A 144,179-nucleotide genomic window follows, 5' to 3' on the forward strand; every position below is an offset into this window, starting at 1 on the left:
CAAACTTGCTGCTGTAACTGAAGAACTTGATGCTTTGAAAATAAAGTGTGGAAAAACAGATGTTAGTTTCAAAAATTATACTGCATCAAGTAAGACAGTCGAGTACTTAGTAGAAAATCAATTGAGTTTTAAAGATAATTAAACCAATGGTCTAGGGTATCACAGTGTGCCACCTCCTTTTAATCACAATTATAACCCAATCCTTGAGACCAATAAGGAAGAAATGCCTGCTCAGTATGGCCAAAACCCTGCTCCAGCTTCAGTTAAGACTGAACAATCAGGGCCAACTGAGGATGTTGAGCTGAACGATACTAATGCTTCTACTTCATGTGCAGGTAAAGTAGCAGAGGATGAGAACAAGGAGAAAACAATTGAACAATCCAATCACTCCTTGAACTCTGAATCTGTTGCTTCTAACTCAGTTACTTCTGATCAACCTGCTGTTAGTAAATACAGGCCACCAATTCATGCAAAACAGCCAACTTGCTGCAAGTGTGCTTATGGGAACAATCAGAAACAAGGCAAGGTTACGCCACCAGGGGCAGGAAGAAACAACTCTACAGTGAAGAAAAAGACATGTTTTCACTGTGGAACACCTGGACACATTTCCAGAAATTGTCCAAATAGCGCATACGTTCCCTACTACGCACATGGCTGGCAGAAAACACCAAGAGGGAGATACTCCAAAAGAAACCCCTCAAGGCCACATTCAGAAAATAGCGATTGGAATGCCACGAAGGCCAAAAATCAACCCCACAAGGCAAAGAAATCAACTCCCAAGGTCAAGAAGGGAATGTCAGCCAAGAAGCCAAATCCAAGAGATGCTCCCGTGAAGCAAAAATCAAAGTCATCTCGACGATCGGCTTCAAGTTCAAAATCAAGTGCCGAGGCACCCATCCGCTCGAAAAAGAAATGGGTTAAACCTAACTACAGATGGGTACCAAAGGTGCAATCTCCCAAATCATCTAATGCTTCTAATATTTCTACATTTTCTGTTTGTGATAAACAGGATATGTCATGGGAGAGAGTACCGTGCAAGGATGACGAAGGTCAACCCAGTTTCAAAATGGACTGGGTTCCAAAGACCAACTAATCCTGCTATGTGTCGGAGCAGGTATGGAGGCATATCATCAGACTTCGGTTTGTTGGTAGTAGCTGTTCCAGGCACATGATAGGAGACAGCTCTCAATTGTACAGTACTCATAACATTATTTGAGAGTATGTGTCCTTGGCGGGAAAGGAAGAAAGGAAGAGATCACAAACAGGGTTTGTGCTTAATGACATGAAGAATTTTCGGATCTCTTCTGAGTTTACGCGTGCTGTTCTCAGACCTTCTGGATGCAAATTCAATCGGTGACTTACGGTTTGCGTTTTCTTCTCTATACTCCTGAGTTTTTCTTAACCTGATTCGCTTTAAAGACTAATTTTTGTTTTAGGATAGTTTAAATTTGCGCATTTACTTTCGTTTCTCTCTTATGCACAAATTTAGGGGGAGAAATAAAAACAAAACAAAAATTAGAAAATTCAAAAAATCCAAAAACATTAGAAAATCAGATAATCAAAAAAAAATTGTTGGTTATGAAATGTGCTGCTTAAGGGAGATGTTCTGGGAAGTGATATTATCAAGTGATAACAGGCAATCTAAGTCTACGTAACGTACCCAAAGTTGAAGGGTCTATGCTCTGGTTTGATGCATCGGTAGGCACGAAAAATTTGAAAATGGACATGACTAGGCAGAGTTGAACTTAGAAAATTTATAGACCTGACAATACGACGCTTGGATAGGTTGAGCAGGGAGATATATGTGGGAATCTACTCGTCACATTAATTGAACCCGTACTTGGAACCGTGGTTTAACTTTTCCTCGATGTGCGGATTTTGTCCTTAATTCCGGTTGGATGGGGCGACTGGTAAATTCTGATAAATTAGGTCTGTAGAATATCATTTTCTTTCTTTCCTGTTTTCTCCTTTGCGTTATTTCCAATCCGACCTGGTACACAACATATGCAACTCTACTTCTCTGCAGGATATATATGTGAAAGACTTCTTATCTGTTAGCCATATGCTGTCTCCTCTGCGCGACTTCTAATCCGACCTGGTACACAGCATATGCAACCTTCTACCTCTCAACCCCTCTGAAATTATAAGTAATAAGTAATAGAATTTTGAGTCTCTTCTCTCTCTGAATGGTTGTCTGCTCACCTGGTGTAAGGAGTACTCTGGAAGTTCTTGATGGCTGGGGCATATCAGGAAGCAGGAAACACGTTCTAGTACACTTAAAATTGAACACATACGGATTGTCTATAGATCTCGTTGCTCAATTTAGGTGGATAACAATATCCCTGGTCGTCGTCAGATGAATGGTCCTTAAGATATAGTATGTAAGAAATTAGGATCAGATATAATTTTTAGGAACTTAAGTTCACCTGTCTTGTAACAAATAGTGTGTCCTAAATTTGTCACAATTTTTTGTGTTTAAGTGGACAACAATACCGACGATCGACCAGACAAAGATGTGAATATGAAAGGTACCGATAAGTGGATAAAGGTTGTCTAAAAACTTTGATCCCAAATCTCTCTTAAAGTTAGATATCATTTTTATTTTTGTTAAATTTGTCATAGTTTCTTCTAATTTAAATTTTAGGAGGAGAATTAAAAATAATTCAAAAATAAAAAAAATCAAAAAATTTTAAAAAATCCAAAAATAGTGTTATTTCTGTTTTATTTCTTGTTCAGAAAAATCAAAAATCCAAAAATATTTTTTGTTTCTATTTTCATTTGTGTGCTAAGTTTTCTTTTAGTTTTGTTTTGTCTTGAAAAGTGATTTCAGGTATAGATAAGACTCATGGAGTTTGTGTTGAAGATTTTTGAGCCAAAGCCTCGTCCGTGAGCATCGAAGAATTCACATTCGAAGGAGCAAGAAATGAAGATTATTCTTTCGACATTCAATCTGTCAACCCCAGAAGCATGGTGAAGCTGTACTTGAAGATTATGTCACAGATTGCATTGAAGCCTCCTCAATCAATCTGCTGCTATCTTTGTACCTGCTGAAGTAATCCAAAAGATTTGCTCTCTCTGTAGATTCTCAAGCTGAAGCGCTATCTTTCAAGAATCTGTACCTCAAGCCTCCTCACCCAATGTGCGTTTAGAGTCAAATCTTGAAGAAAATCCCAACCGCTCGAGATGAAGTCATTCATGAAGATTCATCAAGTTCATCTTGAAGCTGTGAAGAAATCAAAAATTAATGCTGAAGCCAAGCTCCCAATGAAGATTAACAAGAAAAAGCCAGCTACTTTTTAGGGGGAGCTTATTGGGTCAATTAGAAAACAAAGTTATAAACCAAGGGGGAGATTGTTGGGTCAAAAATATGGTTTATACTTTGCTTTTCTAGGAAAATATATTTTTATGTAATGTTGTATGTGTTTGCGGTTTGTGTGTACGGCCGTACACAAGGTGTGCGGCTGTACACATGTGTATGGCCGAAGGTCCATATAAATAGAGGAGTGCATGTGACTGTACGGTTGAAAAAAAGGAAAAGAAAAGAGAGAAGGCTAGAGAAGAGAGAGAAAGTTAGAGAGAAGAAGTGTGTGTGAAAGAGAATCTATTGTAAGGGGCATCAATCATATCATCAATATATTATATTCAAGTTATTCTTCTTCTCCTTCTCTTCTATATTTGATCTGACATCATCCAATTGATTGGGATTCCGCACCATCAATTGGATCTGATTGATACACAAGCAATTTTGGGGACTTACATATATATATATATATATATATATATATATATATATATAGTATATATATATGTATACATATATATATATATATATATATATATATATATATATATATAATTAAACTTATAATACTATAAAGTATAATGGTTGAATTTTAAACTTTTAAAATTCTAGGGTTTGCAATTAAAGTATCTTAAGTGAATTTACAAATTCCAAAATTTGAGGACAAGTTATGGAGTCCATTAAAAGGCATTTAGATCAAAAATCAAACTAATAAGAAATGTCAAATAATATCTATGATCTAGACAAACTCATAAGCAAAGATAATTCACATCAACAATTTTCAAAAAATCATATAAACTAATATAAATCTTGAAACATTGACAATTATATTTTAATTGGAGAACCTTGATCATTACCTTATGAATAATAGGTTTCATGGTTCACAAAACAGTTTGGAGTAATGATCTTAATCCAATTTTAGGCCAAAAGTCGAAAATCTGCTCACTAGAGCACCAACTCGGCGAGTACATGAACTGGACTCGTCGAGTTGGCCATTTAACAAAGGGACTCGGCGAGTCACCCAGTGGACTCAGCGAGTTCACTGGCCAGAAGGCAGCAATTCAATTTTTTACACTTTGAAAATCAGTATAATAGAAAACAAGCCTGGGCCCTGATACCACTGAAGGGTTTTGAGCATCCTAACAACCTTAAGGTACACATACAACCCTAAATGCTTTGGATCTATGTTTTCTCTAATTATACATGCAAAATGATTTTCCAAATCATTACCCTAACTAACATACAATCATCGGTACTTGTATAACAAAAATCTACTTAGAACACATACCTTTTCTTGTAGCTTGATTCTTTGGACCTTTAAGAGCCTACCACCCCAAATATGATGCCTCAAATGCTTTACACAACACCACCAAGAATGGAGGACTTGAGAGCGGATTACTTGCTTCACAAATTCAGATAGCACTCTTCTAAGCTCACTTAGGTGCCGATTTTAGGAGCCAAGGGGGTTCTTATACAGTGTGGCAAAACTAGGGTTAAACCATGTAAACCCTAATGTGCATGACCTTCCGTATTCCTTATGTTCCATGGGTTTAAACCTCCATGGATCATCCATGGGTTGTCACATGGGTTTTTCCCAAAATAAGGAATCTTGGATCATTGGCCCACACCATAAGAAAGAATAATTTACCAAATCAACCCCTTATATTTAATTAATCTCTTTTGATCACAAAATTAATTCCAAATTAATTCTTGATCAATACTAATTAAATAATATGATTTCATATTAATATATTAGAAATTATAATATATTAATAAATCATGAATATCCTCTTCTCAAAAGTCCATCCTTACAAATTGTTCTGGTGCCATGCAACCCAAATGGACCATGCTACTCTCGGGTCAAGTACATACCAGTTATAGTTATGGGTTAGACACGAAGTCCAACAGGAACATTCATAGAAACAAGAATATGTCAACTTTATAGGTTATGAACCTCAAGTCGTGTGCTAGTGATTAACAATAGGTTTACTCTTGATTAGTCCCTGAAACTTTTCAAGATCTTTAAGACTCCCGCTAACTTCTAGATATTTCTCTTGTCAATAAACACTCCTTGACAAACAAATATTCAAGAGGTAGTGCGGATTCTTATCAAGGAAAACTTTTCATATAATTGGTCTTAGTTGGTCTTTGTCTTAAAGAGATCATAACTACCAATTCTAAATGTGTTATAAACCTACTTAAGATATGTCACTCAAGAAACAATCCTGGAGAATGACTCTAGGAATCGATTTTGGAACGACGTATGACTCATCTTCTTGATTTAACCATTTCAACAATTCCCAATTCCTCAACTCATCCATACAAGTGCACTAAGGTGTCCTTAGAGGATCAATTGTGATATGGTTTTCATATTCATTAAGATGATCATAACACATGATACTAAAGTACTTTCATTTCCTTTCAAATTAGAGAAACTTTTATCTTTCTGCCTAATTGATTCTTCTTATTTGTTCTGCTATACATTGAAACTTTTTCAATGATTCGGAATTACACTTAATCTTGTAAGTATAACCATATTTACTAAAGTTAGTAAATCATGATGAATAGTGTTATCGTTCTTTTCGGTGGACCTGGACCAGTACACAACAATTTGGACTAGATTCCCTAGTCATTCACTTGACTCACATCTATATGTGAACAAGGAATTAGTCTTAATTTCCCAAAGATGAAGGTTCTCATTCATCATACAATACAAGTTGCATGATTCCAAGTTTCTGGCCAATTGAAACTTTAGTAATGGGAATCTTTCCTTATTTGGTAAATTTAGACACTACCACAAACGAAAGAATCGAATCCATATTGCTAAAAAAATTGAAACACACAAACATCAGTTTCACAAATTCCATTGCAAGGTAATATAAAATAAGATAAATTTCAAAAAAAATTATTTATAAAAAATTGTGGACAATGTTGTCCTACAATGCAATTACAAATGAAAACTATGTTTCTAAATATTTCTAATCAATCTATCATAACTCCTAAGTAGTAGCTCAAAAATCCGATCATCGAATCATGCGATAGAAATCTATCTTTTCGCGATCAGATTCAGCTTACTCTTCCTTTAAGCTTCTTTCTTTTCTTCGATCCTACAAAACATCAAAATGTAATTACATTACATCATGTATTGAGAATCTCCAAATAGGAACTTAATAGAGTTAGATAGTGGACATACCTCAAGCAGATTCATACACTCTGACTTTACCATCCTTATGATCCTTCAGGTAGAGACGGTAACTCCACATCCAATGCCCCTTCTCTTGGCAATAGAAACAAACAAACTCTTTCAGAATGGCACAGGGGACAATCTAAGACTTAGCATTTCTCTTTACCATTTGTTCAAACGACTTGACCATGGTCGATCCCTTTCTATTGGTAAGAGAAGACTTTTCTGGACTTCCAATGCTTCCATTTTCAATGTCCATGGAAGTTTGGGAAGAAGATATTCCAACCAAATTTGCCTTACCAGTGCGCCAAATCATTTCTGATTCAATAGCAATTAGCAAATAGGTAAGATCGATAAGGGTCACGTCGCGGTCTGTCATATAGTAATCATTAATGAACTCACTATATGACTTAGGAAGTGATTGAAGAAACAAGTCAACAGCCAACTTCCTTAACACAATGACTCCTAACATTCATAGCCTGTTAATGTGTGAATTCATCTCCAAGACATGTGCACACACAAACCTTCCATCTTGGTGTTTTTTTGCTAATAGGGCTTGAGTGACCTTGAACTTTTCAAGTCGACGAACATGTAGGTTACGGAGAACTATTGGAGGAGATGGAGGAAGTGAAGTATGATTTCCATTTCCATGATCCTATCGTGGATAATCATCTTCATGAGGAAATCTTTTCCAAAAGATTTAGGAAGACCATAACTGTCTGAACTAGACATCTACAAGGGAGTAATTCAAGTTGGGTTTTAGGCCAAGGGGTTACATATATATATATATATATATATATATATATATATATATATATATATATATATATGTAGTGTAGAATCCATGAGTCATATGTTACCCTAATTCTTACACTTAGTCTCATGATCCATAATCCATATGGACTAACTCTTCATGGATTCTTAAATAAACTTTGCCCATCATGGATCAATACCCCAAACCATATGTATCACTAATTTACATAATCAGTCCTGTTAATTTAATTAGTCTCTTTTGATCACTAAATTAATTCCATATTAATTCTTGATCAATACTAATTAAATACTATGATTTCACAATTAATATATTATATTAATAATATATTAATAAATCACAAAGAACCTCTTTCCACCTGAAAACCCTAGTAGTCACAGCTATTTTAGGACCTCCTGACCTCCCAATTTCGGTCACTGCTTCCAAGAGAAACCCTAGCCGAAATTTTGCCCTCTCTCTCACTCATCCTTTGCTTTTGGTGTTTGTGACTCAATTAGAGGTGCAACACTTGGGGCACTCATGCTTTCAACTGTCAAGATCATTCGTGGATTACTTGTTATTACGAGATAACAAGAAAGGTAACATTCTAACCCTAGTTTCATTTAGATTTCCTGAAATTGTATGCTAGTATTAAGGTTATTGCTTTGGAAGATCTATTTATCTATTTGTATGTATAACTAGAGAAAAACTTAGATCCAAAGCAATTAGGGTTGCATGAACACATAGGAATGTTGTTATGCTCAAATCCTATCTTTGGTATCAGAGCCTAGGATGTTTTTCTGTTATATTTGATGCAATAGTGATCTGTATAAATCGAAAAGTCAATCAGAATCGCAATCTGGTTGATGAACCCAACGAGTTCATTGAGGAACTCGATGAGTCCATGCCCTGACTCGACGAGTTGGCTTGTTTGTTAGCTGATTTTCTGAAGTTTCAATCTATTTTGGATTAGGATAATTACCATAACTCGTTTTTATCTCCATAAATTGATTTTATTGAATCGTAATCTAATTTCCTTATCAAAATAGATGGATTTGGTCAAATTTCTAAGATAATGTCTAATTATATGATTAATTAATTATTTAAAATTTGATCTAGTAATTTTGAAAAGTTTCACATTGCACCCTTAATGTTTTGGAATTTAAAATTTAATTAAAATTTTGATTTTTGAAATATTAAATTCTAAAACCCTTGTATTTTAAAAGTCTAAAATACACCCTTATATTATTATAATATTAAAAGTTTAAATTATATATATGTATAAGATGAGTCGGTCTTACCGTTAGTAGGCCTCATTCACGAAGCTAGTCTATAAGGGTGTTTAAGGAAGCAACCAATAAAATGACCGCTGTTGGGTATCCACTCTTACCCACCGCACTCTTGACTAGTGGGGGGTCGTTAGCCGAATGGGTAGGATAGGGCATTAATTATCTCATTAGTAAGTTTAATGATAAGTATAAAGTAACTAAATGTTTTTATAAATTCCCAATCTTAGTTACTTTAGGAAAATGTGAATTTGATGGTAATCCATGAAATTGCACACTGCACTTTGCCAAGTCGTTAATGGAGCGTGTTTGGTTAACCGGCACACTAACTTGGACTATCATAGTGTGGCAATGTGTAGCTCGTAAAGTATCATTGATCAATGGAGCGTGTGTAGTTAACCGGCACATTGATTAGGTGGTAAAATGACAACAAGAGTACGAAGCTAATTTGCATGGTTATTCACACCTTGTTTGTGATCCTCGGTATCCCAATCACAAATTTGAAGGGCATAATCGAGATTAAACATGCCATTGAAAGGTTCAGTGGATCTCAAAAGATCTAGTAATTTCATTTAATAAAACCTAATTTACTTAAATTTCGTTTTTGTGGTGGAATTTTTAAATCGTCATCTACCTACCTTAAAATAATTTACAATTGGATTACAACATCCCTCTTCCGAATTTTGAATTATTGTGCTGGGTCCTAGCCTTGATATTTCATTTGGGTGTTATATTGAGGATTTCCAAATCTAATCAAAACTTGTCCTTCTTTTTTTTTTAAATGTCTTCTTCAAACAACATTTCCGGCTCCTCAAACGACAACAACTCCTCCAACTCATTCTCTCTATTGAGCATCTACACGGAAGTGACATTTGATGGGTCCAACTATAATGATTGGATCCTCAACATCCAAATGGCCTTGTGATTCGAAGAAAAATAGTATGTCCTCGATAAGGAGCTGAACGAGATTGATGAGTCCAAGTCAAATCCCGAAGAAATTGTTGAGCATAAGGCCCATGTCATGGACGCGACCAAAGTGTCGTGTATCACGGTTGCCATTATGACTCCGGAACTGTAGCGGTTATATGAAGACTATTGTCCTTACGAGATGTGCCGAGACTTGATGGAAAAGTACCATCAAAGAGCGTGTCTAGAGAGGTACGAGATAGTCATGCAATTCATCACGACCAAGATGAAGGATGGAGAGTCCATCACGATCCACCTACAACGTATGCAGAGATACATGGATCGTCTACCTAAGTTGAACGTGAACTTTGATGAAGACTTAGCTATTGACATAGTCGTACACTCTTTTCCTCCCAGCTATGATCAATTCAATATGACTTATCATTTGAGCAAGGACAAATTCACCTTGAGCAAACTTCAAGGTCTGCTGAGAGCCACTAAAAGTGGTCTAAAAGGGAAAAGTGTCATTCCCACTCAAACTGCTGCTACTCCTGTCCTGGCCATTGGATAAGGAAAAGGGAAGAAGATGAAAGCTCCCTCTAAATCAAGTTGGAAGGGAAAGTCCCATGAAGGGTCCTCTAGCGGATCCAAAGCTAAGACCGGTTCTACTCCTCCCTCTTCCGATCTGAAGGAAGCAACGTGCTTCTATTGCCAAGACAAGGGGCATTGGAAGAAAAGGTGCTCGAAGTACTTGCAAGACATCAAGTATGGGAAGATAAATCCCGCCTTTGGGTCCTTGATACAGGATGTGGTTTTCACATTTGTTCTGATTTGCAGCGACTAAAAAGAAGTAGGGATGTGGAGCATGGGAAGATGAACCTGATAATGGGGAATAGGAAATCGTCACCTTCACCAAGATCGGAGTTTATTCTTTAGTGCTTAGTAGTGGGTTAGGATTAGAATTGAACGATTGTTGCTATAGTCAGAAATGACGAGGAATATTATTTCTTTTCATGGTTTGTACAGACAAGGTCTTAGATTTTCATTTAATAATGAAATTTGGTTCTATTAATGCTTATTATAATGGTTTATTTTATTTTGAAGCATTGCCTTGTAATGGTGTATGTGAAACCGTGTTCATAGTAGATAACTTAGGAAATAATGTGTTGCATATTGATTCGTCTAATGGTTTAGACAAGGCATGCTTGTAGCATTCTCGTCTCGGACATGGCCCAACTCCAGAAAGATGAAGTGTTGGAGTCATTTGACCTAAATTTAGATGACACTTGTGAATCTTCTTTACCTGGAAAGGTGACTAAGTCATCTTTCACTGGTACTGGTGAAAGAGGTGAGGGATTGTTGGATTTCATATACACAGATGTGTGTGGGCCCTTCAGATCCACCACAAAGGATGCAAACCGCTTCTATGTGAATTTTACCAATGATTATCGTAGATATGGATATATCTACTTAATCAACCATAAGTTAGAAACTTTTGAAAAGCTCAAAGAGTTTAATCAAGAAGTGGAGAATCAATTGGGCATGAACATAAAGATGCTCAGATCTGATAGGGGTCGTGAGTATCATAGTATTAAGTTCCATGACTATCTTAAGGAATGTGGAATTGTTTCACAATTGACACCTCCTAGGACACCACAGCTGAATGGTGTGGCTGAGAGGCACAATCGAACCTTGTTGGACATGGATCGTTCCATGATGAGTCGAGCTTCGCTTCCAATATCGTTCTGGGGGTATGCCTTAGAGACCGTCGGTCATATCCTTAATCTAGTCCCAACCAAGAAGGTTGCCAAAACACCTCACAAGATGTGGATAGGGAAGGTTCCCTAATTGGCACATATCAAGGTTTGGGTTTGTGAAGTTTTCGTAAGACGAGAGAATCACGACAAGCTTGAACCTCAAAGTGAGCAGTGTATTTTCATTGGTTACCCACAAAAATCCTTTGGATATGTTTTCTACAAACCTAGTGACAAACGTGATCTTCGTAGCAAGGAGATGGGTTTTCCGCAAGAGAGAACTCATATGCCAACATGACAGTGGGAGACAAATTGATCTTGAAGAGCTTCAAGAGTTGAACGATGAAGGAACCTCTAACACTAGTGTTCAACCCGAGGAAGAGATTCATGTTTAACGGATTCATGAGTCATTACCTCTTAAACATTCCACTCGAGTTAGAATGGCACTGGAGTTTTATGGTTTCCACATTACTACGGAAGGTGATACGTTTATCAAGGATAGTACACTGATAAATTTGGATGAGCCTACTAACTACAAGGAAGCCGTGGCGGGTCCTGAGTCTGCGAAATGGAAAGAGGAAATGGACAGCGAGATTCAGTCCACATATGACAATCAAGTTTGGAACTTGGTTGACAATGTACCAGGTCGAAAGACATTTGGGTGCAAGTGGATCTTCAAGAAGAAGACCCACATGGATGGAAAGGTGCACATGTTTAAGGCACGACTAGTTGCAAAGGTCTTTACTCTAACCCCAGAGGTTGATTATGATGAGACCTTCTCACCAGTGGACAAGATCAAGTCTATTAGGGTTATGTTAGCCATCACTACGTTTCATGATTATGAAATCTGGCAGATGGATGTCAAAACCGCTTTCCTTAATAGGAAGTTGGCTGAAGATGTTTACATGTGTCAGCCAGAAGGTTTTGTGAATACTAAATACCGCAATAGAGTGTGCAAGCTTGAGAAATCCATTTATGGATTAAAGCAAGCGTCTCGCAGATGGACTCTTTGCTTCAATGAGAAAGTCAAAGAGTTTCATTTCTCTAGGAGTGAGGATGAGTCTTGTGTGTATGTCAAAGCTAGTGGGAGTATAGTTAGCTTTCTAGTATTGCATGTCGATGACATACTACTCAAAGGAAATGATGTTCCGACCTTGCAGGAAGTTAAGTCCCGGCTTGGAAAGTCTTTCTCTATGAAGGATCTAGGGGAAGCTGCTTATATTCTAAGGATAAGGATCTTGAGAAATAGGAGTAAAAGACTAATAGGACTTAGTCGAAGTATTTACTTGAACAAGGTGCTAAAACGTTTTAGCATGGAGAATTCCAAGAAAGGGGAGTTACTAATCCATATCAATACCAAGCTGAGTAAGACTCAGAATCCTAGTACCGATTTCGAGATAGCGGAAATGAGTCGAGTGCCATATGCTTCCGCCGTTGGCTCGATCATGTACGTTATGACTGTTGGGTTTTGAGCATTCTAACACTTCCTAAGTGTACATGCAACCCTAAATACCTTGGATCTATGTTTTCTCTATTATACATGCAAATAAGAACATCCAAGGTATTATCCTAATCTAGCATACAAAAACTATGAATGTAACAAGATAGAATACATACCTCTTGATGTAGCTTGATGTCTTCAAGCTTTAAGAGCTTAGCCCCAATAGTATGGAAGCCTCAAGTGGAATCACAAATCACCAAGAAACCTTGGAATACTTTAGAGAATATGATTACTTGGTTCTCTCTAGTGAAATTGGCTAGCCCTTCTTTAGTGTATCAACACTAGTGCCAATTTCACCAACCAAAGACATCTTTATATAGTATGGAGGATTAGGGTTAAAACCTAATACCCATGACCTTTCATTTCCTAGGATCCATGGGTTAAACACTCCATGGACTATCCATGAAAGCTTAGCCCAACCTAAATGAACTTGGCCCATTCCATATATATAAGAGTCCATATTTAATTAGTTCCTTTTGATCACTTAATTAATTATAAATTAATTCTTGATCAATACTAATTAAATAATATGATTCCATATTAATATATTAGAACTTATAATATATTAATATTAATCATAAACATACTATTCTCAAAAGATTATCCATATAAATTGTGTCGGTGAAGTGCAACCCAAATGGACCATGCCGGGTCGGGTCAAGTACATACCAAATATAGTTATGGACTTAGACATTAATCCAACAGTCTCCCACTTGGATAAGTCTAAAACTATTATTGCGTATGACTTCAAACCTAACTGGCAATCGTAGCTCTTAAAGCTGCTGTCGAACTCTGATCTTGTCAACGAACTTGTCCATTAGATAAGGGATCATATATTCCTCCATTCTAGATATCATATGGACTGAGACATGGATTATAATCATTCTCTCTGTCCATTTGTTGTTTCCCAATTTCCGATTTATGACGACTGACTAATTGAACGAATCAAATCAGTCCTAGCTCGGCCGAGCACTTCCATTTGTCATCATCAAATCATCGAGGGGCCCACAGATATTGCTTTTATCCCGAAGGTAAAAGGAATGGATAAACTTCGACTCATATGGCTTGTTCTACTACTTGTTGAATCATACACAAAGGCACGTTTTATAGCACCGAGTTACCAAATGCGTTTTCGTGCAATCAATGTACAACCAACTCATAGTAACAACTCATATCTCTAGGTTTGAAGAATATAAGATATTATCGTCTCATGATCACTCGTGATAAAATCCATGAAGTGATTCCAATGAGCGCGGGTTGAATCCAATACTCAGAACTTATGAGCACTCATGAGTGTTGTAGCCCTTTGTCCAACACCTTAGACCTCTACAAGCCAACCCATGACAATCTTAATTCATATCTACTTCCAACATATGACCGACTGTGGATGGTTTGAATAACTTAGTCATTCCGGAAGAATAACCTAGTTTATTCGGGAAGTCAAAACATGCAAAGTGAAACACAATAATAATTGAATCCAATATGGTATCAACTCTTTGAACATAAATAAAACACCTTTTATTTATCACCATATGATTACACATTATTCATTGTATATTGTTTCAGCTATCAACTTTATTCTTGAATTTAAAACAATAGTTGTCCCATGCTCCAAGCATGTACACTATGTTTTCTTAAACACTTGTCATGCCACACACCAAGTATGCATACTATGTTTGTCTATGATCCTTACTTTGTGAACTAGATCAATTGAACATAACTTCAATGATTCTCTTTTCACACTCCCAAATCCTTACCGCAAATGCAAGAATTCCAAATTCATGCCATTTACTGAAATCTGTTAGATTCTAAACTTATATGCATTGATCCTCTCGTAATGATTATGCACAAAGTCATAAAGACTTGGCAAAAATCATTACAGAGTATTCCAAAGGAGATCAACTCCTTGGAAATATCCTTCTTGCATTAAGTTTCCTAATCTTAAACAGATTGAAAATTCTAACTTTGAAACATTTCCAGATTCCATTTTGACTATCACTTCTGAACAAGAGTTAATTATCACTATACTTCCAACTGTCCTTGAGCAACCAATCTTTGGTAAACCTTAGATTGTCCTCGACAATTGTTTAATCCTTTTAGTCATATCCAATTCTAAACCTTTTCCCTTCTTAATGCCCTAGGCATCTGGAAAATTTTAGAATGGATGAATATAGCACATGTAATCGATCCTATATCCGAAGCATATGGGACACGATTCATGATGTCTCACATAAAGACTAAACCAGTCTTTTGCTATAACATTTCCATTTCTATTTGCCAAGTTCTCATAATTCAGATTATGAAAAGGGATGTCGTAATCATAATCGAATTTTAGAACGCAAATAATGGACCCATATACAGAATTTCCTTATGTTGAGCCATTCCAACATGAAATTCATATATATATATATATATATATATATATATATATATATATATATATATATATATATATATATATATCCTTGACTAAATGATTAAAACCTCACGATCTAAGCTTATAGATTTGAGATGAAGTATAATTTCCTCTCCCTTAATTATAGCAAAACAACTTTTTCCCAATTGAAACTTTTGTTTTCTATAATTAACATTGCTAACTTGCAATACTTATCATAATTATCATGCTCCCACTAACATGATGATTATTAGCATAACACTTATGCTCCCACTAGCTTTGACATGTACTCAGAAATCAGCTGGACAGTCTGAAATTTAGATTCATACACCCTTTCCGTAGATAGCTCACCTGTGTGTCTAAGCAATTTCAAGAACCATGAAAAGGGATACCGTAATCATAGTCTCAATTGCTTAGGCATTTGCCATTTCTCACAAGTCCATGTTAGTGTGCCGGTTAACCACACGCACTCCACTAACGACTTTTGAAAATGCAAATAACACAATTGATATCTACGTAAAATCTACTTAGTGAAAGCGTTTCCTCACCATCATTTTCATGAATCGGAGAGAAACCTTATGACACTTAGATTTATATGGTGTATGAGTTCCTACCCATATGAATTTGTCAAAACCATAATCACAAGACAAGGATAATGACAAACCCAAACTCATATGGACTGAACACAATCTTAATTTCTTGCCACCTGGCAGCTCAAGGGCCTACCATTGCTTCCAAGTTGTTGTGCAACAAATTGAGAACTCTAAGAACTCATATTCAAAGCCAACTTTAACTGGAATGGGCACAGAATATGTCAACACGATAGGTTATGAACCTCAAGTTGTGTGCTAGTGAAAAACTTCAGGTTCCATTCTTGATTAGTTCTTGAGACTTTCAAGACCTTTCAGACTCCCACTGTCCTCTTGACATATAAGACTCCTTTGTCAAACATCCAAGAGATAGTGCGGATTCTAATCAAGAAAAACACTTTACCCAATTGGCCTAAGTTGGTCTTTGTTTTATCCAAAACATCACAACTTACCAATTTCAAATGTACAAGAGTAGAAAACTTTTACTCTTACATTTGACAAGTGTTTTAAACCTTCTTTAAGACATGTCACTCAAATGACAATCTTGGAGTATGACTCTAAGACTTGTATTGGAACGAAGTATGACTCATCTTCTTGATTTAACCATTTCAACAATTCAAGTTCCTCTTCTTAGTCATAAGAATGCACTAAGATTTCCTTAGAGAACTAACTTTGATATGGTTTCTTAATCATTAAGATGATCACAAAAACTGATACTAAAGTACTCTCCCATCTTTTCAGATTTGAGAAACTTTTATCCTTCTGCCTAATTTGATTCTTCTTATTCGCTCTGCCTTACATTGGAACCTTTTCCAATGTCTCAGAGTTACACTTAAGCATGTAAGTATAATCATATTTACTGAGCTTTAGTAAACTATGACGAATAATCTTATCGATCTTTTGTGGTGGACTTAATCAGTGCACAAGACTGTGTACTCGATCCTTTAGTCCTTCACTTGACTCACACATCCATGTGAACCAGTAATTAGTCTTAATTTTTCCAAAACTTGAAAGTTCTCATTCATCATGCTATATAACTTGCATGATTCCAAGTCCCGGTCCAATTGAAACTTGGGTGATGAGAATCTTTCCTTATTTGGTAAATCTAGACATTACCCCAAATGAAAGAATCAATTTCATATTTCCACTCTTGCTCTTAATGGAATCATATAAGCAACAATTTTTCCTTAAATGCCATTGTAAGGATATTTTAAAAAAAAAATTTCTTTTATTTTAAAACTTTGCGGAAAAACTTATCCTTACAATCCATATGAAAACTTGTTGTTATCTATTCCTAAGCAATATCTCATAACTCCTAAGAAGTAGCTGAAGAATCCGATTTTTCAAACTATGCGATAGAAATCCATCTATGCGATCAGATTCAGCATATTCTTTCTTTATGTTTCTTCACTTTTCTTTGATTCTTAAAACATCACCATGTGACCCAGTCACATCATGTATCAAGAATTTCAGAATAGAAACTTAACAGAGTTAGATAGTGGACTTTACCTGAAGTAGAGTCAAACTTATTGACTTTAACATCCTTAGGTAAATCTGGCAGCTTCGCAACCAATGCCCCTTCCTTTGGCAATATAAACATATGGACCCTTTGATAAAGGTACACGGGACTATCACAGACTTAGCTTTTCTCTTTACCATTTGGTCAACCGAGTTGACTATGGCCGATCCCTTTCCACTGGGAAGAGAGAGCTTTACTAGATATCCAATGTCATCATTGTCAATGTCCATAAAGATTTAGGAAGTTGATCTTAGCAAATAGATAAGATCATTAAGGGTCTTGTCATAGTCTGTTTCATAGGTGTCCCAAAGGAACTCACTATGTGACTTAGAAAGTGATTGAACCACCAACTTTCTCAAGACTTTGACACCCAACTCTCCCGGCTTGTCAATATGTGACTACATCTCCAAGATGTGATCACACCTAGACCTTGCCTTGCCAATAGGGCTTGAGTGACCTTAAACTTTTCAAGAACTTGTGGGTTAGGGAGAATAGTTGGAGGAGGAGAAAGAAGTATAATATCCATGGGGCATCATCTTTATTAGGAAACCTTGTTTCAAAAGATTTGGGAAGATCATATATGTCTAAACCAGACATCTTTTGGGAGATATTCAAGATAGTTGATTTTAAAGTCCTTAATATGACACCCAATATGAAATATTAAGGCTAGGACCCAACAAACTATTTTATAACTCAGAAGAGGGATGCCGTAATCCAAGCTATAAAATATTTGAAGGTAGGTGAATGACGATTCACCAATTTCCACCAAGATAAACGAAATGTATTATTAGGTTTTAATTGGTTTTGAAACTCCTAGATCTTTGAGATTCATTGAACTGTTCAAAGGCATGTTTCAATCTCGAGTGTGCCCTTCAGGTTTTGTGACTGGGATGCCGAGGATCACAAAACAAGGTGTGAAGTAACCATGCAAATCACTTGGTACCCTTAATAAATTACCCCTCAATCGATGTGCCGGTTAACCACACACGCTCCATCGATACTATGATAAATATTAAGTCACCCTTTACCTACCCTGTTAAGTCCAAGTTAGTGTGCCGGTTAACCACACACGCTCCACTAACGACTTAGACAAAGTGTAAAGTGTAATTTCATGGGTTAGCACCTTATTCACATTTTTCCTAAGTAACTAATATTGTGTATAGGAGTGTTTAAGGTCACTTTTGGACTCCATTGTTGAGGCTTCTTGCATCATAATGATTTCAAACCATAAAAGCTATCCTTTTGGGCTCTTAGAGGCACTAAGAGTCATAAAAATAGGACCTTGATGATTAAGCCACAACCATGCAAATGTTTGATGATCTTAATGTTGGGTTTTGAGCATTCTAACACTTCCTAAGTGTACATGCAACCCTAAATACCTTGGATCTATGTTTTCTCTATTATACATGCAAATAAGAACATCCAAGGTATTATCCTAATCTAGCATACAAAAACTATGAATGTAACAAGATAGAATACATACCTCTTGATGTAGCTTGATGTCTTCAAGCTTTAAGAGCTTAGCCCCAATAGTATGGAAGCCTCAAGTGGAATCACAAATCACCAAGACACCTTGGAATACTTTAGAGAATATGATTACTTGGTTCTCTCTAGTGAAATTGGCTAGCCCTTCTTTAGTGTATCCACACTAGTGCCAATTTCACCAACCAAAGACATCTTTATATAGTATGGAGGATTAGGGTTAAACCCTAATACCCATGACCTTTCATTTCCTAGGATCCATGGGTTAAACACTCCATGGACTATCCATGAAAGCTTAGCCCAACCTAAATGAACTTGGCCCATTCCATATATATAAGAGTCCATATTTAATTAGTTCCTTTTGATCACTTAATTAATTATAAATTAATTCTTGATCAATACTAATTAAATAATATGATTCCATATTAATATATTAGAACTTATAATATATTAATATTAATCATAAACATACTATTCTCAAAAGATTATCCATATAAATTGTGTCGGTGAAGTGCAACCCAAATGGACCATGTCGGGTCGGGTCAAGTACATACCAAATATAGTTATGGACTTAGACATTAATCCAACAATGACATGTACTCTCCCTGATGTGGCTTTTGCTTTGAGCATGGTCAGTCGATATCAAGGGAAACCGGGTAAAGCTCACTGGACAACAGTCAATAACATTCTTAAGTATCTACGAAGGACTAAGGACTGGGTCCTTGTACTTAGTGGAAGAGATAACTTGAGAGTGACAGGGTATAGTGACGACATCTTTCTGATGGACCGAGACAACTTCCGTTCTTAGTCAGGAGGGGTGTTTACCCTTAATGGAGGAGAAGTTACTTAGAAAAGTTCCAAGCAGGAGACCACGGCTGATTCAACATGCGAATCAGAGTACATAGTTGCGAGTGAAGCGTCAAAGGAGGCTATATGGTTGAAGAACTTCATTGGAAACCTTGGAGTTGTACCAGCCATAAAGGAGCCTATGGAGATTTTCTGTGATAACGAAGGAGCGGTTTCCATAACCAAGGAACCAAGGGATTATGGCATATCCAGATATATCGACAGAAAATATCATTTCATCAAACATTGTGTAGAAGGACTCCTCGTGGTCAATAGGGTATTGTTAGAAGAGAATCATGTAGATCCCCTCATAAAGGGTCTGAGTAGGATTAAGCACGTTCAGCATGCGAGGAGCATTGTTCTGAAGGATGTTATTAGTTTTAGCGATTAGATAGATAGTTAGAAACTTATAACAATATAAATGTAATTGACATTTGATGATTAATTAATGGAAGATTTGTTTATAAGTAAAGTTTACTATCTTTTGTCAATTGTCTATTTTAGGTTTTACTTTTGCATGTTTTACTTCCTGAATAATTAGATTGTTCAAATTATCCACATTCGTTCATACTTTGGAAGTAAGTTATGAAGTAAGGTTGTCATGAATTGGCTTGTAGATTGTCTAACAGCTTAGATATAACAAAGGTTTGCTACAACATTCATGCGTACTCCGAAAATAGGATTTGAGTATTGGATTAAACCCACACTCATTTGAATTACTTCATGGAATTTATCATGAGTGATTGTGAGACGATAACATCGTATAATCTTTAAACCAAGATATATGAGTTGTTGTTTATGATTTGGTTGTGCATTGATAACGCATAAACGCATCAGTAAATTGGTGTTATAAAACGTATTGTTGTGTACGATTTGATCAGTAAATAGTACAAGCATATAAGTCAAAGTTTATTTGTTCCTTTTATTCCTGGGGTTAAAAGCGATATCTTGGGCCCCTCGATGATTTTGTGTTGACTTATGTGCCTAGCCCGGTCAGGACTGAATTAATGTGTTCAATTAAGTTCTATGTCAGACAAATCAGAAATCAGGAAACAAACTATTGGACATTGAGAATGATTTTGTTCCATGTCTTTTTCCACACGATATCATGCAAAACGGAGGATTATATGATCCGTTATCTTAAAGGACACGTCATTGACTAGGTCAGAGTTCGACAACGGTTTTTGAAAGCTACGATTGCTAATGGTATTCTGAAGTCATACTTGTAGTTATAGTTATTAGACTTATCCGAGTGGGAGACTGTTGGATTAGGTGTCTAAGCCCATAACTATAGTTGGTATGTACTTGATCTAATAGTAGCATGGTCCTTTTGGGTTGCCTTCACCATAACAACTTGACATGATGACTTTTAGAGAGAGAGGTTATTTGTTGATTTGTTAATATATTATAAGAATAATATATTAATTAGAAATCTTATTATTAAATTAGTATTTAGTCAAAAATTAATTTGGTATGAATTTTGGGATTAAAGGAACTGATTAAAAGTGTGGAGACTGATATTGCAAATCAATGATAGTTGCAGTATTGGGCTGATGGACTCCCTTTGAAAGGGTTGGACGAAATCTATAGGAGGCCCTATAGAATCGTCCAAAGCCTTCTAAAAGGTGGGTTCATGGGCTGCTTGGAGCCTAAGAAAGGATTATGGTTTCCACCTGAAAACCCTAGCAGCCACAACTATTTAAGGACCCGCTGACCTCCAATTTCGTCCACTGCTTCCAAGAGAATCCCTAGTTGAACTTGTGCCCTCTCTCTCTCTCTCACCCATCCTTTGATTTTCGTTTTTGTGACTCCGTTAGAGGTGCACCACTTGGGTCACTCAAGCTTTCAAGAGTCAAGATCATCCATGGATTACTTGTTATTACGAGATATCAAGAAAGGTAACATTCTAACCCTAGTTTCATATTGATTTCCTGAAATTGTATGCTAGTATTAGGGTTATTGCTTTGGAAGATCTATTTGTATGTATAACTAAAGAAAAACTTGGATCCAACGTAATTAGGGTTACATGAACACATAGGAATGTTGCTATGCTGAACACCCATCAGGTACCACCCATCTTCACCCCCCATTATAGGGTCCGACGTCCCTGTCGAACACATCGACCCATGCCCCGACTGTGATACCATTTACTCCTGGGCCAACCTCTCACGCTCCACCAGCGACACATATCTAGAATAGAACATCTCCGAGAACTGCTCCTAATACACAACAGCTCTCTACTTAGAAGAATATGAACCAGTAGCAAGTCCCCACCTATCCTTCGCTCCGGACATCAGAAGGTTCATAGCGACACATATCTAAGCTGCCTATGGTCTCTTGGCCTTTAGAATTCACTGGTCTGCCTCACCCCAACCACACATAACATGTCAACATAACAGATAAACAAATATAACCAGTCAACAAACAAACAAACAAACAGAAAGATCTTTCAAATCACTAAGCATAACATCATACTATATACCCGGATACCGATCTAGCAAATCACTACAACACAAAATCATACTATCACATAACAGGATATCTAATCCAATGGTCCAGCCTTGGTGCCTTCAACCCGAAAGTACAGTAAGGAAAATTCACCACGCAAATTCATACAGGTAGCATAAAAGAATATCGCTCCACAAGTCAACTCTATAAATCACCTGAAGAAAAGGAGAGACCTAGACCTTATGCTTCATAACAAAATACCCAAAATGCCCCTAAGGTCAATCTAGATCAAAAGTCAACAGAAAGTCAATGGTTAACAAAAGTCAACCGAACTGAGTACGCCCCGCGTACTCTGCCCTTGACCAAAAATGAGCAGTTGACCACATATGCCCAACGTACACAACGGCCATTCAAAACCTCCATTAAGTTCTTAATTCAACAAGTCTAAATTTTCCATTCCAGATCTATGCCTATAAAGGTGCTCCAAACCATAAGGTTTCCAACTTTTTGGTTATGAAAGCCTTACTAAGCCCTAATACCATAACCCTAGTTTTTCTGAACCACTAAAGACTCTATAACTAGCATGCAAGCACCAAGATATCATTTTTACGAATTAATGCACCTCAAATTTTTTGAAAAGGACAGGTCCTTTGGTCTTAGAGTAACTCATACTCATCAAGTCCAAGAAAAGAAGCTAAAAACTCATAAAACTTCTCATGGAAAGGTCTTAAGGAAATACAAGTTAAGATCAAAGCTTTATACCTTCTGAAGCTTCCCAAGGAGGCAAGATCCCAAATCCACAAGATTTCTTCCACACCAAGGCTCCTCGATATATCTTCTTTCTTCCTTTAACACACCAAAAACATGCACTTAATCTTAAAACACACACTCAAAGGATTAGGGTTTGCAAAAACGTCTCAAGGAGAGTGAAGGATGAAGAGGTGAGGGAAATGAGGCTATAAGGATGGTTCTATAGGGGCTCAACCCTAAAATTTAGGGTTTCCAAACCTGAAAAGAACACCCCGCGTACGCTGATGTACGCCCAGCGTACTAGGGTGCATCCTAGTATGCTAAGCGTACGTACATATGCATGGCGTACTCACATCCTTCTCAAATTAGAAATTTTCCACTAGGGCTTCCAATGGGCACATTCTTGTACTGAGGGACTGGATTGTAGCATAAAGAAATTATAGGGTTGAATTTAGGAGTACCTCACCATCAAGATGTTAAATAGGGGTTGTGACTTCCTTGTTACGCATACGACTCATGTGCTTTCAATAGTACGGGCCCATACTACCTTCCACACCTACCCATACTTGTCTCAAGGATCGTCAAAACAACCCTAACAATAAATACTAGCATACGCATGCACGAAATCCTCACACCCTAGAGGAAGACTAAACATCTCGAGACTGGCCAGCTGACCCCTCACAACTCATCGATGAAACTTCCATCAACCATGCAGCACGCGTATATGCTAATCATACATAACAATGGACCCTGTAGACAGTCGAATATCTAATCCTACCCTAAGCACTTCATCAGACAAGAATAGGAAATAAGGCCAAACCAAACATTCTCATGTTATAGAATCTTAGTTATGCATAACCATGATGCATACACTAAGCAACTACAGTAATGATGTCAATTTCATATGAAGAAGAACCCTAGGCTATCAGGCATCATATAATGAGGCAACTATATCACACAAATTCTTGAAGATCCCTAGCCTATCACTAGCATGTTGTTCTAACATATCACAATATCAAATAACAGTGTGGTAATTTGGAGTCTACTTACTGGTTCCAGTTGATCGTACACATTGCATCCTTTTTGAAAACAATTTGAAAATCATTTTTTAAATATCTTTTTCTTTAGTGTGAGACTGGATGCACACGAGTATTCCTCTTATTCACTAAAACCAAGGCTCTGATACCAACTTGTAATATCCATAAAAATCATGAAAAATCTAAACTTTTAAAACCAACCAAAAATCATAAATTGTTTACAACATAGTTTTCAAAACATATTCAATATCAGAGTTTCCGAGAATCATAAGTCAAACACGAGGATGTGTAGGGTTATGCCTTCGCCTTCCCGCAATCATCTGAAGTACCTGAAACATAACAAAAACCGTAAGGCCAAAGCTTACTGAGATCCCCCAAAGTACCACCACATAACCAAATAACATATATATATATATATATATATATATATATATATATATATATATATATATATATATATAATAAACATGCAATGGGTATACAGTTAAAAGATTGGATTACCCCTGAGCCCACAACATAAGTTTGGCTTACCCTCGGGGGCCACAAATTATGTCTGGCTTGCTCCCAACCAGATTAGTCCTCGGACTGAACACCACCAAGGCCTTAGTACTAGTCTGGCATGCCCTACCCAACCCTCAACTCGTATTTGGAATGATCATGAGCCCTCAGTATGAGTCTGGCATGCCCTACCCGACCCTCATCTCATATTTGGATTGCTCCAGGTTTTGTTGGCTACCGCACAGAGCAGTACAACCTCAACCCAACCTACATAATATGTCAACATATATCTAATAATAACATATACATATAATCATGCAGACAGTATCACAAGTAGTCCTATAGATCTACAAGACTAGAATATCAAAACTAGCATGCATATCTATTCCATGCTCAACATATCAACGAATACCAGGTTATCAAACCAATGGGTCGGCCTTGGTGACTTCGATCGGTAAGTACAGTGATGAAAACTCACCTCACCATCTGGACAAAAGCTGAAGGACTCTCAACTCCAAATCTCAGCTCCGACTGCCTCCTATTCCAACCAAATGACCAAACTCAATTAGAATTCCTAAAATACCCAAAATATCCTTAAGGTTAAACTTGGTCAAAGTCAACTGGTCAAAGCCACTAAGTCAACTGGGTCAACCCAGCCGAGTCAACCTAACCGAATCACCCAACCAATGTGACCCAATACGAGTACGTGGGGTATACTTCAGAGGTATGTTGGGCATACTCCAACCCTCGTATTCGACCACCATTAAGGTGGTTGACCTCGTACGTGGGGCGTACCCTTGCAAACTCTAAAACCTCATTAAGAGCTTAATTGCTTAAGCTCTTACGTCCCAACTTCAGATCCATGACCAAAATACACTCTAGAGTCATAAAGTTTCCAACATTATGACTTTACATGCCTAATATGAGCTTAACTCAAGGTATTGATCCATTAATACCTCTACAATATGCATGGAGCAATTCTAACCAATAGGAATTCATTTTTATGGCTAAGGACCCCTCCTAGGGTCTGAAAGAGCAACTCAACACGTCCAGAACATGCCATGCTCATGATGAGACTTTTGGGACCAAAAAGGGACACAAAAATACCCATAAACAAGATCTAGTAAACTAGCCATCAAGGTATTAGCTTTATGCCTTGAAATGATGGAGAATGGTGCAAAAATTCTAGATCCAAGATGCTTCTTCCCTCCAAGATGAGCTTAGTTCCTTCCTTCTTCTTCTAAGCACACGAACACACACTTTAATTATTGAAATGGCTTCACAAGGTGGTTCTAGGGTTGCAATCACGAAAGAAAGGGTGGAGGCTATTAAGGTGAAGGGAAATAAGGCCATAAGGATGCTTAAATACCAGCCAAACCCAAAAAATTAAGGTTTCCTCATTTAGCAAGTATGTCCTGCGTACATAGATGTACGCCGAATATACTAGGGTGTGCCCTAGTACACTCAACGCACACACTAGTACGTATTGTGTACTCCTCCCTACTAAAATTATGAAAATGCCACTAGGTCTCCAATGCACATTTTCTTGGACTTAAGGACTAAAACGCAATACAATAAAATTAAAGGGTTGAAATTTGAAGTACCTTAACATCGGGATGTTAGCCCAAAGCGAACAATATTGTGATACGTGCTATAGGGGGATGTTAAATATGGTATCAGAGCTGGGTCACGGTTCAATGTGTTCGATAGGGACGTCGAACCATATATTGGAGGGGAGGGGTGAAGGTGGATAGTACTGCACTTGATCCTACATCGGCTGAGAATTAGAACGAGACATTTCCTTATAAGGGGTTTGGATATCTTCCTAGTCAAAATGTGTTATAAAGTCATGAGGATGTCAAATCCCATAAGAACCTTTCAGTTAAGGGTGCCCAGGCGAGAGCAATTCAGGGATGTGTGACCCCCTAGGAACGTTTTCGTGCCGAGAGCCCAAAGCGAACAATATTGTGATATGTGCCAGAGGGGGATGTTACATGGAGAGTCATGGATTTGTTTTTTATCAAGACTCAAATAATGTATTGGCCAGCTGGCATCTTTGGCTATCATATCAGATAGAGTCAATTCAACTAAAAGGGCCATTCAAGCCGTGTTCCCGAATGCATATCATTGACTCTGTTGTCGTCATTAGTTGATGAATTTGAGTGCAAAGATCGGAAAGAAATAGAGAACATATATTTTGTTTTGGGAGGCTGCAAAGGCTTACCGAGAGTCATATTTCAAAGAAAGCTTGAGTAGGCTATGTCGTGCACTAAACGATGATTTTTAAACATGGCTAGACAGAATTGGTAACAAAAGATGGGCAAGGTTGTGTTTCCTTGTAGTTAGGTACAATATTATGACATCAAACAGTGCCAAGTGTGTCAATGCATTATCAAGAGACACACGAAAACTACCGATAACAATGTTGATTGATTTCTATTGAGCAACTATGCAACAATGGTGATGCCAGCAATGTTATGTTGGAGGTAAGTGTTATCCTATATTGTAATAGTTCAATCATAAGTGTAGTTTAATTACTGTGCTTGACAATGTGTACGTAAATGTTTGTTATAGCTGAAAGAAAAAAATATGTTACTGCTATGTTGAGAAGGTCATCAATAGGAGGATCAACAAATCCTATGCTTTTCCGGTATACCAAATTGTTGAAATCAGATATGAGGTGACCGACCAAATGAAAAATTGGCATAGTAAACTTGGAAAGTCATTACTGCACGTGTGGGAAATGATAATTGTCGGGTATACCTTGTAATCATGTTATGACGGTATTTAAGGAACCGATATATCAACACTGCAGTGCATGGGTGTCATCATACTTCACAATGGAAAAATATCGATGAACATATGTAGAGGTTGTGTCTCCTGCCACTTCCAGAAGAATACGAAGAAACGGATGAAGTCATGGCCGTTTTGTCACCGTTGATGGACAAAACGACAAGCCGAACAACCTAAAAACCATAACCGTATCCCATCCCAGGGTGAAGGTTCGATTTAGAGAAAATGTAGTCGTTGCCAAAGGATCAGTCACGCAAGAATAAACTATGACGCTACGTTTCATGCAGATTCAACAAACAGTGAATCTTCAAGTAGGACCAAGTCAAGTGGAAAAAATAATGTTCAATCTAGGAGTAGACATACTAGTCAAAAAGGTGGCCAACAGTATGATATTGTTGATTTAAAAAAACTTGTAGTGATGTTTGTATGATATCATAATATTCTACAAAAAATTGTTCGGAAGGATACACATGTTTTTACTACATCTTCAAAAGGAAATTGTTTTAAAAAATTAACAAAAGAAAACGATAAATAAAACATTAGCACAATATGCATCATTTATCGACTTGACACTCTCAATCCACCACCTGGTAGCACACTCTTGTGCAGTAGGTTGTAAAAACTCGTTAGGGGGACACTTGTAACGCCCGCAGATCCAGGCTACACAATTTAGAGGAAATAAGTGTCAAAAATGACTTTTTGACAAATGACTATTTTGTGACAACCCGAAATTTCTATTATGTACAACCCTTCACTTCAATAGAAGTCAGAACAGTTTCTGCTAACTTTCAAGCTTTTTGGAATAAGTTTGAGTATTTTAGGATTAGCAATCTAGGAGAAATCAGGAGATAGGATGCCCTAGGATTTATTGTGCAACAATAAAGTTCCAAAACTCCAAGATTTTAGAGTTTACGGCCCAAATGGCTTTTGGACCGTAAACCCCAAGAGTATACATATGGCACTTAGCCATTTAAATCACTTTTTCACTTTTCAAGATCCGGACTCAATTCTCTCTCAAGTAGCTTCGAATTTTCCTTCTAGATCTTCAACCTAGTAAGTGTTTCTAACCCTTTTAAGTTGGTATATCACTTAATCTAGTGTTTTAACACACTTCTATCCGAAAATTTTGTCCAAAAGGCTTAATCTTCAAGTTTCACCAAGAACACACACTAGTGTTCTCGGATTTTTGGCTCATTTCAAGTTTCTATTTTGTAGGTACTTCTATCCTAGCGTATCATAGAGCTTATTATACTTCCATATATCAAGAAAACAAAAAGAAACACCAAGATCAAAGGTGTTTACGGTCCAAGAACTCCTTGAACCGTAAACCCTTCTTAAGGGGCCAAAGTGGCCCTAGTCCCTTCCTTCCCTTTGGAAACTAGTCTAGACTCCCTCCTTAATGTGTATAGGACTTTAAAACATCAAAATACCATGATCCATGAGGGTTTACGACCGTAAAACCAAAGGGGAATGGTCTTAGGGCCGTAAACTCCTCGAAGGAGGGAAATGGTGCCCTAACTTCTTCCTTAGGCTTATACATCAAGTAGAAATGCTTCTAGGGACTTATAAACCTTCAAATCAACAAAGGGTCAAAGGAGTATGAGTTTACAGCCATAAAATCATGGGTTGACGAACATAAACTCAACTTGTTGAGGTCAGAAAACCGTAAACTCAAGAAAGGGGTTCGTTTGAACCCTAAACCTAATAGCTTTGTCCTACAACACTTAGATGCAATCTTTGGGACTTATAACACTTATATAAGATGTTTATCATGCCCTAGGATGTCTTAAATTTGTTATTTAGTTGTTTAATTAATAATTGGTTGCATATATGTGATATTATATGTTAACTAGGATCTTAGAGAGTGTACAAGTCTTCACTTGACACTTAGCATCCTATACAGTCCGTTCATCCCAACCACTTGCTACAGGTGAGTTCATACCCCTTAATTAGCCTTTTAAACTTTTTGTAAATGTTTATAAATGCTTTATGGGGGGGGGGAATACAAGTTGAATCATGTTTAGTTATTATATCAATCACATGTGATTAATAAGTAGCATGCATATGGATTTACTATATGTTAACTATTTTACCAGACAGATTTCTTCAAATGCCTTTCTTAAACGTTTATATATATTTAAACCTCTTTATTAAACTATCTTACATACTATATGTTTCCTTTTAAACTCTTTTACAACTGAGTTTCAAACAAAGGTCTTCCTTATACTTAAACTGTCTTAGCAAACAAAATATTTTCAAATCGTTTTATGAACTTACATCAAGTCATCGTTTCTTAGTATTAAACTTTTCAAAGGTTTTACAAAACTTCTTTTATGCTTTTATATTATCAAATTCATGCCCATATATGTATAGTTATATAAGTAATGTTTAAAGGACTTAGGAAGGCTAGTTCACTTTATTTCCTTTTCCTCGTTTGGATGTGGCTTTAGGGTATCGGTTAGTTGTCTGAATTTCATCTAAATATTAGTTATATATCATGTATACATATATAGACATAAAATTTTCCTCAGTCAGTTCAGTACCTTTGGGTAGAAAAGGCATACTTTCAGTTATACACGTACATTATTAGTAACTATTATAGGTATAGTTAGGAGATACTACTTACCATTCCAAGTACAAGGAATCGCACAAGAGTCAGTTCATTCATGAGTCTATACTAGTACATTACATGTTACATGAATACATTTACATAGATACGCTTACATGAATACGTTCACATAGATACGCTTACATAGATACACTTACATGAATACGTTTACATAGATACGCTTACATAGATACGCTTACATGAATACGCTTACATAAATACAATTACAATACACGATAACAGAACAGACATAACAAAGTGCTATAGCATGGAAAAATTTCAGGATCTAACTATACCAATGAATCACAATGCATTGTGATAGTTATATTGGGTATACGTGATCATAATAATGTGGATGTTCACGGCTTGCAATCCTTGCAGGGGTCACATTTGGTTCCCATAGCTCTTGACAGGGTGTGTTTAGCATGGGATCTAGCCATCACATTATGCCTTAACCCTTAATTAAGGCAAAAATAGTACAAAAGTAGTCACTTATTACAAATACTACAGTACTTACGATAATTACGAAAGGATATAAAACTCCAGTTAATATATTATTAATACATTTACTATGTGGTATATTCACATGATCGATGAGGTAGATTAGAATAATAATAATAGTCGTACAGTCGGGTCTTGGTAGAAGGCTACTTTCAAAACAGTCGGGTCTTGGTAGAAGGCTACTTTCAAAACAATCGGGTCTTGGTAGAAGACTACTTTCAAAACAGTCAGGTTTTGGTAGAAGATTACTTTTTATACTAGTAGAAATCATAAGGATGTTCTAGGGTTTTCAACCGTTATTCGACTAATTACAAACATTTTTCATACTTATAGAAACTTTTCTCCAAATGTTTACAAGTCTTTACATTCCTGTTTTACAAATTAAAGACACATTAATACTTATGAATTCACCAGCTTTAAAGTTGATACTCTCTTTCAAAATAACTTGTATCCTGAGGTCAACAGTAAACAGGTACCGATGCACGGTTTAGAGAAGATGAAGCTCGTTCAAGACTCATCTTTCATTTTGATTTATACTTTAGTGTCTATTAAACATGTCAGAACAAACTTGTATTAAAATTATATTATTAATACAATGGATGATGTTGTTGCTTGTTTACTACTATTCATTATTGTGATACTGTACATGACGTCCTCCGCTCCAGAACGTTTCCGCCGTTCTTGGTTTTGGGGTGTGAAATATTTAGAATAAATAATCTTAACCAAGTTGTAGAATATATCACAAGTGTTCCGTACATATAAAGAACGCTGAAATCCTAGTTATAACGAAGATGTTATGACCCGTCGAAGTTTTTCGGCAAAACCAGGAGACGTAAATAGTGAATTTACGATAGGGGAATTTTTAGCCTTAGTGATCTAAAAAGAATTTGTATTATACGTTAAACCGAGAAGATACAAAAAAATAACGCCCAAATCTGACTTCGTATGAGGAACTTATGAATTTTCTAAGATTTGGAATAGAAGTGTACGACCCGAAACTCGAATTTTAGTTCGAGCAGTTTTTGGCTTACGCAGCCTAAATGAGAGTTGAAGATCTCATTAATAGGAACTCAATGGTAAAAATATAAACAAAAACGGAGTTTGTATGAAGGAGTTACGAATTTTTTGCGGTCATTTGACAGTCTAATCTTCTCGTATTGTTAAATTTAAGATCGGTAGAGAATTAGCCGACGGAGTCAAAATGAAAGTTGTAGATCTTAGTTTTACCTACGCGTGGATGTAAAGAACGTCAAAAAGGAGCTTGTATCTGAAAGTTATGGATTTTAGAAGTCGGAAGTGTGTTGTGCGAAAATGTGTGATGTGACATAATCTTGGCCATTGCTTTCTCCCCAAGTCTTGCCACCAGATGGTGACATGTGGCACCAAGTTCATCCATATTTCACCCTATAAATAGAACCTCTCCCACCCTCATTTTCTTCACACTTTTGCCATTCTTTCTTCTCTTTACTCTCTCTAGCCCCGAAACCCCCCGAAAAGCCTAGGGAACCTCCCTAGCACGCGGCAGAAGCCCCGGAGTGCTTGAAGGCTCCGAGAAGAAGAGCTTTTTGGATCGGGGACGCTGCTCCAAGCAAAGCTTAGTTTTCTATAAAACTCGTTGTAAGTGAGCTACGCCTTTGCTATTTTTCGTATAGCTTTTATTTAATTATAGTAACGTTATTATGAACTTATAATAAGTACTTGGGCTATTATTATGGGTTATATAAGTATAGTTTAACGCTTATATAATAGTAATAATAGCTAAACTATTAATTAGTCTCGGCGAATAATAGACTAAACTCTAGTGGTAATAATACTAGGTTTCGTCAAAGGAAATTATTTTTAAGAAGCGAAGCGCTGTCTGAGTTCGGAATCACCACCTTTTCAAGTGAGTGCATGGTCACTTTCATCTTACACATATATATGAAGTATTTTATATAAACTACGTGTTATGTGTGCATATTATCTGTATACTTGCTATCTATTCTGGATGAACGATTTTATACAAGTTTTATATGACTTAAATTGTATATGTATTTATATCTACACAATATGTTGGGTAAAACATGGGTAGATGAAATATTAGTTGGATGATGAGTTGAGAGGTGATATAGACCATGAGGTAAGGGTGAGAGGTGAACGATGTGAGAAGCCTTGTTCCTAAATGTTGGCTCCGCCATCTAGTAGAGTATAGATGACCACCACGGACTATTCTAGACAGTTTTGTTGAACACTAGATGGCTCGCAACCTGTAGGTGTTGTGAACGATGTGTTCATCGGTGTACTCTAAAAAAACCCATTGACATGTATTATGTGTGGATTCTCAAAAACAATACTGTCAATAAACGAGATAACCCTAGCAGTTGTGCACGAAGGACAATACTGGCAGCTACGCCTCATATAGAATGTCAGAAATCTGGCAGTTGTACCTAAGTGATAAAACTAGCAGTTGTGCTTGACAGATGTGTCAATGACAATGATGGACTTTCGAATCCATTCCTTAGGATAATCCTTAGGAATGAATGAATGAGAAATAGCTGATTCTTATGGTAGATCCTTAAAAGTAAAGAAGATAATGGGGATGGGTAATTGGGTTAACTGTTTGATGATTAAACATAATAATTATATTATTGTGGGTTGAAAACCCTATGTACTCACCAGGTTTCCCAACCTGACCCACTCAGTTTATTTATACCACAGGTGTTGATATGAAGTCACATTATACTGAGAGATTAAGGAGATATAAATCACTAGTGATAATAAATGTAAGTTCTGTTTATGCTTATGTTTCTGTATTGACGATGACATCCCAAATTTTTTAAATAATAAAAAGACTTTTCTTTGGAAATGCTTTGATAACGTATTTATCATGTTTTACTGGGAACAAATTCCGCAACATTTTTATTAAAAGAGGTACTCTGATTTTTATAAAGAATAAATAAAATCGGTCTTTTCTGGACGTGAAAATGGGGATGTCACAGTTGGTATCAGAGCATTAGTTTAAGCGAACTAGGAATATGGATTTATTTCTAGAGTTAAACTTAGAATGCTAAGCAATGATTGTGTGGAGTGTGTCTTAGTTAATACACCCGAATAAACACAAGCACTAGCTTATTTAGGGAAAATGCTTAACATGCTTTTATCTGCTAAATGATTTGTGATGCTAAATGTATGATCGGATCGATGGTATGTTGCCGACCAGATCTGGAAACTTTACGTGTTCAGACTTCTAAATGATTAATTACGGTATTAGAACTAGCATGTAACTTTTCGGAGTAATAGGGAGATTTACAGGTCGATCGTAAATAAAATCTTTCCTATCTTAATTCTCGTCATTACACACAGAATGTCTGAATTGGTGTATAGATCGAAATGGCAAGAACCCGAAATGGAGTCGGGAACGCAAATGGAAATAGGAATCAACAGCCCCTAGTGATTGAACAAATACATGTTGTAGTAGAAGCTGCACCTAAACCAATCACCATGGCTGGAGTACAAGCCATGATTCAGGCTATGTTAGCTGAACAAAGGGAAGAAATGAGGAGGATATTGCATGAAAATAGGGACGAACCTACCATGCCCATTAAGCAACTTGAGCTAATTCCAGAGCAATTGCAAGAGCATTCCATATGATCATCGACGAAGCAAAGAACAACGTGAGGAATCAAGGATGAGGAGTTCATACCCAAAGATCGAGTTAGGAAGTAGCCAAGGGGATATAATCATATGATGTAGCCTATTAGAGGCATAGTGTATGGTGAACTTGAACACCTATGTAATAGTTTCAAGAAATAATAAAACCTTCGTTTTGTTATCTGGCGTGTTAAACTGTTATGTGATTTTCTTGTATGGTGACATGGAAAACTGCGAGAGAATATTTGGGACGAGTATGAGTAGGTGTCAATGAGAGTAGAGGCCTATACTACCGGAAGCACAGGACTCACACTTACATCAGGGAAAGTCACAAGGTTACCAAGAAGCTAGTAATTGATACCATTTTATTCAAGTATGTCATTACCATTGTTTCGGTAATGACTAAGAAGATTGTTGTTATTCCGACCCTAGTGGTCATACCAAATTGAGTCTGACTACGATGAGTATGTTACGTGGTTCCGAGAAACAATATGAGATTAGAACATGAAGGAAAGTATAGTCTGTTTTGGAAGAGTCTAAGCATTGCGACATACAATGATAGGTCATTAGAATATGACATATCATTCCATTGTAGTAATAAAAGAACTTATCTTAAGTTCGTATCCAGTGAGGATCAAGATTGTGACTTGAAGGGTCATAATTTGGAGTCTAACGTGAGATAAGGAGCAAGTGCAACATCAAGTACCGCTTGTAGTCAAGAAGACCAAGAGTTAGATACGTATTCGAAGAAACATAGAAGTTACAATTATTACCTAGGATGAAGAGATAACTTATGGAGTCATTATACAACCCTGTTTTGTCGATGATTCTGGGACGTAATCATCCTAAGGGGGAGATAATCTTAACGCCCGCAGATCCGGGCTAGACAGTTTAGAGGAAATAAGTGTCGAAAATGACTTTTCGAAAAATGACAATTTAGACTAAATAATGTTAACCAAGTTGTAGAATGTATCTCAAGGGTTCCGTACATATAAAGAACGCCGAAATCCAAGTTATAACGAAGAAATTATGACCTGTCGAAGTTTTTCGGCAAAACCGGCACGGCACCGGGAGAGGTAAATAGTGAATTTACGATCGAGGACTTTTTTTGCCTTAGTGATCTAAACAAAATTTATAATATACGTTAAACCAAGAACATATAAAAAAAATAATGCCTAAATCTGACTTCGTATAAGGAACTTATGAATTTTCTATGATTTGGCATAGTAGTGCACGACCCAAAACTCGAATTTTAGTTCGAGCAGTTTTTGACTTACACGACCTAAATGAGAGTTGAATATCTCATTAATAGGAACTCAACGGTAAAAAGACAGACGAAAACGGAGTCTGTATGAAGGAGTAACGAATTTTTTGCGGCCATTTAACAATTTAATCTTCTCGTATTGTTAAATTTAAGATCAGTCAAGAATTAGCCGACGGAGTCAAAATGAAAGTTGTAGATCTTAGTTTTACCTACGTGGGATATAAAGAACGTCAAAAAGGAGCTCGTATGTGAAAGTTATGGATTTTAGAAGTCGAAAGTGTGCGGTGCGAAAATGGGTGACGTGGCACAATCTTGGCCATTGCTTTCTCCCCAAGTCTTGCCACCGGATGGTGACATGTGGCACCAAGTTCAGCCAGATTTAACCTATAAATAAAACCTCTCCCACCCTCATTTTCTTCACACCTTTCCCATTCTTTTTTCTCTTTACTCTCTCTCTAGAACCTCTCTCTAGCCCCGAAACCCCCCGAAAAGCCTAGGGAACCTCCCTAGCACGCGGCAGAAGCCCCGGAGTGCTTGAAGGCTCCGAGAAGAAGAGCTTTTCGGCTCGGGGATGCTGCTCCAAGCAAAGCTTGGTTTTCCATAAAACCCGTTGTAAGTGAGCTATGCTTACGCTATTTTTAATATAGTTTTTATCTAATTATAGTAACGTTATTAGGAACTTATAATAAGTACTTAGGCTATTATTATGGGTTATATAAGTATTGTTTAATGGTTATATAATAGTAATAATAGCTAGACTATTATAGTAACGTTATTAGGAGCTTATAATAAGTACTTGGGCTATTATTATGGGTTATATAAGTATTGTTTAATGGTTATATAATAGTAATAATAGCTAGACTATTAATAAGTCTCGGCGAATAATAGACTAAACTCTAGTGGTAATATTACTAGGTTTCGTCGAAGGAAATTATGTTTAAGAAGCGAAGCGTTGTCTGAGTTCGGAATCACCACCTTTTCAAGTGAGTGCATGGTCCCTTTCATCTTACACATAGATATGAAGTATTTTATATAAACTACGCGTTATGTGTGCATATTATCGGTATACTTGCTATCTATGCTGGATGAACGATTTTATACAAGTTTTATATGATTTAAATTGTATATGTATTTATATCTACACAATATGTTGGGTAAAACATGGGTAGATGAAATATTAGTTGGATGATGAGTTGAGAGGTGATATAGACCATGAGGTAAGGGTGAGAGGTGAACGATGTGAGAAGCCTTGTTCCTAAATGTTGGCCCCGTCATCTAGCAGAGTATGGATGACCACCACAGACTATTCTAGGCAGTCCAGTGGAACACTAGCAGGCTCGCAACCTGTAGGTGTTGTGAACGATGTGTTCACCAGTGTACTCTAAAAAAACCCATTGACATGTATTGCGAGTGGATTCTCTAAAACGATATTGTCAATAAACGAGATAACCCTAGCAGTTGTGCTCGAAGGACAATACTGGCAACTGCGCCTCATATAGAATGTCACGATTCTGGCAGCTGCGCCTAAGTAATAGAACTAGCAGTTGTGCTTGACTGCTATGTCCAGTGTTGCAAAACTCGGCCTACTCGGCCGATTACTCGGAATTGGCCCTCCACCGAGGTGAGTAATGTCAACTCGGCCAAAAAACTTGGATTTAGTCAAAATCAGCCAAAAATCGGTCAAACTCGGTCAAAAATCGGACAAACTCGGCCTACTCGGTCTTACTCGGGCCTACTCGGTCAAACTCGGCCAACTCGGTTAAAATCGGTCAAAGGGTCAAAATTATCATAAAAAGAGAAAAAAATCAAGAATTTCAAGATTAATATGTATAATGCACTTAATGATTTAATATTTAACACAAACATGTGATTATTACTACATATATATATATATATATATATATATATATATATATATATATATATATATATATATATATATATCTTAAATTTTCAATAATTATCCACGTAGTTAGACAATTATGTGTATTTCAGTTTTTATGTATTCACATGTCTCTAATTTTGGTTATATATTTCAATCAAATTATGATTTTAACTTATGATTTTGACATATATAATTTTCCAAAAAATATTTCTACATGAATTACCAAATCCGAGTACTCCCCGAGTACTCACTACTCCCTAGTCGGCCAAGCAGGTACCGAGTAGCGAGTTCTACAACCTTGGTTGTGTCATTGACAACGATGGACTCTGTATCCATTCCTTAGGATAATCCTTAGGAATCAATGAATGAGAAATAGTTGATTCTTAGGGTAGATCCTTCAGAGTAAAGAAGATAATGGGGATTGGTTATTAGGTTAACTGTTTGATGATTAAACATAATAATTATATTATTGTGGGTTGAAAACCCTATGTACTCACCAGGTTTCCCAACCTGACCCACTCAGTTTATTTATACCACATGTGTTGATATGAAGTCACGTTACACTGAGAGATTAAAGAGATATAAATCACTAGTGATAATGAATGTAAGTTCTGTTTATGCTTATGTTTCTGTATTGACGATGACATCCCAAATGTTTTAAAATGAATAAAAATACTTTTCTTCGGAAATGCTTTGATAACGTATTTATCATGTTTTACTGGAAATAAATTCTGCAAGATTTTTGTTAAAAGATGTACTCTGATTTTATAAAGTATAAACAAAATCGGACTTTTCTGGCCGTGAAAATGGGGATGTAACAACACTGCATAAAAAACAATATATAAAGGTTAATCATAAGTTATTTATGTAATATCAACATATAAATTATAATGTGGACTATACTATATACGTTAGTAAGATCGAGAATACATTGACAATCAGGTGCATGCAAATGCCTCATCCTAGTGTATGCAATTGACCGAGGGATAACACCCGATATAGGGGAACCATCAATACTACTGTTGGAAAATGTCTCTAAGACCCAAATCTACAAAAATAAGATGACAAACAACTTACAAAGTTAACAAAGATATAATAATTGGTGTTTAAAAACTCCTATTAAGCATAGTGTACATACCTTAAATGCATAGACAAATCCCTACAGAATATATATGTGTCTACTGTCGATTCTAGGCGCATTTGGGCTCAAATGGTCCTCAATGTTATCAAACATAGTACACATATGTTTGTAAGTGAAATCTCATATCAATCTGCCCCATGGGTACATATGTCAAAAAATTACACTTAATAAGTATATGTATCATTTTGATATAATGTGAGTAGAAAAACTGTATACTTTTTAAACTCCTGTAAATTAGAGACGGGTGTCATTCATTCATTAGTAACTGGCTGTCAAGGGTATTTCCCCAAAAATCCATGCTCTAGCATATACAACAGGGAGACTCTCACCACATCTTCATCGCATAATTGATGAAATAAGTTATTGAGCACATTCGTAAGGTCGGCCATACTCATCGAACGTAAAAGCGGCTCAAATGGAAACACACATTTTTTGATTGCTGCAAAAACCAGAACTGGGTTGGAAATAATCCCTGAACTACAAACCGGTGACCAAGCAGAATTATTTCCTGTCAAAGCAAACCCGATAGTTGCCAATCGGAAATAAAAGCTCCTCTAGGTCAACTAGATCAAAAGTATTAGCTTCCTTGAACATAATATAATGATATAGTAAAGGGTGACGTTCGACACCCATTGGCATGTTAACGTAATCACCAAAACATGATTGTCTAAACATCGCCCCACAAATTGGTCGGTTTTGTAAGAGCGCCATGATTTCGCGCCCAAGTTCAGGTTTGCAGGTTGTGGTAGCAACTGCTTCGCATGTTCTATCGTGCTACAAACAAAAGAATTATTAGTTAAGGATTTTTGTATGTATATTTTGGAACAGATTTATGGTTTTTGATTGTATTCCGGAATTAGGGTTTTTGATTGTATAGAAATTAGGACTTTTTGTATGTATGTTCCAGAATCCGAAAATTGGGTACAGTATTCTTGTCACACCCCCAAACCTGAACGGCGGAAACGTTCGGGGGCGGATGACTTCATGTGGTAACGTAACAAATGAATACATAGTAAAGAAAGCAATACAACCATCATATATATAATTGAAAGTTTACATTTGTCAAAAGTTACATGTTCAAAACTCAATTACAATATGATGTCAAAAACACGAGATTAAACTGGCGCCGCAGCATCCCTTCATCAAAAGCGTAATGAATACCTGAAATTACTGATTTCCTGGGACATACAAGTAATTTTGAAAGAGTAGATCAGCATTTAAGCTGGTGAATTTCATAAGTATTTAAGTGACAATGTTTGAATGAAATGAAATGTTTTATCTTTGTTTGTTTGTGTTTAGAAAATCCTATATTTTCTACTAGTATAAAAGTAGCCTTCACTCAAGACCAATGTTTGTCTCCAAAATGTATGTAAGTGTGAAATAACCAATGAGTTTGAAAACCTTGTAAATCAATGCATTTTTAATACCCCTTGTGAGTTTTATAACCATACTATTGACTCGGAATGCCTATACACAACGTTCTTCAGGCGTTGGAATGTTATGACGTTTGTCACCCCAAACGGTGGACTGCAGCTAACAGTCAGGGCGCGGGTTTGTCAAGCCCGTATAGATCTATACACAAAGACCATGCTCCCCCTCCAAGGGATTCTGGTATATAATACAGGACTTGAAATGTGTACTCGAACGTACATGAAGTTAGTGTCTCACAAAAACCGTGGTATAAAAACAGATCTACTTGTTAAAATGTTACGTTTGTTCTTGTATACGAAAGTAAACTTCTTGAAATTCATGTTTCTAGTACATAAGAGTTAGAAATTTGTTCGTAAAACTATACCTATTATAGTTTTCTAAAAGTGTGTCTTGTTTGTTTAGAAATACCTAGAAAAAGAAACACTTGTTTATGAAAGCATAGATTTTTGGTGTAGAGTCTAAGATAGACAAGAATAATCTAAGAAAAGTTTAGTTTATACATGCATTACAACAAATTTATATTTCAAAAGATAGAATGCTATTTTAACATATGTTATATACATATAAAAGTTCCTTAAAGGTTTATAAATCGCATGTGATTTGAATATATAACAGCATATAAAAGAGTTTCTTTATGTAACACATGATAATACTCGTGTGTTTTACTTGTAATCCCCCCCCTTGAAAGCATATAAAAGCATTTAGAATATTTAAAAAGGTTGATTAAGGGGTATGAAACTCACTTGAAAGTTTGAAGATAGCGAGATGGAAAACCGGGCAGAGTTTCGTCTCGGGAAACAGATTTTCCTCGGGATTCTCGGGAATCTCGGGAGTAAAATCGACCCTCTGGACTTGAGCCAAAAGACCAGAGCTTCGGGTTTGAACGGGCACGGAAAACAAGACAAGATCGTGAGAGAGAGGAGAGAAATGAGCCCTTTTCTCAGAAGCCCTCGCATCCTATTTATAGGAAGGCTGAACCGCCTCGGTACGCGGGGCGTACGCTCGTACGCAGCGCGTATGCGTACGTCATGCATGACCGAAGCCTCGACTGCCTCGGCTTCGGATGGGACGGGTTGCTGGGGAGACGAGTCGGATGGGACAGCGGGTCGGACGGGACAGCGGGTCGGACGGGTCGGATACTTCGGACGGGTCGGATAGGGCGACGTGGACGATCAGAGGCCAAGTCTCTCGGGTACGCAGGGCGTACATGGGTACGCAGCGCGTACCTCGGATGAGGACGCTGACCCCTCTTCGGATAAGGTCCGATTTTTGAATTAAATAAATATATAATTTATTTAATAAACTTCGAAAATTCATATCTTCTTCATACGAACTCCGTTTTCGATGGTCTTTATATCCATGCGTAGGTGAGACTACGCTCTACAACTTTCGTTTAGACTCCATCGGCACATTCCGAAATTATTTTATTTTTTTATTATTTATTTTAAACTCATCGTGTTTAAGGAATTTTTTTGAAAATTCATAACTTCTTTATCTGATGTCGGTTTTTGCCAGACTTTTTACCGCTGGAATACCATTGTCGAGACCTTCGATTCTCGTTTAGGTCATTCCGGCCAAAAGTCGCTCGATCTCCGATTCGAGTTTTTAGATGTCTGTTGCTAAGCCGAACTTGGAAAAATCATAACTTCGCTATATGAAGTCGGATTTGGGCGTTCTTTTCATGTACGATCATGGTTCAAAGACATTTAAACATAGAAGGAAATTAAATAGAACTATTTGTACATTTTATTATGAAAGTAAATTTTATTACTCAAAAGTGGTTACAATACTTGACCCTTTTTGGTCATTACAAAGAGTTGAAATATCGGGTTGTCACAATTCCAGACCGAAATTCCGAACCCAGTTCATTGTATTTCAAACATGATTTTCGGATTTCGGACATGATTTTCGGATTGTAACATCCCAAAATTCAAGATCAAAATTTCGTTTTAATTAAGTTATTATAAAACCAATAGTATAAGAAAACATCCATAATAACACATCATGTCCAAATCAAAGTAGAAATCATCAAAACATGTTATCATATAACAATATAAGAGTGTAATCACAAAGATCTCATGTGCGGAAAACCATAGTGTGATGTGCTACGATCGAACCGGCTCCTTTCCTTTGAAAACGTAGTACCTGAAACCAAAACTGAAACCCGTAAGCACCAAGCTTAGTGAGTCCCCCCCCCCCCCCATCATACTACATACCACATAATGCCTAACCCTTGGTATCTTTCAACTGTTATCTGTCTGGCACATCTGGGAGTTGGGCCCCCTTCGGTATCTTTTAACTGGTAACCGAGAACTAACCTCCCCTTCAGTCTCTTTCAACTGGTAACCGGGAGCTAACCTCCCCTTCAGTATCTTTCAACCGGTATCTGGGGACTATTTCACCCCCCCCCCCCACTATCACATAATAACATGTCATAAACATACTGATTTCTTGATAACATAACATAAACATGTTGATCACATAATAGCATATCATAACCATATTGGTCACATAATAACATATCATAAACATACAGCTAGGCATGCATGGGTTCTATCTACCCCTTCGGTATCTTTCAACTGGTAACTGTCTTCGGTATCTTTCAACTGGTAACTAGGGACTATTTCACCCCTACTACTACTAACACATATCTCATAACATCCCAGCACATAAATCATATCAAATAGTGGCAGTCATATCAAACATACTCACCTACTGGTGGGCCGGCATTAGTGCCTTAGACCCACCCCTACTAGAAGGTAACCCACCTCACACTGTTGAAGCCCCGTAGACACAACCCCTAGCTGTTGGCTGACAGATTTCCAAACTGTCAATATCAAAACATCGCCTAATTAATATTTGGGTTCCAACACATAACCATAAATACATACTTGGGGTAAATACTACTTTACCACTAGCTTGGCTTTATTCAAGCCCAAGGCCTTATCTAAAGGTCAAAAATTCAACTATGAGTCAAAGCCCAACATATGGCCCAATTTTCCAAATTGGGCCCAAACCTTTACAAGGTCTTACCATAAGGCCCAACCATTTAGTCTAGTCCAATATTCGACATTCTAATGGCCCAATATCGCATAATCATGAAGGCCCAATTATGGCCCATATATGGCCTAATTTTCCAAAATGGACCCAAACCCTCACATATGGGCCCTTATCCTAAAGCCCATTAAATTATTCTAGTCCATATGATTATTCTTGGATGGCCCACCAATAACCCAATCATCAAGGCCCAATAGAAAGGCCCAACAATAAACCCAAGTGAAATTAGGGTTTCACATACAATGACAATTACGGTTAAGTGTTTCTCACTTACCCCATTAAGGACTTAATCCATTTAGTCCATCACTCTTCTAAATAAATCATAAGGTGTGATTGGGCTTAATACACAATTCCATTCCAATGGCCCAAATGTAGGTCCCGATAAGTCCAAGCCCATAAATCCAATATTAGGGTTTTCTAAACCCTAATTAGGGTTTCCAACCCCATCTTAACCCAATAGGCCCAATAGCTAGGTCTTTTGATCAATTAGGATTCATTAGGCCCTGTAGTTACATGTTTGGGCTTTTAGGTCCATTAGGGCTTTATTGGGGCTATTAGGGTTTATTAGGCCCATTAGGTTTTTAGTCCCTTTGTTCAAACATTCCAAACGACTCCTAATACAAACGAGGCACACCGCCACCCAACACGGTGGCCGGTGGCGGTAGGAGGCGGCAGCCACCACCTCACAGTGGTGGTTTTGAGTATTCCTAGATTATTCCATTACAAATTACATCATACAAAGCAAAATACCAATAACACATACACCCACTAAGCTAAAACACACACAAAGACACCCTAGTGGTGGCCGGTGGTGGCATGTGGTGGTGGTGGCTGTTCTTGTGATTTCTGGCCAAACTAAGCCACCAACGACACATACACAATATGTACAGCCGTAGTAGTAGCGCAAACACTCATCCTTTGCTCGAAAAACGACCCAAATCACCCACCTGCGGTGAGCGGAGACGACAGTGGTGCAACAGCGGCGCTTCCGACGACTGGTGGTTGTTCTTCTTTATTCCCGACATTCTATCGTCGGCCTTCGTCCTCAACCTCAACAGCAGTGGCGACAATAGTGCTCCGATGGCGAAGTAGTGGGTGGCGGCTAGAGGATCATGTGTTACGGCACTTCTAATGGTTATACGGTTCCAACACGACGACAGTTTCCCCATCTGGTGTTTATTCGACTGTCGCGGTGGTTCTTCCCCAGCTACGAGCGACTTCCGGTGACAGAAGTGATGTGGCGAGTTTTTCCGACTCCAATGGCGGCTAGGAGAAACACACGCTAGATATTTTGGTGCCCCTCCAGCAATTTATGACCTCGATAGCGGGGTAGCTTGTGGCAAAGATGGCGACCGACTACAGGGTTATGTAACGACGGCTGAGGACGGGAGGTATAAGGGGGTGGTGGCTGCAACATAAGGGGCTTAGGGTTAGGGTTTGAGGGGTAATGAAGCTATATACCCGGTCCCTCATCATATCTTTGCCATAGTGATAGTTCTGGCCCCTCCTCTATAAAATCCCTTCAAATAAGTCTATAAATTACCATTTAAACCATGCCCCTTCAATTCCTTTACAAATTAAGTCTAGATTTTACTAAAACAGCCCCCAACATTCCAAATCCATTTTGATTTAAGTCCAAAGCTCAAAATTCAGCCATGTTAACATTTTTAGTCCCTGCCTACATAGATATTTACGAATCTAATCTGAAACTTTACACTTTAACCCCCGACTTCTACAATTGTAACATTTAGCTCCCAGAAACCAACACGTTGCTATATAATTATTAATTTTAGGGCTATCATACAATCATTTATTTATTTATTTATTTATTAAATAAACGGGTTGTTACAACTCTCCCCCACTTAAATTAGATTTCGTCCTCGAAATCATTCCTTACCATTTCTTATGCGCCAAACCACTAAATTAACATGGTCACCATCATGGGCACACCCTAGCCTTCCCAGGGTAGCTGTGACCAATCTTCGTAAAGCCCTAAAATCCGCAGGTGAACGGATTCTTCGCAACAAGATCACATGTACTCTATCTGAAATCTATTGTCTCGAGGTGGTCTGAATCCCTGACAGACCACTCATAGTGAATAATTATTGTCGAAGAGACTATTTATCCCTCAACTGGCTACTCAGCTTCTATTAACCTGTAGTTCCCACTAGAAAACTGAGATCACAGACCCAATTATCCCTGCAAGTCATTTAGCATAACACAAACAATCTGGTATTCTGCTCGAACTTGCAACCTAGAACACAAATACTAATACGACCCAGACGCTAAAACTGTCCGAACACTGAACTGCCTGAAGCAGTATGTTGCCACATGGCTGCTTTCCAAAATCTAACGAGACCTCCCTGGTCTCAATTCATTCACCAATCATCTGAAATACCGGGTTCCGGCCCGGCTGCAGAACCAAAGGACTCCCACTTAGTCACCTCGCACAACTTATGAATGAAATCCTTCTCTGAAACTAGTTGCCACTATTTATCATGCCATTGCGACTCTAAAAACTTTCTGATCTAACCGATCGGGTCCATGCGTCGAATCATGTCATCATCAAATTCAAGGATAAAAGTGACTGCCACCTAACCGATGGTTTCCTTATATCACAAGCAATCTTATACATTCCATTGCTTTCCTGATCCCATAACTGTAGTGGCGCTCCTACAGTCTTATCACTGGCTCAACCAGATCTAATCCATCTGGGTAATTCGAAAATCCAATATGTGGATTTCCATATCTTCACTGCTGCACCCGAACTGGTGGGTACTACTGTTCCTTCCGCATTCTAACACACGCTCATGCCATCTACCAACCTACTGAATGCTACGACTACACCCACAGTCTCATGACACTTTATCACTATTTGCCAACCTCATGAATGCTACGGCTACACCCACAGTCTTACAACACTTTCCATGCTAACTGACCGCTAGTGAATGCTACGGCTACCCCCCGCAATCTTACAACACTTTCCATGCTAACTGACCGCTAGTGAGTGCTACGGCTACCCCCGTAGTCTTACAACACTTTCCATACTAATTGACTGCTAGTGAATGCTATGACTACCCTCGTAGTCTTACAACACTTTCCATACTATATGACTGCTAGTGAATGCTACGGCTACCCCCATAGTCTTACAACACTTTCCCTACTATCTGACTGTTAGTGAATGTTATGGCTACCCCCGTAGTCTTACAACACTTTCCCTACTATCTGACTGCTAATGAATGCTACGGCTAACCTTGTAGTCTTACAACACTCTCCATACTATCTGACTATTAGTGAATGCTACGGCCACCCCCGCAGTCTTATAACACTTTTCCCAACTGGGTCGAACACGCACTCGACCTAACCCTCAACTGAACTTGAGTCCTAACCTGGTTCCCGAAACCTGATGTCTGAGAGTCTCGAAGGCTGCCAGTTGCTCAGGCCCCCAGCGAAAGGCCACCAACTTCTTGGTTAGTCGGGTCAAAGGAACCTCAATCTCGGAGAAGTCCCATATAAATCTCCGGTAATAACCCGCTAGACCCAGGAAACTATGAATCTTAGATGGAGACCTCGAAATCTCCCACTGCATCACGGCCTCTATCTTGGCCAGATCGCCTAGAATACCACTTCTGGTTGAAAAGGTGCCCAAGAGATTGCACCTCGCGCAACCAGAACTCACATTTGGAGAACTTTACAAATCTCCCCCACTTAGATTCAACTAAATCTTCAAGGTACGCGAGAATTGAAGGATTCCCAATCCTTCTTACTTCCTAATAGTTCGCTATTGACAATCTGAGCTTACCAATGGTAAAGATCAATTACCAATCAAACCTTAAGATCGCCCATACTCTGATATCTTGAAGAGTACTCTAGAAATCTGGTACAGTCTGACACCTCAGTCCATCTCCCATGTTGTCAACTGAAGGCCTTAATCTTCACTCTGGTTGACAAATCCTTATTCCCACTTTCATTCTTGCAGTATCACTGAACTCTAACCGAACACAACCCATACGATAGATGCAATTCTCTTGAGCATCCAAGGACCAACTACTTCTGCATCTAACCCCCACAACTGACATCACCATCTCCGTTCTACTAATCATGTCTTAGCAACAGTAGTGTCTTGAACTCCAAGGTTCTTCCATAGGCAAATGTCAACCATATATGAACAAATGATAGAATCACTGAACTCTGACTTCACTGGAGAACCATCCCAATAATTCCCGACCAAGGATCTCCGAAATAATACTCCTGCACAACTCTCGACAAAGATCCAGAATGATAATGGTACATGCGGAACCTACTTCACAAGATGTGTCCCTATGTGGGTTCAGCAAGGACTTTTCGACATGCAGGATGGCATATATGATCCTTGATAACCCAGACACTAGCAGAAAACCGACCCGAGGTCTGAATTATCCAAACTCACACACAATTCCAAGGCGATACGTATTCCCAACATCCATCTAGTAGCAGTAGAAGATGACATACCCGCAACATCTGGAGGAATACAGATCACCTTCAGCTGACATGATCAACCCTGCCACACCTGTATCAGCCTAAACCCTTGGTGCGGCAAACTCCCTTGTGCACATTCCTATACATGCATCACTGACTCCGGCCCTGCTGTCCTTTCACCCGATGATCAGAAGTCACGGATCTCTTCCCGGGACCCGCTACTATATGCACTTGGCATGACCCTCTCTTCCCAGGGTGCTCCAAATCGATCTCGCATCTACAAACTCTTGGAAATCATATCCTTCAGGTTCTGACACCCTGCCACGCTCACTAGCTCACTTGCCAATGGCTAAGCTGTCACACCCCAAAACCAAGAACGGCGGAAACGTTCTGGGGCGGAGGACATCAAGTAAAGTATCATAACACAGGATAACAGCAAATAAGCAAACAACATCATCCTTTGCATTAAATATATAATTTTAATACAAGCGTGTTCTGTACAATTATAGACACCAAAAAGTAAATCAAAATAATAATATGAGTCTTGGATGCGCTCCATCTTCTCAAAAGCTGGCCTCGGTACCTGTCTACTGTCGACCTGAGAATACAAGTTATTTTGAAAGAGTTTATCAGCATTAAGCTGGTGAGTTGATAAGTATTTTAGTGTCGGTGTTTGTATTAAAACGTTTGAACATGGTTTTAAGTATGAGTTTGTAAAATGTATGTGAATGTTTGTAAGTGTTTGTAAAAGTTTGAATCTCTTAGAAAAACCTCTATTTCTATTAAAGTAGCCTTCTACCAAGGCGTAACTGTTTTGTATGTTTCGTTTATTGTAAAAGTGTGTAATTTCCCAAGTGTAACTATCATTAACAAAATATAGTTTGTACATAAATGGTTAAGTGAATTAATCACTTAATACATGTAAAGGGTAAATTATTGTAGTACCGTAGTGTTGTATTATAGGAACTACTGTTGTACTAACTACCTTAAACCGGACTTATATTAAGGTATCATGTGATTAATTGTACCATACTATCGACTGGGTAACGACTAATGTAGGTCGTAAAAAGAAATGACGTTTGGCACCCGCAGACCTGCAGGTCCGGCTGTAGCTAGCAGCAAGGTGTAGGATAGTCAATTCAGTATAGATCTATACGCAAACTCATGCTCTCCCTCCAAGAGACTTTGGCTACAACTCGGGCCATGACATTGAAGGCATGCTCTGATACAGTGGATCACAATTTGTTAATGTATTCATGTATATGTAATGTATTGTTACTCGTTCTAGTATCGTTGTATATGTTCTCTTTCTAGTATAGTTGTATATGTTCTCCTTCTAGTATAGTTGTATATGTTCTTCTTCTAGTATAGTTGTATTTGTTCTTCTTCTAGTATAGTTGTATATGTTCTTCTTCTAGTATAGTTGTATATGTTCTTATAGTAATAACTACTAACTCATGAATGCACTGACTCATTAATCTAGCAATAGTATAAGTATGATCTTGTGTTACCCCGATGGTAACTTACTAATGATGTAACTAGTACGCATGAATATGGAAGAACTTTTATGACTATATATGTACACATGATATATAATTAATATTGAAACGACCTTCAGACGGCTACCCGATATCCCACCAGACCACATCCAAATCGAGGAAAAGGAAATAGGGCGTGCGACCTTCCTAAGCCTTTTAAACATTGCTTATATAACTATACATATACGGGCATGCAATTTATAATAAGTATAACAAAGTTTAAGTAAAAGTAATTGATAAGTAAAAGAGTTTGTAAAGCAGTTTGAAGCAAAGCAGTTTGAAGCAAAACAGTTTGAACAATAATAAAATCATTGGTTTTGTAGTTATTAATCACATGTGATTGATGTAATAACTATAAGTATTCAACTTGTATTCCCCCCCCCCCACAATTAAAGCATTTAAAACATTTAAAAGTATTTCAAAGGTTAGTTAAAGGGTTATGAACTCACTTGTAGTGAGTGGATTGGATTGGAGTGTCGGGTACGGTGCTAGGTGACAAATGAAGACTTGTACACACGCACGAGCCTAGTTATCATATAACGAACATATATATAACTAATTAGCCAATTTATAACTAATAAATTAAGTTGGGACACCCTAGAACATGAAAACACTTTGTTTCAAGTGTTAAAGATCACAAGGATTGCATCCAAGTGTTGGTAGGGCAAAGCTAGTGTGTTTGGAGTCCAAGGGTAAACTCCCTTGGAGTTTACGATTTTGATGGTCATGACCTAGGGAGTTTACGGAATTAAACTCTAGAGTTTACGGTCGTAAACTCTATTCCTAATGACCATGTGTTGTTTTGTGGTTTAACAAGCCTATCGAAGCATTTCTACAAAGTGATTTGGCCTTTGGAAGGGACTATGGCATCAAAAACACTCCTTGGAGGAGTTTACGGCCTCATGAACTTTTACCTTTGGGTTTACTACTGTAAACCCTCATGGAGAAGGGTATTGCTATGTTTTCAAGTCCTTAACACAATTAGGTAAGTGTATAAGCTAGTTTCTAAGCCTAAGGAAGGAAAATGACCAACTTAAACACACTTTAGGGTGTTTATGGTTTTGGGAGATCCCCAAATTGTAAACACCTATAATTGTTGGTTTTTGATGTTTTTCAAGTCTTAAAAACAATAAGGAAAGGTTTAAACATGTCAAGAATGGTTTATACATCAACTAGGACTTAGATTAGAGGCTTAGGCACACTTTGGTGCCATTTATGGTGTTTACGGTCCAAGAACATTCTTGGACCGTGAACACCTCTAATCTTGTGTTCTTGACATAATTTCTTGATGTTTAAATGTAATACTAGCTTAAAATCACTCAAGGATGGAAGTACTTACTATTAGAAGGCTTGATCTGAGTTAAAAGGCCAAGAATACTTAGTGTGTGTTCTTGGTGTTCTTGGTGTTTTGGAAATCTAGACAAAATACACATATGAGTGGATGATTAGATGTATAAACACTAGATTAAGTGTTTTACTAACTTGGAATGGTTAGAACACTTACAAGATTGAAGATTTGGAATCAAAACTAGGATGATACTTGATAGAGTTTTTGGAGTTTACTCTTTTGTGATCTTGGGGAGTAAACACAAATGACTAGACTTTTGGGGAGTAAACTCATACATAGGTATGAGTTTACGGTTTTTGGGTGATTTTTCACCCCAAACATAAAAGTTTGGTCAGGAATTTCTAAGACGCAAGGTGTTTGCGGTTTTTGAAATTCAAAACCCGAGACGACACTTTCTTTCACCCGTTCGTTTAAAAATAATATTAAAATAATCAAACGAACTTTATATTTCTTAAAAATAAGAAATAATGACATTAACTTATGATACAAAGTGGTTGACTTTTAAGGTTTTACCGAATGGAAATTTCGGGTTGTCACATAAGCTGTAACAACTGGAACATCCTCTGTCCGCAAACCGGGTCACAAGCTCCTCCCCGAAGCTTCTCAGATTCTCCAAGACTCTCACCGATTCGAGTATAGATCCTATGCTTCTAGTAGTATGGACCCAATACTACCTTCCATACCTATCCATACTTTCCTCAGCAATCCTCCTGAATCCTCCATGTCACTTCCTCAAACTGGTACACACAACTCTCAATCATCCTCACTACTAACCCATTGAATCATATCTTAGGCTTTCTCTAGGTTCCTGAACTCACCCTGTCCTCAGCTGCAGAAAGATATCCAGTATTGTCAACTAGCTACCTCATTAATATAGCTAGCTCACATTACTAAGAGTCCCACAAAGCACAAAGCAAGCATCATTCAGACAATGGAAAATCTAACCATCATATTCCAATCAAACCATTCTATCCTCTACTCGGGAATCTATACATGCAATTTAAAGGCTCATACAATTAGGCATAACCTAAAAAGGCTATCCTATCACTGACTGATCAGTACTATCATGCAGCTCATTAAGCACATACAGCAGGTATATAAGGTATCTTCCTAGATCCTTAGCCCTAATCTAGCATGCAGTTCTCATATACATATAGTAGACATATAAGGCATCCACCCTAGATCCTTAGCCCTAATCTAACATTCGGTTCTCATAATCATATCATATCATATCATAACATGTATGGGTATCTTGGGGAAAACTTACTTCAGCTCGGCTGATTGCACGCATCACACACCTTGTTCTTTTCAAAGTTCTTTCCTCTTTCAAATTCTTTTCAAACTTCTTTTTATACAATGATTTTACTTTTGAAAATTTTCATACCAAGTCCTTAGTTTGAGTCCAGACACACCCGAGAGTGTGCTCGAATCCCTCTAACCAAGGCTCTGATACCAACTTGTAACATCCCAAAATTCAAGACCAAAAATATCGTTTTAATTAAGCTATTATAAAACCGATAGTATAAGAAAACATCAATAATAACACATCATGTCCAAACCAAAGTAGAAATCACCAAAACATGTTATCATAAAACAATATCAGAGTGTAATCCCAAAGATCTCATGTGCGGAAAACCATAGTGTGATGCGCTGCGATCGAGCCGGCTCCTTTCCTTTGACAACGTAGTACCTGAAACCAAAACTGAAAACCGTAAGCACGAAGCTTAGTGAGTTCCCCCCCCCCCCCCCCCCCCCGCCTCTCATACCAGATACCGCGTAATGCCTAACCCTTAGTATCTTTCAACCGGTATCTGTATGGCATATCTGGGAGCTAGGGTCCCCTTTGGTATCTTTCAACCGGTATCCGGGGACTATTTCACCCCTACCAATATCACATAATAACATGTCATAAACATATTGATTCCATGATAACATAACATAAACATGTTGATCACATAATAACATATCATAACCATACTGGTCACATAATAACATATCATAAACATACTGCTAGGCATGCGGGGGTTCTGTTTACCCCTTCAGTATCTTTCAACCGGTAACTGTCTTCGATATCTTTCAACCGTAACGGGGGACTATTTCACCCCTACTACTACTAACACATATCTCATAGCATCTCAACACAAAAAAGCATATCAAATAGTGGCAAACCAGATAATTATCACAAAGACAATCATCTCAAACATAATCACCTACTGGTGGGCCAGCATTGGTGCCTTAGACCCACCCCTAGTGGAAGGTAACTCACCTCACACTGTTGAAGTCCTGTAGACACAACCCCCAACTGCTGGATGACAGATTCTCGAACTGTCAATATCAAAACATTACCCAATTAATAATTGGGTTCCAACACATAACCATAAATACATACTTGGGGGTAAATACTACTTTACCCCTAGCTTAACTTTATTCAAGCCCAAGGCCCAATCCAATGGCCCAAAACTCAACTATGAGTCAAAGCCCAACATATGGCCCAATTTTCCAAATTGGGCCAAAACCTTTACAAGGTCTTACCATAAGGCCCAACCATTTAGTCGAGTCCAACATTTGACATTCTAATGGCCCAATATCGCATAATCATGAAGGCCCAATTATGGCCCATCTATGGCCTAATTTTCCAAAATGGTACCAAACCCTCACATATGGGCCTTATCCTAAAGCCCATTAAATTATTCTAGTCCATATGATTATTCTTGGATGGCCCACCAATAACCCAATCATCAAGGCCCAATAGAAAGGCCCAACAATAAACCCAAGTGAAATTAGGGTTTCACATATAATGACAATTAGGGTTAAGTGTTTCTCACTTACCTCATTAAGGACTTAATCCATTAAGTCCATCAATCTTCTAAATAAATCATATGGTGTGATTGGGCTTAATACACAATTCCATTCTAATGGCCCAATGTGGGTCCCGATAAGTCCAGGCCCATAAATCCAATATTAGGGTTTTCTAAACCCTAATTAGGGTTGCCAACCCCATCTTAGCCCAATAGGCCCAATAGCTAGGTCTTTTGATCAATTAGGGTTCATTAGGCCCCTTAGTTACATGTTTGGGATTTTAGGTCCATTAGGGCTTTATTAGGCCATTAGTTTTTATTAGGCCCATTAGGGTTTTAGTCCCTTTGTCCAAACATTCCAAATGAATCCTATTACAAACGAGGCACACCGCCACCCGACACGGCGGCCGGTGGTGGTTTTGAGTATTCCTTGATTATTCCGTTACAGATTACATCATACAAAGCAAAATACCAACAACACACACACCCACTAAGCTAAAACACAAACACAACCACCCTAGTCGTGGCCAGCGGTGGCAGCCACCACCTCATGGTCGCTGTTTCTTGAGATTTCCGGCTATTCTTCTTCAATCCCGACATTCTGTCGTCGGCCTTCGACCTCAACCTCAACAGCAGCGGCGACAATGGTGCTCCGATTGCGAAGTAGCTGGGGCGGATGGAGGATCACGTACAACGGTGCTTCTGGTGGCTCTACGGTTCCAACAAGACGGCAGTTTCCCCATCCGGTGCTTATTCGACTGTCGCGGTGGTTCTTCCCCAACTACGAGCGACTTCCGGTGACAAAAGTGATGTGGCAAGTTTTTTCGACTCCAATGGCGGCTAGGAGCAATACATGCTAGATATTTCGGTGCTCCTCCGGCGGTTTATAACCTCGACAGCGGGTACCGAGCAACAAAGATGGCGACCGACTCCAGGGTTATGTAATGGCGACTGAGTATGGGAGGTATGAGGGGGTGGCGGCTGCAACATAAGGAGTTTAGGGTTAGGGTTTGACGGGTAATGAAGCTATATACCCGGTCCAATATCATATCTTTGCCATAATGACAGTTTCGGCCCCTCCTCCATAACATCCTTTCAAATAAGTCTATAAATTACCATTTAAACCCTGCCCCTTCAATTCCTTTACAACTTAAGTCTGGATTTTACTAAAACAGCCCCCAGCATTCTAAATCCATTTCGATTTAAGTCTAAAGCTCAAAATTCAGCCATGTTAACATTTTTAGTCCCTTCCTTCATAGATATTTACGAATCTAATCCGAAACTTTACACTTTAACTCCCGACTTCTAAAATTGTAACCTTTAGCTCCCGGAAACCAACACACTGCTATATAGTTATTGATTTTAGGGCTATCATACAATCATTTATTTATTTCTTTTTTTTATTTATTAAATAAACGGGGTGTTACACGGATTTCGGACACGTTACGGGCTAGCAAAAATTAGGGTTTTTATAACGATGTATCATGTAGTATAAATGTATACATTCATGTAATCCTATAATTGCCTTAACACGATTAAAATTCACATAAAACCCTATAATATTTATATAATTACATAAAGTAAGCATTTTTTGAACTTATAATCTAAAATAAATGCATTTAATTAGAAAAAAAATTGAATTTACAAATAAAGATTGCATTTCTTCACTACTATCAGAAGACATTTTCAATTGTAGAGGTGTCTGGAATGGAATGTCGAAGTGTAGTCCGAAACAAATGATGTCGAAGTGTAGTCGAAAACAGGTTAAATGATATTTATAAGAGAACCAGATTACCGGATAAGAATTATCTACCCGTTTAACCGAATTTGAAATCGGGTCCGGAACAACCCATTTTGGACCAAGTGGTCATTTTGCAAAAATAAATAAATAAATAAAAAATTAAAAAATTAAAAAAAAATAAAAAACTATTTTTTTTAAAAAACAACCAAAAAATGGTTAGATTACTCAATTTCCCTATATTGTTAATTCATAATTTGGATATCTTAATTAATTTTAGAGCTAACAAATCTTACTTTGTTTTCAGGCATTTCACTTTATTTCCTTTTAAAGATCAATTTCAACATTATAATTGCAATAATATTTCAAGGTGATGAAAGTATGAAACAAGTGATAAATTATTTATCGTCTACCATCTTTTCTTGTAGCTTTTCGTCAACATTAATGTTTATGTTTAAATTATGTTGGAAAATATTTTGAACAATTTATGTCATTTGCTTGTGTATTGGCTTGTTCACACTAAGTTTTTGTATTTTAGATAATATTTGATTTCTAAACAACAGATAATGGTAACAACCCATAAAGTATACCAAGATAATGTTTCACACAAATTGTTAGGTAGATCTAAGCTTGTAGCGGATATTTTCTATAACTTTTTAAGATTGGATCACATATATGGTTCAAAATTTCATATAACAAGAACATAAAATGGGCACATTGAAATGATGTGAAAATCGGGATACCATTCCTGTAGGGCTCGATATACATAAAGGTCATGGGGGAAGACCAAAATAAGTTTGTATATCTATATTTAATGGCATTAAAAAAACATGCTCTATTGAATTATCTTGAAGATGGATATCGGGACCACAGGCTATTGCCACGTTGCTCACTAGGACAACTAATGATATGATATGACGTACTTTTATACTCGAAATATTAATTTAAGATTTAAGATGTTCCTCAATAAATTAAAAAACTATATAATGTTATCGTATATCATCATCTATGATTTGACTGATTTAGTGACCGCAAAAAAACTCGAATCCGATGGGAAAATTCAAAACCTGATTATTTCGGGTCGGCTAACGGATCGTTATCGGGTTCAGGACAAGGAGTGGGTTATCATCGCCTCGATCCGACCCGTCCCGAGCACATGCCCTTATATATATATATATATATATATATATATATATATATATATATATATATATATATATATATATATATATATATATATATATATATATATATATATCTTAAATATTACTAAAAAAGAAACATTATGACATCATCTTAAATAATCTGGACCATTGATTGTATTTTAATCTTATTTTTTCCACCCTTAGATCAAATTGCTGACATCATCTTCCCCATATGGAATGTATTTAATTCCAATAAATGTTTTCCAATCATCAATCAATAACTTCCATTCGTTGAGATGGAGTGTATTTAATCCAATGAAAGCTTTCCATATGTTACATCTTGAATTTTCAGTTATGAAGATTTTAATATGGTCAATTTTAAAAACATATTACTAGCAAATCATTTCAATCAAGGCTTGATATCAACCATTAATATAAATCCGTTTATATTAGTAAATAATATCAAATCTTTTTTTATTAGGAAATCATTAATACCGAAAAATTATATTCAAATTATCACATACATATACGATTCATCATTGAATCCGCGACTCACATTTATTTTCAATCATTTCTTTTCTTCAAACCTTCTCCTACAACATCGTTAATATTGCTTATAACTTTCATCATCATTCTCTGCTATAAACATTCACTATTGTGCGCTAGAAGGTCAGTACCTTCTTTCGCTTTTATATTTTTTTCGATTATTTTTTGTTTCTATATCAAATGTATATATTCATATATTTTGATTTTCTTTGTCACAAATTATATGAAATTAGTTCACTACTTTTCTGAAACTTTTCAAATAAACATGAAAAGATATTAGGTACATTTAACAAAACAATAATTAACTATCTTGAGAACTGACATTAATTACGAAAATGTTACTTTTATATATTAGAGATGATTATGATTTTTTTTTTAATTTTTATGTCATAAGAATCCGGTTAATTTTGGCATGATTTTAAAATATCATTGAAATTATTATGTTTTTGTATATCATATCAACCTACTTTTTTATCTTTGTATAGTAACAATAAAATTTATTAATTTACAAAACAAATATAGATATTTCAAATTTTGTAATATTATTATACCTTACAAAATACAACTCCCTCCAAAATAAATTTTCGCCAGTAATTTCATCCATAATTTCAACAAATTTAAATTTGTATTTTCTTCATATAAATTTTTTTTAATGATCATGATTTTTTTTCTCCAAAAGTATATCAAACATTTACGTCTTAGATAATGCTGCCCTATTATAATTATTATTTTCCAAAAGTATATCCGTTTAATGAGGAATTTGATATAATAAAGAAAGTGAATGTTAATTAAAATGAGATATATATTCCATAATTATTACATGGGTTTATTAAAAAATTAATATCAATGTGTAAACATTAAGCATTTTTAAAGTGAAATTTCAGAATACATACAAACGATGATGTTGTACAATGAAATATAAAATTGAATAGACTGAAAGAAAAAACACTTTTAAAGCGGTTAATCTTGAAAATAATATAGTTATGAAAAATTATAAAGTAAGATAAAAATTATAAGATATTAGGAGATTTGTAAAAAGTACATTTAGTAAAAACGTTACGGATCTTATAAAAAATAAGACCGTTAAGATTAGTGAAAATACAATATATAAACTAAATTATCACAATAATAATGAAATGTCATTATTTGATATTTCATATAATTGACAGGTATATCAAATTACATTGATGGTATACTAAAATTATTCAAAGTTGCGCCAAAACCAATGCAAAGTTCTTGCGAACACTAAATAAATAAGAACAAACATAAAAGCTAGCATTTATATTTATAATCAATTTAAAATAAACCAATCATGATTTAGAAAAGAATCTTCATTGATGATATATTAAAATTAAATATATATAACATTTAATATTTTATAAATTATATCACATAAATTTATTTGAATAAATGAAATAGTTGTCAATATTTAATGCAATAGAAAAAACGGTATATTGGTTGTCAAGATATGTTTAAATTAGGTAACATTATTATGCAAGGAACGTCTAATTAAAATGCTTATAAATATATAAATATCATAACTATATGAGATGTGGAAAGTCGTTCAACTAATAAAACAAAAAATGATGTCTACAAAGAGATATTTCAATGATTATATATATTTATCGTTTTCAATGTATTTTCTACACATTTCAATAATACCAATAACCATATATTTTTTTATAATCTTTATATAATATCTATAAACGATTATATGTTTTTTTATGCGTTTCCCACGTTTAACGCGGGCTATAATCTAGTATATATATATATATATATATATATATATATATATATATATATATATATATATATACACACACACACACACGCATTCAAATATAAAATAGTTACTTAACAATCCGGTATGAATGATCATTTGTTATGTATTGACGTATTACACTAAAATTAAATCAAATAATTTTTAATATAACGTCGAGTTAATTTTATTAAAGTGATTCATCATATTTTTAATTTAAAAGAGAGACTAGAACATGTATTTTTTATAAGACATCGGGGTACCTTAAAACGGAATAAAGATTTTGTTATAAATTGTTGTAAACCCGAACCCAACGGGGCGCCCCGATAAGATACACAAAAAATATCGAGGCGGGATTGGGAAACCATACCCTGCCCCGAACCCACCCCATTGTCATTCCTAGACTGATTGTCATGAGTTGGGTTGGACGGGAGCGAGAGAACAACGAAAGGATCTGGAGTCTTTAACTAAAACATTGTAAGCCTGAAAAACATTTAGTATTAGTTTGTAAAATATTAACCAAATAATGTTAGATGTTTGTGGTCGCCAAACGCTTTTTATTTTTTTATATTAAAATATGGGAATATGTTCATAATAGCCAAATTTTGGGTATGATTTCCAAAATATTGACAAGAAAAAGTTTATTTTCATAAATCAGGATCGATCTTAAAAAATTAAATATTTTCAAAAATTTAGGATGAAGAAGAAAAAAATGCTCCTCATCGTTTTTATAAATTTTTATTTTTAAATAGAAATATATAATGAAAAGAATTGGATCCTGTATAGCTGTATACTTTGCCCCCCCCCCCCCCCCCCCCCCCAGCGCCCAAGGCTCTCGAGGCTGGCACGCTCGAGGCATGGCCAAGGCGCCCGGCCACACGAGAAGACTCTCAATCGATGCTGCTCACCACCGGCGCTTCATTTACGCTGCTCACCTCCGGCCACACGAGATTCCGAGAATGGGTTTTCGGTGTTGAGTCCGTACACCGAGCTCGACGACGCCCAAACGATCGACGGCTGTGGATCGGCGTTTTTCGCGATTTCGAGGAGATTGATGAATCCAGCAATGTTGGATTTAACGTATGACTGAGGATTTTGTATAGCATAACGAACACCCGTCTGCGTTGCCAGATGAAGAATATGACTAAACGGCGCAATGTCGAAAAGCTTCGCTAACAACTCGTCGTCGTTCAAATCACCTTCGACGATAAAAATATCATGTTGCTTCAAAACCTACTGTCTTGCTCGTTTCAACGACGGATCATAATAAGAATTAAAGTTATCAAGACCCACAACACCGGAGATAGAGCAGTGGAGGCCGGAGGGATTGCCGGAGGTAAGCAGTCAACTGAGGGTCGTCTCTGTGGCCGGAGGTGAGCAGCGTAAATGAAGCGTCGGCGAGGAGATTGCGCATACTTACAACCATATCTACGGGCTTTCCATCACCGAACTCCGTTTCTTCACCGTCTACGGCCCGCCGGATTAATTGCTCTGATAAATTTCACAACATGACGGAATTAATAAAGATTAGGAGAAGATTATACCTGAATGATGCGTTGGGTTATATTGATGATGGATTGTGTTGAATGATTAGATGATTATGTGGATAATTTGGATAGAACTCTGCTATTCAGAAATAGAACAACTATTTCAACAGATAAGACAATTGAGATCAACTCAAGTCTTAAACACTCAAACTTAGCTTGTTTATTTCATTTGGGCAAAGACCCTATTTATAGGCTCAATAGATCCAGTTACAATTATTGTTGCAATCATTTGATTGCAATACAACATACATATTTACATTATAGCCCCCTAGACTATTGAGGGTTATACACTTTATGTTACATCAACCGACACTTAATAATTATTCTACCGACATTTATTTAATTACATAACAATCCTTCTACCGACACTTTATATATAATTAAAAATATAATAATCCTTTCCACATTGAAAGGACAGATGTCTTCAATTATGGCTTTTTTCGTCATTGCTTACGTCATTCTTCCCGCCTCCGAAAAAGCAGATGTTTTTTAATTCTTGTGTTAGTCTTCCATGAATAGTGTTGCTTCTTATCTGGGTTGCTTTATGATGTTTCCATTCTCTTGTTAGTGTGTCTGCTATATGGTTGTTGGCACTTTTGATATACTTGAGGTATGGGTGAAACTGATGTAATTGTAATTGCCAACGGATTAGACGTCCATGACAATAATCTTCTTGTAATTTATATCGCCAAAAGCCAAGTAGATATTTGGAATCTGTGCGTAGCTCGAATCTGGTTTGGAGTAGGTCGACTTTCCATTTTTTCAATGTTCTGAGACATGCTAGTGTTTCTCGTTCATGTGTGCTATAATTTTGCTCCGTTTGGGAAAATGTTCCCGATATATACTTGCATAATTTTTGCTCATATTTATCTGTTTTTAATACTTCAAGTGATACATCTGTATCAGTGTATGCTTTTGGTGATATTTTCATATCACTGTATACTTTATCATTGTTTACTTCGGATGGTATTCTCATACCAATGTATGCTTTATCATTGTGTACTTTTGATGAGTTAGATGTGAGGTTTCCCTCACTATCTAATCCTAATAATACTTTTCCACGTATGATTGCTTTTAGGCATCTTGCCCAAGTGTCTTGTGACGCATCTGTTTCCACAATTAGAAAATCGTCGATTTTTGCATTATATAAGGTAGGAAGAACCTGAATTTTTTCTTTTATATTTTGTACTAAAATAGTATATGTATTTGTCCAAGACCAAGGTATTTTTTTCTGATATTTTCTTTTGTAAAATTCTTCTTTCTTTTGCTAAATTTTTTAAAAATCCTTGTTCTGCAATATAATTTAAACAACCAAGGAATCGTTGTATTTGTTTTCTATTTTCAAGTTTATTAGGAAACATATTTAATTTTTCTCGTATGTTGTCTGTTAAAGATAGTTGACCATTTTCTCCAATTTTTAAACCAAGATATTCAACTGTAGTTTGAAAAAGTTTTGATTTCTTTTTGGATAAAACTAAACCTTTTTCTTTGATTCTTTGTAAGACTTTGATAACTGCGTCGATGTGTGTTTGTTCATTTCCTTTTGTAAAAACAATTATATCATCAATATATGCAAGACAAATATGATCTAAACCACTTAAGGTTTCATCCATGAATCGTTGATATATTGCTGGTGCCTGCTTTAAACCAAATAGAAGGACATTCCATTCATAATGCTTCTGAGGAGGACATGAAAAAACAGTTAGTGGTTTCATATTTTCATGTAAGCGTAGTTGCCAATATCCGGATTTTGCATCAAATGTACTAAAATGTGTATTTCCTTTTATTTTTTCTAAAATTTATTCTTTTCGTGGTAATTTGTATGAGTCTCCAATAGTAGCATCGTTCATTTTCTTGTAATTAATTACCATTCTTCGTTTTCCTCGTTTTATTTCATTATTATTTTCTACATAAAATGCAGGTGCAGAATGAGGACTTGTGCTAGGTCGAATGATTTCTTTTTCTAGTAATTCAGTACATTCTTGTTTAAATTCAGAAACATCTTTGATACTATATGGAATTTTGTTTGGAATATTAACTTCGTCATTAGGGTTTTTTAATAATATTATTATTTCTTGATTATTTTTATTTTTTAAATGATCTAACGGATTTTCACTACATACTTCTTCTAGTTGTTTTTCAGCAATTTCTTTAGCGAATGTTAGTAATATGTGTAGTTGAAAGTCAACTTCCTGTTTGATTATTTTAATAAGATCAAAATGTTTGATAATTGCAGTTTTTATAATACCTTTTGTTGGGTGATTGAGACTTATATGATCATTTGTTTGTATAAATGGTTGATATAATTTAAGAAAATTATTTCCTATTACTAAATCTATTCCCGAATCATGTTGATATATTGTTGGAGTTTTAAATAGTGCTTTTTCAATTACTATATCTATGTCTCTTCCTACAAACCAAATTTTGTGAATTGATTTATCAGCAATTGTAATTTTTAATGGTTTTTCTAATTTTTCCCAATTTTTTAATATCTTTTTTCTTCCGAAACATAAAGTAACTCCTGTATCTATATATGAGATTAGTTCTTTTTCTTGTATTTTAGTTGTAATAAAAGTACTATTTGTATTAATATTTGTTTTTCTTCTACTCATTAGAGTTGATTTATAAATTTCTATAAAGTTTTCATGTTAACAAGTTGTGTTTGTTAGAATGGTTAAAGCATTGCGTATTGTTTTTAAATTACGATTTTGTGATTTTTTGTATTTCTTAATTCCTTCTTGTAATCGAGATATCTTTTTTAATTGATTACTATATTCTTCATCTTCCGAGTGTAATCTTATCAAATAGTTTTGTTCATATGATAAAGTTTTTTCTAAATGTTGAATGGTATTAGAGATATTAGAATTTATTTTCCAATGGTTTTTTAATATATTAGTCCAAAACATGTTATCTTTTGAAGAATTAATTTGTACTTTTGAATTCATTTTAACAAATTATTAAGGCGTCTGAAAGAAAATTAATTGAATTGTTATTGTTTTTTATTACTATTTTAAAATGATTAATTTGAGTTCTTAATCTTCCTATTTTAATTAATTGATATGCAGTATAATTTTTGTTTTTAGAAATTAGTTCTTGTATTTTAGATTCTTTTTCTTTTAAATGTTTTGTGGAATTTTCCAAATCTTTCCATAATTTTTTAAGTAAATTGACTTTATATTTATTATCGAAATTACAATATATTTGAGTTTTATTGCTCATTATTTATTTTTACCATGTAAAAGGTGGTTTAATAGTGAGTGGTTTTTGTTCAAGCGGTTTCTCAAGTGGCTCTTCTTTAATAGTTTTTATTTTTAAATATTTTTCAAGTAATATTTTTTGTTGAGTTAAATTTTATAATAGCTCAGGGATTTGTTTTAGTACAAGTAAAGTTTCTATTTCTATAATATTATTTAATTTTTGACTAATTATATTTAACTTGTCTCCTATTGATTTATCTTCTTCAGAATCAAGACCAATATTATATATTGTTCCTTGTGGTAAGTTCTGTGGTATTTCTATAATCATTTCTTTATCTGGTATGCACGGTTTTGTATTTTGATATGAACCTTCAAGTGTTTTAAAATATTTTAAAGGATTACTAGATGATTCTGTCATATTTTTAAACTTAATGATTTAATCATTTGTTTTATGTCTTCTAATTTTTCATCTTGGCTATTAGTAGATGTTGTAGGTTGATTCTCTGATATAGAAAATCTACCTGTTATAGTTGAAATTGGAGGTTCTATAATTGGATTTCTTTTTATTAACGGAGTAGTTATTATTTGTTGAAAATTAGTTTCCTTAAAAATTCTATTATTAGTCATATTTGGTGATTCAAGTGATAATAAAGGTGTAAATAGTTTATCTATATAAATTCTATCTTCTGTTTTAAACGTAATACTATGATGAGAATTTGTTAATGCATAATTTATTTGATATGTAATAGTAAATGGATGATTCCCTTTTAACATAAAATTTTGTCTTAATAATTTATATCGTACGGTAATACTATTACTTAAATTTTTATCTTTTAGACTTAATCCTAGTTGTATATTAATATCAAATTTTATTTTTCCTTCAATTAAATTTCCTTTTCCTTTTGCAATAATACTTTCTTGATTATTAAATATACGATCATCTCTAATTTCTAATTTTATTGGTGTGTCTAAATCGCTAAAAGTACTTTTTAAAATTATTTGAATAGTTGATATATGAATATAAGCGATTTTTGTCCTATCTATTTCTTTAATACTAGATAGTCTATTTCTAATTTGTTGTTTATTTAATATAGGTATAATAATATTTCCTTGAGTTGATTCCATAGGTATTGGTTCTTCTCCTATAATTTTTCCATAATATATAATACTTTTTCTAGAAAAGAAATTTTTTAATGAGTTATATCTAAAATTATGTTTTTCAGATAGTGTAAAATTTGATTTTCTTATAGCATCTTTATTAATATTATTTTTATTAATTAGAGCATCAAAAGTGTATCCCGATTCATTTTCTTCGTTATTAATAATGATTGGTGTATTTTCTATTTCTTGAAACATATTTATGATATTAAATCTTCTTATGATAAATATCTTAGTTGTTGGTGATGACTTTTTAAATATGAGTATTTAAAAACAATGATCTTTCATTATTATGTTTACGATGTTGCATATGTTTATTTTCTTATTGACGATAGATAAAATAATAAGAACGTTACTTAGTTCTGATACCAAATTTAATATAACATGATGACGGATTAATTGCTTTGATAAATTTAACAACATGACGGAATTAATAAAGATTAGGAGAAGATTATACCTGAATGATGCGTTGGGTTATATTGATGATGGATTGTGTTGAATGATTAGATGATTATGTGGATAATTTGGATAGAACTCTGTTATTCAGAAATAGAACCACTATTTCTCCGAGAGCTCCAGAGAGTGAACTTATGCTCCGAGAAATTGATATGACAAAAAAAAAACCTGAAAAACAGTTCCTCAAAGCACCGTTCGCGAATTTCTTCATCCCCAAAGACGGGATTTTTGAGTTTTTTCGGTACGTTGAAGAACACGTTGCTTGAATTACCAAGGTTCCACAGAGGTTCCTCTGCAAACCTTGCTATAGCCTCTACGGATCCGTCAATTTTACACATATGCCACACCTTAAATTACCATATTGCCATTCCACCGAGCGTCGAGGTTATCCTAATTCCTTGGAGCCCTCAGAGATCATATCCGCAGAATCTTGTGGAAAGAGGCTTTTTTATGTTTATATTTTAAAAAGAAAAACCCAAAATATAACTCTTATGGGCATAATCCCTTAAAATATAACTAGATAGACCTGACAATTCGTGTATTCGTGTCATGAAAACCTGTCATTCACGAATTTGATACGATACGATTACACGATGTGAAATAAGTTTTATCTCAATTTTTAAGATGTGTTTGTGTCGTATCTCTCACAGAGTCGTGTATTCATGTTTGGAATTGTCAAGTCTATAAGTAGAAGAATTGGACCAACCCCTCCATGTCCTATCTTCTCTGATTCCATTAACTGTCTTGTATAGTTGTGTTTCAGATTGTTTCGTATCGCCAGAGAGTCCACGATCTAACTCCTTATGTTTTCTGTTTCTTAAGATTTACGTGCAGGGACGGATCTAGTATGGTGCCAACGGTGGCACCGACAATACTTAGTTTTTCCCGACGTAGTGCAAAATTTTCGATTTTTTTTCTTTTTTTCTACTATAAAATGTACAACCGGCAACACCTACTATGGATCGGCAACACCTATTACGGACCGGCAACACCTACTACAGAATCCTGGGTCCGTCCCTGTTTACGTGTGCAAGGGCTTGTAGGAATATAAGGACCAATATATATACTTATGTGAGAACCAGGTATAATTTCGGGTTTTCTGGATGTGTAAACTGACACATGGGATGCTTAAAGAAATATGCTTTCTTCTTTCTTTGCTTCTCGTATTGCAACTCGGAATTTCTTAGACCTTAATTAATACTGCCAGTAGTTTTAATAGTTAGAGTTTTCTTAGATATGATGGTCGTTGGAAATAATATAGTGGTGTCGATAAGTTTGCAAAAGTATAATTAAAATTTTAAAATAATAAAAATTCGTTAAAATTAAACTGATATCTTTTAGTAATTAATTTATAATGTACTACGTTATGGTAAATACTATCTGTTTCTTTTTTTTTTCTTCTTTTTTTCTTCTTTTTTTCTTTTAAATATCATGCTTAAGTTGAAAACTCAAGGATCTGGGGGTATGCTAAATACTGATGCGGTTGGGTATGCTAAATATCTTTTTTTTTTCCCGTACTTCTTGGCCAGCTGCCATGAGAAAATTGTCACTTCTAATTTTCTCTTGCTTTTAATTCTCATCAAGTTGTAGTACGGAGGGGTCTCTTAAAGGAATGTACTATGGATACAATGTATGTTGGAGTTTTTTTATTAACACTTTTTTTTACTGCTTCTTGTCTTTACACAGTGTACAACTTAATGAGATTTAAAAAGTAAATAAAAATTAGAAATGACAATTTTCTAGATGAAAAGGAAAACGAATGAGAGAAAATGACACATAAAAATAAAAATAAAGTTTATATACCAGCCACATAGCCTACATATTTTGGGTACATTTTATGATTATTTATAGCAAAAAAATATACAGTTTTAGTTCCTTTGATCATCGGAAGGATGGTGTTTTAGATCTAGATCTTTACCAACATTGTGTGAAGTTGATGATAAATATGGTGATGTAGTGTCATATTTGTGACATGTAAGTGTTACATCATGCTTGTCATATTTTTACAAAAAGTTGTCATTTGCTAGGCGTCAGTTATCATAATTGATATGTTATCTTTTTTAATATACAAAATAAATAATTTAAATATAATATTTTTTTTAAAACTTAAAATAAAAATACAACACACAAAAATAAAATCAAATTACAAACCTAGGAATTTAAAAAAAAAAAACATAGAAATATAAAAAAAAGACAATAAAATTAAAAAACCTAAACTAGATTTTATATTTTTTTGCAAGCTCCTCTTTAGCTTTTAAAGTCATTTCTCATTCGTGTCTGGATAGCTTGTTTGTGGATCTCGTTAAAATGGACATGACTCGAGTTTTTTCTTTCTCTTGTGCAAAGTCCAAGTATCACTTCAAAGAAGACTTCAAAATGTCCATTTTTGTTGTTAGTTTGTCGACGTCTTCGGAAGTAGTTATTACTGCTTTTCCTTTCGCTTGGGCTTGTCTCTTCCCATGGGACGAGTGACTCTTGAAACCTCAAAAAGTTCCTCTTCATTGAGATCAATCACAATATGTGCATCAGATGATTAACTATGTATTGTTTTAGACATTTTGGTTCTTTTAGACAAACCACCTGTAACTATTTCAGAAGATGCCACATCCTGCCATTTTTTTGACACTTTTACAATGTTTCAAACATGTAAAATTTTGAATGACACCCCTTTTTGTTCTCGGTACATGTCAAGAGATTTTTGCAAAATGGTTTTGTCGTTTACACCACTTTGTCATTGCCGTTTCACACTCAAAAACAACTCGCTGAACTCCGCCACCATTTTGTTAACATTTCGCCAGTTAGAATAAATTTGGTCTTTTTCTGGTAATCACCAAGTTTCATCTCATTGAGAAACTGGCGCGTGATTTTTCGGAAGAAAGTTGGATAATCTTGGTTGTTTCCGACCATCGGATCTTCAGAAACATCTACCCAAGCACGTGCTAACGTCTTTTCTTCGACGGATGTCTATTGCTTTGGAGGCGCCCTTCTACTTTTTTGTTGTGGTGGATTCTCTTTCGGTTAAGATTCCGTTTCCGAGCCGACTTCGGTTTCCGCTTCACTTTGAAATTTGGTTTGGTGGTTCATTGGGGAGTCGGGAAGATCATAAAATGGATTAAACTTATGCATCATTTAGGATGAGAAGTTCATTTGTGGTTATTTTTATAACTGGAGTTGTCTTTGAAATTACGGTTTGTTTTGGAATTGAGGTTGATTTTGGTATTGTGCTTGATTTTGGTATTGATGTGGATTTTTGGCTTGAAATGGGTAGTAGACACCACCAAAATATAGATTTGGTGGAGAATAAATAGGCCGATCGTGTTGATTTTGAATGAAAGTTGGTGAAGAATGTAAGACGTTTGGGTTTTGAGTGTTTCGTTTGTTTTTTTTTTTTTTGAGCTTTTGGGTTGGAAGAGGAAGCCATTTTTTTTTCAAAAAACTTGAAATGTGTGAGTGTTAATATGAAGATGGTGAGGTGGGATAAAATATGAGAAATAGTGATATTTATATAAGGTAAAAATGGAGGGATTTTTTGATTTTTTTTTTTTTTGAAAAAATGGTAATATACTCATCTCCAACGTTCACATTCTCGTAACCCAATACAACCTCACTCCTCGATGAAAGCTAGCCGAGTTACCGAGCTGAGCTAGGCAAGCTGAGAGGTCGGTGCAGTGTTTATCGAGTTCACCTATTGCTGAGCTATCCGAGATCCACACCGTCTAACCTAAGGATTTGATGATTTGTGACATTGACCAAAACAAATGGAGTTAAAGGATGGGATTATAGTCTTTATGGGCTCATTTATTAAATAAAAAAAATTAAAAAGAAAAATAAGTACAATGAGTACCCTTATTTATTAAATAACAAAACTAAAAAGAAAAAAGACAAAACTATAAAAATAACAAAACTAAAAAGAAAAAAAATAAACAAAACTATAAAAATTGACTTTGGTTTGTATTTTTTTTTATTTTGGTTAAAACCTTATTTTTTTGGATTGATGGTTCTTTTAAGCAATTTTGTTTGTGGTTTTGGTCCTTCAGTAAACTAAAATGACTATAATACCCTTGATGTATTTATTTTTCATTTTTCTTAAATTTAATACTTATTTATTTATTTTATTAATTAAAAAAATAAGATGGGTTCACCTCTCTCTCTCTCTCTCTCTCTCTCTCTCTCTCTCGGTGAAGACCACAATAATCCTCCCATCCCAACATTAACCCCGAAACCATCACCGCTCCCTCCAACCTAAACTAACTTCACCATTTACATTCGAAATTAACCTCTTGCTCCTTGAGAATGAAGCCGAAGTTTAATCAGACAAATCGTATACACCACCAAATCCGTTTAGTCATCCCCAAGGATTCCGGTGTAGCTAGCCTTTCCGTAAATCGATAAATTGGGGAAAACCTTGCTCTAGATTTGATGAAAGGAAAACAAGATTGCCAATGAAACAATAAGAAAGATAAAGAAGGGAAAAGTTTGCTATTAATGCAGTGGGTAAAAAAATCACTAAATATGTGTGTGTATGAGTGTATCCATTTCCATATCTGCAGGTGTGAGTATGTGTATCCATTTTAGGTGTGTAAACGTAGGTGCGTTAGTGGAGGGAGGGGCTTACCAAAGATGGAGAATCACGTTTGTCGGAACTGAAGGGTGTATCTTTGTTAATTTTGTCATTCTTCTCTAAATCGCGACTGTGTGTATGGTGAGGTTGTACTGTCCATACCTTATATATCACTTAGCTGCGACCACAATCAGATTGTATTTTCAAAACTTATTCGAGTTCCTAATCCCCATAAGCTTCTTCGCATGTTCAATTTCTTCTTTTTAACCAATCCATCGATCACAAGTTGCATAACATTTGGATCAACAATACATTTTTCTTCAATCAGTTGCTGAAAAAGCTCAATCGCCCAATCAAAATCACGCACTTTACAAGCTAAACGAACCAGAGTTGCAAATGTTTCTTTATTAGGAGCATAATCACTATCACACCCCCAAACCAGAATGGCGGAAACGTCTGGGGGGTGGATGACTTCATGTAAAGTATCACAACACATGCATCATAGTAAAATAAGCAACAACATCCACTGCATTAATATTAAAGGTTTACATTGTATTCGAATCATATAAGATTGACTCCAAAAGTAAATAACAAAACAAAGACATGAAGTTACTATGCTCCATCTTCTGAATCCCGGTGTGTGTACCTGTCTACTAGTTTCCTGAAAATACAAGTTATTTTGAAAGTGTATCAACATTTAAGTTGGTGAGTTCATAAGTATTTTGTTTTAGAAATTATGCATTTTGTTCCTTGGAAACCTTAGTTTGTTCCTCCAGAAAATCCAATATTTCCTAATGTAATCTATTGTAAGAAAATGTGACCCAAAACAGTTCCTTCTACAATCACATAGTAGATACAAGTTATATACAATATAGATCGAACATACAGTCGATTGTGTGGTTCTACCCTAAGCCCACAACCAAACAAGGAACAGGAAATGAGGTGGAGTCCACACATTCCACTATTAGTCGGATCCACATTGTATGTAACCTTGGCGCATATACTAAGTAATTACAGAGTTAACATTGTTGGTCCTTTTTGAGTGAAATCTACATTGTACTTAGAAAGTAATGTAAATATGATGCATTTATATGAACTCTATTGTATATGTATGCACTTACTTAATGTTCCATCCGAAAAGTATGTTTTTGTACTAGAAAGTGGTATGATGTATTTGTATGTTATGACCTGACCCATACTTGTTACCCCCTTTGATTACTTGGTGTATACGGGTTGTATATATAACTAAGATCGAATAGATAGTAGGCTGTGTGAATCTGATCTAAGCCCACAACCAAAAAAGGAGCAGGAAATGAAGCGGAAAGCACACATCCTACTGTCTGTCGGATCCTATTAATATATAACCCTAATGCATCTAGCAAGGAATCATAAAGTTAACATTATAGGCCCCTTCCAATATTGTATGTTCATATTACTAGGAAAGTTGTGTAGTTCTATTGTTTAGTGAAACCACTAGAAGTTATGAAATCCCGTAATCTAAACGCCTTAGTTGATACTATTGTGAGTTCATATTACCAAACTAAATTTTACTAGTGTAAAACACGACGTATTGTAGGCATCGAAAAATATGACATTTGTCACCTGTAGACCTGCCGGTCCAACTGTAGCTAACCGCAAGGTGCGGGATTGTCAGTCCCGTATAGATTTATACACAAACGCACGTTCTCCCTCTAGGAGACTCTGGTAATAATTTGTAAGACTTATATATCTATACCATGAGTGGTACACTAAGTAATACCTCACAGCTCTATATAAATAGACACGAAGAGACCAAATATGCTCTTTTGTGCTTTGAAAATGTATGAACTACCTTGTACTAGCAATGTGCAATAATTATACTTTAAATAATCGTATTAGTATAATGTTCATGACTTAGTAAAATAGCATTAGTGTTCCATAAACTATACCTATTATAATTTACTAGTATGTTCTTTATGAAACCAGAATCTTAGTAATTTAACAGTTTATATAACATATGAAATACTTTTTAGAAAAATAGTTTTTACTCAACAAGTTTACAAAAAGAGGCAAAGCTTTATTTAAATAAGTTTCATGTTCATTATATATATAAACACATAGATAATTGAGATCAAACGGAGAGTGGGACAGATGGTTCCAACCCTAGTCCACAACCAGACAAGGAACAGGAGATAAGGTGGAAAACATCAGTCCTAAGTCTTGTAACGCCCCGTTCTAAAAGTAATTATTTATGGATTCTCGAGATCAAGAGTAAGGGCGTTTTGGTCTTTTACGGGCAATGGGTTTCATTCGAGAAGGTTTCGGACCGGGGTGTGTTGCTAGAAGCGTGAGGATTCTCGCCACCTTTACGTGGATATAAAGTTCGTCGGGAACAGACTTAGGATAGAGGAGATATTATAAATTAAAGATATTGGCATCAATGGTCCCTAAGGGGGAAAGTTTGGCAATGAAGTCCCATGCATGCTAAGCATGAATGCAAGTGTTTGGCTAGGTACGCCCAACGTAAGCTGGATGTACGCCCAACGTAATGGAGTAAATGAACGTAGGAGTCCCTCGACGTACGCCCAACGTACTGGATGTACGCCCAGCGTACATCTATCATCCAGAAACCCTAATATTTTGGGTGTGGAGGCTATTTAAACAACTTTAAGAGCTCATAATCCTCCCTAACCCTATCCTCCACTGTTTAGAGTCGTTTTCCCCAAACCCTAGCAACCTTCTTGAGTGTATGAGCTTTTGAAGTGAATTTGGAGTGTTTTGAAAAGAAGGTGTTGCATCTAGTGAGTAGAGGAAGAAGGCCATCGTGTAGATCTGAAGTTTTCTGGTGGTTCAAGAGCTCCTAAAGGTATAAAGCTTCTTGCTTGACATCTATTTTGTGTAGATCTAAGTATGGTGAAGTTTTGACACCCTTCTTGTCCCAAAACCCCCATTATGATGCATGATGTGTTTTGGTTAAGATGAGCCGTCCTTTCAGATCATTGGAGAGGTCTTGAGTAAGAAAAATGAGGTCCCAATGGCTTTGGTTGTCCCAAGTAAGAAGTAGGAAGGTCTTAATGGGTTAAGACCTTGAGTTAAGAACTTTATGGATGTCTAAAAGGATAAAGATTGAGACTTTATGAGTCCTACGCCCTTTTTGTCACTAGATCTGTCATATGGGTTTAAGTGCTTAAGCCATTATGCACATGGAAGGATTTTTGGTACAAACGTGCGTACGCCCCGCGTACCAAAGGAGTACGCCCAGCGTACGCCCTCTGTTGGGTTTTTGACTTTGGGTCGTGAAGTATTGGGCTGTTTATGGGCTAGCTGGGCTTGGGCCATCACTGAATAGTATGGATGGAGTAAATTGGACCCATTAATTATTATGGACCTTGGATCTATGCCCATTTGGAAAGGTGGACCTAATTTAGTAAATTGGGCCAATATTGGGCTTTGCATGAGGATTTGGTTTTGGGTGTTGGCCCAATAAGAGGACAATGGACTTAATGAGTGTTGTGGGCACTTGGCCTAGAAAGTCATGATGGATTCTATTATGATAAATTTCATGTGATAGTTGGGATTTCCGGTGAGTCAGTGGTCAGAGATTTGCAGGATTTCGGCAGTTGCAAGGTGAGTTTTCCTCACTGTACTCAAGGGTCTAAGGCACCAAGGCCAGCCCTTTGAATTGTTTTTTAGAGCTTGTTATGTTGTGTGATGATATGCTTGCTAGTATCCTGGTATATAATGATATGAGGATATGCCTTGTTAGCTTAGTATCCTAGAGGAATGGATAGTTAAGAGATGGATAGTTCTGTTGGATCAACACCCTGGTAGTTGGGTAGCAGTTATGAGTATAGACATGTAGTTGGTCTTGCCTTATGTATGCTGGTAGGAGGTTACCTGCAGGTTATGTATGTTGAGCAGTAGTAGAGGGTATTCCATCTCGGTAGGATGATAGGGCCCTAGTATGTTGGTTCTGTAGAGTGTTATGTTGTTGTCTGTTATGTGTGCATGTTTGCTAGTATAGAGTGGCATTCCAACCCGATGGTTGTGGCCCAGGAGTATTCGATCCAGATAGGATGATTGGACTCATAGTGTGTTGGCATTCCAACCCGACGGTTGAGGGGCCTGGGGTATTCCATCCCGAGGGATGATTGGACCCATAGTAGTAGTAGTAGTTACTATACGTATAGGAGGTGGGGCATTCCAACCCGATGGTTGTGGGGCAGGAGTATAGCATCTCGGTAGGATGATTGGACTCATAGTATATGAGCATTCCAACCCGATGGTTGTGGGGCCTGGGGTATTCCATCCTGAGGGATGGTTGGACCCATAGTAGTTATTGTTGTACATATAGGTGTATGGGCATTCCAACCTGATGGTTGTGGGCCGAGAGCATCCCATCCCGGCAGGATGATTGGGCTCGTAGTATGTAGGCATTCCAACCCGATGGTTGAGGGCGAGGGGTATTCCAACTGGAAGGTTGATTGGACCCGTAGTATGTTGTTCTTTGCAGTATGCGTATGCTTATGTGTGTATGGGTACTTTGGGGGAACTCACTAAGCTTTCGGGCTTACAGTTGTGGTTTATTGTTCCAGATGATTCAGGAGATCATGGCAAGGCGAAGGCGTGATCGTACCGCTCCTCATGTTTTATGTTCTTATGATATGGTTCTAGGAAATACTCCGATGTTTAAACTATTTTGAAAACTAGATGTATGAACTTAATGGTTTTTGAATGAAGTAAAAAATTTTAAATTGGTTGAAATTTTTGGTCGTTACAAATTGGTATCAGAGCCTTGGTTTGAGTGAATTGGAGGAACATTAGTGTGAATCCAGTCTCAAATCAAGGAGAGATTTTCAAAAATAGTTTTCAAAAGGTTTTCAAAATAAGTAGAAGAGGACGCGGAGGGTTCGATCAATCGGAGCCAGTAAGTTACCCCAAAATACCACACAAGCTGTTTGTTTATGTGATATGTTAGAACATCATGCTAGTACTAGGCTAGGGATCTTCAGGAAGTGCATGATATAATTGCCTGAGTTGTGATGCCTGCTAGCCTAGGGTTTCCTTGATATGAGCTATTCGGTATTCCTCTAGGGGTGAGGATTGAGTGCTTGCTATGTATGTTTGTGCTTAGGGTGTTGTGGTGATACTTGAGACAAATATGGGTAGGTGTGGAAGGTAGTATGGGCCTGTACTACTGAAAGCACAAGACCCATACGCGTGTCAAGGAGTCACAACCCCTAGTTTGTTGTTTAGAGGTTACTTCTCGGCGGTTATGCGAGGTAACTGAGATTCTTATGGTTCATTTCAACATGGCGGACACGAGACATTTCGATGCCGGATCCGGTTCGGGATCGGGATTAGGAGAGGGTGGTTACGAGGGACCAGTACCACCCGAAGTCATTGGTCAGATGAGTACGGATGAGTTGGATGCTAGGATTCATGATATCCTGCATGATAAGGTTGCTGCTATGTTCCGAGCTGAGTTGCCGGAACTGTTTGGGTCGATCAAGACCGCCATGGTTGAGTATTTTGATGAGCGTTATGCAGCTCTTGCAGAGACAGCGGCTACGACAGCCGCAACGGTTGTGACAGCGTCAGGAGGAGGAGCCAATCGGGGCTTTCAGTATCGGGATTTCGACAATACGAAGCCCCCTACTTTCGATGGAGTTCAAGATTCGATTGTTGCTGTGAGATGGTTTTCAGACGTGGAGGGTTGTTTCTTCACATGTTCATGCCCTGCTGATCAGAGGGTGGGGTGTGCTCTAAACCTGTTGAGGCTCGGGGCGAAGGATTACTGTAGGTTGACCATGGGATCTTATACTGATGCGCAGTGAGCTGCGGTTTCGTGGGATCAGTTTTGGGAAATGTTTAGTACTCGTTATGTTCCGCAGGTTGAGAGAGAGAGAGAGAGAGAGAGAGAGAGAGAGAGAGAGAGGTTGGCTCAGGAGTTCCTGGAACTGAAGCAGGGTTCAGAGTCGGTGACGGAGATCACCAGGATGTTCACTGAGAGGGCGATGTTTTGCCCGGAGTTTGCTTTGGAGCAGGCTCAAATGTCTTGCTATCTGAGTATGCTCAAGAGGGACATCAGACAGTTTGTAGCCACGCAGAGGTGTAGTACCTTGTTGGAGTTGCAGGAGGCCGCTAGGTGGCGCGAGTTAGAGATTGAGCTCCAGTTGAGAGAGCAGAGGCAGGCCCCGATGCAGTCGCAGCCTGCACCGAAGCGGATGAGGCCCGCTGATTATCGACAAGGAGGTCAGAAGAGTCGCACTTGTGGGAAGTGCGGCAAGGTGTATGTGTGAAGTTGTCGTTCTTCTTCTGGGTGCCACAAGTATGCAAGGTGGGCCATATGAAGGCCTAGTGTCCTCTGTTGGCTTCCAGGTCAGTGTAGGCCCCAGCGCCAGCCACTTTGATACTTACTGATGGGAGTCAGGGTCAGGTAGAGCCTCCGAAGGCTCCAGGGCGTGCTTATCAGCTTGTGACCGAGGAGATCAAGTCTGAGCCAGAGGTGTCAGTCGGTATGTCTTTCTGCCTTATCTTTTTTATGTTGTGATTATGAGATGTTGTTTCTTGCATGAGATATTAAAGTGTTGTATGTATTAGAGAAGAGTTAGCATTGAGGGTTTTTAGAGGGTTAGTATCCAGTGTGGAATTTGTGAGAAAGGAAGGTTATGGTTCGAGAATTCGGGAACTTTAAACAGGAACTTAGGTTTTTTTGAAGTTTGGTGTATTAGTGGGATCGATTGAGCAGCGTGTTAGCTTCGCTGCCAGTGGATGGTGGTTAGTGTTCTAAGTGGAGGAGAATTGGAAATTCTTGGATGATCCGCTGGTTGTAGAAGGTTGCCTGACGCGGTTTGAATGTTGGTTATTAGAGTGGGCGATGAGGCAGTTCAGTTATAGTAAGGGATTTGCATGTGTCATGCATCTTTGAACCAGCAGTGAGGATGCTGTTATGTGATAGCGGCTAGTGGGTTTGTCCCCGAATGGTGGAGATGTCGAGGAAATGCGGCAGGCTATGTATGGGTTGTTGGTTATAACGTCTGTAGATCAGGGCTAGTCAATTTAGAGTCGATAAGCGTCAAAAATGACTTTATTGGGAAAGATTATTTAGGAGTAATATTAACTAAGATGTATTTTATGTTACGAGGTTTTCGGATATATAAAGAACGTCGAAATCCGAGTTATAACGAAGAAGTTATGACCTGTCGAAGTTTCGCGACAGAACCGGCACGACACAGCGCGACGTAAATAGTCAATTTACATTAGAGCGATATTTATGCAAAATAATCTAAATGAGAATTGAAGATCTCATTGATAGTAGTGCAACGACGGAAATACGGACGAAAACGGACGTCAAACGAAGGAGTTATGAGTTTATAACGGAGTTTTCCTATCCCGGCCTACTAAAAATAATATATAAGTAATATAATTATAATATATTAAAAAATAAAGTCAAAATTAGCCAATGGAATCTAAATGAGAGTTGTAGAGCATAATCTCACCTTCGCGTTGATATAAAGAACGTCGAAAATGGAGTTTGTATGCGAAAGTTATGAATTTCTGAAGTTCGGGCGCGAAACCCCAAAACTGTCAGATACCACGACGTGGCAAGCAGTGCCACGACGTGGCCAGTCTTCTGACACCTCCGGGAGTCCCCCAGATGCAACTTGCGATGACGCATGCAGTGACGACCAAGCCCACGACGTGGAAAAAGGTGCCACGACGTGGCAAGGGCCAAATTTACCCTATAAATAGATTTGAAGGGCCAGCCGAGTTTGGTTGCTCATTCTCTCATCTCTCACCCATATTACCTCGATTTACGTGTAAATAAGTACCCTCGAAGCCCCGGTATCATCCCGAGTCCCGAAGCTCGAAGATCCCGAGAAGTGCAATTCCCGAGCCAAAGCTCTGCCCGCGAGGAGCCCGGTTTTTGTGAAGATCTTCCAGATCTACCGAAGAATACTACTGCAAGTCGTAGTGCTGTCTGGTCATCTTCTAATCAAGTGAGTGTATAGTCCCTTTCATAAACACGATTTTAATACAAGTATTGTTTGAATGTATTAAGTATATGTTTTGTGTGAGTGTATAGTCTCTTTCACAAACACGTTTTTAATACAAGTATTGTTTGAATGTATTAAGTATATGTTTTGTGTGAGTATATAGTTACTTTCTTCTAACTCATAGATAGGAGTTATTCTCTATGAGATACGTGTTATGTGTATGTGTCTCATCTATTATTTGGAATGTGTATTGGATGAACATGTTATACAGGTTTTAAACTATGTATAAAAGTGTATATTTATATCTACGAAAATGTTAGGTAGAACATGGGTAGATGGGATAGTTGGTGACTATGGAGTTAGCGCCTATTGTATAAACCTTAGTGACTATGGAGTTAGCGCCTACTATTAAGTAAACCTTGGTGACTATGGAGTTAGCGCCTATTGTATAAACCTTGGTGACTATAGAGTTAGCGCCTACTTTTAAGTAAACCTTGGTGACTATGGAGTTAGCGCCTATTGTATAAGCCTTGGTGACTATGGAGTTAGCGCCTATTGTATAAGCCTTGGTGACTATGGAGTTAGCACCTATTGTATAAACCTTGGTGACTATGGAGTTAGCGCCTATTGAGTAAACCCTGGCAACGATGTGACTTCGTGCCTATACCTTAGGTCAATCCTTAAGAATGAAGGATATATGATTCTTAGGGTAGACCCTTAAGATAAATGGAGATAATGGGGATGGGTAATTGGGTTGATTGTTTGATGATTAAATATAATAAATATATTATTGTGGGTTGAAAACCCTATATGCTCACCAGGCTCCCAAGCCTGACCCACTCAGTTTTCTTTGCATTACAGGTAATGGCACAAGAGTATAAGTTGGTGGACTTGACGAGAGATTTTGGATTATAGATCAATAGTTATAAATAACTGTTGTAAGGTCTATTTTATACTGTTTATGCTTTTGGTCTGTATCAGAACATGACATCCCGAGATTTTTTTATTTAATGAAAATACATTTCTTTAAAGAAATGCTATGATAAATTCTTATCACATTTTGTTTTGGGAACAAATTCCGCAACCTTTTTCTTTAAACAATTACTCTGATTTATAAAACAAAGCATAAACAAATCGGTCTTTTATGGCCGTGAAATTGGGGGCGTCACACTGGTTATGCGATTAGTCTCTGAGTATGTATGCATGTTATGAGATAGCGGTGAGCATCGCTAAGGGGTGATGTATAGTGAGGTTTTGTTACTGTGGCAATGTTGGGTGGTGCGTAGGCATGTTTTCAGTCTCCTTGGAATAGGAGGGGGATAGTGGTTCCAGATTGGAGATTTGGACAGAGGAAAGTGAGATAGCAGGTTAACAGACTCGGGAGCAGTCTGGACCGGTGATGAGGTATGTATAAGGATATTACAGTCGGAGGTCAAGGACCTAGAGTTCGTGATAGGGAGATATGAGAGTGATACACTTAGTTGTGGTGAAATGAAGGGTTCGAGGGTGGAGCAAGGACATGGTCCTTGGTCCCGAGTATGGTTGTAGGTTTGAGTTATGTATGTGGAGGTATTCCAATATGGGGTATTCCATCATGAGGATGACCGGACCCTATGATTGACTGGACCTGATGTGTTTGGTATTCCAACCCGAGGGTTGATTGGGCCAAACATGTGTAGGGATGTGAGGGTATTCCATCCTAAGGATGAGTGGACCCGTCGTAGGCATGCCTTGTATTCCAGCCCGAGGCTGATTGGGCCAGGTGTGAGTGTTGGTTTTGGTAAGAGCATTGTTGTATGTACGTTTGGGTATGAGTTAATAGAGAGCAAGTGTAGCCGACATCAGAGTATGATTCGTGGTCCTGTTTTCGGGTCGGAAATTCAGGTTCCCATGGTTGAGCAGTCCCTTTTTATAGCAATGGGAAGAGGTCAGGTGATGGTTAGTTTGGGCGGCCTGTCTGGGAGACGGATCCAATCTAAGTTTCCAAGTTCAGGGCATTCCGCAGATGTAGGTATTTGATACTGCATGAAAAGGAGTAGGTATCTCTTCGAGTTGGAGTTCCAGTGGGGTTAGTCTCCCTTGGTGGTTGTCACGCTTTAGGGGCGTGAATGTGCCTTTCGGGATTTTGAGTAGCCAAAATTGGCAGTTGACGATTTCGAGGGTGAAATAAGATTAAGTGGGGGAGAATTGTAATGCCCCGTTCTAAAAGTAATTATTTATGGATTCCCGAGATCAAGAGTAAGGGCATTTCGGTCTTTTATGGGCAATGGGCTTCATTCGAGAAGGTTTCGGACCGGGGTGTGTTGCTAGAAGCATGGGGCTTCTCGCCACCTTCACATGGATATAAAGTTCATCGGGAACGGACTTAGGATAGAGGAGATATTGTAAATTAAAGATATTGGCATCAATGGTCCCTAAGGGGGAAAGTTTGGCAATGGGGTCCCATGCATGCTAAGCATGCATGCACGGGTTTGGCTGGGTACACCCAGCGTAAGCTGGATATACGCCTAGAGTAATGGAGTAAATGAACGTGGGAGTCCCTCGACGTACGCCCAGGGTACTGGATGTACACCCAGCGTACATCTATCATCCAGAAACCCTAATATTTCGGGTGTGGAGGCTATTTAAACAACTTTAAGAGCTCATAACCCTCCCTAACCCTAGCCTTCACTATTTAGAGCCGTTTTCCCCAAACCCTAGCCAACTTCTTGAGTGTGTGAGCTTTTGAAGTGAATTTGGAGTGTTTTGAGAAGAAGGTGTTGCATCTAATGAGTAGAGGAAGAAGGCCAACGTGTAGATCTGAAATTTTCTGGTGGTTCAAGAGCTCCTAAAGGTATAAAGCTTCTTGCTTGACATCTATTTTGTGTAGATCTAAGTATGGTGAAGTTTTGACACCATTCTTGTCCCAAAAACCCCCATTACGATGCATGAGGATGACCGGACCCTATGATTGACTGGACCTGATGTGTTTGGTATTCCAACCCGAGGGTTGATTGGGCCAAACATGTGTAGGGATGTGAGGGTATTCCATCCTAAGGATGAGTGGACCCGTCGTAGGCATGCCTTGTATTCCAGCCCGAGGCTGATTGGGCCAGGTGTGAGTGTTGGTTTTGGTAAGAGCATTGTTGTATGTACGTTTGGGTATGAGTTAATAGAGAGCAAGTGTAGCCGACATCAGAGTATGATTCGTGGTCCTGTTTTCGGGTCGGAAATTCAGGTTCCCATGGTTGAGCAGTCCCTTTTTATAGCAATGGGAAGAGGTCAGGTGATGGTTAGTTTGGGCGGCCTGTCTGGGAGACGGATCCAATCTAAGTTTCCAAGTTCAGGGCATTCCGCAGATGTAGGTATTTGATACTGCATGAAAAGGAGTAGGTATCTCTTCGAGTTGGAGTTCCAGTGGGGTTAGTCTCCCTTGGTGGTTGTCACGCTTTAGAGGCGTGAATGTGCCTTTCGGGATTTTGAGTAGCCAAAATTGGCAGTTGACGATTTCGAGGGTGAAATAAGATTAAGTGGGGGAGAATTGTAATGCCCCGTTCTAAAAGTAATTATTTATGGATTCCCGAGATCAAGAGTAAGGGCATTTCGGTCTTTTATGGGCAATGGGCTTCATTCGAGAAGGTTCCGGACCGGGGTGTGTTGCTAGAAGCATGGGGCTTCTCGCCACCTTCACATGGATATAAAGTTCATCGGGAACGGACTTAGGATAGAGGAGATATTGTAAATTAAAGATATTGGCATCAATGGTCCCTAAGGGGGAAAGTTTGGCAATGGGGTCCCATGCATGCTAAGCATGCATGCACGGGTTTGGCTGGGTACACCCAGCGTAAGCTGGATATACGCCTAGAGTAATGGAGTAAATGAACGTGGGAGTCCCTCGACGTACGCCCAGGGTACTGGATGTACACCCAGCGTACATCTATCATCCAGAAACCCTAATATTTCGGGTGTGGAGGCTATTTAAACAACTTTAAGAGCTCATAACCCTCCCTAACCCTAGCCTTCACTATTTAGAGTCGTTTTCCCCAAACCCTAGCCAACTTCTTGAGTGTGTGAGCTTTTGAAGTGAATTTGGAGTGTTTTGAGAAGAAGGTGTTGCATCTAATGAGTAGAGGAAGAAGGCCAACGTGTAGATCTGAAATTTTCTGGTGGTTCAAGAGCTCCTAAAGGTATAAAGCTTCTTGCTTGACATCTATTTTGTGTAGATCTAAGTATGGTGAAGTTTTGACACCATTCTTGTCCCAAAAACCCCCATTACGATGCATGATGTGTTTTGGTTAAGATGAGTTTTCCTTTCAGACCATTGGAGAGGTCTTGAGTAAGAAAAGTGAGGTCCCAATGCTTTGGTTGTACCAAGTAAGAAGTAGGAAGGTCTTAATGGGTTAAGACCTGGAGTTCAGATCTTTATGGACGTCCAAAAGGATAAAGATTGAGACTTTATGAGTCCTAGGCCCTTTTTGTCACTAGATCTGGCATATGGGCTTAAGTGCTTAAGCCATTAAGCACATGGAAGGATTTTTGGTACAGACGTGTGTACGCCCCGCGTACCAGAGGACTACGCCCAGCGTACACCCTCTGTTGGGTTTTCGACTTTGGGCCGTGAAGTATTGGGTTGTTAATGGGCTAGCTGTGCTTGGGCCGTGACTGAACAGTATGGATCGAGTAAATTGGACCCAATAATTATTATGGACCTGGGATCTAGGCCCATTTGGAAAGGTGGGCCCAATTTAGTAAATTGGGCTTTGCATGAGGATTTGGTTTTGGGTGTTGGCCCAATAAGAGGACAATGGACTTAATGAGTGTTGTGGGCACTTGGCCTAGAAAGTCATGATGGATTCTAATGTGATAAATTTCATGTGATAGTTGGGATTTCCGGTGAGTCAGTGGTCAGAGATTTGCAGGATTTCGGCAGTTGCAAGGTGATTTTTCTCACTATACTCAAGGGTCTAAGGCACCAAGGCTGGCCCTTTGAATAGTTGTTTAGAGCTTGTTATGTTCTGTGATGATATGCTTGCTAGTATCCTGGTATATAGGATAATGATATGAGGATATGCCTTGTTAGCTTAGTATCCTAGAGGAATGGATAGTTAAGAGATGGCTAGTTCTGTTGGATCAGAACCCTGGTAGTTGGGTAGCAGTTATGAGTATAGACCTGTAGTTGGTCTTGCCTTATGTACGCTGGTAGGAGGTTACCTACGGGTTATGTATGTTGAGCAGTAGCAAAGGGTATTCCATCCAGGTAGGATGATATGGTCCTAGTATGTTGGTTCTGTAGAGTGTTATGTGGTTGCCTGTTATGTATGCATGTTTGCTAGTATATACTGGCATTCCAACCCGACGGTTGAGGGGCCTGGGGTATTTTATGCCGAGGGATGATTGGACCCATAGTAGTAGTAGTTGTTACTATATGTATAGGAGGTGGGGCATTCCAACCTGATGGTTGTGGGCCAGGAGTATTCCATCCTGGTAGGATGATTGGACTCATAGTATGTGGGCATTCCAACCCGATGGTTGAGGGGCCTGGGGTATTCCATCTTGAGGGATGATTGGAGCCATAGTAGTTATTGTTGTACGTATAGGTGTATGGGCATTCCAACCCGATGGTTGTGGGCCAAGAGTATCCCATCCCGGTAGGATGATTGGGCTCGTAGTATGTAGGCATTCCAACCCGATGGTTGAGGGCCAGGGGTATTCCAACCGGAAGGTTGATTGGACCCGTAGTATGTTGTTCTTTGCAGTATGCGTATGCTTATGTGTGTATGGGTACTTTGGGGGAACTCACTAAGCTTTCGGGCTTACAGTTGTGGTTTATTGTTCCAGATGATTCAGGAGATCATGGCAAGGCGAAGGCGTGATCGTACCGCTCCTCATGTTTTATGTTCTTATGATATGGTTCTAGGAAATACTCCGATGTTTAAACTATTTTGAAAACTAGATGTATGAACTTAATGGTTTTTGAATGAAGTAAAATGTTTTAAATTGGTTGAAATTTTTGGTCGTTACAAGTTTGTTGAATCTTAATTATATATCTTTGTATATATAAACATGTATTTTAGAATTCATAAAAGAATAAAACAATTTAAGTAGTTTGAAAAAACTTTTTAAAATAGTTATATCAGTTGAGATAACTTGAAAAGAACTTAAACTATTTCAAAATTATTAAAATGATAACACAAGACTTCCTTGTGTTTTTACTTGTATCCCCACCTAAAAGTATATAAAAGCATTTAAAACTGTAAATTGTAGGGGTATGAACTCACTTTATGTGAGTGATTCGATTGAAGACTGGAATAAGGATGTTATACTCACGAACGAAGTCCCAGAGTACAAACGAGTCAAAGAAGTGTTAGAATCAAAAAATGGACAGGCTAAAAGTTGATCACGGCCAGACTTGATGGGTTCACGGCCCCATGAAGGGTTCACAACCCATGAATGTTCATGGCCCTAAGAGGGGTACACGACCCAAACTCAGGGAAGAACACTTGAAGATCTTGATGATTGGTGAGTGTTTGAAGGTCCTAAGTCGTATACTACGGAGATGCAAAAGGAAAAGGTATGAAAAGAGTGAAAATGGCATTCTTGGTATATGATACTTGAGAGAGAAAGTTGAGTTCACGGCCAAGAATGAAGAAATGAGGATAATTTCGATCATACTCATATATATATATATATATATATATATATATATATAGGGAGGTGGTTGCGGCCGAGGAGTTCACGGCCGAAGGTTCACGGCTCTGAAGACTGTTCACGGCCGAAGCCTCGTTCACGACTGCAAACTGAAGCGAGTTCACGGCTCGGATGAAGAATGATGTGAGGTGTTCTCGGTCCCCAATGTTTCACTTCTTAAACGAACGACATCTTCGGTACAAGGTTTAAACACTTAAAACCCATTAATCGTGCCATGTAAGATAATAAAAGAATTGAGTTTGACCTTTACACGATATGATTGACTTTTTACTAGAATAAACTTTTCAGGTTGTGACAATCACTTTTCTCTAATTTAGCAAACCAACTGTTTGCTTCCTTCAAGTCGCCATTGTTGCAGAAAACATTGATCACAACATTTGGAATCAAAACCACAAAGATCCGTAATCCACATCTCGTTTGGGAGTGAAGGTGGACCTTCAATCGAAGAGTACGAAGAACTAGCGAAAGTGTAACGTCCCAAAAACACAGGTGAAATTTTGAAAATTTTAAACATAATTCAAAGCCATTTTTAATAAAGTTAAAAATCATAAAAGTTGTAGTTTCACAAAGGCGAATCAAAATCAAAGTATTAAATCATATCATCTCTTAAATCCCGGAGTCCACTGGATAATGTGTACAGTCACGTATTTGCCTTGCCCCGATCCACAGTAGTACCTGAAACATTTAAATCCACAACTATAAGCCAAAGCTTTGTAAGTCCCCTAAAGTATCACATACAACACATATAACATTCATAACAACAATGGGTCTGTATCAACCCCGAGTCCGCATCGAATCAATGGTATGTTTCAACTGAATGAGTCTGTATCAACCTTGAGTCCGTATTGACTCAAGAGAGCATGCATATATACAAGTATCAACTAAGACTCTGCTAGTCTATCATATCCTCATAACACAACCACCATGACATACATAACACAATCAGAAAACTCAGCTCACAAATGAAAGCAAAAATCTCTCTAGCTCATCATATGCAACGACAAGTACAACAATCACCTAATCAAGTTTAAAAAGGATAAATCCAACTTATAACCTAAAACCCTAGAATTTGACCCAATGTCAAACTTAGTCAAAATTTAACGGTTAATAGTCAACTCAACATACCACCACGTCGTGGCAAACCCCTTGTGACGATGTGGTATAAGATAGATTAGTCGCAAGCCTCACGTCTGCCACACCGTGGCCAAATCCTTGCCACTATAACATCCCATAAATTCATATAATTAAAACTTTTCAAAACAACCCATTTACTAATAAAAGTGCTGACAAAAGCATTGTTTCCAAAACATTATTTAAAAATCAGTGTCTCCTAAGATCAACGACATAAAACCAGGATGTGTATGGTCACGTCGTCGCCTTTTCACGGTCCTCGAAAGTACCTGAAACCATAAACCAAAACTGTAAGCACGAAGCTTAGTAAGTTCCCCCAAAATAGCACCGCATAACATAATAACAAACAAACAACATGTTGGGTCCAATCATCCTTGGGGTGGAATACCCCAAGCAATATGCCAATATACAATGGGTCCACAACCTATTGAGGTTGGATTTGTTGGATAAGGTGTCTAAGTCCATAACTATAATTGATATGTGCTTGACCCGAGAGTAGCATGGTCCATTTGGGTTACATTTCACCGGAACAATTTGTAAGGATGGACTTTTGAGAAGAGGTTATTTATGATTTATTAATATATTATAAGTTCTAATATATTAATATAAAATCATATTATTTAATTAGTATTGATCAGTAATTAATTTAGTGATCAAAAGAGACTAATTAAATGTACGGGGACTGATTTGGTAAATCAATGATTCTTATAGTGTGGGCCTATGGTTATTTAGGATGGGTAAACCAATATAGTAGTCCATGGAGGTTTAACCAATGGATCCTAAGTAATATGAAATGTCATGTCCATTAGGGTTTATATGGATGTAACCCTAGACTTTGCCATACTATATAAGAAGCCCCTTAGCTCCTAAAATCGGCACTAGTGGTTCAAGGAAGATCATAAGAGTCGATTTTTGTGCTAGACACTCTCTCTAAGGTCCTCCATTGTTGGTGGTGTTTTATGAAGCATTTGAGGCATTACATTTGGGGTGCTAGACTCTTATAGGTCCAAGTTAACAAGCTACAACAAAAGTTAAGTCATCTAACTAGTTTTGTTGTTCAAGTACCCATGCTTTGTATGCTAGTTAGGATAATGCTTTAGAAAATGAAATTGCATGTATAATTAGAGAAAAAATAGATCCAAAGCATTTAAGGTTGTATGTGCACCATAAGGTTGTTAGAGTGCTCAAAACCATCAGTGGTATCAGATCCTAGGATTGTTTTCTGTTATACTTGATGCTTATTGTTTTTCAAAGTTGAAAAAATCGATTTTCTGCCTTCTAACTGGTGAACTCGTCGAGTCCACTGGATGACTCGACGAGTCCAGTTCACGTACTCACCGATTGGTGATCTTGTGTGCAGAATTTTGAGATTTTGGCCAGAATTGGATTGGGATCATTACCCCCAAACTGTTTTTTGAACCATGAAATCTGTTTTTTGATATGGTAATGATCATGCTTGTCCAATTAAAAGATAATTGTCTTAATTTCAAGATTTGTATTATTTTATATGATTAGGCTAATTTCTTGAAGATTGTTGATATGAATTATATTGTTCTTATGAGTTTAATTTGATCATGGATGAATTATTTGATTATTATGTTAATTAAAATAATGATCTAAATCTCTTTAATGGATTCCATAACTTGTCATCAAGTTATGGAAATGAAAAGTGTTTTCTTTAAAAAAGTCATTAAACTCATAAGTTATGGAAATGAAAAGTTTTGAAGAGTTTCAAAACATGTCCTCAAGTTTTGGATTTTGTAAAGTCACACTTATGAATACTTTAGTTCCGAACCCCATAATTTTAAAAGCTTAAAATTCAACCCTTATACTATTATAATATTAAAAGTTTAATAATTATATATATATATATATATATATATATATATATATATATATATATATATATATGTATAAGACAAGTCAGTCTTACCGTTAGTAGGCCTCATTCACGAAGTTGGTCTATAAGGGGGGATATAAGGTTACTGCCTATAAAATGGTGGTTTATTGGGTGTCCACTCTCACCCACCGCTTCCTTGATTGGTAGAGGATTGTTAGCCGAACGGGTAGGATAGGACATTAATTCTCGTTAAAAGTATAATGAAAATTATAAAGTAACTAAATGTTTAATTAAATTCTCAATCTTCGTTACTTTAGGAAAAATGTGAAATTGATGCTAATCCATGAAATTGCGCTTTTCACCTTGCCAAATCGTTAATGGAGAGTGTGTGGTTAACCGACACATTAACTTGGACTAGTAAGGGTGGCAAAGGGTAGCTTGATGTTTGTCATAGATCGATGGAGCGCGTGTGATTAACTAACACATTGATTAGGTTATAAATGACATCGAGTCTACCAACCACATTTGCATGGTTATTCATACCTTGTTTGTGATCCTCGGTATCCTAGTCACAAACTTGAAGGACATAATCGGGATTTAAACATGCCATTGAAAAGTTCAATGAATCTTAAAGGAATCTAAGAATTTCAATTCAATTAAAACTTAATAATCAATTTTCTTTTTCATGGTGGGAATTGGTAAATCGTCATTTACCTACCTTCAAATATTTTGCATTTGGACTACGACATCCCTCTTCCAAATTGTAAAATATTGTGTTGGTTCCTAGCCTTAATATTTCATTTTGGGTGTTATATTAAGGATTATTATCTAATCTAAACTTTGTCTTTCTTTTTTCAGATGTCTTCCAACACTGCTTCTCGCTCAAACCCTACTGGCTCCTTCTCTCTCTCATAAACTTGTGTGGGAGAGTCATCTTTGATGGTACCATATTCAATGACTGGATTAGGAACATCAGGATGGTCACTCGTTATGAGGACAAGGAATATGTCCTCGATAAGGAGCTTAAGGAAATCGATGAGTCGTCTGAGTTTAGGACTCATGAAAAGGATGCCACCAAGGTGTCTTGTATCATGTAGGCCACCATGATAGCTAAACTCCAAAATTCCTATGAGGACTTTCTATCTTTTTGAGATGCACCAAGACCTGATGGAAAGATACCATCAGAGTGCTCGTCAAGAGAGGTATGAAATCATCGCCTCCATGATAAAAACAAAGATGAAGTATGGTGAATCCATCACGGCCCACTTACAGAAAATGCAAAGGTTTTTGGACCACTTGCTAAAGTTGAATGTGAAATTCGATGAGGAGTTGGCCATAGATATCATTCTACACTCCTTACCTCCATGTTATGATCAGTTTCGTACGACCTATCATATGAACAAAGAGGAGGTCACTCTTAGCAAGCTTCAAAGCCTATTGAGGACTGTTGAAAGTAGTCTCAAAGGTAATTCTGTTGTTTCTACTCCTACTGCTACTGCCCCTGTCTTGGCAATTGGACATGGGAAAGGGAAGAAGAGGAAGGCTCCCTCTAAGAGCCGCAAGGGAAAGTCTCTTGATGGATCATCTTCAAGTGGGACCAAGACTAGTTCTGCTGCTCCCTCTACCATTCCTAAGGAGTCAGAGTGTTTCTATTGTCATGAGAAAGGGCACTAGAAGCGAAGCTACCCCAAATACTTGCAGGATGTCAAAGATGGGAAGGTTAAGGTCACCCATGCAGGTATTTATATTATTCTATCTAATAACTCATCACATTCTTGTTCTTGGGTCTTTGATACAGGTTTTGGATTTCACATTTGTTTTGATTTGCATTAACTAAGAAGAAGTAAGGATGCGGAGCACGAGAAGATGAACTTGATCATGGGGAATAGGAAGGATTCACCTGTCACCAAGTTTGGAGTTTATTCTTTATTTCTTAGTAGTGGGTTAGAATTAGATTTGAATAATTGTTGCTACTCGTTTGAAATGGCGAGAAATATTATTTCCTTTCATGGTTTGTACAAACAAGGTTTTAGTTTTTCATTTGATAATGAAATTGGTGCTATTAATGCTTGTTATAATGGTGTTTTTTTTTTATTTATTTTAAAGCATTTTCTTGTAATGGTGTATATGAAACTGTGATGGTTGTAGACAACTTAGGAAATAATGTGTTGCACATTGATTCTTCCAATGATTTGGATAAGGCATGCTTATGGCATTGTCGTCTTGGACATATCAGTAAGAAGCGCATAGGCCAACTCCAAAAGGTTGGAGTTTTGGAGTCATTCGACTTAAGGTTGGATGACACTTGCGAATCTTGTTTACTTGGAAAGATGACCAAGTCACCCTTCACTGGTACTTGTGAAAGGGGTGAAGGTTTGTTGGATCTCATACACACCGATGTGTGTGGAGCTTTCAGAACCGCCACAAGGGATGCTAACCGCTTCTATGTGACATTTATTGATGATTACAACATATATGGCTATATCTACTTAATCAAACATAAGTCAAAAAACCTTTGAGAGATTCAAAGAGTTTAAACAAGAAGTGGAGAATCATCTAGGCAGGAAGATAAAGATGCTCCGATCCGATCGGGGTGGTGAGTATCTTAGTATCGAGTTTCAAGACTATCTCAAGGAATGTGAGATTGTTTCACAGTTGACGCCACCTAGGACACCATAGCTTAATGGTGTAGCTGAGAGGCGCAATCGAACCTTGTTGGACATGGTTCGTTCCATGATGATTCGAGCTGTGTTACCTATCTCATTCTAGGAGTATGCCTTAGAGAATGCCACTCATATCCTTAATCTAGTCCCAATTAAGAAGGTTGCCAAAACACCTCATGAGATGCGGATAGGGAAGGTCCCTTGTTAGCACACATCAAGGTTTGGGGTTGCGAGGCTTTCGTGAGATGGGAGACTCATGACAAGCTCAAACCTCCTAGTGAGCGGTGTATTTTCATTGGATACCTACTGAAATTCTTTGGATATTGTAACACTCGTGTTTCTAGCCTAGGCATTTATATTGAATTGATAGTCTAGGTTAACCTTTGTAACTCATTTTGAAGAAATGAAAAGGAATTATGTGTTTTATGCTTCATTATTAGGGCTTAATTAATTAAGAATAAAAATAAGCGCCAAAATTAAAGTGTGAGATAAGCCTTATATCTTTACATAAAGTTGTAGTGGTCGAAACAAGGATTTCGGGGATATAAAGAATACCAAAATCCGAGTTATAACGAAGAAGTTATGACTTTTCAAAGTTTCGCGACAAAACCGACACGGTGCTGAATGTCGTCAAAAGTGAGTTTTTGATAAACTACTTTTTAGCCTTAGTAATCTAAACGAAAGTCATAGTATTTGTTAAACCAAGAAGTTCGATAAAAAGAACGCCCAAATCTGACTTCGTATGAGGAAGTTATGATTTTTCGAAGTTTCAGCTTAGCAGTAGACAGCTAAAAGCTCGAATTTTAGATCGAGCGATATTTAGCCGACACAACCTAAATGAGAATTGAAGGTCTCACCATTAGGAGCACAACGGTAAAAAGTCTGACGAAAACGGACGTCGTATGAAGAAGTTATGAAATTTTAACGGATTTCTTGTCCCGATCTGTTAAAAATAATAATATAAAATTTAAAGTCAAAATTAGCCGACGAAGTCTAAATGGAAGTTGTAGAGCGTAATTTTAGCTACGCGTGCATATAAAGAACGTCAAAAACGGAGCTCGTATGCGAAAGTTATGGATTTTAGAAGTTTTGGCGCGAAAATTGAGAAAATTCGCATAGTCACGAAATGCCACGTCACCCTCGCTGAAAAAGTGCCACGTGTCTTGCTGAGTCACCAAGCTGCTGAGTCATCCGAGCACATGGCCTAATCCGAAGTGGTCCAATAGCGGTGCGACACGTACCCTCTTAGCACATGTCCGAACCCTCGCAGCATGCCATGAACCCCCCTACTTCGGACCCTAGACCTCGGTCCAATCACAGACCGCTAGCAGCCCCTTCGCACGCGCAGCCCTCGTGCGAGCCTTCCCTGCGAGCCCTCGGATCTGCGAGGCATGGCTTCCTCCTGACCGTCCGATCAGAAGCTTCACCCTTTAAATAGAAGGCTGCGAGCCTTCTCGGATATTTTAAAGAAATTGCCATATTTAGCCCCTTTCTTCATATTTTCTTCACCTTAACCTTCCGTGAAGCCCCGGTATCGATTGTAAAGCCCGGAATACTCCACGAAGTGCCCGTGAAGCCCGGAAAATTTATCTTTTCGTTTTCGAAGCCTGACTTTTGCAGAGCCCGGTTTCTCAATAAAACTCCCGGTTTTGTTAGAAACGATCGTTTTAGGAAACGAATTGCTGCCCGATATTCATCAAAATATGTGAGTGTGTAGTTACTTTCAATTTACACATAGATATGAAGTATTTACCTTGAAATACGTGTTATGTGGAAATATATTAATTGTTTAATTGAGGTGACTGTTGAATTGATGTTTTATACAAGTTTTAAACTGTATATGCTTTTTATCTACAAAATATGTTGGGTAGAACATGGGTAGATGAAATAGTTGATGTGTGTTAAAAAGGTGAGAGGCCTCGATGTTGTTGTTGTTGTTGTTGTAGTCATCTAGCGGAGTATAGATGACGACCACAGACTTTCTAGATAGTCCAGTCGAACACTAGCAGGTTCGCAACTTGTAGGTGTTGATGAATTAAATGTTCATTGGCGTACTCCATCCCCCTCATGGTTGCCTTAAGGACATGTATGGCTGAGGAAACCCCTTAGCAGTAGTGTCCATCCCGATGATAATCCTTAGGCTAGGTCCCGTGTGATAGGTGTTTAGGGACGTAAAGTGAGGACAACGGGAATGGGTAATCAGGGTTATTGTTGATTGGTGAACTTAATAAGTATATTATTGTGGGTTGAAAACCCTATATGCTCACCAGGCTCCCAAACATGACCCACTCAGTTTTTATGATTACAGGTAGTGGACCCCGAGCATAGTCGGAGGACGACGAGAGATTTTTGGATTATAGGCCAGTAATTGTAAATAATTGTTGAAAGGCTTATAATGTCTTGTTTATGCTTTTGATCTGTTTCGGAACATGACATCCCGAGATTTTGATATATATGGAAAATATATACCTTCTTAATGAAGGATTTTGATAAACTTTTATCATATGTTGTTTGGGGACCAATTCCGCAACATCTTTTAAAAAAAGATTTCTCTGATTTTATTTTAAAAAGCATAAATTAAATCGGTATTTTCTGGCTGAGAAATTAGGGGATGTCACAGTTTGTATTAGAGCGTTAGTTTAAGCGAACTAAGAAATTGTAGAATTTCTAGACTTGAACTTAGAATGCTAAGTGATGATTGTGAGATGAGTGTCTACCATATTTTAGACACGAGCACTAGTTTATTTTAGGGAAGATTCCTAAAATGGCCTTATGTGCTAAATGCTATATGTTTGCCATGTGTGCCATTATTTGTTCGGATCTATTGTCTGTTGCCGACCGGATCTAGAAACTTTATGTGTGTAGGATTCTAAGCGTATGATTACGAGATTAGAACTAACATGTAAACGTTTCGGAGCGATAAGGGAATTGACATGTCTAACAAGAATAAAGACCTTAATTCACCTTATTTGGTATATAGATTGTAATGGCAAGAACTCTGAGTGGAGCTGGAAATGCAAACAGAAACCAACAACCTCAACCCCAAGTGGTGGAACAGGTGCCTATAGTAGGAGCTGCACCCGAACCCATCACCATGGCTGGAGTACGAAATATGATTCAGGCCATGTTGGCTGAACAGAGGGAGGAATTGAGGCAAATGTTGCTGAACGACAGGGATGAACCTTCAGTTCCTGTTGAACAACGTGAACTAAATGACGATTGATCTGAAGAAGGGAACAACAGTAGATCAGTTGGTCACAGTGAACCGCTTGTGGTTGGGAGGAATAACCACGAGGGTAGAATGGAGAGAAATGGGTGCAAGTATAAGGACTTTATGACATGCAAGCCATCGACCTTCAATGGAAAAGAAGATCCTGTCGGAGTAATGGACTGGATCTCGGAAATGAAGTTGGCTTTCATGACTTGTGATTGGCAAGGCAAGTTACAAACTACATTTGCAGTATGTCAGTTCAGGGGTAGTGCTGCTCGTTGGTGGAGTACTTTGGGGAAAACCCTAAGCCCTAATGAGCCACTGCAATTAACTTAGGCAAAGTTCTTAGTGCACTTCAAGCGCAAGTACTGCTCGGCCCAAAACATACTTGAGTTAGAAAACCAATTTCTAATGTTGCAGAAAGGGAGTATGACCGTTGACGAATATACGAATAACTTCACAAACAAAATGGAGTTTGCTTTGCCTATTGTCCCAGATGAGTTGGCAAAAATTAACAGGTACGCAAAGGGACTACCATGGGAGTACGCGGTGCCAGTATGTCAGGAACTTACTTTGGAGGTAGCTATCTGGGCTGCCAAGTTTGTTGAAGATATGATAAAAGGGAGAGCCGCCAGCAAGGTTGAAGTTGGCGAAAAGAGAAAGTTTGAAGGAACTTCAGGTTCCAATAAAAAGAACAAATTCTCGAAGACAGGTTCGAGAAAATTTGGAGGAGGAGCCGAAGCCAAGTGGTGTGACAAGTATAAGAAGAAACACATTGGGAAGTGCAGCGTGGAAGTCACTTGTTACAAATGTGGAAAGCCTGGGCATTATGCCAATGAATGCACCTTCAATAAGAACGTATGTTTTGGGTGAAATGAAGAAGGGCATATTTTGAGGGATTGCCCGAAGAAGAAGGACGTAGCAAAACCCAATCTACCACCAAAGCTGAAGGCGAGAGCCTTTCAGATGACACTCGAAGCTGCGAAACAAGAAGCCGATGTCGCTTCAGGTATCTTTCTCATAAACGAATTGCCTGCCCAAATTTTGTTTGATTCTGGAGCCAATTACTCCTTTATATCGCATGAATTTGGTAGAAAGCTAGCTTTGCCTGTAGATATGCTAGTTAATGCTATAATGGTCGAGATTGCTAGTGGCAAGTTTGTACCTGTTAGCCATCGTATGAAAAACATCCTCATTGACTTGGATGGGAATAAGTTCCAAGAGGAATTATTGCCTATCGAGTTAAATGGATTCGATATAGTTTTAGGAATGGATTGGCTTAGCGCCAACGATGCAGAAATACTATGTAAAAGAAGATAGTAAAAGTAAACCCGCCAGGGAAAGAGTCGTTTATGGTGTATGGAGACAAACGCAGAGTAAATTCTGGAATCATTTCCCTAATGAAAGCCAGAAAGTGTTTGGCCAAGGGATGTACATCATATCTAGCGGTCGTGATCGATGCCAAGATGGAAAAGAAGGAGGTGCAAAATATTCCGGTGGTGTGTGATTATCCGGAAGTCTTTCCCGAAGATCTTCCCGGATTGCTCCCTGATCGACAAGTAGAATTTCGTATCGACTTGTTACCAGGAACGACGCCGATAGCAAAAGCACCTTATCGATTAGCGCCAACCAAAATGAAAGAACTTATGACACAACTTCAGGAGTTAATGGACAAAGGTTTCATTCGACCTAGTTCATCACCCTGGGGAGCTCCTGTGTTATTTGTAAAGAAGAAAGATGGGAGCATGAGAATGTGCATCGATTACAGAGAGCCGAACAAAGCGACGATAAAGAACAAGTACCCGTTGCCAAGGATCGATGACCTGTTCGACCTGTTGCAAGGTTCGAGCTATTTCTCGAAGATCGATCTTAGGTCGGGATACCATCAACTAAAGGTGAGAGAGCAGGATATCGAAAACACTGCGTTTAAAATGAGATATGGACACTATGAATTTTTGGTTATGTCGTTCGGACTAACTAATGCCCCAGCAGCTTTCATGGATTTGATGAATAGGGTTTGTAAACCATTCTTAGATAAATCTATGATAGTATTCATAGATGATATCTTGATTTATTCAAAAAGCAAGCAGGAACATGAAAAACATCTACATGAAGTGCTAGAAGTCCTGAAAAAGGAGAAGTTGTATGCAAAGTTCTCCAAATGTGAATTTTGGATTCAAGAAGTCCAATTTTTAGGTCATGTGGTTAACCAAGAAGGAATAATGGTTGACCCAGCAAAGATTGAAGCTGTAATGAAGTGGGAACAACCAAAGAGTCCTACGGAGATTCGAAGCTTTTTAGGATTACCTGGATATTACCAAAGGTTTATCCAAGGCTTTTCTTCGATTGCTACTCCATTAACTGCTTTGACCCACAAAGGAGCCACTTATGCTTGGAATAAGAAGCATAAGGAAGCCTTTGAGAAGTTGAAGAAGAGATTGTGTGAAGCACCGATTCTTTCATTGCCTGAAGGAGTTGATGACTTCGTAGTTTATAGCGATGCATCTGGAGTTAGGTTAGGTTGTGTTCTGACCCAAAGGGATAAAGTGATCGTGTATGCATCGAGGCAATTGAAGGAACATGAAAAGAACTACCCCATTCATGATCTGGAGTTGGCAGCGGTAGTATTTGCCTTAAAGATATGGAGGCACTATCTTTATGGCACAAAGTGTAAACTTTTCACTGATCATAAGAGTCCCCCATATCTCTTTAATCAGAAGGAATTGAACATGAGGCAACGACGCTGGATAGAGTTACTCAAGGACTATGACTGTGAGATACTTTACCACCCTGGTAAAGCAAATGTTGTTGCTGATGCTCTCAGTCGGAAGGTAAACATTGAAAAGAAAAGGCCAAGAGCGTTGAGAATTGAAGTTGTCTCGACAATTATGGAAAGTATAAAGAAAGCTCAAGAGGAAGCTTTAGAGAAAAATGACCGAAAGGAAGAACGTTTGGGCAAAACGTTAGTGTTCGGTACAAACAACAAAGGGTTTAAGGTATTCCAAGATAGGATTTAGGTACCTAAGACAGGAGGAATAAGAGATCTTCTGATGGAAGAAGCTCACAAGACCATGTACTCGATCCATCCTGGCAGTACAAAAATGTATAGGGATTTAAAGCCCTATTATTGGTGGCCGACGATGAAGCTTGATGTTGCTATGTATGTGGCTGAGTGTGTAACTTGTGCTAGGGTTAAGGCACAACATCAGAAACCGTATGGGAGTTTAGAACCTTTACCCGTACCCGCGGGTAAATGGGAAGACATCACCATGGATTTTGTGACTAAACTATCCAGAACAAGGAACAGTCACGACATGAATTGGGTGGTCGTTGATCGTTTCACTAAGAGTGCGCATTTCATAGCAGCAAAAGAGAAATGGTCTATAGATAAACTTGCAAATTCTTACATGAAGGAAATTGTGAGGCTTCACAGTGTTCCGTTAACGATTGTGTCCGATCGTGACATCCGTTTTACCTCGAGATTTTGGAGGAGTCTACAAGAGGAATTGGGTACCAAGTTATGTTTGAGTACAGCTTACCATCCACAAACCGATGGTCAGAGTGAATGAACGATTCAAACATTGGAGGATATGATGAGAGCATGTACCCTAGAATTCCAAGGTAACTGGGATGAACACTTACCTCTAGTAGAATTCTCTTATAATAATAGTTTCCACTCGAGCATCAAGATGGCACCTTATCACACTTTGTATGGGTAGAAGTGTCGAACGCCATCATGCTGGCTGGAAGCTGGGGAAAAGCAGTTTATGGGACCTGAAATAGTCCATCAGACTGCTGAAAAGTTGAAAGTGATAAGGGAAAGGATGTTAGATGCTCAAGATCGACAAAAGAGGTATGCTGACAAGAAAAGACAACCGATATCCTTCGATGTTGGAGATTCGGTTTTACTTAAAGTCTCACCGTGGAAGGGACTTATAAGATTTGGTAAGAGAGGGAAGTTGAGTCCAAGGTTTATTGGACCATTTAAAGTTCTTCAGAGGATCGAGAATCAAGCTTACAAGCTAGAGTTACCGTAAGAACTAGATGGTATTCATAACACCTTTCATGTGTGTTATTTGAGAAAGTTCACGGGAGATGTGCCCGACAAAATTTCGATTTTTGAGTTAAGGTTGGATGAAAACAAGAGGTTGATTGAAGAACCTGAGGCAATCGTTGACTGTAAGACTATGAAGTTACGATGCAAGATGGTCGATTTAGTGCTTGTGCGCTGGAAACATACGAATGGACCAAATCTCACTTGGGAAACGGAGAGTGACATGATGAGTCGCTACCCGCAGTTTTTTGGTGATATGTGATTCCGGGGACGGAATAATCCTAAGGGGGAGAGAATTGTAACACTTGTGTTTCTAGCCTAGGCATTTATATTGAGTTGATAGTCTAGGTTAACCTTTGTAACTCATTTTCTAGAAATGAAAAGGAATTATGTGAATATTATGTGAATTATGTGTTTTATGCTTAATTATTAGGGCTTAATTAATTAAGAATAAAAATAAGAGCCAAAAGTAAAGTGTGAGATAAGGCCAATATCTTTACATAAAGTTGTAGTAGTCGAAACAAGGATTTCGGGGATATAAAGAATACCAAAATCCGAGTTATAACGAAGAAGTTATGACCTGTCGAAGTTTCGCGACGAAACCGGCACGGTGCTGAATGTCGTAAAAAGTGAGTTTTCAATAAACTACTTTTTAGCCTTAGTAATGTAAACGAAAGTCTTAGTATTCGTTAAACCGAGAAGTTCGATAAAAAGAACGCCCAAATCTGACTTCGTATGAGGAAGTTATGATTTTTCGAAGTTTCAGCTTAGCAGTAGACAGCTAAAAACTCGAATTTTAGATCGAGCGATTTTTAGCCGACACAACCTAAACGAGAATTGAAGGTCTCGTCATTAGGAGCAGAACGGTAAAAAGTCTGACGAAAACGGACGTCGTATGAAGAAGTTATGAATTTTTAACGGATTTCCTGTCCCGGTCTGTTAAAAATAATAATATAAAATTTAAAGTCAAAATTAACCGATGAAGTCTAAACGGAAGTTGTAGAGCGTAATTTTAGCTATGCGTGCATATAAAGAACGTCAAAAACGGAGCTCGTATGCGAAAGTTATGGATTTTAGAAGTTTTGACGCGAAAATCAAGAAAATTCGCATAGTCACGAAATGCCACGTCACCCTCGCTGAAAAAGTGCCACGTGTCCTGCTGAGTCACCAAGCTGCTGAGTCATCCGAACACATGGCCTAATCCGAAGTAGTCCAATAGCGGTGCGACACGTACCCTCTTAGCACATGTCCGAACCCTCGCAGCATGCCACGAACCCCCCTACTTCGGACCCTAGACCTCGGTCCAATCACAGACCGCCAGCAGCCCCTTCGCACGCGTAGCCCTCGTGCGAGCCTTCCCTACGAGCCCTCAGATCTGCGAGGCGTGGCTTCCTCCTGACCGTCCGATCAGAAGCTTCACCCTTTAAATAGAAGGCTGCGAGCCTTCTCGGATATATTTAAGAAATTGCCATATTTAGCCCCTTTCTTCATATTTTCTTCACCTTAACCTTCTGCGAAGCCCCGGTATCGATTGTAAAGCCCAGAATACTCCACAAAGTGCCCGTGAAGCCCGGAAAATTTATCTTTTCATTTTCGAAGCCTGACTTTTGCAGAGCCCGGTTTCTCAATAAAACTCCCGGTTTTGTTAGAAACAATCGTTTTAGGAAACGAATTGCTGCCCGATATTCATCAAAATATGTGAGTGTGTAGTTACTTTCAATTTACACATAGATATGAAGTATTTACCTTGAAATACGTGTTATGTGGAAATATATTAATTGTTTAATTGAGGTGACTGTTGAATTGATGTTTTATACAAGTTTTAAACTGTATATGCTTTTTATCTACAAAATATGTTGGGTAGAACATGGGTAGATGAAATAGTTGATGTGTGTTAAAAAGGTGAGAGGCCTCGATGTTGTTGTTGTTGTTGTTGTAGTCATCTAGCGGAGTATAGATGACGACCACAGACTTTCTAGATAGTCCAGTCGAACACTAGCAGGTTCGCAACTTGTAGGTGTTGATGAATTAAATGTTCATTGGCGTACTCCATCCCCCTCATGGTTGCCTTAAGGACATGTATGGCTGAGGAAACCCCTTAGCAGTAGTGTCCATCCCGATGATAATCCTTAGGCTAGGTCCCTTGTGATAGGTGTTTAGGGACGTAAAGTGAGGACAACGGGAATGGGTAATCAGGGTTATTGTTGATTGGTGAACTTAATAAGTATATTATTGTGGGTTGAAAACCCTATATGCTCACCAGGCTCCCAAGCCTGACCCACTCAGTTTTTATGATTACAGGTAGTGGACCCCGAGCATAGTCGGAGGACGACGAGAGATTTTTGGATTATAGGCCAGTAGTTGTAAATAACTGTTGAAAGGCTTATAATGTCTTGTTTATGCTTTTGATCTGTTTCGGAACATGACATCCCGAGGTTTTGATATATATGGAAAATATATACCTTCTTAATAAAGGATTTTGATAAACTTTTATCATATGTTGTTTGGGGACCAATTTTGCAACATCTTTTAAAAAAGATTTTTCTGCTTTTATTTTAAAAAGCATAAATTAAATTGGTCTTTTCTGGCCGAGAAATTAGGGGATGTCATAGATATCTCTTCTATAGACCGAGTGACAATGTTGTCTTCGTTACGAGGAGAGGAGTATTTCGCGATAGAGAACTCATAGGCCAAGGAGACAGTGGGAGGCAAATTGGCATTGAAGAGCTTCAAGAGTCAAGCAGTGAAGGAACCTCAAACACTAGCAATCAACCTGAGGAGGAAACTCCTATTGAGCCGATTGACGAGTCCGTACCTCTGAGGCGTTCCAATAGAGTTAGTGTTCCACCTGTGTTGTATGGTTTCCATATAACATCTGAGGGTGATACATTCATCAGTGTTAGCACACTGGTAAATTTGGATGAACCTAACAATTAAAAGGAAGCCATAGTAGGCCCCGGGTCTGCTAAATGGAAAGAGGCCATGGACAACGATATTCAGTCCATGTATGACAATCAAGTTTGGAACTTGGTTGATAATGTACCGGGTCGTAAGAAGGTCGGGTGCAAATGGCTCTTCAAGAAGAAGACCGATATGGATGGGAAAGTACACACATATAAGGCCCGACTCGTTACGAAGGGCTTTACTCAAAATCCGGGAGTTGAATATGATGAGAATTTCTCACCAGTAGCGAAGATTAAATCCATTAGGGTTATGCTAGCCATAACTGTATTTCATGATTATGAAATATGGCAAATGGATGTCAAAACCGCTTTCCTTAATGGAAAGTTGTCTGAGGATGTTTACATGAGTCAGCCATAGGGTTTTGTCAACGAAAATTATCCTAATAGAGTGTGCAAGCTTGATAAATGCATTTATGGATTGAAACAAGCATCTCGCAGATGGAATCTTTGTTTCGATGAGAAAGTCAAAGAGTTTGGTTTTTCGAGAAGTGAGGATGAGTCCTATGTGTATGTCAAGGCTTGTGGGAGTATAGTTAGCTTTCTGGTGTTGTATATGGATGACATACTACTCATAGGAAACGACGTCCCAACCTTGCAGGAGGTTAATTCATGGCTTGGGAAGTGTTTCGCTATGAAGGAACTCGAAGAAGCTGCCTATATTTTGGGGATAAGGATATTAAGAGACAGGAGTAAGAGACTAATCAGACTTAGCCAAAGTACCTACTTGGATAAGGTGTTGAAAAGATTCAACATGATGGATTCCAATAAATGTGACTTACCCATCCAAGGCAATACCAAACTGAATAAAACTTAGAGTCCGAGTACAGAGACTGAGATAGCTGAGATGAGTCGAGTACCATATGCTTCCGCAGTTGGTTCGATCATGTATGATATGACTTGTACTCGCCCTGATGTGGCCTTTGCTTTGAGCATGGTTAGTAGATATCAAGGGAATCCTGGTAAGGCTCACAGGACTATGGGAAAGAACATTCTTAAGTACCTACGGAGGACTAAGTATTGGGTTCTTACCCTCGGTGGGAGTGGTGACTTGAGAGTAACAGGGTATAGTGATGCCAACTTTCAGAATGACAGATATAATTTCCGCTCTCAGTCGGGCTGGGTATTTACCCTGAATGGAGGAGCAATAACTTGGAAAAATTCCAAGCAGGAGCCTGTAGCTGATTCAACGTGCGAATCAGAGTACATAGTAGCAAGCGAGGCGGCAAAGGAGGCAATATGGTTGAATAACTTCATCGGAGACCTTGGACTTGTACCGACTATAAAGGAGCCTACGGAGATTTTCTGTGACAGCGAAAGTGCGGTTGCCTTAGCCAAGGAACCAAGGGATCATGGCAGATCCAGACACATCGACGGAAAATATCACTTCATAAGACATCAAATAAAAGGACTCCTCGTAGCAAAGAGGGTATTGTCAGAGGAGAACCCAGCAGATCCACTCACAAAGGGACTGAGTAGAGTTAAGCACTTACAGCATGCGATGCGCATCGGGCTGAAGGACGATATTAGTTTTAATGATTTGATTGAATTTTAGAAAATTGTAATACTTGAAATGTAATTGACATTTGATGATTAAATAAAAGGTGTTTTTTTATTTATAAGTAATGTTACTATCTTGTGTCAATCATTTACTATTATTTCATTTTGCATGTTTTGACTTCCAGAATAAATATATTATTTAAATTTTCCACAGTCAATCATACTTTGGAAGTAGGTATTGAGGCTAGACTGTCATGAATTTAGCTTGTAAAATTTCTGAAGTGTATTAGACATAGCAAAGTTTCATACAACATTCATGAGTGCTCATAAGTTCTGAGTATTGGATTAAACCCATGCTCACTTGTATCACTTCATGGAATTTATCTCAACTGATTGTGAGACGATAATAACATATAAGTCTTCAAACCAAGATATATGATTTGCTGACTATAAGTTGGTTGTACAATGAAAGTGTGAAAACACATTAGTAACTTTTATTCCTTGGAGGATGTTATAAAATGCACTATTATGTATGATTTAACAAGTAGTTAGTACAAGCATATACTGTCAAAGTTTATCTGTTCCTTTTATTCCTTGGAGGATTAAAAGCGATATCTCGGGCCCGTCGATGATTTTGTTTTGACTTATGTGTTAGGCCAGTCAGAAATCAATTGATGTTTTCGATTAAGTTCTGTGTCAAACAAATCGGAAATCGAGAAACAAACTGTTGGACAATAAGTATGATGTTGTTCCATGTATTTTTTCGACAGATGTCTTGTAGAATAGAGGATTATATGATCCCTTATCTAAATGGCATGTTAGAGTTTGACAGAGGCTTTTAAGAGCTACGATTGCTAGTCGGTTCCTGAAGTCGTATTGGAATCTATAGTTATTAGACTTATCCAAGTGGGAGACTGTTGGATAAGGTGTCTAAGTCCATAACTATAATTAGTATGTACTTGACCCGAGAGTAGCATGGTCCATTTGGGTTACATTTCATCGGAACAATTTGTAAGGATGGACTTTTGAGAAGAGTTATTTATGATTTATTAATATATTATAAGTTCTAATATATTAATATGAAATCATATTATTTAATTTGTATTGATCAAGAATTAATTTGGAATTAATTTAGTGATCAAAAGAGACTAATTAAATATACGGGGACTGATTTGGTAAATCAATGATTCTTATAGTGTGGGCCTATGGTTATTTAGGATGGGCTAAACTGTAACGCCTGTGTTTCCGGGCTTGCCATTTTTAGCAATGTAATGGTCTAGGTTAACCTTTGTAACCCGTTTTGAAATAATAAGAGTGTATTATTTGAGTATTATGTGTTTTGTGCTTAATTGTTTAATTATGTGGTTTGATTAATTAAGAATAAAAAAAAAGCGTCAAAATTTAAGTGTAAAATAAACTTGATATTTTTGGATAATGTTGTAGTAGTTGAAACGAGGTTTCCAAATATATATAGAACGCCCAAATGTGACTTCGTATGAGCAAGTTATGATTTATCGAAGTTTCGGCTTAGCGGTATGTAGCCTGTTATACTCGATTTCAGATCGAGCGGTTTTTAGCCGAAACAATCTAAACGAGAATCGAAGGTCTCGTTGTTGGTATCGAAGCGATAAAAAGTTAGGCAAGAACGGACGTCAAACGAAGAAGTTATGAATTTATAACAAAGTTTTTCTGTCGCGGCCTATTAAAAATAAATAATAAAAAGTTGTAGAGCGTAGTCTAACCTTCGCGTGGATATAAAGAACGTCGAAAACGGAGTTCGTATGAAGAAGATATGAATTTCCGAAGTTTATTAAATATTTTGTATTTAAATTTAATTGAAAAATCCGGTATTATCCGAGGACGAGTCATCGGACTCATCCGAAGTACGCCCCGCGTACTCGTGTACGCCCCGCGTACAGTGAAGCATGACGACCCTCGCAGCAAGTGGCTTCGGATGACGAACGCCATGACGATTTCGGACTTGTACGCCCCGCGTACAGGCATACGCCCCGCGTACTCCGAGGCTCTAGCCTCCTATAAATAGGATGCGAGGGCAGCCGAGTTCTTTTGCTATTTTCTCTCTTCTCTCTCCCGTTTTGCATCAATTTGCGTGCCAGAAATACCCCGAAGCCCCGGTATTATTTTGGAGCCCCGAGGCAAGTCCCGAGATCCCGAAGATCCCGAGAAGTGCGGTTCCCGAGCCGAAGCTCTGCCCGCGAGAAGTTTGATTTTTGTGAAGATCTTCCAGATCTGCTGAGGATTACTACTTTTGCAAGTCGTAGTGCTGTCCGATCATCTTCTGATCAAGTGAGTGTATACTACCTTTCATAAACACGATAATAATACAAGTATGGTTCGAGTGTATTAAGTATATTGTTGTTTATTTGTGTGAATGTGTATTCACTTTATTCTAACTCATAAGATATGATTTATTCTCTATGAGATACGTGTTATGTGTGTGTGTGCCTCATCTGTTATGTGAAATATGTGTTGATTAAAGCATGCTATAGAAGTTTTTAAACTATGTATAAAAATGTATATTTTATCTACTAATATGTTGGGTAGAACATGGGTAGATAGTTGGTGTGTAATAAACAGATGAGAGGCCTCGTTGTTGTTTGATTTAGTCATATAGCGGAGTTTAGATGACGACCACATACTTTTCTAGATAGTCTTGTGGAAACATTAGCAGGTTCGCCACCTGTAGGTGTTAATGAACTTGGGTGTTCATTTGCTGTACTTCATCCCCCTCATGGTTGCCTTATTAGACTTATATTGCTGAGGTACCCCCGAAGCATGTGTTGTCGCGCCGATGAAATATTCTTAGACTAGGTCCCTTATGTTAGTTGTCTAAGGGACATAAAGTGAGAATAACGGGAATGGGTAATTGGGTTATTGTTGGTTGGTGAAAATTAAATATGATTATTTATTGTGGGTTGAAAACCCTATATGCTCACCAGGCTCCCAAGCCTGACCCACTCACTTTTATTTGTATTACAGGAAGTGGCGCAAGGGCATGAGATGGATGAACCATCAGTTGTTTTGTTTACAAGTCTGTATATGTATATATTTGTTGAATGACTTGTAATGTTATCGTTTATGCTTATTGGTCTGTATCGGAACATGACACCCCGAGTTTTGATTATAATGAAAATACATTTCTTTTATGGAATGCTTTGGTAAACATTGTTTTATCATGTTTTGTTTTTAGGAACAAATTCCGCAACTCTTTCAAATCAAAAGGATTTACTCTGAAAATATTTTAAAAGCATAAATGAAAGTCGGTATTTTCTGGCCGAGATTTTGGGATGTCAAAGTTGGTATCAAAGCATTAGTTTAAGCGAACTAGGAATTTGTAGGATTTCTAGACTTAAACTTAGAATGCTAAGTGAAGTTTTGAGATGTGTGTCTGTTATGTTTTAGACACGAGCACTAGTTTGTTTTAGGAAAGTTGCCTAAAATGCTTTATGTGCTAAATGTTATATGTTGCCATATATGATATTATTTGTTCGGATCTATGGTCTGTTGCCGACCGGATCTAGAAACTTTATGTGTGTAGGATTCTAAGCGTGCGTCTACGATATTAGAACTAGCATGTAAACGTTTCGGAGTGATAAGGATGATTTGAATATCTATCGTGATTGAGGATCTAATTTCACCTTATTCGGTGTGTAGATCAAAATGGTGAGAACAAGAAGTGGAGTTGGAAATGCTGATGAAAACAGGAATCAACCACCAGTGATTGAACAAATACCTGTCGTAGCAGCAGCACCTGAGCCAATAACCATGGATGGTGTGCAAATGATGATTCAGACGATGTTGGATCGTCAGATGGATGAAACTAGACGGTTGCTTCAACAAAATCGTGAAGAACTGTCAATTCGTGTGGAAGAGCCCGAATTAAATGAAGGGCACTTGGAAGGGGGAAACTTTAGTGGGTCTGTTGGTCCAGCCAACCCACCGATAGTTAGGCAAGATAACCATGATGGAAGGAATAATGGAATAGGATGCAAGTACAAGGACTTTCTAACTTGCAAACCATCAACCTTCAATGGAAAGGAGGATCCGATTGGGGTTATGGATTGGATCTCTGAAATGGAGTTAGCGTTTATGACTTGTGGCTGCAGAGGTAAGTTGCAGACTATCTATGCAGTGCGTTAGTTCCGAGGTGGAGCCGTTCATTGGTGGAACACTCTAGGGAAGACTTTGAGCCCTAATGAGCCACTACAATTGTCATGGGCAGAGTTCTTGGTGCAGTTCAAGCGCAAGTTCAGCTCGGCTCAAAATCTGTTGGAGTTGGAGAACAAGTTTCTGACATTGACGAAAGGCAGCATGTCAGTTGATGAATACACCAATAACTTCACCGATAAGATGGAGTTTGCCTTGTGTATCGTCCCAGATGAGCTGACAAAGGTGGATCGGTATGCGAAGGGACTCCCATGGGAGTACGAGGTGCCAGTACGTCAGGCACTTACTCTAGAGGCAGCTATCTGGGCTGCCAAGTCTGTTGAGAACATGATTAAGGGAAGAACCACCGACAAGGTTGATGTTGGTGAGAAAAGAAAGTTTGAGGGAACATCTGGTTCCGGTAAGAAAGGCAAATTTTCGAAATCTGATTCGAAAAAGTTTGGAGGAAAGGGAGGCGAAGCGAAGTGGTGTGATAAGTGTCAGAAAAAGCACTTTGGGAAATGTAGCGAGGATGTAACCTGCTACAAGTGTGGAAAGGTTGGACATTTTGCCAATGAATGTCCGAATAACAAAAGGATGTGTTTTGGTTGTAATGAAGAGGGGCATATTTTGAAAGACTATCCGAAGAAGAAGGAGGCAGCAAAGCCCAACATTCCACCAAAGCCGAAGGCGAGAGCCTTCCAGATGACACTTGAGGCCGCGAAAGATGAAGCTGATGTCGCTTCAGGTACCTTTCTCGTAAACGAATTACCTGCTCAAATTTTGTTTGATTCTGGAGCCAACTACTCCTTTATTTCACATGAGTTTGGTAGAAAGCTAGCTTTGCCTGTTGATACACTAGATAATGCTTTATTAGTCGAAGTAGCTAGTGGCAAGTTTGTACCTGTTAGCCATCATATGAAAGACATTTTAATCGACCTTAATGGGAATAAGTTTCATGAGGAAATATTACCTATCGAACTTAATGGTTTCGACATCGTGTTGGGAATGGATTGGCTTAGCGCCAATGATGCCAAAATTTTATGTAAGAAGAAGATAGTTAAAGTAAACCCGCCTGGGAAAGATTCGTTTATGGTGTATGGGGACAAACGGCGAGTAAATTCTGGAATCATTTCTCTAATGAAAGCCAGAAAGTGTTTGACCAAGGGATGTACATCATATTTAGCATTCGTGATAGATGCTAAGAAAGAAAAGAAGGTGATGCAGAGTATTCCAGTGGTGTGTGAGTATCCGGAAGTATTTCCCGAAGATCTTCCTGGATTACCGCCTGATCGACAAGTGGAATTCCGTATTGACTAGTTACCAGGAACCACGCCAATAGCAAAAGCACCTTATCGATTAGCACCGACGGAGATGAAGGAGCTGATGATGCAACTTCAGGAGTTATTGGAAAAACGTTTCATTAGACCTAGTTCATCACCCTGGGGGGCTCCGGTGTTATTTGTGAAGAAGAAAGATGGAAGTATGAGAATGTGCATCGATTATAGAGCGCTGAACAAGGCAAGAATAAAGAATAGATATCCATTGCCGAGGATTGATGACCTGTTTGATCAATTGCAAGGTTCGAGCTATTTCTCGAAGATCGATCTAAGGTCAGGATATCATCAGCTAAAAGTAAGAGAGCAAGATATCGAGAAGACTGCATTCAGAACTAGATATGGACACTACGAGTTCTTGGTTATGTCATTTGGACTAACCAATGCTCCGGCAGCATTCATGGATTTGATGAATAGGGTTTGTAATCCGTTCCTTGATAAATTTGTGATAGTGTTCATAGACGACATTCTGATTTACTCGAAAAGCCAGGAGGAACATGGCAGACGCTTGCGAGAAGTGTTAGAAGTTTTGAAGAAGGAGAAGTTGTATGCAAAGTTTTCCAAATGTGATTTTTGGATTCGTGAAGTCCAATTCTTGGGTCACGTGGTCAACCAAGAAGGGATAATGGTTGATCCAGCGAAGATCGAAGTTGTGATGAAGTGGGAACAACCGAAAAGTCCCACGGAGATTCGAAGCTTTTTAGGATTAGCCGGATATTACCGCAGGTTTATCCAAGGCTTTTCTTCGATTGCTACTCCATTAACAGCTTTGACCCACAAAGTATCTACTTATGCTTGGAGTGATAAGCATAAAGAAGCATTCGAGAAGTTAAATAAGAAGCTATGCGAGGCACCGATACTTTCTCTACCCGATGGAGTTGAAGACTTTGCTGTCTATAACGATGTGTCTGGGGTTGGATTGGGTTGTGTTTTGACCCAAAGAGAAAAGGTGATAGCATATGCGTCTCGACAGCTGAAAGAGCATGAAAAGAACTACCCGACTCATGATTTGGAGTTGGCAGCGGTAGTTTTCGCTCTGAAAATATGGAGGCATTACCTCTATGGCACGAAGTGCAAACTTTTCACTGATCATAAGAGTCTCCAATATCTCTTTAATCAGAAGGAATTAAATATGAGGCAACGACGCTGGCTAGAATTACTTAAAGACTACGACTGCGAGATACTTTACCACCCCGGTAAAGCTAATGTTGTTGCTGATGCTCTCAGTCAGAAAGTCAATCTTGAAAGGAGAAGGCCGAGAGCGTTGAGAATTGAAGTTGTCTCAACCATTGTGGAAAGTATAAAGAAAGCTCAAGAGGAAGCTTCTGAGAAAAATGACCGAAAGGAGGAACGTTTGGGTAAAACGTTGGTGTTTGGTACAAACGGTCATGGACTGAAGGTATTCCAAGATCGTATTTGGGTACCTAAGTCAGGAGGAATTAGGGATCTTCTGATGGAAGAAGCTCACAAAACCATGTACTCAATTCATCCTGGAAGCACTAAAATGTATAGGGACCTGAAACCCTACTACTGGTGGCCGACGATGAAGCTTGATGTTGCAAAGTATGTGGCCGAGTGTGTGACTTGTGCGAGAGTAAAGACACAACATCAGAAACCTTACGGGAGTTTAGAACCATTGTTTGTGCCAATGGGTAAGTGGGAAGACATTGCTATGGACTTTGTCACTAAACTGCCCAGAACAAAGAATGGTCACGACATGATTTGGGTGGTCGTTGATCGATTCACTAAGAGTGCGCATTTCATAGCAGCCAAGGAGAAATGGTCTATGGAAAATCTTGCAAATTCTTATGTAAAGGAAATTGTGAGGCTTCACGGTGTTCCGTTAACGATTGTATCAGATCGTGATAGCCGTTTCACCTCACGGTTTTGGAAAAGTCGACAAGAGGAAATGGGTACCATGTTATGTTTAAGCACAGCTTACCATCCGCAGACTGATGGTCAGAGTGAAAGAACGATACAAACACTTGAAGATATGCTGAGAGCATGTACCTTGGAATTCCTAGGTAATTGGGATAAACATTTACCATTGGTAGAATTTTCCTACGATAATAGTTTTCACTCGAGCATTAAAATGGCACCTTATCAAGCTTTGTATGGACAGAAGTGTCGTACGCCGTCTTGTTGGCTTGAGGCTGGGGAAAAGCAGTTTATGGGACCAGAGATGGTTCATCAAACTGCTGAAAAGTTGAAAATAATTAGGGAAAGAATGTTAGCAGCTCAAGATCGTCAAAAGAGCTATGCTGACAAGAAGCAAAGACCGATGACTTTTGAGGTTGGAGATTCGGTTTTGCTTAAAGTCTCGCCGTGGAAGGGACTTATAAGATTTGGTAAAAGGGGAAAGTTGAGTCCAAGGTTTATTGGACCATTTAAAGTTCTTCAGAGGATTGGGAACCAAGCTTACAAGCTCGAATTACCCGAAGAACTTAATGGAATTCACAACACTTTTCATGTGTGTTATTTGAGGAAGTTCACGGGAGAAGTTCCTGATATAATTCTAATTTCTGAATTGAGAATTGATGAGAACAAAAGGTTGATTGAAGAACTAGAGGCAATTGTTGACCGAAAGACTAAGAAGTTGCGACGCAAAATGGTTGGGTTAGTTCTTGTCCGATGGAAACACACGAATGGGCCGAATCTCACCTGCGAGACGGAGAGTGACATGTTGAGTCGCTATCCGCATTTGTTTGTTGATGTGTGATTCCGAGGACGAAATCATTCTAAGGTGGAGAGAATTGTAACGCCTGTGTTTCCGGGCTTGCCATTTTTAGCAATGTAATGGTCTAGGTTAACCTTTATAACCCGTTTTGAAATAATAAGAGTGTATTATTTGAGTATTATGTCTTTTTGTGCTTAATTGCTTAATTATGTGGTTTGATTAATTAAGAATAAAAAATAAGCGTCAAAATTTAAGTGTAAAATAAACTTTATATCTTTGGATAATGTTGTAGTAGTTGAAACGAGGTTTCCGAATATATATAGAACGCCCAAATGTGACTTCGTATGAGGAAGTTATGATTTATCGAAGTTTCGGCTTAGCGGTATGCAGCCTGTTATACTCGATTTGAGATCGAGCGGTTTTTAGCCGAAGCAATCAAAACGAGGATCGAAGGTCTCGTTGTTGGTATCGAAGCAATAAAAAGTTAGGCGAGAACGGACGTCAAACGGAGAAGTTATGAATTTATAACGAAGTTTTTCTGTTGCGGCCTATTAAAAATAAATAATAAAAATAAATTTAAAATTAGCCGACGGAGTCTAAACAAAAGTTGTAGAGCGTAGTCTCACCTTCGCGTGGATATAAAGAACGTCGAAAACGGAGTTCGTATGAAGAAGATATGAATTTCTGAAGTTTATTAAATATTTTGTATTCAAATTTAATTGAAAAATCCGGTATTATCCAAGGACGAGTCATCGGACTCATCCGAAGTACGCCCCGCGTACAGCGAAGCATGACGACCCTCGCAACAAGTGGCTTTGGATGATGAACGCCATGACGATTTCGGACCTGTACGCCCCGCATACAGGCGTACGCCCCGCATACTCCGAGGCTCCAGCCTCCTATAAATAGGATGCGAGGGCAGCCGAGTTCTTTTGCTATTTTCTCTCTTCTCTCTCCCGTTTTGCATCGATTCGCGTGCCAGAAATACCCCGAAGCCCCGGTATTATTCTCGAGCCCCGAGGCAAGTCCTGAGATCCCGAAGATCCCGAGAAGTGCGGTTCCCGAGCCGAAGCTCTGCCCACGAGAAGTTTGATTTTTGTGAAGATCTTCATGATCTGCTGAGGATTACTACTTTTGCAAGTCGTAGTGCTGTCCGATCATCTTCTGATCAAGTGAGTGTATACTACCTTTCATAAACATGATAATAATACAAGTATGGTTCGAGTGTATTAAGTATATTGTTGTTTATATGTGTGAATGTGTATTCAAGCTTTGTTAAGCACTGACCGTCAGCGGATTGATCATTGGAACGAGCGAGGGTTGGGAATCCTTCAAATCTCATATGCGGAGAGGACTTAGTTGAATCTAATTGGGGGAGAACCATTCAGATATTCCGAACAGAAGCAAGTGTGAAACTAGGATGCATTTCACTTCCCCATTGGGAATAGGACAGACGGCCTTAGGGGCAGACTGAATATAGGATATCGTGGGGTGGGAATTCGGGAAACTCGCCAACATTTGGATAACGTCTTTCTGGCATCATATAGCAGGCTTTGGGTGGAGGGGACTAGGTAGAGTTCCTATCTGTATTTGAGTTCATTTGGGAGGATAGACTGTGTGGGCGCTCATCGTTGAGATGTGTTCGGATTGACAGGTGAGCAATAGGACTGTGGTCATTGATCATGACAGCGTAGAAAGTGTTGTAAGACTACGAGGGAGCCATAGCATTCACTAGCAGTCGGATAGTTTCGAAACTATTGTAAGACTATGGGGGAGCCGTAGCATTCACTAGTAGTCGGACAGTGTGGAAAGTGTTGTAAGACTACGGGGGAGCCGTAACATTCACTATAGGTCAGATAGTGTGGGAGGTATTGTAAGACTGCGGGGGTGTCGTAGCGTTCATGGATTCTTTCAGGTGATTTGGACTAGGGTAGGCTAGTTCACAAGGTTGTGGGGGAGCCACAGCTTAGTTAGGATCAGGACTAGAGGTGATTGACCGATCAATTATCCAGGAGCGGGCTCGGATGGTTATGGGAATTTAGGATGGAACCGATAGAGACTGCTGAGCCAAGGGTTGGATCTTGAGATATAGGATCATGTGGATGAGTAGTGCATGTCTCAGTAGGGCTACGACTGGGTAGCCCTGATATTGGACCTCATAAGAACCTAGTGGTTGGACCAGTTGCGAGACTGGTAGTCTTAGGGAATCGGCTAAGGGTATTTATTAATTGGTCGAGTAAAGGATGACAGAAAGCCATGGTGGATTATGCAAATGCCAATTCGAGGATCTCCGAATAGGAGCGGAGTAACAATTCGGATTTGGATAGGAACCCGAATCCGAATTCGTGCAGGATTTTTTTCAGTGAGGCGGGGTGTGGGGTATTTATATGCCAATGGCATCGAGGGCAGAATTCTAGGGTGATGAATGGGTTGGTTTGATGGTAGTTTAAGCAATTTTGATGTGTCTTGGGTGGCTTTATCCATAATAGAGCCACAACATGTCAGAATCAGGAAACGGTAGGTCGAAGGAGACCGGGTATGATGTATGACTACAGCTATTCTGGTAGTATTCACCTTTTTGCGTCGGATTCAGTGGAGACAGGTTGTCAGCCTATCACAATCGGATGGATCAAATGGATTGAAGGAGATAGGGCAGTTATGGTTAGATGAGGTATCCTTCGAAGGTCGCAGGGGACTGTCGTGTGTGTTTTTGGCTCAACAATCGGGTAGGTTTCCGGTGTTCCTGATAGTTGGCAGACAGGTTGGAACCAGGGAGGTCCCCGGTTGTTCTTCAAGAAAGCAGTCATGTGGCAACAAGAGGAGTAGGAGCGACTTCAGTGATTTGGGGTCTGTGTGTGGAATTGCTTGTTATTCGGTAGTCATAGTTGATTGGTGATTTTGTTCTTTCGTAGGCCTCAAGGTATTACAAATGGGAAGTATTCTATCTAGGCCAGTCTCTTTTGAAATCAGTTCGATGGTGATTCGATGTGGGCAGTCTTTCAAGGAGACAGACCATTTCGAGACTTCAGATTTCAAATGGAGCAGATGTGATTAGGTTGCAAGGAATTCGTTCATCATCGGGTTCTAGAACCCTATGTGGGTTGGTTTTGGTTGCCTTGGAAAGGCTATGGTATGCTCGGGGTTGTGGCCAAGAGGCTCTAGTTATTTGGCATGAGGAATGGTAAGGAATGATTTCGTGGACGAAATCTAATTTAAGTGGGCGAGAGTTGTAACACCTCGTTTTGTAAGTGTTCGATTGTGTCTTCGCAGGCCAAGGGTATAATCATAATCTGATGATTCGGTCTTTTATGGGTCTCGAGTTTTATTCGAAAGGTTTTAAGGCTTGGGGTGTGGCTAGGAGCGTACGGCTTCATGCCACCTTTTTGTGGATATAAAGTTCGTCGGAAATGGACTTAGAACGAAGAAGTTATAGTGCTTTGAATTTGTTGGCAGAATTGCTCCCTGAATGGAAAAGCTTGCATTTCAGCCCATGCATGCAAGGTAGTAGCTAGTGAGTACACCCAACGTAATGTGGGGTACGCCCAACGTTGTGTTGGTTAATGAATCGCGGGTGCTAAAGACGTACGCCCAACGTATGGGGATTACACCCAACATAAGTCCAGGATCTCTAAAACCCTAATTTTTAGGGTTGGCTCACTATTTAAAGCACCTTAAGTCCAAGGGGGTGTGCCTCCCTTTCATTCATAGAGCCTTAAACCCTAATTTCGAGTGGTAGCTTCATCTAAGAGTGTTGTGAGCTTTGTGGGTGCATTTTGGGTGGTTTTTGGTGCATTTCAAGAAGATGGAACTTGTTTTAAAGATGGAATCAAGGAGGAGATTATGGATCTAGCTTTTGGGACTCATTCTCAGCTTGATGAAGGTATAAATCTTTGAATTGATCATTCATCTCTTAGATCAACCATTGTGAGTTTTAGTTCATTTTGGTCCTAAGGATGAAACTTTATGGTTTAAATCCGATTCTTAAGCTTAAACTTGCCACCCTCAGTGTTAAATGTGTCCCTACGGCAGAAAGTTGCCATCTTGGAGGTCTTAATGGGCTCATGCGTGAGTTATGACCATTTTCATGGAAGTAGATTATCATTTTTGGAGTTTGAGCTTATGTGGGACATGCAAAACCATCAAGTAAGCAACTTTATGGTTTAAGACGTTGAAGAGGACTTGGATCTATAATTGTAGCTTCTTGAGTAGAGTATTAAGCACTTAATGGAAAACTGGCTTAACAAAAGAGTACGTTGGGTGTACATGCTGGTACGCGCAACGTACACTCCATTCAGCCAGTACGCTTAGCGTACAGAAGAGTACGCCCTGCGTACTCATCAGTTATGGGTTTAGTGTGTTTTGGGCATCAAGTTGGGCCAAGGAATGGACCTTGTGTTTTAGGGCCTATTGGGCCATCAGGTTTTGGGATTGATATTTATTTGTGGAGGCCCATTATGGTTTTGAGCCCAATTCGGAAATTGGGCCATTAAAGGACTTATGGACATTATAGTGTTGGGCTTTTGTTTTGGGATTGGGCCTTAGTTTTGGACCATACTGGGCCAAGGGTAGAATAGTCATTTTACCCAATGCATGAATTAAGGATTATGGTTTGGGACCCAATTGCTAATTGGGTATATTGATTGGTAGTGACAGCTTGGGAAGCTGGCGGGGCAGCAGCTAAAGAATTCATGCGGGAAGCTTCTGCAGTGCGAGGTGAGTCTTCTCACCATACCAGCTGGTCTAAGGCACCAACACCGGCCCATGTTATGTTATGTGGTACACTAGTTGTAGTAGAGATATGCGGTATGATAGTAAGCTTTATGCTAAGTGGTATGCTAGTGATTAGATGATATGTGATATGCTAGTTGTCTTTTTGATACTTGCATGGAAGACCTCGGGGGGAGCCCATGGCAACTGGATATAAGACCATGTGTGGTAGCCCATGGCATTCCCAGGTTAAGACCATGTGGGGTAGCCTACGACACAATGGTATAAGACCTTAGGGGAGTCCACGACATCCTTACATGTTTATGTTTGTGTTATGTGTACATATTTATGTGATATATGATATGTTATGTGATTATGTATGTTATTGCATGGAAGACCCCGGGGGGAGTCACTGACAATTAGATATAAGACCATGTGGGGTAGCCCATGGCATTCCCAGGTTAAGACCATGTGGGGTAGCCCATGGTACAATGGTGTAAGACCCAGGGGGAGCCCACGACATCCTTATAGGTTTATGTATGCATGGATTATGTGATATTGGTAGCTTTTATAGCAAACATGTTATGTGATATGTGGATTGTGTGTGTGGTATGCTCTGGGAAACTCACTAAGCTTCGTACCTACATGTTTGTTTATGGTTTCAAGTATCATCGTTTTGGAAAGGAAGGGCTCGGATTGATCGCAGTGCACACACCTATGATTAGAGCAATGAATGATTTTGGGATAAACTCTGATAAATGTTTTACTTAAGGAGGATTTCGAATGTTTAAAATAAATGGTGTCAATGTTTTAGCTATACTAAAAATGAAAATTTTACCCTTGATTTTTGGGTCATCATATCTCGTATCCTTCAAAACTCAATAAGTGCTTGATAGCTTAAGCACTTATGTCCATATTTCAGATCCAAGGCTCAAATACACTCTAGAGTCATAACGTTACCAACATTATGACTTTACATGCCCATTAAGTGCTTAACTCAAAGTCTTAATCCATTAAGACATTCTTCAAGATGCATTGAGCAAAACTAACCATTGAGAATTCCTTTTTTTGACTCAGGAACATGTCATGCTCAAGATAAGACATTTGGGACCAAAAAGCATCACTAAAACACCCATGTCTAGATATGTATGATTCAAATGTAAAGTTGCAAGCTTTTTACCTTAGAATAGTTGCGAAAAAAGATGAAGTTCCAGATCCAAAGTGTGTCACTCTTCCACGATGAGCTTGTCCTCCTTCCTTCTTCTTCTAAGCACACAAACACACTCTTTTAGGCTAGAAATGGCTTCTCAATGGTGAAATAGGGTTACAATACGAATGAGAGGGTGGAGGTTGTTTAGGTGAATCAAAATGAGGCAATAAGGATGCTTAAATACCATCCAAACCCTAAAAATTAGGGTTTCCCCATTTAGGAAGTACGCTCAGCGTACACCACGTACTCATGGCGTACTCCAAAGCCTTAAATTACCAAAATGTCATTAAGGCCCTTTCTTGCATACAATTCTTGAACTTAGGGACCAAAATGCAATACCTCTCAATATAAGGATCAATAATGGAAGTACTTCAAAACTAGATGTTACAATTCTCCCCCACTTGAATTAGAGTTTCTCCTCGAAGTCCGCTGCAATAACTAGCATAGGGTAGTGTTTCCACATCTCCACTTCAGGTGACTCAAAAGGTCCTCCCCTAGGTTACGATCCGAACTAAAAGTCGGCTCATTCAGCTGGTTGCCTACCCATACCATCTTTGACTTGCTAACTTTCAATACTGGAGAAACCTTCACCTCCTTCACAGATTCAAAACATTCACCACCTCAACTAATTCTTAAGCAAGCACAACCATCTTGGAAACGCAAATGATACAATACCTTCACAATCTAAACCATATGGAACCCTTGCGATCCTAACTTACCTTGCTGAATCTACTGGGGGTTCCGGACCCTGACCATCCTCTGTTGTTTAACCCTCCCTCCGAAAACAAAGCGGATCCAAGCTCAAGCCCCAGCTGGACAACCTCTGCAGAGAGGAAAACACAATGCAAGCATAATCCACAACCTCCTGGCCAAGACCGAATGTCTAGAGAGAGATCCACAAAATTCGTGAACTCTCTTAAGGCTACAACATCGAATCAACTCTACCAATATTCTTCCTGAGACCGGAAGCCCATAATCTAGGTCTAACATTTATCCATTCATTGAATCCGTCCCTTGCTCGAGAGTATGATCACTATCAACCACGTGGGAAGAGAACCCAAACACATAAATCACGAGTTTTCCACTAATCCTCAAATCCATAAAATACATACTTTAATTAACATGTGACTCCCTGTCACTCCATTCCAACCACTGCTCCTACGAGAAAAGATAAGAATTCCAAGAACTCCATATTTACCCTTAACAATTCAGGTGTACCCCTGACTGGCAAAACACCTAAGACAACAATGAAGAACTTTTGATGTGGGATATCATAACCGGTTCCCAACCTTGATAATCAAACCCTAACTATTTCCTTTATCTAAAGCCACTGGTTTGTGTGCCTACCGACTTTCATCAATGCAATAATACTGAAAGTACCATAATCAGATGAAATGAATCAATCATGACACTGAGCCCACAGTCTATTTCTGGAATACTCCCAATATTACCTCATTTGCCGGAAGGGACCTAAACGACATTCCTATCAACACTAACCGAGCACATAATGCCAAAATCTGACCACGCACAGTTCCTTTCACAGAACAAGCTGATACCAATGCTATCTTGACCAATCCGCATACACCCTCACGACAGTATGTATAACGAATTTAACACCATCCATACCTTAGGGAACCCATAACCTCATCCAAAAAGGGAAGAAATACCAAAGTTATATTGAAACGACAAATTCTAATTCTAAATCATAAACAAAACACATCCTGATGAACGATCGGAACAAGAAACCATACTTGATTGAGACTGAATAGAATCCACCGATACATAACTAGTTTGAGGAAACTTCCAAAGTGATCCCGAATGCCACCAAAACCTGAGCCTGCTATGAACTAAAATTCCACATTACCACTGTGGGTGAACATACCTAAAGACTTAATGAACATAAGATATACTAAACTTGTTGACAGGTTGACACATCCATTGAACATTAATTGTCACAACTTGAAACTTCCGGAGAACCTTTGCAGAAAGACGAATGATGCGACCAATATTCGAGGACGCATTGCCACTAAAGCTAATAAACCAAAACCCCCACGGGGTTGAACACACCGGTTTTTGAAACGGATTCCTTAATCAATCTCTGCCCAAGCTAGATCATAAATAGAAATCCATACCACCGGCTAACAATTTCCTCCGCCACCAATTCTTAACCTGAGTAAATCTAATGACTCCTCATCGATTCATTAGCACCCCCAAAAGGGACCAATAGTTGCAACGAGCCCCTTGATTACCTACTTATTGCTGAGTGAAAACCCATGTGTCTCTTGAACACATGCGTACGATCACCACCTACTATATACTCTTCATTGACCAAATCTTGAACCGAGACCCCACATACTCGCACCGTAGATCCCTAAAACCATTCTCTCAATACCACAAATCTGAACGGATCGATGAACCCCCAAACAGAATACCCAGTTCTCCCCCACTTAGGGTTCGAGCTACCAGCCACTAGTGTTGAAACTGAACTACAACTCAAACCGTCTCTACCGGATACAACCATCCCTAACCCTGGAATGTATATCACACGCAGGATGGTCTTCTAGATAAGGACCAATCAAATCCTAAGAGAATTCTGAATTTTAGCTGAAGACCTGTGCAACCTCCAGTCATAACTACTTAACATTAAGGAATTCATGCAACTTCATAAGCCAAACACCAATTTACTATCCAAAACATACATTCTTCTCATGCAATCCTGGTCGTCAATCCGATACCTGACCTGACTATTGATGGGTTTTGGTCATAAGAACATCCTATGTGCTCATACAAACCCTAATGCTTGGATCTAGGTTTCTCTATTGTACATGCAAGTTATCCAAGACTATAAACCCTAATTCTAGCATACAAGTAATCATATTAACATAAGAATGGGTTTAAGTTATTACTTTGATTGTTATGTAGCAATAACAATCCCAAATCCTTCTTGTATTGACTTTAGAAAGCTTAGAGTCACAAATGTCACTCCTCTAATGGTTCACAAACACCAAGAGCAAGAGGATGAGGAGGAGAGAGGATGGAGGTTGCCCAAAACGTGTTCTAACCCTAGAAGAGAAGTTCCCCACGTTTTTGAGCCTTAAGGGTTCTATATATAGTGAGGCTATTAGGGTTATCTAACAAGGAAACCCTAATTTGGATGCTTAAGCCCTAAGCAACCCATGGACTCCTTTAATTAAGGCCTTGGACGATTTCTAATGGGTTTCCCCATAGAATTCGTCTACTCCTTAATATAAGGCAATCCATAGCCCAATTTCAATTATCTTATAATTACAATTCCAGTCCCTTAAGTTTAATTAATCTCTTTTAGCCACGAAACTAATTACCAATTAATTCTTGACTAATATTAATTAAACAATATGATTTCTCCTTTAATATATTATTCTCATAATATATTAATAAATCATATTTAATCCTTTCTCTCCATAATTCATCCTATCAAGTTGCTTTGGTGAAGGCAACCCAAAAGGACCATGCACCATCGGGTCAAGTACATACCAAAATAGTTATGGACTTAGACACTAATCCAATAGTCTCCCACCTGGATAAGTCTAATAGCTATTCTGCGTATGACTTCAGATCCTGATCTGCAATCGTAGCTTTCCAAAGCCGCTGTCAACTCTGATCCTATCAGATACGTGTGTCCTTTAGATAAGGGATCATATATTCCTCCATTCTTAGATATCATATAAGACATTATTTCTAATCATTCTCTTTGTACTATTTCTCGACTTCCGATTTATGACGACTGACTAATTGAACAAATCAAATTAGCCCTAGCCCGGCCGAGCATTTACGTTTGTCATCACTAAACCATCGAGGGGCCCAAAGATATCGCTTTTATCCTACTTTGGATAAAAGGAACGGATAAACTTTGATACAATGCTTGCTTGCACTCACTCATCGAATTACACACAACAATATGTTTTATGACACCAAGTTACTGGTGCGTTTACATATTATCAATATGCAACCGATTCACAAGATACAACTCACACATCTCGGTTTCAAGAATATAAGATGTTATCGTCTCACCAATCACTCGTGATACAATCCATGGAGTGATCCAAGTGAGCGTGGGTTTAATCCAATGCTCAAATCATATTCATAAGCACTCATGAACGTTGCAACAAACATTTGCTTATGTCTAATACTCTTTAGACATTCCACACGCCAATTCATGACAGTCTTCATTCATACCTACTTCCAACATATGAACGACTGTGGCCCATTCAAATAATTTGACTGTTCTGAACCAATTAAATTATTCAGGAAGTCAAAACATGCAAAGTGAAACACAAGAATAATACTAATCCCATATGGCCTCAAACCTTTGAGCATAAATAAAACACCTTTTATTTATCACCATATCGATTACTCATTATTTTGTTGTTTCGGGTAATCAACTTCTTACTTGAGTTATTACTACACTTGTCCCATGCTCCTAGCATGCACACAATGTTTACCTATGGTTCTTACTTTGTGAAATAGATCATATTGAACACATTTCCAATCATACTCATTTCACAACTCCGAATCCCTTTTTTACAAGTGAAAGAATATCAAATTCTTGCCATTTATGGAATATGTTAGATTCTAACATTTTATGCAACGATCCTTTTGTAATGTCTCTGCACTACAGTCACAATGACTATTGCCAATGAATTACAAAGTCCTCTATTGGAGATTGTTACAACACAATTCCTTAGATATGATGTCTTTCACTCAAAATACATTCCTTTGAACATCCTTTTGCATAAAAGTTTCTAATCTAGACAGATTTTTCAATATTCAATTCCTAATATGGAAAACTTTCCATACTTACCATATGACAACTCATTCTCAATAGAATCTTATCTATTCATAATAATGTCGATATGGTCCATCCAATACTATACTTCCAACTACTCACAAGTGACCAATCCTAGGCGAACTTTGGATTGTCCTTTGATAGTTGTTTAATTATCTTAGTCAAAACCGATTCTTGTCATTTTCCCTCTAAATGCTAGACATTTGGAAAATATTAGAATGGTAAAATATTATAGCATTTGCAATCAATCCTATACCCGAAGCGTATGGAACACGATGCATAATGTGACATCCCCATTTTTCACGGCCAGAAAAGACCGATTTGTTTATGCTTTGTTTTATAAATCAGAGTAATCGTTTAAGGAAAACGGTTGCGGAATTTGTTCCCAAAACAAAATATGATAATAACTTATCAAAACATTTCTCAAAGAGAATTTATTTTCATTTAATAATAAAACCTCGGGATGTCATGTTCCGATACAGACATATAAGCATAAACAGAACTTACATTTAATTACACAATTGATTTATATCTCCTTTAAATCTCTCTGTGAAATATGTCTTCGTACTAATACCTGTGATACAAAGAAAACTGAGTGGGTCAGGCTTGGGAGCCTGGTGAGCATATAGGGTTTTCATCCCACAATGTTATATCATATATTTATAAATATAGAACATTCAAACCTGCACAACTTCACCATATAAAGACAACTCTTAACCCACCCCATTGATCCTCACAATGACACGATCTAAACTCTCGCATCTAATATTTTTCCTCTTTACCTGATCCCTACTCATGGATCTAAAACTACCCGATCCATACCCACGGATCTAAAACTACCTGATCCATACTCACGGATCTAAAACTACCTCCTGATCTGATCCATACTCCCGGATCAATAATTGTACCCAATCCATACTCCCGGAATAGGGACAATTAACTATACCTTAATCCTGATCTGATCCATACTCCCGGATCTATAATTGTGCCCAATCCATACTCCCGGACTAAGGACAATTATCTTAATCTTAATCCATATCTGATCCATACTCCCGGATCTATAACTGTGCCCAATCCATACTCCCGGACTAGGGACAATTAACTTAGTCTTAATCCATACTCCCGGACTAATAGCAAGTTTATCTCTTTACCTGATCCATACTCACGGATCTAAAACTAACCTCTAAATCTGATTCCTACTCACGGATCTAAATTGACCTCTTGATTTGATCCCTACTCACGGATCTAAACTAACCTCTTGATCTAATCCATACTCGCTGAATAACTAGATCAACAACAACAACATCGGGGTCTCTCATCTGTTTATCACACATCAACTGTCTCTCCATGTTCTACCCAACATATTAGTAGATAAAAATATATATTTTTATCCATAGTTTGAAACCTGTATAACATTCTCATTCAATACCTATTCCACATAACAGATGAGGCACACCCACATAACACGTATTTCATAGAGAATAAATCAGATCTATGAGATAGAAGAAAGTGAATATACATTCACACACATAACAACAAAACTATACACATAACACGTATTTCGTATAAAATACTTCATAATTATGCGTTAGAAGAAAGTAACCACACACTCACTTGATTAGAAGATGATCGGACAGCACTACGACTCGCAGAAGTAGTATTCTCCGGTAGATCTGGAAGATCTCTACAAAAATCGAACTTCTCGCGGGCAGAGCTTCGGCTCGGGAACCGCACTTCTCGGGATCTTCGGGATCTCGGGACTCGCCTCGGGGCTCGAGAACAATACCGGGGCTTCGGGGTATTTCTAGCACGCAAACCGATGCAAAATGGGAGAAAGAAGAGGAGAAATTGGCAAAACTATCGGCTGCCTTCGGATTCCTTTTATAGAGGCTGAGCCTCGCACGTACGCGGGGCGTACGCCAGTACGCGGGGCGTACTGGTCCGAAAAACGTCACTGCGTTCGTCATCCGAAGCCACTTGCTGCGATGTCGACACTTTCGGAGTACGCGGGGCGTACTCGAGTACGCGGCGCGTACCTCGGATCAGACCGGTGACTCCTTCGGATAATGCTTCCGAATTAAAGATTAAAAATAAATACAAATTATTTAATAATCTTCGGAAATTCATATCTTCTTCATACGAACTCCGTTTTCGACGTTCTTTATATCCACGCGAAGGTGAGACTACGCTCTACAACTTTCGTTTAGACTCCGTCGGCTAATTTTGACTTTATTTTTATTAATTATTTTTAATAGGCCGCGACATAAACTTTCGTTATAAATTCATAACTTCTTCGTTTGACGTCCGTTCTCGCCTAACTTTTTTTATCGCTTCGATACCAACAATGAGATCTTCGATTCTCATTTAGATTGCTTCGGCTAAATACCGCTCTAACGTAAATTCACTTTTTACGTTGCATTGCGTCGTGCCGGTTCTGTCGCGAAACTTCGACGGGCCATAACTTCTTCGTTATAACTCGGATTTTGGCGTTCTTTATATGCACGGAAACCTTGTGACATATACTACAACTTGGTTAAGATTAATCCTTCTAGATAATCTTCCATCAAAAAGTCATTTTTGACGCTTATTGTTTCTAAATTGACTAGCCCTGATCTACGGGCGTTACAATTATCTCCCCCTTAGGATGATTACGTCCCGGAATCATCAACGAAATAGGATTCGCATACTGACTCCATAAGTTATCTTTCCATTCTAAGTAATAACCTTGATGCTCAATCCTGCATCTGCTCTTCGTACTATCTTGGACTTTCAATCATAACCTTCGAGTTACAAAATAAGTCCTTATTGCGAACTCTTTCTTCTTCTTAGGATAAATATATTCCTTTATCCAATGTAACAAACCGATGGGTCGTGCTCTATCGACCTCTCATCGCACGATGCAATGCTTAGACTCAGGTCTCTTAGAGTTAAATTCCAAAATGGAATATACCTTCCTTCATATTCTAATGTGATAAAATCACATTTCAGCATGTAGCATTTCTACCTACAAACTTCTTTTAACAACAAGAGCGACACTATCAATCGCATTAACTTCAACCTTCTGACTTAAGTCAGATGTTACATCTAACTCGGTCCTCTAGACCACGTACATACTCCTCGCCGTCGAACTCAAATTAAACATGACCACTAGGGTCGGAACAAGAACCATCTTACTAGTCATCACCGAAAAAAATGGTAATGACATACCAGAATAAAATGGAATCAATCACTAGTTTCTTGGTAACCTTGCGACTTTCCCTGATCCAAGTGCGAGTCCTGTGCTTCCGGTAGTATATGCATCTACTACCTTTCACACCTACTCATACTTGTCCCAAGTATTGTCCCGCAGTCGACCAAGTCACCATACAAGAAAATCACATAATCAATCAACACATCAGATAGCAAAACTAGGGTTTATATTATTTCCTTGAAACGGTTACACAAAAGTTCAAGTTCACCCTATACTATGCCTCTAATAGGCTACACCACATGTTACTTTTCATATCGCTACTTTATATCTTGATCTTTGGATATAAAATCCTCATTCCTGATTCCTTGCATTGCCATCTGCTTCATCAAGGATCATGTGGAATGCTTTTGGTTTTGGTGGTGCATTTGGCCTTATAGCCTCTTCTCTTCTTGGGCAGTTTTGCTTGAAGTGCCCTTCTTCGCCACACTTAAAACAGACTTCTCTTTTGGTTGGGCATTTGCTGGCGTAATGACCAGTCTTCCCGCATTTAAAGCAGGTCATTTCTTTAGAGCATTCACCAATGTGCTTCCTTTTGCACTTGTCACACCATTGTGCTCCTCCCTCGAGCTTCTTCGAATCATACTTCGAAAATTTTCTCTTCTCATCGGACCTTGAAGATCCTTCCATCTTTCTTTTCTCACCCACCTCGTTTCTCTCTAGACCCCTTTCCTTTAACTGGGTCTCCACATTTTTAGCTGCTCGGACTGCTATCTTCAAAGTAGTTGCCATCTTGACCGTTGGGCCAAAGTCGGCAGGCAGTCCATTTGCGAACCTCTCAATTTTTGAGAGTTCAGATGGCACTAAGTATGGAAATAACTTCATCTTTTCGGTAAATGTAGTAGCATAATCATCAATGCTCAATTTACCTTTCTTCATGTTCTGGAATTCATTGTTCAGATCAATCAGATCTATCTCTGAGCAGTACTGCATCTTTAACTGCTCCAGGAATGATTCCCAAGACATCTTCAGGGCTTCCCCTCGAGGCATCATATCTGCCAGTAACTTCCACCAGCTCAAGACTCCGGTCTTTAGTTGTCTAACTGCAAAGACAGTCTTCTGTTTGTTGCTACAGTCGCAACTCTCAAACACCATCTCCATTTCAGAGATCCAGTCCATAATCTCAATAGGCTTTGGGCTTCCAGAAAGACTTGGCGGTTTGGCGCCCAAGAAATTTTTATACATACGCCCATCCCTGTTTCTTTCCCTCTCTGGGTCATTCCTTTCTACTACTGGGGGTTCTGCTCGTCCAACCGTCCCACTGTAGTTACCTCCCTCTGAATGCCCTCCATTCACTTCAGGCTCTTCCACTTGAAGTGACACTTCCTCACGATTCTGTTGGAGTAATCGCCTTGTCTCCTCCATTTGGCGATCCAACATCATCTGTATCATCGCTTGCACCCCAGCCATTGTCATCGGCTCTGGTGCTGCTGCTACAACAGGTGCTTGCTCAACCACAGGTGGTTGATTCCTGTTTTCATCAGCATTTCCAACCCCACTTCTTGTTCTCACCATTTTTGATCTACACACCCAATAAGGTGAAATTAGATCCTTATTCACGATAGATATTCAAATCATCCTTATCACTCCGAAACGTTTACATGCTAGTTCTAATATCGTAGACGTACGCTTAGAATCCTAAACACATAAGGTTTCCAGATCTGGTCGGCAATAGACCATAGATCCGAACAAATAATAGCATCAATATAGCTATCACACAAAACATTTAGCACATAAAAGCATTTTTAGGCATCATTCCTAAAATGAACTAGTGCTTGTGCCAATTTAGGTGTACTACCTAACATATTTTAGACACACTCCTCACAATCATTACTTAGCATTCTAAGTTTAAGTCTAGAAATTTCCTACAAATTCCTAGTTCGCTTAAACTAATGCTCTGATACCAACTGTGACATCCCCATTTTTCACGGCCAGAAAAGACCGATTTGTTTATGCTTTGTTTTATAAATCAGAGTAATCGTTTAAGGAAAACGGTTGCGGAATTTGTTCCCAAAACAAAATATGATAATAACTTATCAAAACATTTCTCAAAGAGAATTTATTTTCATTTAATAATAAAACCTCGGGATGTCATGTTCCGATACAGACATATAAGCATAAACAGAACTTACATTTAATTACACAATTGATTTATATCTCCTTTAAATCTCTCTGTGAAATATGTCTTCGTACTAATACCTGTGATACAAAGAAAACTGAGTGGGTCAGGCTTGGGAGCCTGGTGAGCATATAGGGTTTTCATCCCACAATGTTATATCATATATTTATAAATATAGAACATTCAAACCTGCACAACTTCACCATATAAAGACAACTCTTAACCCACCCCATTGATCCTCACAATGACACGATCTAAACTCTCGCATCTAATATTTTTCCTCTTTACCTGATCCCTACTCATGGATCTAAAACTACCCGATCCATACCCACGGATCTAAAACTACCTGATCCATACTCACGGATCTAAAACTACCTCCTGATCTGATCCATACTCCCGGATCAATAATTGTACCCAATCCATACTCCCGGAATAGGGACAATTAACTATACCTTAATCCTGATCTGATCCATACTCCCGGATCTATAATTGTGCCCAATCCATACTCCCGGACTAAGGACAATTATCTTAATCTTAATCCATATCTGATCCATACTCCCGGATCTATAACTGTGCCCAATCCATACTCCCGGACTAGGGACAATTAACTTAGTCTTAATCCATACTCCCGGACTAATAGCAAGTTTATCTCTTTACCTGATCCATACTCACGGATCTAAAACTAACCTCTAAATCTGATTCCTACTCACGGATCTAAATTGACCTCTTGATTTGATCCCTACTCACGGATCTAAACTAACCTCTTGATCTAATCCATACTCGCTGAATAACTAGATCAACAACAACAACATCGGGGTCTCTCATCTGTTTATCACACATCAACTGTCTCTCCATGTTCTACCCAACATATTAGTAGATAAAAATATATATTTTTATCCATAGTTTGAAACCTGTATAACATTCTCATTCAATACCTATTCCACATAACAGATGAGGCACACCCACATAACACGTATTTCATAGAGAATAAATCAGATCTATGAGATAGAAGAAAGTGAATATACATTCACACACATAACAACAAAACTATACACATAACACGTATTTCGTATAAAATACTTCATAATTATGCGTTAGAAGAAAGTAACCACACACTCACTTGATTAGAAGATGATCGGACAGCACTACGACTCGCAGAAGTAGTATTCTCCGGTAGATCTGGAAGATCTCTACAAAAATCGAACTTCTCGCGGGCAGAGCTTCGGCTCGGGAACCGCACTTCTCGGGATCTTCGGGATCTCGGGACTCGCCTCGGGGCTCGAGAACAATACCGGGGCTTCGGGGTATTTCTAGCACGCAAACCGATGCAAAATGGGAGAAAGAAGAGGAGAAATTGGCAAAACTATCGGCTGCCTTCGGATTCCTTTTATAGAGGCTGAGCCTCGCACGTACGCGGGGCGTACGCCAGTACGCGGGGCGTACTGGTCCGAAAAACGTCACTGCGTTCGTCATCCGAAGCCACTTGCTGCGATGTCGACACTTTCGGAGTACGCGGGGCGTACTCGAGTACGCGGCGCGTACCTCGGATCAGACCGGTGACTCCTTCGGATAATGCTTCCGAATTAAAGATTAAAAATAAATACAAATTATTTAATAATCTTCGGAAATTCATATCTTCTTCATACGAACTCCGTTTTCGACGTTCTTTATATCCACGCGAAGGTGAGACTACGCTCTACAACTTTCGTTTAGACTCCGTCGGCTAATTTTGACTTTATTTTTATTAATTATTTTTAATAGGCCGCGACATAAACTTTCGTTATAAATTCATAACTTCTTCGTTTGACGTCCGTTCTCGCCTAACTTTTTTTATCGCTTCGATACCAACAATGAGATCTTCGATTCTCATTTAGATTGCTTCGGCTAAATACCGCTCTAACGTAAATTCACTTTTTACGTTGCATTGCGTCGTGCCGGTTCTGTCGCGAAACTTCGACGGGCCATAACTTCTTCGTTATAACTCGGATTTTGGCGTTCTTTATATGCACGGAAACCTTGTGACATATACTACAACTTGGTTAAGATTAATCCTTCTAGATAATCTTCCATCAAAAAGTCATTTTTGACGCTTATTGTTTCTAAATTGACTAGCCCTGATCTACGGGCGTTACACATAATGTCTTACATGAAGATTCGATACTTTATCAATCTTCTGTCATAATATTTTATGTGCTACGTTCTCAAAATTCGAGCTATGAAGTGGAATGTCGTAATCATAATCGAATTTTGAGAACACACTATGTTTCCTTGACTAAATTAATTAACATTTCACAACCTAAGCCTTTAGATTTGAAATGAGGCATAATATTCTCTCCCTTAATTATAGCAAAACAACTATTCAACCTTTACAACTTTGCAAAGAATGACTTTTGTTTTTCTATAATTAATATTGCTAACTTGCAATACTTTCCATAATAATCATGCAATCATAACATTTATGCTCCCACTATCATGATAATTATTATAAACATAACACTTATGCTCCCACTAGCTTTGACATGTATTCAGAAACCGGCTAAACTTCCAGAAATAAAATACTTATTGAATTTCTTAAGTTCATGTTTCTAATACTTAATGCTTTGATAATCCTTTATCTAAGCTTATACACCATTCCCTTGGATAGCTCATATGTGTGTCTAATCAATTCAGACTAATTGCCAAATCTCACAATTCGAATCATGGAAAGGGATACCGTAACCATAATCGAATTCGAGAATTCAATTTTCACAGTCACTATCTTTTTAAAATCTCTCTTAGTGAAAGCATTTCCTCATAGTCATTTTCATGAAGGAGGGAATCTTATGACACTTAGATTTTAATGGTGTATATGTTCCTATCCATGTGAATTTGTCAAAACCAAAGTTTACGACAAATTCAAACTCATATGGACCGAACTTTCTTAATCTTGACTTCTTGCTTTATGGTAACACAGCTGCCCACCATGTCTTCCAAGTAGTTGAGCAGCTCACCCTTTCCTATCAATGTACTTTCCATTGATCAAGGTGCCTGCCTTTTATGCGTTCAAATGAGAACTCGTAGAACTCACATGCATAATTAACTCAATTGGAACGGCATAGAAACAAAATAATGTCAACACGATAGGTTGTAAACCTCAACTCGTGTGCTAGTGATGATCGATAAGGTCTATTTTGATTTGTTCTTGAAACCTTTCAAGACCATTAAGACTCCCACTGACTCCTTGACATATAAGATTCTCTTGTCAATAAACATTTCTTGACAAACAAATATTCAAGAGTTAGTGTAGCTTTTATCAAACACTTCATAAATTGGTCCTAGTTGGTCTTTGTCTTATCCAAGACATCACAACTTTCCACATTTGATGAATGCTATAAACCTTCTTAATACTTTTCACTCAATCTCACAATCTTAACTCTAAGACTTGTTTTGGAACGAAGTATGATTGACTTCTTGATTTAACCATTTCTTCAGTTCTTGATTCCTCTTCTTAGATATACAATTGTACTAAGATTCACTTAGAGGATCACTTGAGATATGGTTCTTAATCATTAAGACCTATCATAAAGTATAAAAGGTACTCTCCCTTCTTCTTAGAATGGAGAAACTTTTATCTTTTTGCCTACTTGAGTCTTCTTATTTGTTCTGCTATTGATTTAAACTTTTTCAATCAATTCAGAATTACACTTGATCTTATAAGTATAATCATATTTACTAAACCTTTAGTAAATCATGACGAATATATTGTTACTCTTATGGTGGACTTGATCAACACACAACTTTGTGTACTTGATTTCCAAGTCCTTCGCTTGACACTTTGTCAACGAATTAGTCTAATTTCCAAATATGAAATTTCTCATTCATCATGCAACCGAGTTGCGTGATTCCAAGTTTCTGTCCAATTGAAACTTGGGCGATGAGAAACTCTCCCTATTTGGTAAATTCTTGACATTTCCACAAATAACATAATTAAGAATCAAATCCATTATTGCTAATAATAGAAACATCCAAACATCAATTTTTCATATATGCCATTGCAAGGATAAATAAATAATATAAAAATCAAAATTTATTTTATTGCGGAAAAATTTGTCCTTACAATGCAATTCATTGAAAACCTATGCTAATACATCTTTCTTAGCAATCTAATTCTAATTCTAAGTAGCAGCTCGAGAATCTAATCTTTAAGTAATGCGATCGAAATCCATTCCTTCTCGGTTAGATTCTGCTCACTTCTTCCCTTAAGCTTCCTCTCTTTTCTTTGATCCTACACAACATCAATTGTAATCTTATTACATTATGTATTAAGAATCTAGAATAGAAGCTTAAAAGAGTTAGTCAATGGATTTTACCTAAAGCAGAGCCATACGTTTTGACTCTCCCATCTCTTAGATCTCTTAGGTAAATAGGGCAGCTTCGTCTCCAATGCCACTTCTCTTGGCAATAAAAGCAAATTGACTCTTTTGGAACAGGACATGGAATTACTTCAGACGTTGCCTTTCTCTTATGATCAAACTTTTCGATCATAGCATGTCTTTCGTTGCCATTGTCTATATCCATAATGGTCTTGAAGGCAGATTCACCAATTAACTTTGCTTTTCTATTGCGCCAAACCATTGTTGATTCAGCAGCAATAAGCATGTAGGTGAGATCCATAAGGGTCACGTCGCAGTTCATCATGTAGTACTCTCTTACGAACTCACTATATAAGTTAGGAAGCGACTGAAGAACCCAATCAATAGCCATCTCCTCACAAACAACAGATCCCAACATTCTTAATCTATCAATGTGTGACTTCATCCCTAGGACGTGTGCACACACCCACTTTCCTTCTTTATGTTTACTTGCCAAAAGGGCTTGAGTGAGCTTAAACTTTTCAAGTCTTCGAACTTGTGGGTTAGGGAGAATAATTGGAGGAGGTGGAGGAAGTGAAGCATGATTTCTTGTTCCTCGATCGGATCGTGGAATACCATCTTCATGTGGAATGCTTGTTCCACGGGATTTGGGAAGACCATAGTTGTCGAACTTTGACATCTACAAAACGGGAGAAAAACAAATTCAAGTTAGTTGATGATTGAGTCCTTAGTAAATCACCCAAATGAGATACTAAGGCTAGGATCCAACACAATATTCTACAACTCGGGAGAGGGATGTCGTAACCCAAATTGCAGAACATTTGAAGGCAAGTGAATGACGATTCACAAATTTCCACCATGAAAAACGAAAAAGAAATTTAAGTTTTAAATCTATGAAAACTCCTAGATCATTTGATATTCATTGAACATTTCAATGGCATGTTTAAATCTCGATATGCCCCTCTTGTCTGTGACTGGGATACCGAGGATCACAAAGCGGGTGTGAATAACCATGCAAACTTACATGGTGCCCTCACATATTACAGTCACCTATTCGATGTGCCGGTAAACCACACACTCTCCACCGAACTATGACAAACATTGAGTCACCATTTGCTACCTTTTCTTAGAACCATTTAGTGTGCCGGTAAACCACACACGCTCCACTAACGTCTTCACAAGGGCACAAAGTGTAATTTCATGGAATTGCATCAATTCACTTTTGCCTAAAATAACTAAGATTGGGAATTTTATGAAAGCATTTAGTTACTTTTGTACTTCATTATACTTATAATGGAAAGTTTTTTGTCATATCCTACCCGTTCGGCTAACGACCCTCCACTAGTCAAGAGTGCGGTGGGTAAGAGTGGATACCCATTCAATCGCCATTTTATAGGCAATTTCCTTAAACACCCCCTATAGACCAGCTTCGTGAATGAGGCCTACTAACGGTAAGACTTTACACTTTACTCATACATATATAATATTAGACTTTTAATGATATATATATATATATATATATATATATATATATATATATATATATATATATATATATATAGTATAGGGTGTATTTTACACTTTTAAAATACTAGGTGGTCTAATTTAATAATTATACACTTTAATTAATTAATAAAACCATAAGGGTGTGATTTGAACTTTTCAAAACCATACTAGGGTTTTAGAATTTAACAATCCTAATTAAACTTTTAATCAACTTTTAAATTCCAAAACTTGAGCACAAGTTTTGAAACATTTCAAAACATTAGGGTTTAGAATTTAAATATACATCAAAATTAAACTATTAATCAAAATTTAAATTCCAAAACTTGAGGGCAAGTTTTGAAACCATCTTTTCAAAACATTAGGGTTTCAACTATTTAAATTTCAAAACAACAAAACTTTTGAGTTCAAATTTAAACTATAAAACCTAAAGGGGAAAATATGAAACTTTTCATAATATAAGGATCAAATAACAAATAATCTTAATTAACATTTAATCACATAATTATCCATATTTGATTTATTTAATGATTTCTTGCAAAACAATTTACCAATTTAATCAAAATAATTAATCAATTATCACATAAGGAAACAAATATTTTATTAATTAATAAATATCTTCAATTAGATCAAGAATATAGTCATATATATCATAAAATCGGATTTATATTGATCTAATATGATAAAGGCAAGTATCTCAAAGATAAACAGCAAGAAATCCCGAAAACAGCTCCATTTGACGCTCGAACTTGCCGAGTACCCCCATGGACTCGCCGAGTAGGGGCAACTCGCCGAGTCCACAGTGGGACTTGCCGAGTCCATGATGCAGAACCACAAAAAACGAATTTTTTCAACATACATGTCATCAATACAATAGAAACCAATCTAGGCTTTGATACCACTGATGGGTTTTGGTCATAAGAACATCCTATGTGATCATACAAACCCTAATGCTTGGATCTAGGTTTTTCTATTGTACATGCAAGTTATCCAAGACTATAAACCCTAATTCTAGCATACAAGTAATCATATTAACATAAGAATGGGTTTAATTTATTACCTTGATTGTTATGTAGCAATAACAATCTCAAATCCTTCTTGTATTGACTTTAGAAAGCTTAGAGTCACAAATGTCACTCCTCTAATGGTTCACAAACACCAAGAGCAAGAGGATGAGGAGGAGAGAGGATGGAGGCTGCCCAAAACGTGTTCTAACCCTAGAAGAGAAGTTCCCCACGTTTTTGAGCCTTAAGGGTTCTATATATAGTGAGGCTATTAGGGTTATCTAACAAGGAAACCCTAATTTGGATGCTTAAGCCCTAAGCAACCCATGGACTCCTTTAATTAAGGCCTTGGACGATTTCTAATGGGTTTCCCCATAGAATTTGTCTAATCCTTAATATAAGGCAATCCATAGCCCAATTGCAATTATCTTATAATTACAATTCCAGTCCCTTAAGTTTAATTAATCTCTTTTAGTCACGAAACTAATTACCAATTAATTCTTGACTAATATTAAATAAACAATATGATTTTTCCTTTAATATATTATTCTCATAATATATTAATAAATCATATTTAATCCTTTCTCTCCATAATTCATCCTATCGAGTTGCTTTGGTGAAGGCAACACAAAAGGACCATGCACCATCGGGTCAAGTACATACCAAAATAGTTATGGACTTAGACACTAATCCAACAACTATTTCCAAAGAACACGGATCCTTGATCACTTCACAAAGCATCCATACCACATCAATCCTCCTACGCACTCCCACGCTGACATACTGTCGCCTAACTCCACGACCAACAGTCCCCATGTTGGGTTTACATCCAATTTATGAAAATCACAAGTCTGCTCACTCCTTCTCCAAACTCGGAAAACTGAAAGGGCATAACCCTTGCCATAGATAGCAACTTTCCAAGCCATCAATTAACCACTCCACTTCCATCTGCAATCCCCTAAGCCGATCATAACAATCGTTTCATTCTTGATTCTCGTAACTCAAATGTACGACCTCAAGAAAAGTCCTCGAGACCTCAAAACCAACGAACTCATCCAGTTCGGCACCATTCAACCCAAACCGAACTCGCCACTAAGACCCAAAATAATTACCAAAACCATCCTCATGCAAGACCAACCATAACCAAAAGATCGACAGATACGAAACCACTGCCACGAATCATGGTATCAAACCATGCTATCTTCCCCGAACAACCCTTAGAATTCCTGAGACTCTCCTCAATTCGAGTATGGATCCTATGCTTCCAGTAGTACGGGACCAATACTACCTTCCGTACCTATCCATACCTTCCTCAATGATCATCTCGGGTCCTTTAAGACCAACTCATAATAATACTCCCAATACCTGCTCGACCGCGAAACAAATGGACTAAAATACTTCCTAGGCTCTCCTAGAATTTCCCCACCTACCCTGCCATCAGCTGCTAAAGGACTCCCATCAATGTCAGACAACCACTTCATGAATCCAATTACATGCAACAAAACTTAAATAATCTTTCTACTAAAGGACCCAATCCCACAACAGTTAGACTCAAATGAGAGTTGCGCAATAGGGCCAAATCCTCCACCTTAAGATTATTTAACCTCCGTAGCATGTAACTTAATGTGTTCATTTGATACTTAGCTCAATTAATGTGAGTCCCACAAAGCACAAAGCAAGCAACATTCGAGCAGCGAAGCCAACTGGCACTAAGACACAATTAAATCAGACATATCCTCATACGAAATTCTCAATCTCTAAATCCTAGCATCTCGGATACATGTTCATCCTGACCTCACTCTCTCAAGAGTGGCTAATAATTCTCATGCTGACCCCCCTTGCACTACACCCACTCATGAAACTTCCACCAACCCTGCAGCCACTTGTGCATGCTAATCATAAATAACGTTGGATCCCATAGACAATCGGATACTTGACTCAACCCTAAGCCCTTAATCAGACAAGAACAGGAAGTAAAGTTAAATCAAACATTCTTAGGCTATAGAATCTTTTTTCTGTACAACTATGATGCACACACCAATTAACTACAGTAATGGTGTCAATTTCATATAAGAAAGAACCCTAGGCTATCAGACACCATATAATCAGACAATTCTATCATGCAATTCCTGAAGATCCCTAGCCTTTCACTAGCATGTTCTTCTAACATATCACAATATCAAATAACCGTGTGGTAATTTGGGGTCTACTTAATAGCTCCGACTGATCGTACACATCGCATCCTCTTTGATTATTTGAAAACAATTTGGAAAAATCATTTTTAAAACCTTTTCCCTTAGTTTGAGATTGGATTCACATGAGTGTTCCTCCAATTCACTTATACCAAGGCTCTGATACCAACTTGTAACATCTTACAATTTCATATAATTAAAACTTTTCAAAACAACTCATTTACTAATAAAAGTGTTTACAAAAGCATTGTTTCCAAAACATTATTTAAAAATCAGTGTTTCCCAAGATCAACAACATAAAACCAGGATGTGTACGGTCATGCCTTCGCTTGGTCCTCGGAAGTACCTGAAACCATAAACCAAAACTGTAAGCATGAAGCTTAGTGAGTTCCCCAAAAATACCACCACCTAACATAATAACAAACAAACAACATGTCGGGTCCAATCATTCTCGGGACCGAATACCCGAGGCAAGATGCCCATATGCAATGGATCCACAACCTATCAAGGTTGGATTACCCTTGGCCCACAACCTATCGAGGTTGGAATGCCCATACATACTGGGTCCACAACCTATCGAGGTTGGATTACCCTCAGTCCACAACCTATCGAGGTTGGAATGCCCATACTGAAAGACCCTCACTTTTGTATTTATGAAAGACCCAAACTTTCATACTTGACAATATAGTTACTCCAAAACATGCTACTTGCATATTCATAAAAACAATATTTTACATTGATAAAGAGGTTACAAACTGCTGGATACAAACCGACTATTTTAAAGTGTTATATATTACATAACTTCCCAGGATTCTATAGTTTTATGCATATGGGAGTGCAAAATACAATAGTTTCAAACTATTCATAAGCTTTTATCGATACAATAGTTTCAAACTATTAAAAAATCTTCTACTAGTATATAACTATACTGGATGTTTATCTCCTGAAATTTGTTAAACATTGAGAGGGTAAGCGGTGACACTTAGTGAGTTCAATAATAGATACAATATAACGTTATGCCATATATATATTTCAATATGGCAGAAGCAAAGAGGAACAAGGAACAACAAGGGCATATGTGAATCATATGACAAACTTTCCATATCAATCATTGACTTGATTTAAAGATATATAATCAATGAGACATAACAATTTCCATACTTGATATACATCAATAAAGCTTTGGCCCAAATGGCATAGAAGACATACAACTTCGGATTAAAATTTTGGTAGATGTCAGGCTTATAACCCTGTCTAACCTTCTGCCAATACCATAGAATAGAAATCATTCTCTTAAAGAGACATGTTCTACATGGCCAGAGGCTACATACCAGTACCAACGTGAATCTAAGTCCTTTCACTTATCACATGGTCAAAGGTATTTCTTTGCTATTAAAAATAGCGAATAAAAATAACCCGCAATAATAAGACTGAAAAGCACATAGCACATATAACACATAACATACAATTGCTCCTATATATAAAACTCACCGTGAAATAACCGGGGGCTAAAATATTAATTTAAGCAGCACTTCGGCTCTAAATCTCACTTTTTTCATTGAAAACCGGGCTTTGCGAAGGTAGAGCTTCAAAACCGAAGAAATAAATTTTTCGGGCTTCTCGGGAGTCTCAAGGCGTGTTTCGGGCTTTGGAATCAGTACCGGGGCTTTGGGGGAAGTCGGAATAGTAAAAATATCAAAAAGGGGGTGAAAGTGGCAATTTTCCAAAATTACCCGAGAAGGCTCGCAAGCCTTGTATTTATAGGGTGAGAGGCTCGGATCCGTGGGATGAGAAGGCTGCACGCGGCAGCAGATGCGAGGTTCGGTCGAGAAGGGTGACTTAGCGAAGACACGCGGCAGCTGCGCAGGGCTCCAGTGAGGCTCGGTTCGGACAACGAGGATGGCACGGTGGAGGAGCGAGCTTCAGACGCGTAAGGAGGGGGGCAACTGGCGCTTCGGACTCCAGACCAAACACACGTCGGAAGCTCGGACGCACAACAGCGAGGCAAGTAGGAAGATCATTGGACCGCTCCCTCGGTCGAATCAGTATGCGACACGCGAGTCGGGCACAAGGTAAGCATGCGAGGATCACGTGACCAGCTCCAATCCATGCGAAATTCCTCGAAAATTGTGAAAAAAAATTCTAAAATCCATAACTTTCACATACTGGCTCCGTTTTTGACGTTCTTTATATGCACGCGTAGGTAAAATTATGCTCTACAACTTTCGTTTAGACTTTGTCGGCTAATTTTGAATTTATTTTTAATATTATTATTTTTAACAGACCGGGACAGGAAATTCCGTTAAAAATTCATAACTTCTTCATCCGACGTCCGTTTTCGTTAGAGTTTTTATCGTTGTACTACTAATGACGAGACCTTCAATTCTCGTTTAGTTTGTGTCGGCTAAAAACCACTCAATCTAAAATTCGAGTTTTTAGCTGTCTACTGCTAAGCTGAAACTTCGAAAAATATAACTTCCTCATACAAAGTCAGATTTTGGCGTTCTTTTTATCGAACTTCTTGGTTTAACGAATACTACAACTTTAATTTAGATTACTAAGGCTAAAAAGTAGTTTATCAAAAACTCACTTTTTACGTCATTCGGTGCCGTGTCGATTTTGTCGCGGATCTTCGATTGGTCATAACTTCTTCGTTGTAACTCGGATTTCGACGAGGTTTTTGCCTACGTGTTTCTAACGAGATTATCTACAACTTTCAATAATAAAAATTTACTTATTTCAAATTTTATATTTTCGCTATATTTCACTATTTGGCTTTTAATTGGAATCTCATAAGACTTCCAATATTTTATGAGTGATTCTAAACGTAGTTTTACTTTATTTCTAGTAAAAACTATCCGTTAGCACTCAACATTCAAATTCACATAATATTTAATAATATTATTTACTTAAAACACGATTTCAAAACGTGTATGTTACAAATACCTCCTCCTTTTGAGGATTTCGTCCCCGAAATTACATCGATTAAAATAAATGGGGATATTTTGCTCTTATCTCATTCTTATTTTCCCTAAGTATAATTTGGGCCTCGATGGTGTTTCCACTTGACAAGCACCAACTCTACTTCTTTATTACGTAGATTAGTTGTTCTTTCATTCACGATCTCTTCCGGCTCTTCTACATATCTTAACTTATTATCCAATTTCACTTCGGATGATGGAACTATCTCATCATTGATGCTCAAGCATTTGTGCAGATAGCTCACATGATACACATTATGAATACCTGCCAAATCTTTAGGCAATTCTAAGCGGTATGCTTGTTTACCAACTCTCTGGATGATTTTGAAAGGTCCAACATATCTGGGACTCAACTTTCCTTTCTTCCCAAATCTCATAAGGCCTTTCCATGGGGATACCTTTAGCATTACAAAATCACCCAGTTGAAATTCTATAGGTCGCCTCCTTTTTTCTGTATAGGACTTCTATCAATCCAGGGCCGCTTTCATTCTTTCTCGTATAATTTGAATCTTGTCGGTGGTGTCTTGAATCATTTCAGGGCCTCCAAGGATCTTCTGTCCTATGTCTCGCCAACATAATGGAGTACGACACTTGCGACCATATAATGCTTCATATGGTGGCATTTTGATTGAAGTGTGGCAACTATTATTATATGAGAATTCAACAAGAGGGTAAGTATTTATCCCAGTGACCACCGAACTCCAAGACACATGCACGAAGCATATCTTCTACTGTTTGGATTGTTCTCTCCATCTGACCATCTGTCTGGGGATGATAAGTTGTGCTGAGAGCAACTAGAGATCCTAATTCACGTTGCATACTCGCCCAAAAGTGAGAAGTGAAGTGAATATCACGATCAGAGATAATCTTTAGTGGCACACCATGTCTTGCCACAATTTCATCCAAGTATCCTTGTACGTATTTCTCCATTGGAGCTGTTTCACGCATGGCAAGAAAATGAGCGCTTTTAGTCAGGCGGTTGACAATTACCCAAATGCTATCATGCTGTCTAGCAGTCTTTGGCAATTTGGTAATGAAATCCATGGACAGTTCTTCCCATTTCCATACAGGAACACTAAGACTTTCTGGGGTTCCATAAGGCTTTTGGTGCTCTGCTTTGACTTGTAAGCAAACTAAGCATTCCTGTACATATCTTCCAATGTCTCTCTTTAATCCAGGCCACCAATAATCAGCTGTTACATCATAGTACATTTTACTTGTACCAGGATGGATTGACAGTTTAGATTTATGGGCTTCATCTAAAATCTTCTGTCTCAATCCACCAATCTTCAGAATCTACAGCCAATTCTTGAATACTTTTAATCCTCGCGGATCATCAAGTAAAGCATCATTATAATGTATCATCCCTTCTTTCTTCACATTTTCTGGCTTTAGGGCCTCTTCTTTCCATTTCTCTAATTCATCTAAAATAGTGAATTTTGTTGTAGTATGAGTAATAGCATAACACATACTATTGCGATAAACCTTTCTGCTAAGTGCATCGGCAACTACATTGGCTCTACCAGGATGATATAGGATTTCACAATCATAATCTTTGATCAGCTCAATGGCTCGTTGTTGTCTCATATTTAAAGTTTGATGATTGAATATGTACTTGAGACTTTTGTGGTCGGTAAATAATTGGCATTTTGTACCAAAAAGATAATGCCTCCAAAATTTTAGGGCAAATACCACTGCAGCGAGTTCGAAATCATGAGTGGGATAATTCTTTTCATAATCTTTCAGTTGTCTTGATGCATAGGCTATCACTTTGCCACGTTGCATCAACACACAACCGAGTCCCAATCTTGAAGCATCGCTATATACTGAGAAATCATCATCACCTTCTGGGAGTGATAAAATTGGAGCATGAGTCAAAAGATCTTTTAGAGTTGAGAAAGCTTTTTCTTGGGCTTCACCCCATTCAAACTTCATTTCCTTCTGTGTAAGACTCATGAAAGGTACGACTATACGAGAAAAGTCTTTAATGAATCTCCGGTAATATCCCGCAAGACCCAAGAAACTACGAATTTCGGAAGCATTACGGGGCACTTCCCAATTTTGAATGGCTTCGATTTTGATAGGATCTACGGATACACCATCACTAGAAATAACATGGCCGAGAAATTGAACTTGGCAAAGCGAAAAATTCACATTTCGAGAATTTAGCATATAGTTTCTCCTTTCGAAGAAGTTCTAATACCGCACGAAGATGAATGAGATGATCAACTTCAGACATGGAATAGATTAGAATATCGTCAATGAATATGATGACTGATTTATCGAGCATCAGGCGGCATACCCGATTCATCATATCCATGAATATACCAGGAGCATTTGTTAAACCAAAAGTCATAACAAGGAATTCATAATGCCCATATCGAGTACGAAAAGCAGTCTTCGGTACATCCTGCTCGTGAACTTTCAACTGATGATAGCCAGATCTTAGATCAATCTTTGAGAAATAGCTAACACCCTGAAGTTGATTGAACAAATCGTCGATGTGAGGTAGTGGGTGCTTGTTCTTGATGGTCACCTTATTCAGCTCACGATAATCAATGCACATTCGCATCGATCCATCTTTCTTCTTGACAAACAGTACCAGAGCACCCCAGGGAGAGGTACTCGGTCGAATGATACTCTTGTCAAGTGTCAAGTAGTTCCTGTAGTTGGATCATCATTTCTTTCATCTTAGCTGGCGCAAGACAATAAGGAGTCTTTGCAATCGGAGCAGCACTAGGCACAAGGTCAATTCGGAATTCCAGTTGCCTATCCGGAGGAAGGCCAGGCAAGTCATCGGGGAAAACATCAGGATATTCGTTAACAACGAGAACATCATTTACAGTTTTCTTCTCCTCTTTTGAAACATCAACTATGTAGGCCATATAGATAGAACACTCTTTCGATATGAATTTACGAGCTTTAAGGAAAGAGATTATTTTTAAGAGTCTTTGTTCACCGTAGACATAGATAGGATTCTCCCCTTCAATAGGAATGAGTACTATCTTTTCATAGCATAAGATTTCTACGTGGTTCTTTGATAACCAATCCATGCCGAGAATAATATCAAAGTTGGGCAAGGAGATAGGGATCAGGTTAGCAAGAAAAGTATAGCCTTTAATTTCTATAACACAATCCCTATAGACTTTATCAGCAAGTAATGATATACTTCCCGCAGTATCTACGTGAAATGGTTGCGCGAGTACAAAGAAAGCAATTTGAAAGGAATGCGTAAATTCATAAGACACAAAAGAATCTGAGGCACCAGAATCAAATAAGATGTGAGCAGGTCTAGAGTTGACAAGAAATGTGCCCGTCACTACATTTGGGTCCTCGCGTGCCTCCTCTGAGGTAATCTGGAATGCACGACCCTTAGCTTTTGGCACCTCCTCCTTTTTAGTTGGAGTACCCTTTGATTGTTGAATAGGGACTTGACTTTTCGCCGGTTGTTGAATAGAAGCTTGACTTCCCGTCATCTGACTAGTAAGAGTAGGGCAAAAATGCTTCTTGTGGCCAGTAATACCACATGCATAGCAAGTAACATCCTTTCTTGGGCAAGCTGGCTTTATATGACCCTTTTCTCCACATCCATAACAGACAATGGATTCCTTGTCTATTTTGCATTGGCCCGGATGATTTCTTCCACAAATACGACATGAAGGCGATTGCATAGAAAAATATTATGATCTACCGTGTCCACGAGAGGCATTTTGAGTTTGAACTTGATTACCAGGTTCAGTCCGAACAGATTGAGCTGGTAGAAAAGAAGGAACAGGAATAGTTCTTTCAGTACATGGATGCTTCAGAGCAGTAACAGGGACACCACGTATTTCTAACTCATGCTCACGTCTTCGAGCATATTCAACGGCTTTATCGAATGACAGAACTTCTTGATTGGCAACGAAATCGTGGATTTCGTGTCGTAGTCCCTCCATGAATAACTGAATTTTCTCGTCTTCAGTTGGAATATACTTTGTAGCAAACCTTGCTCTTTGATTCAACTGAGTTTCATACTCATTCACAGTCATTCCTCCTTGTTTAAGCTCGAAGAATTCCTTCTCCAATCTCCTCCTCATGTCTAGAGGACAATACTTTTCTAGCAAACGAGTTTTAAACATTTTCCAGGCTAAATTATCCTAGTCAAACCCGTTGAGAGCTTCATATGTTGCTTCCCACCAGACCAAGGCTTCTCCGATGAGCACTGTAGAAGCATAATTAGCCTTGTCTTCATTATCCATATGAGAAATACGAAACACTTTCTCTGTGTTCTAGATCCAAGTAAGAACAATAATGGGATTGAGAAAACCGGAAAACTCTGTAGCACCACTACTCTTGAAATCTTTGAACGAGGGACGCTCCACCTCTCCTTTTGAAGATTCTCCAGTGGGTTTCTCTTTTCCCTTATTACCATTCTTTTTGTGTTCTTCGAGAGTCTGTCGAATAACACCGGTAAGTTTACCCAAGATTCGCTCCTCACGAGGAGATACTGGAGTATTCACTTCCTCGAGTTGAGGACCTCCACCAACCTCAGGGGTATGGCTACTAACCTGTTCAGCCATTGCTCTGCAATACGGAGTAACATTGTATTTTATAATATTAGGTTTTATTACAACCTAATACTTTTACTTATATATTTCCTATGGTTTGTATCCCTATACTTACAATGATTAAGTTCATATATTGAACTTCGAATAGTTTAAGTCAAAATACCAATCCGTGCAATTTAGTTCACTCAAACTACTGCTCTGATACCATGATTGAAAGACCCTCACTTTCGTATTTATGAAAGACCCAAAGTTTCATACTTGACAATATAGTTACTCCAAAACATGCTACTTACATATTCATAGAAACAATATTTTACATTGATAAAGTGGTTACAAACTGCTGGATACAAACCGACTATTTTAAAGTGTTATATAATACATAACTTCCCAGGATTCTATAGTTTTATACATATGGGAGTGCAAAATACAATAGTTTCAAACTATTCATAAGCTTCTATCGATACAATAGTTTCAAACTATTCAAAAATATTCTACCAGTATATAACTATACTGGATGTTTATCTCCTACAATTTGTTAAACATTGAGAGGGTAAGCGGTGACGCTTAGTGAGTTCAATAATAGATACAATATAACGTTATGCCATATATATACTTCAATATGGCAGAAGAAAGAGGAACAAGGAACAACAAGGGCATATGTGAATCATGTGACAAACTTTCCATATCAATCATTGATTTTATTTAAAGATATACAATCAATGAGACATAACAATTTCCATACTTGATATACATCAATAAAGCTTTGGCCCAAATGGCACAAAAGACATACAACTTCGGATTAACATTTTGGTAGGTTTCAGGCTTATAGCCCTGTCTAACCTTCTGCCAATACCATAGAATAGAAATCATTCTCTTAAAGAGACATGTTCTACATGGCCAGAGGCTACAAACCAGTACCAACGTGAATCTAAGTCCTTTCACTGATCACATGGTCAAAGGTATTTCTTTGCTATTAAAAATAACGAATAAAAATAACCCGGAATAATAACACTAAAAAGCACAAAGCACATATAACACATAACATACAATTGTTCCTATATATTAAACTCACCATGAAATAATCAGGGGCTAAAATATTAATTTGGGCAGCACTTCGGCTCTAAATATCACTTTCTTCGTTGAAAACTCGGAGTTTTCTTGAAAACCAGGCTCTGCGAAGGTAGAGATTCAAAATCGAAGAGATAATTTTTTCGGGCTTCTCTAGAGTCTCGGGGTGTGTTTCGGGCTTTGGAATTAGTACCAGGGCTTCGGGGGAAGTCAGAATAGTAAAAATATCAAAAAGGGGGTGAAAGTGGCAATTTTCCAAAATTACCCGAGAAGGCTCACAAGCCTTGTATTTATAGGGCGAGAGGCTCGAATCCGAGGGCTGAGAAGGCTGCACGCGGCAGCAGATGCGAGGGTCGGTCGAGAAGGGTGACTTAGTGAAGACACGCGGCAGCTGCGCAGGGCTCCAGCGAGGCTCGGTTTGGACAACGAGGATGACACGGTGGAGGAGCGAGCTTCAGACGTGTAAGGAGGGGGGCAACTGGCGCTTCGGACTCCAGACCAAACATGCATCGGGCGCTCAGCTGCACAACAGTGAGGCGCATCGGAAGATCATTGGACCGCTCCCTCGGTCGAATCAGCATGCGACACGCGAGTCGGGCACGAGGTAAGCATGCGAGGATCACGTGACCAGCTCCAATCCATGCGAATTTCCTCGAAAATTGTGAAAAAACTTCTAAAATCCATAACTTTCACATACATGCTCCGTTTTTGATGTTCTTTATATGCACGCGTAGGTAAAATTATGCTCTACAACTTTTGTTTAGACTTTGTTGGCTAATTTCGAATTTATTTTTAATATTATTATTTTTAACAGACCAGGACAGGAAAATCCGTTAAAAATTCATAACTTCTTCATCCGACGTCCGCTTTCGTCAGATTTTTTACCGTTGTATTACTAATGATGAGGCCTTCAATTCTCGTTTAAGTTGTGTCGGCTAAAAACCACTTGATCTAAAATTCGAGTTTTTAGCTGTCTAATGCTAAGCTGAAACTTCGAAAAATCATAACTTCCTCATACAAAGTCAGATTTTGGCGTTCTTTTTATCGAACTTCTTGGTTTAAGGAATAATACGAATTTCATTTAGATTACTAAGGCTAAAAATTAGTTTATCAAAAACTCACTTTTTACGTCATTCAGTATCGTGCCGGTTTTGTCGCGGATCTTCGATTGGTCATAACTTCTTCGTTGTAACTCGGATTTCGACGAGGTTTTCGCCTACGTGTTTCTAACGAGATTATCTACAACTTTCAATAATAAAATTTTAGTTATTTTAAATTTTATATTTTCGCTATATTTCACTATTTGGCTTTTAATTGGAATCTTATAAGACTTCCAATATTTTATGAGTGATTCTTAACATAGTTTTACTTTATTTCTAGTAAAAACTATCCGTTAGAACTCAACATTCAA

At 38.1% G+C, this 144,179-nt stretch overlaps 1 protein-coding gene across 1 annotated transcript; it reads right to left on the bottom strand.

Annotated features, from left to right (window-relative positions):
- Nucleotides 1–58,806: 58,806 nt before the first annotated feature.
- LOC128127535 (UDP-glucuronate 4-epimerase 6-like) lies at nt 58,807–59,314 on the bottom strand. Its single transcript, XM_052766064.1, has 2 exons — nt 59,182–59,314; nt 58,807–59,087 (listed from the first exon to the last, which is right to left on the bottom strand). The coding sequence occupies exons 1-2, from the start codon at nt 59,312–59,314 to the stop codon at nt 58,807–58,809; spliced, it is 414 nt and encodes a 137-aa protein (XP_052622024.1).
- Between the last annotated feature and the right edge of the window lie 84,865 nt (nt 59,315–144,179).

The sequence above is a fragment of the Lactuca sativa genome, chromosome 1, assembly GCF_002870075.4.
Source record: "Lactuca sativa cultivar Salinas chromosome 1, Lsat_Salinas_v11, whole genome shotgun sequence".
Taxonomy (NCBI): Eukaryota; Viridiplantae; Streptophyta; class Magnoliopsida; order Asterales; family Asteraceae; genus Lactuca; species Lactuca sativa.

Excerpts from the sequence above, each read along its gene's own strand:
- LOC128127535 (XM_052766064.1), bottom strand. The coding sequence starts at position 59,314 with ATGGTTGTAAGTATGCGCAATCTCCTCGCCGACGCTTCATTTACGCTG. Across the intron at positions 59,088-59,181 it reads ACTGCTCTATCTCCGGTGTT|GTGATTTGAACGACGACGAG; the intron begins GTGGGTCTTGAT and ends TTATCGTCGAAG.